General features: G+C 30.9%; 4 protein-coding genes across 6 annotated transcripts; 2 read left to right on the top strand and 2 right to left on the bottom strand.

Moving 5' to 3' along the window:
- The first annotated feature begins 13,533 nt into the window (after positions 1-13,533).
- On the top strand, positions 13,534-18,114 carry LOC147816509 (uncharacterized). Its single transcript, XM_087156753.1, has 2 exons — positions 13,534-15,103; positions 15,239-18,114. Exons 1-2 carry the CDS (start codon positions 13,534-13,536, stop codon positions 18,112-18,114), a joined length of 4,446 nt encoding a protein of 1,481 aa, XP_087012879.1.
- A 6,996-nt stretch (positions 18,115-25,110) lies between these two features.
- On the top strand, positions 25,111-54,982 carry LOC107440663 (acid-sensing ion channel 4-A-like). The gene is made up of 13 exons (XM_043049462.3): positions 25,111-25,305; positions 30,180-30,570; positions 34,838-34,898; positions 38,242-38,393; positions 40,976-41,091; positions 42,235-42,395; positions 45,321-45,419; positions 46,917-47,034; positions 47,120-47,195; positions 49,259-49,313; positions 52,811-52,860; positions 52,941-53,016; positions 54,729-54,982. Exons 1-13 carry the CDS (start codon positions 25,233-25,235, stop codon positions 54,933-54,935), a joined length of 1,635 nt encoding a protein of 544 aa, XP_042905396.3. The 5' UTR covers positions 25,111-25,232; the 3' UTR covers positions 54,936-54,982.
- Positions 54,983-57,731: 2,749 nt separating this feature from the next.
- On the bottom strand, positions 57,732-72,965 carry LOC107440657 (cytochrome P450 3A41). Of its 3 annotated transcripts, none has more exons than XM_043049463.3 (7): positions 72,662-72,965; positions 68,718-69,006; positions 66,992-67,171; positions 64,545-64,706; positions 60,862-61,090; positions 58,309-58,500; positions 57,732-58,211 (listed from the first exon to the last, which is right to left on the bottom strand). In XM_043049463.3, exons 2-7 carry the CDS (start codon positions 68,997-68,999, stop codon positions 57,760-57,762), a joined length of 1,497 nt encoding a protein of 498 aa, XP_042905397.2. In that variant the 5' UTR covers positions 69,000-69,006; positions 72,662-72,965; the 3' UTR covers positions 57,732-57,759. The 3 variants fall into 3 exon arrangements, with proteins under 3 accessions (XP_042905397.2, XP_042905398.2, XP_042905399.2); XM_043049464.3 differs by having other exon boundaries at positions 68,718-69,016; positions 72,662-72,947; XM_043049465.3 differs by having other exon boundaries at positions 68,718-69,019; positions 72,662-72,680.
- Positions 72,966-76,975: 4,010 nt separating this feature from the next.
- LOC139425427 (cytochrome P450 3A41) lies at positions 76,976-90,987 on the bottom strand. The gene is made up of 7 exons (XM_087166327.1): positions 90,768-90,987; positions 88,495-88,783; positions 83,094-83,273; positions 82,278-82,439; positions 80,485-80,716; positions 78,928-79,119; positions 76,976-77,565 (listed from the first exon to the last, which is right to left on the bottom strand). Exons 2-7 carry the CDS (start codon positions 88,774-88,776, stop codon positions 77,120-77,122), a joined length of 1,494 nt encoding a protein of 497 aa, XP_087022453.1. The 5' UTR covers positions 88,777-88,783; positions 90,768-90,987; the 3' UTR covers positions 76,976-77,119.
- Positions 90,988-102,330: the final 11,343 nt, after the last annotated feature.

The following is a 102,330-nucleotide window of genomic DNA, read 5'->3' as shown; positions in this document are numbered from 1 at the left end:
TGAACTTGGTAGCACTGCTATAACATCTGAAATGTGAATCCATACATCTTTGTAGTTGTATTTGAATGTTTTCAATCCACCAGACTGTGTTAACAAAAACATCTCCTCTATTTTTCCTTACACTTTAATACTTGCAAAATTACCAAGAGAGCTACAGCAACAGAGGAAGAACCTGGAATTTCTGTAGATTCACTCATAGTGGTATTTTTAAAGTTAAATTCTTTAGTGATGGATGCAAAAGAAATAAGGTATTTTTTAGAACTCTTACGCAATGAATTTGTCATATTTTTTATACTTAACATATTTTCTTCAAATGCAGCAACATCCTTTTCAATATCCTCTTGGACAATGGATTTTGCACTTTCAGCATCATTTGGTAAGCAGGGATGTGATTCTTCCGCCGATTCGTGCTTTTTTTCAGATTTTTCCCGCTAATTTCCGCGGAAATTCTTTTTGGAGCAAGTTAAAATATTTTATGAAGAATTTCATTTTCCACGGAGCGAAAGTATTGAAGTCTCTCTAAAAATCATTTCCTTTGAAAAAACCGGTTTACCTTTATACAGGGATGAGATTTTTTCGCTTTTGCCTTTCGAATTTCAGCCTTTTTTTTTATCAAAAATTCCGATTCTCTAAAAGTTTCGTTTTTTTATAAATATCCCGCTTTTTTTTTTTTTGAGAATTCAGACGTTGAAATAAAATAGTTATATTTATTTACGATTTTCAAAGGTAAACAGAAAATTCAAACTACGTCCTAGCTGCTAACCCTTTTGTATTTTTACTTATTTTAGCTATTTTCTCCGCTTTTACGCACAGAAAATAAGATTTTTCATATTTTTATTCGTCCGCTCGACAGCTCGTATTTTCGCAATTCAAACAATTGACCCTGTTGTCTAGTGTGAAAGCAAACGATAAAAAAAAAAAAAAATAGAGGTGGATTTGCGGTGAAAATATTTGCTTATTCAATTAATCTTGTAAATGTTTATTTTTTATGTCTAAACAAAGACAATACAAACAAGCCTTTTAGAAATCCCAAGTCCAGAATCTGCAAATATCTCGATTCTTATCCACGCGATTTTAATATCAATCGTCGATTTTCGTATTTGCCTGATTTAAAAGTTGTGCATTGCGATTCTTATTCAGGCGACTTAAATATCGTACATTGCGATTCTTATTTACGAGATTTAAAAATCCAATATCGCGATTTGTATTTATGTGCTTTTAAAAACCCGATGTAGCGATTCGTATTCACGCCAGCTTAAAATCCAATGTCGTGATTCGTTTGTGCGGTTGTAATATCAAACATCGATTTTCGTATTTATACGTGCTTTAAAAATTAGACATTGCGATTTGTATTCACGCGATTTAAAAATTATGCATCGTGATTCCTGTTTACGTGATCTAAAAATTACGCTTCATGATTTGTATTTTCGCATTTTTTAAAATTCGATATAGAGTTTCATATTCACGTGATTTAAAAGCCTCATATCGAGATTCATATTCTCTCAATTTGAAATCATGCGTGTGATTCATATTCATGCAATTTTAAAATTAATCATCGGAATTTATAATCACATGGCTTACAAGTTTAAAAGTCGCACCTTTTTTGTATATATATATATTCTTGGATTTCCTCTTTTTTACTTTCTGACCACTCTCATCCCTGGGTAAGGGATTCCATCTTTCAGCCATCATTCCTCAATGCATAACCCTCTTTGTGGTACCTTCTACTCAATCAACTGCACATTTTCAGCGTCTTGTGGCAAAAAAATGCCAATTGATTGAGACAATCGCCTAATTGGATGTGTGAAAAATGTAAGAATTCCTTTTTTAAGCAGTTTGTGAAATCAATTCCTGAAAAGTTTACAAGAGCCTGTCAAGTTGCATTACTGGATCAAAAAACAGTAGCAAAGAATGTGTCCGATTTTTAAATGAAGGCACACTGTCCGATGTAATTGATGGCAAATTATGTATTGATGTAATTGATGATGCAATTGATTGGCAGATTAGAAAAATCTATATTACACTTGTATGAAAAATCAACACCATCTGAGTATTTTAGAGGAGACAAATACTATGCATTTGGGATAATTTTTTACTGAAAAAAACTTTTTCTTTGAAGGCAATCACTGCACAGACTCAGGAACAATTTATTCTAGAATATAAATCAAATAATATGTAAAATCGTAACATTTTTAATAACTTTTTCTTTAAAATACATAGTCAGAATTATGAAATGTTCTGTTTATTATAAATTTTACTATAATCATACATAACTCCTAATAATAATTCCTGAATTAATAAATTACAACAAATTTCTTTTAAAATACCAAAAACTACTTAAACTTTATAAAACTTAATACTGGTTTCAGTTGGCATGGAATTCAATTTTTAGAAACTTACGTGATATTAGAATGGCCCCTTGAAAGAAGAATAGATCTAGACAACAAAGCAATGATAGTTTTATTATTGCACCATAATAACCAATAACAATAAAAATATACAAAAGCAGCATTAATTACATCACTAAACAAATGAAAAAGATTTTCAATGTATTTTAGATATAGAGCTGAAGCAAAAAATGTCAATTTAAAAACATTAAAAGCCAGGATGATTATCACAAATCATACAATATATTATCATATTAACACTTAAGAATACAACAAACAATAACCAGTCTTTTGACTTGTTACGGTATGTTTAGTGTTAAAGTCTATTTATGTAATAAAAGTTTTTTTATGTTATAAAAAAACTTAAATAGAAAAAATCATATTTTATTTCAAACTTTGCCATACTATCACAAAATAAATTAAAACTATACAAAAACAATAATTATACTAATTCAACAGACAAAGATTTTCAAAAACTTAAAAACAAATAATGTCTAATAACATATGAGGGTAAAGGCTATATAACAATCAAAATTTTTAAGAAAAAAATTACTTTTTGGAAACAAAAACCAAACACCCACAATATGCATGATAGAACATTAACCCATAAACGTCCAGAAGTATTTCAAGTTTACTTCCAGGTATAATAATAATACTTAATCACAATATTAATAATTATATGGTGAATTATAGTTACATAAATTATAACCATAATAAAGTGCAATAAAAATAATAAAATGATTCTTGATGGTTTCATTGATCCCAGAATATAAAAATGGCAGCATTACTATATTATTAATAAATAAATGTCTAATAACAAAATATATACAAGGAAATACTTAATAAATCGAAAATTTTAAGAAAAAAAATTTACTCCTGTTGAAAAAAATGAGGAATTGAATACAAAATTTTTAAAAAAATGATTGAAAATGTTCTGACAATGGAGTGTAATATGATATTGAGGAAAATAAACTTTTAACTACAATTGTACAAAATTTTGGAAAAACTGTATTTTTAAGAAAAACTTGCATTTAAGGTTTTTTAAGTTGAAAAAATTTTGTCTTGCAAGATAGACACAGGAAATTTTCACACCAGAGTTAAATAGTATATTTTTTGCAACATACTACACGAACTAAATTTGTAATTTGAATAAATAAATTAAATACTTTTGAATTATTTTTAGTTAAAACATCTTTTATTGCATACACGCTATATAACCTATAACTCTTTCAAATGAATTAAAATGAGTTTTATTTGTTCTACAAGGCCAGGATTTACCTCATTGTTAGAATGGATAAGATTATGTTCATCTGAACAAGGTTTAGCTTTGAACACTTTCTTTCACACACTACACGAATAAGGATTCTCATCCGAATGAACAAGTTTGTATATATTTAAACCTGGATCCGCTTTGGAAGAAGAATTCCCTCCAGAATGACATATAAGTTTATTTAAATCTAATCTTAGTTTTGAAAGAATTATCAGGCACAAAATAAGAGTAAGTCTCTTTATCAGAATAATCAAAATATTGTTTATTAAAATTTGATTTTGTTTTAAAAGAATTACCAGAGGCAATACAGTAACTAGACTCGTTACTAGAATGATCTACATATTGCTTATTTACAGGGTATCCGCACACCTGGAAAGTCATGAATTTCGGTATTGAACAAAATTTGTCATGATTTGAACTATTTTTTAAAAAAAAATCATGAAAAGTCATGGATTTAGGTCGCCGAAAAATTTTATTTTCAGAACGGGATTCCTCTGCCCCCCCCCCAATATCATGGTGTTCCGAATATCTGAATTTGTAACAAAATCCCCACTCAGAGTCATATTTTATTAAAATATGAAATGTTTTTATCATGTTCTTTAAAAATTATGGTGTTCGTTCAAAAAATAAAAGAAAAAATATCATTTCTAGAGTGAAGTATGTGTGGGGGAGGAGCTAATGACCATGCCAACCTTCATCTATCAAAAGGTACCTCATGATTGAATCAAGTTAGCATGTCTTAGATACCAGTGAATTAATGTTTAATTTTCGTAGTGGTAGTTACACCACATATGTTTTAAACTTTTGTGATTTCAGAATTATTATTATTTTATCAATTTAAAATTCTAGCTTAAGCAAGCTAGTCATTGGCAAATTTTTTTAATTCTGAAATGAGAATAGAAAAATTAGGAGTATTTCTTTCCTTTCTGATGAACAAGAAAATTATCTTCAGAATATAATTCTGCAGAAAATATTTTTTTTTTTTGCTCAGCTATTTTATTGCTTCAACTCTTTCTTTATCCTGTTTTTTGAATTTAAAATCAATAAATATGAAGATGCAGAGTAAAACAGTTTTGGTTACACCTATCATTTCAATGCATGTTATTACAGTACAGAACCCGTTATCCGGAAAACCAAAAAACCAGAACGAAATTCAATGAATTTTCCCGCCATTCTTAAAAAAAAAATTTTTTTTGGTCATAAGATTTTAGGATTTTTCTTTCTTTTTTGAAAGATGTTTACCTTACCATCATTTTGGAAATAATCATTAGTGTATTACTCCATTGTTTTTTTATTCTTTTTAAGATTATTTCCAATAAAAATTTTTTTTTAGTAGGGTTTAACAATAAAAAAACGGCTTTTTGTAGCTATTCAGAAAAACGGAAAAATCAGTTATCTGGAATAGCGATGGTCCCGATCGTTCCGGATAATCGGCTCCCTACTGTATAACCCTTTGTAAATTTATTATTCTGTTTTTGTCGGCGAAAATAGTAACTTCAATAAGTCATGAGAAGCTCTTGGAATTAGTCATGAATTTTAAAATCTAAAATCTAGCAGATATCCTGTATATAAATCCTGATTCAGCTTTTAAATATTATCAAAAACATTTTTGAGAATTATACCAGTCACCAGAATGATTTTGATATTGCTTATTTAAATTCCATTCCCTTTTGAAAGATTTATTAGACACATTACAAGAATTAGACTTTTTACCAGAATGATCTAGATGTTGTTCATTTTAATCTGATCTTATTTTGAAAGAATATTCAGGGGTCTGTCCAGGCCGAATTTACTACTGTTTAGCGGTACCTTCACAAATTCAATTTTAGGAAAAATGGTAGTTTCACAAAATCAACTTTAGGAAAAACGGTAGTTTCACAAAATACTTTTCTCAAAATTTTATTTTTGTATCCCTTAAGACACGATAAACTCATAGTTTTACCATATTTTTGTGTTTATTTTTTAATATAATTTTTAATTTTTCACAAATTATGTCTAAATTTTCGCAAAATAGGTACCTCTCAGAAAAACCTAGACAGACCCCTGATATTTATAGTTTGACTAAAGTAAGAACTCCTCTAGATCCGTGGAGGTGACTATGGTAACGAGATATAACTATTTCAAGTAGGGGCTTGGGGTCACTGTTTAGAACAGGTTTTGGCTCCTGTCAGCGAGAGAAAAGGAATCTTTTTCTTTGGTTTATTGTGTTTGCCCTAGAGTGAAGAGAAGTTACCCTCCCTGAAATGCGGTATTCTTGTTTCCATAGCAGCAGACAGCCTCAGATTTTGTCTCAGGGGAAGTTCTTACCGTAGACAAACTATAGACACATTATAAAAACTAACATCCTTACCAAAATAATCTAAATGTTGTTTATATAAATGTTTTTCTGTTTTGAAAGAATTATCAGACACATAACAAGAATTAAGATTTTCTACCAGAATAATCTAGATGTTGTTTATATAAATCTGATTCAGTTTTGAAAGAATTATCAGACATATTACAAGAATTAAGATTTCTCATCAGAATAATCTAGATGTTGTTTATATAAATCTGATTCAGTTTTGAAAGAATTATCAGACACATTACAAGAATTAAGATTCCTCACCAGAATAATCTAGATGTTGTTCATTTAAGTCTGATTCTATTTTGAAAGAATTATCAGAAACAGTACAAAATGTCTCCTCTTCAGAATGAGGCTTATCTTCCAAATGAATACGATAATGTTTGGTTAAATACTCTTTTCGCGCAAAAGATTTATCACACAAATCACATAAAAAGGGCTTCTCTCCAGTATGAGTTAGAATGTGTCGATTCAAATTACAACTCGTTCTAAAAGATTTATTACACACATCACATGAATATTGCTTCGCCTGCATATGAACACGGCTATGTTTATTTAAATATTCCTTTTGCATAAAAGTTTTATTACAAATATTGCAAGAATAAGGCTTCTCACCAGTATGAATATTATAGTGTTGGCTTAACCGAGCTTTTTTAGTGAATCTTTTATTACACACACTGCATGAATAAGGCTTTTCCCCAGTATGAACAAAGCGATGTTGGATTAAACTGCACTTGTGTAGGAAAGTTTTATCACACACACTACATGAATAAGACTTCTCTTCAGTATGAATTAGACTGTGTTGTTTTAAATAATATCCTGATGTGAAAGATTTATCACACACACTACATAAATAATTCTCTCCAGTATGAATAGCATAGTGTTGTTTTAAATTCGATTTTGATCTGAAAGTTTTATCACATTTATTACAAGAATAGCGCTTTTCTCCTGTATGAATAAGATAGTGTTGTTTTAAATTAGATCTCGTAGTGAAAGGTTTACCACATACGTTGCACACAAAACGCTTTCCTGAAAGATCACGATAATCTCTAGTTAAATAAGATTTTCTTGCGAAAACTTGTTTACCCGTATTACACGAATCCATCTCTTTTGCTCCGTCAAGAAGAGACGTGAAAACTGAGAAATATATAATAAAAACATTAAAGAAGATTCAACCATAGTCCGTATCCAGCTGTCTATTTCTGTCTACCTGTAATACTGTTAAAACTTAATTCAAATATTCTTTTTTAATGGATAACACTGTGAAATATAACTGTAACTTCTACTTAAAATTTTAATAGTGTAGCATCTAGTTGTTGCGAATATTAAGTTATGTAATATGAATTAATCTTAATTATGCATTCTGAATGGGAAAAAAATCTTAGTTTACATTAAAAAAGGATCTAAAGAAACATAAATAATAGAGCAGATAGTCAAATCATTTCTGCAGATGTTTTTTCATTTCACACAATGTTGGAAGAAATAATCATTATTATTTATTTTTTGAAATATCATTTGACGTTTTGATAATTATTAAATTATTTACAGTTATAAGTTGCAATTCTAATTCCTATAAAACTCTTTAATGAAGAAATAAATAAATAAATAAATTAAAATAAGTTTAACGATAATATTAATATTATCTGATCTATAATATATTACCATTTATTTTATAACTTTCTCTCTCTTCTCACATCTATAAAATTTGAAAGCCAAACGTCTGTAAATATTTTTTTAATATTCTTTTCCTCAAAAAACCATAAATAATGAATTTCAACTGTCAATCCACGTTGTATTAACGAGATAGGTTAACTGGCTTAACCAAGTAAATTCTAAAAAATCCGAAATTTAATTTGTATATAACTACGTAATTGTAAGAAATATATTTAATAGTTTTAGTTTAATGTAAAAAAGACTTAAGTGTAAAAAATTTTTCGTGCAATAATGTCAGTTTATAATATGAAATTAGTTTCTCTAGTGCATCCAGGAATTTCATTCTAGTAAATTCGCAATCGCAACGAACTATAAGGGTCGTTGTCGTATGAGACGAATACCTGCGATTTCCATATGAACAGTCATTCAGTTGCTCTGGAGACGTCTTTAATGTAGCGTGCAGCATTGTAACGTTCTTTCTTTATTGTAGCCTATTAAATTTAAAAAAGAAAAATGCTTGACATTCTTTCTTATGCAAGCGAAAACAAAACGGTATCTCCTTTTTTTTTTTTTTTTAAAGAAGGAACATCCAGAACACACCGGAAAAAATTTGCAAATAAACAGAAAAAAAAATATAAGTTTTCTTTGAAAATTTCTTACTCATGTCACACATTTCTTGAAGTATTTCAGGTTTTTGTAAAAATGCTTCTTAATTTCAGGATCGGTTCTTTGTTTGAGTATTTTAATCTATTCCAATCCTAATGAAAATAGCTGTTGTAAAGTTTATGGCCGTGTGTGATATAAAATAATATAATTCAACAATTTAAAAAAAAAATTGTGCTGAATCAGCATTTTTCATTTATTTTGATGTATTTCCTTTCCTTCAGTGTCTCGTGCATGTGGTGAGTACATTTTGTCATTTTCTCGTTTGGGCATGCGTTCGTTTATTTAGTTGGAAACATCATCTCACCGTGTTAAATGCTAAGCTTGTATCTGGATATAGCAAGTCATTGTCTTATTTATCTTTTATCTATGATTTTGATTAATTTTAGTTTTCACCCTTATTCCAAATTCGGTGATACCAATTTATCTCCAAACCTCATACTTTGTGACCTTTAGAACCTATTGAGTTATTTTTAATCCTACGATAACATTGTACTACCATTTTTCCTTAATGTTCACATTCCCCTTAATTTAATTACTCTTGATCCTATTTCCGGCCTTAATTTGTTTACTTGAAATAAATAATTGTCTGTTTTTTCACTCAATGACTATATCAAAATACAAAATACTATTTCGTTCAATTCCAAAATAGTATAATATTTTTATTATGATGTATATATATTTACATAATTTTCGAAACCATCTCGTCACTAATCATTCATTTAATGCATTATAATAATACATAAAATAATTTACTCAATTTGCACCATATTATATATTTTTTAAAATGTAACATATTATTATATTATTTTTTTTAAAATGTTACATATCGCTCATGGGCTGCAATAGTGGCACGCGTTTTGCAAAAAGCACGGCAGGTGTAAATATGAAAATACACATTCTTTCAGCAGCAATAGTACTTGCACAACTCATAATTCAACTTGAAGGTAATCTTCATTTAAGCTAACGAAAGTATTTCTTATGCATTTTGCTTAGTGGTGAAAACTTTAAGCCCATTTATCTCAAAACTTGATTTTTTTTAGTTGTGCCGCTATTGCAGCCCATGAGCGATATTATTAAATTTTTTTAAATGTAACACATGCCTTTCTGTTTCGGTTTTATTTGGGTGCTGAAGTTCTGGAGTGGATGAGGTTGTGGATTTGTCAGTGGTCTACTTCTTTCAATGAGATTGGCTTTGATCGTTTCGTCTTTCAGAATATGAACGTTGCTATTAATTATCTTTTAATGATAAAAAAATAAATTGCTGCTTTAAAGATGTTTTCATTTGATTGCCCTTTTATGTAATTTAGAAATGTTTATTTTAGCGTAAATTTTTGAATGTTCACATTGTGATACAAAGTTATGTCTTATCATCAACGAATAATACTTGAGAACGTTCCTCTGTGATCATTATTTATTATCATGTGTATTTTTCAAAGTTTCTTTCCATCCTACTTACAGTGGTGTCCCCTATGACCTATGAACTTGTTTAGAAAGCAGTTGAGTTTGCAAGATTTGAATAGGAAACACTCTACAAATAATTTAATTCTGTTATATGATAAATTTTATAAGCAAAGAAAATAAAGATCTTTATTGATGACTCACCGAAAAGCATACTATAAACATTAGCACTTATCATTTTTCTTTTTTACAATTGTTTACTTTATTTATTTGCAATTATTTTAGTATCAGCTTGAAAGAATTAATGACACATGGAAGGCATATAAATATGTATTCTATTCAACATTGGAGCAAATTTAAGAACAATAAAATTGAAGGAAAATTAAAATGTTTAAACCAAAATGCATTTTACTGATGGTCCTAGGAAAAAAAATAGTCTTTCGCTCTCATTTCAAACACTCGAAATACTTGTTCCCGTCAAGTTACAATTTTCTTCTTACGTAGTCTGTGGGAAGCTAATATTAAATCCATGAAGAGAATACTCTTGAAAGCCACAAAATCTAACTTACTAAATTTTGAAGAATTGACTACGCTCGTAGTGCAGATCGAAAGTATTCTCAACTCACGCCCACTTTCGCCCATGTCATCAGACCCTAACGATCTGCAGCCGTTGACACCAGGACACTTTATAGTTGGAGCTCCGATTATGTCATTTCCTGAACATCATACTGCTCCAGATTCTTTTTCTCTTTCTTCTAGGTGGAGCCTGATTCAAGGTCTGAAAGACAGCGTTTGGAATAGATGGAGCCATGAATACCTGAGTCAACTACAAACACGTTCGAAATGGACTTGTCAACAAGAAAATCTGAAAGTTGATCAACTAGTCCTTCTTAAAGATCCTAGTAAGACAGCAATGTAGTGGAATCTGGCTAGAATTGTGAAAACTTATCCTGGAGAAGACAATCTTGTCAGAGTGGTTGACGTCAAAACAGCTAGAGGAACTTTTCGCCGAGCCATCTCTAACATACTTCCACTACCGGATGATGTTGGACTAACATCCAACGGGGGGCGGGATGTTCCCGTCAAGTAACAATTTTCTTCTTACGTAGAAGTAACGACGCGCATGCGCAATGAAAAAAAAACAAGAACTGAATGTAGCTGTTGAGCTTAAAATTGCAATGTAATCTCTTTTCTTTTCTCTTATTAAATACTTAAAATATTCTTAGATTTGACTGTTGAATTAGAATTGCGTTGATTTCCTCTTAATCGAATTTTTAGAATTACTTTGATCATTTCCTGATAGAATTTCTAATATCAGATTTTATAGATGAACCACCGTTAGCATTTTGGTGCATACGCAGCGAAACAACATTCTTGTTGTTATAGATCAGGGATCCCCAACCCTATGCCCGCGGGCACCATGGCGCCCGTCGATTGGTCTATGTGTGCCCGCTGTCCAACGATAGAATATTTGTTTTCCATTTTCCCATAAAATGCTATGCAAAGTTTATGCTATGCAAATACATACATAAGTGCACTAGCTCAGTAAAGGCAAAGTACTTGATAGATTTCTACTTTAAGGCTACAGTGGACCTTTATATTGCCAAAAATTGATAAAAATTTCGGTTTTCTTTTTGGACATATTTAGACACTTGTTTCATTGCTTTTTCAACTGAAATTTTTTTTTTTTAAATTTCGTCATTTTTTGAGAAGTTATAGGGTAGTTTCGTTTTCACATTATGAAGCCACGCCCCTTTTCTTACTCAAAAAGCTGTTTTTCTCAAAATTGAAATTTTGTTATGTTTCACGTATTCAAAATGTTCCAGTCGACTTTGTTTTCATCCTATTGAGATGAAATTTTTTTCTAGTTATTTATATGTATATTAGATTAAGTTTATGCATTTGTTTCTGTTTTATAACAAGTAATAAAAGAGTTATCGGGTTTCATGTACCTAACGACCTTTATTTTGAAGCAAAAATCTACATAAAATTTGTTTTTTGGTCATAAATTTAAAATAAATTTAGGAAAATTCCTATATAATGCATAAAGCTTTTAACATTTATCTCAAAAAAAAGAATATTAAAAAAAAATATATATAAATTTTAATTTAAGCCGCTGGGAGCATTTTAAAATTGATGAAATTTTTTTAAAAAATTTTAAATTTCTCAAAAATGGTCCAAATATTTTTTACAAAAATTTTTGCAAGGGCATATCTTGATAGAATACATAAGTTATAAAAAAAGTTTTAGTGTAGCATAAAAATTAAAAAAAATTTTTTTGAACGTCCACTGTAGCCTTAATTGAAGAAATAAAAAATTATCCTTCAACCAAAAATCAAATGTTTTTAGAACTAAGAGATTCTCTTTGGCTAGCAGATTTGTCTTTCATAACGGACATAATGGAAAAGCTAAATAATTTAAACTTGGAGCTGCAGGGAAAGGGCAGACATATAGCAAGAATGATAGGGGCTTTAAACTCGTTCAGAGCTAAGCTAGCTTTGTGGATATCACATTTGAAAATGAAGTCTCTTGTGCATTTTCCAAACATGAAAAAAATTATATGGGAGAGTGAAATTGACTTATCAACATTTGTCATAGACCTCCAATTGCTTCAAGATCAATTTGAAAAGCGCTCTGAACAATTAAATTTTTTGTGCATTATAAGTTGTGGTACTACCTATGTCTATCAACCATAAATTTATCCTGAAAAAATAAATGGTGCCCGCCATTCGACCGATATTCTTGTATTTGCTCTTAGGTACAAAAAGGTTGGGGACCCCTGTTATAGATTGTTTCGATTTCGGATTGATCAGGAAGTGTAAAGAAAAGAAAGGTAGGAATATTTGATAATTTGATCTATATGAAGATTTAGATAATTTGATGCTTCAAATTTAAAGTAGTTGTTAGTTGTTTTGTAGAAAGTTGCTTTGTTTTGATTGTGTGATGCAGTATTTGTTTACATATTTACTAAATATTGAAGCATTATACAAATTATAAATTTGATTATTAGTGTTGATAAGAAATTTTAAAATATGGAAGAATTAACTAAACAGAGAAAAATTAGAGGCGTTTTGCGTTCTAGCATAACAAAATATATTAACAAATTAGAACAAGAATTTGATGAAATAAATACTGATACTGAACTAGAACAACATTTAGATTTTTTGATTTGTAGATTAAAACAAATAAATAATTTAGATAATACTATACAATCTCTAATTGTAGATGAAAATGATTTTGATGCAGAAATTGAATCTGCAATGGAATATGGTCAGAAAATTATTTTATGGAATTCGAAACTTTCTTCTAAGATAAAATCCTTTCTTCGTAATGCAACTGCTAATAATTATGATAGGGTAAATTTAATTCAGGCACAAGAACATTCCAACAATACTATAGCCACAGAAGTTTTGAATCGGAAAATAAACAATAATGTTAAACTTCCTAAATTATCGATAGAAAAATATTATGGAGATCCGTGTGTTTGGATAGAATTCTGGAATCAATTTCAAAGTACAATTGATAAAAATGAAACATTATCTGTAATAGACAAATTCTCGTATTTAAAATCACTTTTAGGAGGTGCTGCAGCTAATGTTGTTAATGGGTTTTCGCTTTCTGAGGAAAATTATGGAAAAGCTGTTAAACTATTAAAAGAAAGATTCGGTAGAGATGAATTAGTTATAAATGCTCATATGAACAAATTGTTAAATCTCTATCCTGTTAAAGATGCTAATAATGTTTTAGGATTAAGAAAATTATATGACACTTGTGAAGTACAGATTCGAAGTTTGGACTCTTGAAAAGTAACTTCCGGAATGTATGGACATTTATTGTACCCCATTTTGATTAAATTAATTCCTGAAGAATTAGCTTTAAGCTTTAACCGTAGAAAATTAGATAAAGCAAATCTAAGTGATTTTGATGTAATGGAACTGATAAATTTTCTAAAAATTGAAATAGAATGTAGGGAATCTGTTTCATTCCAAAACTCGAGGGTAGATAGAAAGAAAAACTTCATTAATCATAATACTGTCGCAAAACAACAATTTGGCAATTCGCGTGAGTCACCTCGAAATCAAAATCGCCCTTTCAATTCAAATGTAAACAAAACAGTAGAATATTTAGCTCCTGTCACAGAAAGTAATTGTATCTTTTGTAAAGAAACTCATAATTCGGAACACTGCAACATTGTAAATATTGATGAAAAAAAGGATTTGTTAAAAAAAGAAGCTCGTTGCTTTTTGTGCCTTCAAAAGAATCATAGAATTAGAGACTGTAAGAAAAGGACATTTTGCGATATATGTAATCATAAACACAACAGAACAATTTGCTATCAATTTGGTAAAGCTGAGGATAAAAACGAAACTAAAATTGTTACTGCTATTTCGCAATGCCATGAAGTTTATAAAACTGATTCGTTGATTAAATCCACTATTGGAATTTATTTGCAAACATGTACCGCTATGATTAAGTCATCATTAAATGAAGAAACTTCACCTGTTAGAATATTATTAGATAATGGATCCATGCGAGCATTCGTTTTAGAAGAAGTTTCAAAAAGATTAAAACTACCCATTGTAAGATCGGAAACTTTATCTGTTTACGCCTTCGGAGCTGATGGAGCTCAAGAGAAAATTTATGATGTTGTTAAAATAAGATTAGCTAATAGGGATCAAACTTCGTTAAATATTGAACTTGAAGCTCTAGTCACCGATCAAATATCTGCTACTAATTTACCTGCACCTGATACCAACATTTCTAAAGCATATAAGCAGTTGAGAGGCTTACAGTTAGCTGATTCCTATGACTCTAAAGAAAATAAGATAGAAATTTTAGTTGGAGCTGATTTTTATTTTGACATTGTCAGTGGTAGAATTCGAAGATTGAACGACAAGCTGGTCGCTTCAGAAACCATTTTTGGCTGGTGTCTTCAGGGTCAAGGAAGCATTCATAAAGATCTATGTAGCTTCAAAATTATCGTCGAAGAAAAATCCATCTCCGATCAACTAAGAGAATTTTGGGAGCTGGAAAACTTAGGGATTAATGTGGACTCAGAAACTAAAGATAAAGTCGAAAAAGAGATAATGAAAAAATTTGAAGAAGGAATTTCATATGCAAATAATCGCTACAAAGTGAAGTTGCCCTGGAAACCTGAATTAAAGAGTATGTTACATAATAATAAGGTAGTCGCCAGTAGAAGATTTCAGTCTTTGAAAAAATCTTTCATCAACGATCCAGTCTATTTTTTTGAATACAACAAAGTTTTAGAAGATTATCAAAAAGAGCACATTATAGAGCCTGTTACAAAGGAAAACGAAACTTTGAATGATGAGAATTGCTTCTACTTGCCTCACAGAGCTGTGGTCAGAAATGACAAGAGTACAAGTAGATTACGAGTCGTCTTTGATGCATCATCGCATTCAGCTGGATAGATTTCACTAAACCAATGCTTGTATACTGGACTTAATTTATTACCTGATCTTTTTCTTCTTTTGATTAGATTTAGACTTCATCCTGTAGCTGTGACTGCTGACATCAAGCAAGCTTTCCTGCAGATTGAAATTGATGAAGAAGACCGAGACTACACCAGATTTCTTTGGAACAAAAGCCCAGACGATTTCAGTCCTGATGAGACCTACCGGATGACAAGAGTTCTGTTTGGTGTGACATCTCCTTTTCTACTTAATGCCACCATAAAACATCACTTGAAGAGGTATGTACAGAAATTTCCTCATACTGTTCAACTGTTAAATAAATCGTTGTATGTTGATTATTGCCTCATAGGCGAAGATGAGGTAGAAAGTGCTCTGACTACTTGTTTAGAGAGTTATGAAATTTTTAAAGATGCTAGCATGTGTTTGAGAAAATGGAAAACAAATTGCCCAGAACTGTTTCACAAGTTGAAAGAACATAAATTAGAAGTAGATGACATAACTGATTCTTTTGATCAAACTTTAATACCTTCAAAGGCCCTGGGAGTTGCATGGAATCCCAAGGAAGACTATTTTTACTTTGATACTCGAAATGTTGAATTATTCCTTAAGAAAAATAAGGGGACTAAAAGATATATTTTACAAATTGCAGGTCGCATATTTGATCCTATTGGATACATTGGGCCATTTACTATTCGTATCAAATGCCTGATACAAGAAATATGGTGTTTAGGCTTAGATTGGGATGAGGTTGTACCAAATAAAACCATTGAGGCATTTAATAAATGGTGTGATGATTTAAAGAAATTGAGTTACATTCGATTACCGCGTTACTATTTCTCACATGCATTACCTAAACATATAGACAATATCCAGTTACACCTATTTTCAGATGCTTCCATCAAAGCTTATGGAACGGTTGCCTATCTAAGAGTAAAGCTAAACGATGGAAACATCATAACTAGTTTTGTTGCCTCTAAAGGACGAGTTTCGCCGTTAAAGATGCTCTCTTTACCTAGATTAGAACTTATGGGAGCACTTTTATCTGCTAGACTGAGTGAAAAAATCATAGAAGGTTTGGAATTTCCAGTTGAGCGAATTTTTTGGACTGATTCGTCTATTACGTACTTTTGGATAAGAGGTTCACCAGATAGGTTTAAAATTTTCATAAAGAACAGAATTCAGGAAATTCACAAACACAGTATTCCTTCAGAATGGTTTCACTGTCCTGGAACGGATAATCCAGCTGATTTAATATCACGTGGACTTTCGGTTTCAGAATTAGAAAACAGCGACTTTTGGTGGCAGGGTCCACTGTGGCTGAAAGAAGATGAATCGTCGTGGCCAAAATCTTTAGAAACACACAAAGAACTTATTGCAAATCCAGAGACACTAGAAATTCGGAAAGTTTTAACTTTAAACACAAACGTCGCAGAGAGAAACGAAAACATCAACAATTTCCTTAATCGATACTCCTCTTTCACTAGGTTGGCTAGAATTACAGCTTATTGCTTAAGATTTCTTAAAAACTGTAAAGACACAAATAGAAAAGGGGATAATTTAAGTACATTCGAGCTACAAAATGCTACACAGGTGTTAGTAAAATGTGTGCAATCTATAGAGTTTAGCTCTGAGATTAAATGCCTAAAAAACAAACAGCCAATTCCTCAAAATAGCAAAATCATATCATTAAATGTGTTTATGGACGACAATGGACTTATGAGAGTTGGTGGTCGCTTGAAATTCTCCGAGTTAACAGAATCACAAAAATATCAAATGCTTTTACCGAAATCTCATCACCTTACACAATTAATCATCGAACACTTTCATAACAAATCATTACACTCGGCAGTTCAGACAACACTTTATTTGATTAGAAAATTTTACTGGATACCTTCTGGACAAGATAGAGTCCGAAGATTCATACATAAATGCTTGACTTGTTTCAAGACTAAGACACAAACTATTAATCAAAAGGTGGGTAACTTGCCCAAAGATCGGATCGTACCATCACGACCCTTTGATAAAGTTGGTTTAGACTTTACTGGTCCCATATTAACAAAACCTAATTTGAAGAGATCTAAGGTTGTAATTAAATCTTACATCGCTATATTTATTTGCTTCAGTACTAAGGCTACTCACTTCGAGGTTGTCTCAGACTTGACAACAGATGCTTTTTTAGCTTGTTTGAGAAGATTCATTTCGAGACGTTCAAAACCGTCGATTATTTGGAGTGATAACGCATCTTACTTCAAAGGTGCAAGAAATGTTTTGAACTCAATGCTTGAACTTTGCCAGTCAAACTCTGTGAAGAACTTTAGTGCTGAAGAGGGAATTCAGTGGCATTTCACACCGCCTGCGTCTCCTAACTTTGGTGGTCTGTGGGAAGCTAATATTAAATCCATGAAGAGAATACTCTTGAAAGCCACAAAATCTAACTTACTAAATTTTGAAGAACTGACTACGCTCGTAGTGCAGATCGAAAGTATTCTCAACTCACGCCCACTTTCGCCCATGTCATCAGACCTTAACGATCTGCAGCCGTTGACACCAGGACACTTTCTAGTTGGAGCTCCGATTATGTCATTTCCTGAACATCATACTGCTCCAGATTCTTTTTCTCTTTCTTCTAGGTGGAGCCTGATTCAACGTCTGAAATACAGCGTTTGGAATAGATGGAGCCATGAATACCTGAGTCAACTACAAACACGTTCGAAATGGACTTGTCAACAAGAAAATCTGAAAGTTGATCAACTAGTCCTTCTTAAAGATCCTAGTAAGACAGCAATGCAGTGGAATCTGGCTAGAATTGTGAAAACTTATCCTGGAGAAGAGAATCTTGTCAGAGTGGTTGACGTCAAAACAGCTAGAGGAACTTTTCGCCGAGCCATCTCTAACATACTTCCACTACCGGATGATGTTGGACTAACATCCAACGGGGGGCGGGATGTTCCCGTCAAGTAACAATTTTCTTCTTACGTAGAAGTAACGACGCGCATGCGCAATGAAAAAAAAACAAGAACTGAATGTAGCTGTTGAGCTTAAAATTGCAATGTAATCTCTTTTCTTTTCTCTTATTAAATACTTAAAATATTCTTAGATTTGACTGTTGAATTAGAATTGCGTTGATTTCCTCTTAATCGAATTTTTAGAATTACTTTGATCATTTCCTGATAGAATTTCTAAAATCAGATTTTATAGATGAACCACCGTTAGCAATACTTAACGAATTAAAAAAAGAAAACATAAACACCTAAGCATTATATTGAATTAAAATAATCTAAACACTTAAACGATGAAAAAGAATTTCTCAAATTCAAATAAAAATAAAAACGGAAAACGAAATAAACTGACCGTTATAAGTCGTGATAAGTTATAAGGCCGCTATAAGCTGGCCTTATAAGAAATGTTCACTTATGAATTATTGATAGCAAAATATATATACCTTTATACGCAAAAATGATTTTATCTCATACTGCAGTCAGACCCTTTTGTAGACGTTTTGGCTATAATTTGTTTCGATAAATTAATTTATCTGAAGCTTTTCTGAACACATGCTATTTTTTAAACGCCACCCTTGCTATGTACTACTAGGATCTTTGCTGAACATGATTTATTATTTATAAGATATGCTCACTTATGAATTATTAATAACAAAATATATATACCTTTATACATAAAAATGAATTTATCTCATATTGTAGTCAGACCGTTTTATAGACGTTTTGGCTGTAATTTGTTTCTGTAAATTAATTTATCTAAAAATTTTCTGAAAACATGATATTTTTTTAACATTTTTTTACTATGTACTACTAGGATCTTAGCCGAATCATTACTTATCCATATGAAATGTTCACATATGAATCATTAATAACAAAATATATCTATTTTTATATGTAATAAAAATAAATTTGTCTCACTTTGTACTCAGACCAATTTGTAAGCGTTTTAATTGGCTTTAAAATCGCATGGTATGATCCAGCTTTCCTCACTGACTCCCATATTTTTGGGTTGCCACCAGCATAAAATTATTAACAGACTTTAAGATATTGTTTACCTACCAAATATTTTTACATCCCTAATTTAGAGGTATGTATCTTAATTTCCTCTGCTACTATTTGATTTTGATTGTTTTTTACATTAAAAGTCTAAAACTTAAGGAGTTATTTTTTTATTATTACAATAAGTAATTTTATGATATCTTATTCGCGATCGCAACGAACTATAGGGGGCGTTGTTGTATGAGACGAATACCTGCGATTTCTATATGAACAGTCATTCAGTTACTCTTGAAACGTTTTTAATGTAACGTGTAGCATTATAACGTTCCTTCTTTATTGTGGCTTATTAAATTTAAAAAAGAAAAATGTTTGATATTCTTTTTTATGTAAACGGAAAAAAAGGGTATCTCTTTTTTTTTTCAGAGAAGGACCATCCGAAACACATCGGAAAAATATTTGTAAACAAACAGGAAAAAATATGTACATTCTTATTAGAGTTAAAACCTTTTGACTGGGAAATAGTTTTACTAAATTTAATGATATAACATGAGAGGCCCTTTTAAACTTTACATTCCATAGTTTCAAGAATCTTATTACCTCGAAAATTAAAATGAACAAAAAGTAGGACATGAAGCCTCATAATTTTATGTAATTTAATTTCGTAAACAAAGTTTTTTGACAACAATTTATATCAAAAATTTTAAGTTTCAATAAAAATCATTATTTGGAAACTAAAAAACGTAAAATAAAGAATGCTTTCGAAACAAAAAAACAAGAAAAAAAAAAAAAAAGAAAAAAAAAAGACAATTCTTTTCTTTTTTGACGCCATTTAGTACTACGAAAATGCGTCTTTGGGATTCGCCCAAAACAAAACAAGATGCAATTTTATTTTTTCTGGAGCGAAATATCTTACCGAAAAAACGAAAATGTACCAATTCCCATGACATGAAACTTTATCTGAGTAAACGTGTATTCGGAAAATGTTATTTCATTTGGAATCTTATTTATTAGAGTTCATATGGCGACAGCATCTGGTGAAAGAAAATAGAGATTCTTTTGAATCTATGGTAAACTCTATATCGGCCCATTTTCCACCGAAATCAAATTGACTACTTTGATTTTAAATAAAGTGTTTTTTTTTGGATGATTTGTCGCAAACATTTTAAGTGTAGATTGGTGGCACTTAAAAACCGCCAAATCTGTAGCTGTGGTGGCGTTAATACGTAAGTACCGAATTTTTATTCCATACTTTTCTGAATCATATTACTTCAAACATTAGAATATGGAAGAAGTATATATAAACACATAATGTTATACCATTTAATTTTTCAAATAAATTATTTTGACAACAATTTTTATCAAAAAATTATAGATTAAAAAAATGTAAAATAAAGAATTCATAGGATTAAAAAATGATTTTGAAAATTCCTCATATTGAAATAAAAACTTTTATATTGTTTCTTTTTTTCCTTTATTGCAGTTCTTAATCAGACGTGAAAACCATTCTGTAGAGAACTATCATCAAATAAGAAAAAAAATTATTTACAAGCAAATTTTTTATTATAAAAATCATAACACTCACCTGTTATATAAATCCGCAGAATTCCAAATGAAATGTTCTTCGTTTGAAAATTTTATTCTCAAATAATATATGCATAGATTATCCCTTCATTACTTTTATATAACATACCTCACATCAAAATTTTATAATTGTAAGATTTCAATACGAATTTGAATATGTAGCTTAAAAACAGAATATCTGAATTCTAGTTGAAATTATTCTTTCAAAACTAAAAAATACTTACCAAGAAAACAATAAAAAATTTATTAATAATCAGCACAAATGATACTATTTCAAGTAATTTGGATGATTCTTTATTGTTGCTTTCCGAATTATATAGATACAGAAATATATACTATTCTATAAAGAAGGAGAATATTCTATAACTATTACAGTTCTGTACGTTCTGAATTCGCATTTATTCATTAGAATGACGAAAGCAATGTTGACTTCACTTTAATTTGTAATGAATTGAAGACAGAAAAAAATATTTTACTGTAATGCACACATCTGTAACAGCAAGTGATCATGAAATCGGAAATTTATGTTGTTGGTAATAGAAAGGTAAAAATTATTGAGAAATTTTTCGTCAAATGCTTGGCGTGTTCTGCTTCCTGCGTGTTCTGCTAGAAAGCATTCATGCAAAGTTTCAAGCAATTAGATTAAAAATTTTTTGAGATATTGAATTCAAAGTGAAGAGCGCAATTATTATAACTACCAAAATTAATGATTTTTGAAATCATCTTGCTTTTTGATTAAAAAACTTCACCTACTTCAAAAATATACAGATTTAATGTAACAGTCAACATGTTTCAGTTTCAAGCGCTCAAACATAGGTGCCCATTTTCAAGACTTGCCAGACGTGAATGAGAAGAAACAAAAGTGATTTGAAATATAAAACGTAAAGTAGAGTGCCTGTATTTTACTCTAGGCACTCTAACGTAAAGTTGCCTACGAACGCGCTTGAATATGTCGACTTTTATATCCAATCTGTATATTTTTGATATGAGTGAAGATTTTTAATCAATTAATATCTTACCACTTCAGTTTCTTAAGATTATTTATTTAACATCATAACTTCTGTTCGATTCGACATAGAAACAAATCTGAAACTGTTTCAGAAAGATAAAAGTTCATAGTTTTATTATGTATAAGAAACAGATTGATTTTTTTTTCAAAATCGGCTTCAAAAAGGTAGTCGAGTACCTTAAAATTTCAAAAATAAAAAATAAGGGACACCTTTATAGTATATGCCTTTATATAAAACTTTCATATGGTAATTGATAAAAGGGAGTTAGAAAATTCAAGGGTTTACCTTTCTTTTCGTAATATTCTTGAATATTATGAATTTTACCGATATATCATTTGAACTAGACGCAAAGATGGTAAAAAGGAAACAGTGAAATAAATTTGAAAAAACGAAGCCTAAATTACATAGTATTGAATAAAAAACAAATAACAATGTCATCGGATTTTTTTCCCAGTCAGCTGCGGTGCACCTTATTGATTTTAGATTCAAAATATGGACTTTTTCAATAATAATACTGCATGATTATACAGAAAAACAGTTCTATCTTAGTGTTAACTATATATTCAGTTTAATGTAGATTAATATTTATATATTATTCAGTGTTATTTACCATGTTGCTGTTAGGGACAAGACTTCACACCAATATTACTATTTTGTTTTGTTTTCATTTAAAATTTTTTTATTTATTATATACTAATATGCATCGTCACTTTTCAATCAGTACCAGCTGTTATTTCGCTAATGGCCAGCACTTATGTTTTTGTTGGGATCTTATCCTAACTCCACATAATAATTCTGGAACCACAAATCTTACTGAACAAGTAACCAATGCACTAAATGATACGGCATCTGTTGGAATATTTATTATAAATTTGGTAAATATTTTTCCCTGTTGTTGGTGTCATGCAAGTAAGAATTATGCTATCGTATATTTCAATAGATGAAAATTAAACTAAAGTTACATTTTTGAATAAAGGACGGATCATTTTGTAAGTAATGAGCTTAAATATTAAGGAACTTGTAGTCAAAGTACTAACTTTTTGTTTGTAATATGTAACTGTTTAAAAAATTGTTACTCGAACTGTTACTCGAATACTCGTTTTTCGAATCGGGAAAAATGTAAATAATCAAACCATTATTAATAAACCTTCAGCTTATCTTCTTCTTCTTCTTCGGCACGACGGCCCCTTACAGGCCTTGGCTGCCTCCACCACGTGTAGCCTCCCATCCATGGCGACTTTTTTCCAGTTGTAAATCTTAATTACTTTGAGATCTTTAGTAGTGTCATCCAGCCATCTAGTTGGAGGTCTTCCTCTGGCCCATAATCCAGAAGGATTTTTAAAATTGGCGATTCGTACTGCATTGTTTTCTGGACCTCTCCAGATATGGCCAAGCCATCTTAATCTATGCCTTCGGCTTATACCGACACTATTAAACAACTTATTACAATTCCATTATTTATTTATTATTATTATTTGTTGCCATTACGTAATTAAATTAAGCAAATAATGTATTTAGAAGTTTATTCCATTTAAATAAAGATCAAATGTTCTCAAAATCATCTGGCGTGATGCCAGTTACAATAATACTAGAGGTACTAATTACTATAATTAATGAAGCATTATAATAGTATGGAGATTTTCGATGATCCCCGAAATGAATAAATACCTTTTCTCCATTAATTTTGCTTTTTAGTACATAATTTGTTTAAATTACAGTTGAATTTAAATAATTAACTTTAATTGAAACTCCTTTCAAACGGGTAACTATAAACAAAATAAAAGCGGGGCTTCAGACAACTTTATAAAGTCTAATTTAGTGAGCAATTCTCACATGCCGTAGACGTTGATCACTACTTATTTGACTTAGATAACGTAATGTAAATCACAGCTCCACGCCCAGACAATATTTTTTTTTAACGCGAAGAACAATCTATATCGTTCTCTCAATAAGATAAAAAAATTAAGTGAATATCTGTTTAAAAATTTTCTATGTTGTTTCGAATTAATATTACAAATTCAAAATGTATTACAAATTTAATATTACTGAAACAAACTCAGGACTTTGAAAAAAGAAATAGTCACGTCTTGCCATGACGTCACGGGTGAGCCGAATACTTCCGTTAAAGTTCTTTTTTTTTAGGGCAGGTTTGGTGATTATTTACGGCCTTCGAAATAGGTATTGATATTAGTTCTCAAATGATCATAAAAATATTATTGCCTTTACTAATTATTTTCGAGAATTGCAATTAATTAATTTTAGCAGCAGATACAAATTGAAATAAAAAAGGAAGTTTCAACGAATGGAGGTTGTTAATGGAAAAAGATATATTAATTCGTCTATGAGAACCATAAAATACTGCTATATTTTTATTGACGCCAATGATGCTTAATTAATGATAGCAATTGGCACAAATTGAAATAAAATACACTGATGTTTTTGTTTAAAAAAAACTGAATAAAAGGAGAAAAGGCATTTATTCGTCCAAGAGAACCATAAAAAAATGGCATATTATTTAGCGCCAATGATGCTTAATTAATTTTGGTAATAGGTACTACTGGTATTGCATTAAATTTAGTTTTTTTTTCAGTAGGTACTAAATATACTATTATTGGTACTAAGATACTTACTATAGGTACTGTGGAAACAGGTTTTTATGGCCTTCAGAAATGCATATTTACAGAAGATAATTGTTGATTATAGTTATCTTTCGCCTCCAGGAGTTGACCTAGAGCAATAGCATTATGCCGAATGATACTAAATATAGTTCATCTTTATTTTGATGAGGTGGATATATTAAAACATAGTTTGCTTAATTTAACAACGCAAAGCCGCTAGGAAGGGAAACAAATAATAATAAATTAAAAAAGGATTTTTTTTTTTTAACTTATTTAAATGTGTCGGTATGCATCTTTCACTTTTGTGCATAAATTTGCAGTGTTGATCAATATCAATTTATTGATTATTTAAATATTTTCAGCGCGTCCAAAGAATGGGTAATCAGCTAGTTATAAATATAAGTGGCCAGGGTTAGTTGATAAAGTTAGGGATTATGTACGCAAATTTAGCGTTGATCACAGATTTAGCTAATATTCCTAAATTAAAGATAGGCCAAATTTTATTCGAACAAATCGAAATTGCTCTCCTCAGTCAAAAGGAATTGACTAAAATTTGATTGAGGGGCAACAATAACAATAACAGTAATAAAAATTTTTTTCTCTAAAAAATCAATGTTCGACAAAACACCAAAGTATAAAGAGTGTGATTTCGTAGAAAAGTGAATAAATTCTTTCTTTAATTCTGACCCATCAAGCTCTGAATCATTTAAATAATCAATGAAAGTGCAAGACTTAATAGCTTGAGGATGGATGTGCGTGAGAAGATTTTAAGAGCACATTAGCAAAAATGCCCTTTTAACAAAATCGATGGCAATTACTTCCGAGAAGTTTTTGCTTACTATGATTGAAATTTCCTTTTTTTTAAATTTGGAATGCCGATAGTATTTGAAGTTTTCATTAGAATAGCTGTTGGAAAAAAATATGGTGCGCATATGCTAATCAGAGGTAAAGTATACCGAAAAATATATTTTTGCTAAAATTCTAGAATGGACATTTCTAGAAATTATACATTCATTTTATACGCTAAAAATTATACTAATATAAGAATTCTGGAAATTATACTTTATATATTAGTTCATATACTATGATAAAAAATTATAATATGAGCATTTCTAAATTTTATACTTTAGATATTCATTGATATTGTAATAAAATTTCAGATATGGCCATTTATAGAAATTATTCTTTATATATTCATTTTCACTAATATAAAAATTCTAATAAGATCTAAAAATTTTATAATCCAGAAATTATACTTTATTTATTCTTTAATAAATAAAGTATGAATAAATTTATGAAGTGCTGAAAAGCATTTGTAGAATTTTAGATATTCATTTGTAATATGATACAAATTCTAATATAAGAATTGCAGAAGTAATAATTTATATGTTAATTAAAACTATGATAAAAATTACACTAAGATAAAAATTATACTATGAGCATTTCTAAAAGTTATACTTTATATATTCATCTATATTATGATAAAAATTTTGATGAGAGAATTTCCACAAATTATACTTTCTGTATTCATAATATAAAAAAATATTCTATTATATTATGAATATATAATTCTGGCCGCTTCTTAAAATTATTCTTTATGTACTAATTTTTAATATATGATAAAAATTCTAATAAAAATTCCAAAAATTGTGCTTTACGTATTATTTAATGGTATGATAAAAAATTTATGAAGCGGGGACTATTTAATCAACCTATGTAATCAACCTACTTGTTATTTTAACCACAGAAAAAAAGATTTTGCAAAAAAGCTGTTTTTTTCAAACTTGTAATGTCAATTTTTTCGCTTGAGAAACTGCCCTTTTTGTTAAATAATGAAATTGAAATTATTTCTTCCAACGTTATTAGACTTCGAAACTATTTTCGAAGTTTAGAAGAATGCATCTAGTGGCAAACTAATCTGATTTTATTCTCTCAGCCAATATTAGTATTTATAATTTATCATAAATGATTATATAAACTGCAATTTTTAAAAATGCCAAAAGTACATTTTTATTATAGTGCAAATGAATATATAAAGTATGATTTCTAGAAATGCTCACATTATTTAAGTAAGAAAAAATGTATAAAAAATGTAATATTTGGAATTTTTATATCAGAACTTTTAATACAGTATAAATGAGCATAGTGTATAATTTCTGGAAATGTCCGTATTAGAATTTTTACTCCCCTATAAAAGAATGTATAAAATATTATTTTTAAAATTTTTATGAAATTCCCTTATTAGAGTTTGTATCATAATATAGATGAAATAATATGTAATTTCCGGAAATGCGCATATTATAATTTTATCATAATAGTATAAATAAATATATGAAGTATAATTTCCAGAATTTTTACCGTACTATAATTTTTATCATAATAATAGTGAATATATAAAATATTTTTATCATATATAGTATATTTTTTATCAAAGTATTAAAGAATGCATAAAGTACAAGGTGTGGAATTTTCATTAGAATTTTTATCATGGTAAAAATGAATATATAAAGTATAACTTCTGGAAATGCCAAATTAGAATATTCGTCATCGTATGAAAGGATATGTAAATTATAATTTCTGGAATTTTTATATTCGAATTTTTATCATAGTATAAATGTGTACATAAATTAATTCTTGAAATGTCCTTCTTCACTCCATAAGTTTTTTATCATCTAAGTAAAGAATACTTGAAGTATAATTTCTGGAATTCTTTTCAGAATTTTTATTGAGGTGAAAATGAATGCATAAAAATTATTTATAGAAATGGCCCAATTTTAGAATTTTTACTATCTTATGAATAGGAAAATATAATTATGGAAATTACTTTATTAGAATTTTTATCCTTTTATGAATATAAAAAGCAGAATTTTTGGAAATTCTCTTATTAGAATTTTTATCATAATATAGATGGAACTATAAAGTATACTTTATAGAAATTCCCATATTATAATTTTCGACACAGTATAAATTATTACATAAAATAGACTTATATAAAATAGATAAATTAATATATAAAGTAGTAATAGCTTCTAGAATTCTTATATTATAATTTTTATCATGGTATATATGACTATTCAAAGTATAATTTTTAGATATGCTAAATTAGAATTTTTGTCATCGTATGACAGAATATGCAAAGTATACTCTTTGGAATTTTTATATTGGAATTTTTTCACAGTATAAATGAGTACATAAATAAATTCTTGAAATGCCTTTTTTTCGCTTGCATGCAACCAACCTTTACAACTACTGAAAGTGAAGAGAGATTTTGAGCCCTATGATTGGGTTTCTAGGCAATGTCTTTTGCTACGTCCTTTTGTAGTTCCTCCCTAATATCGTTTCTCCGTAATTTGCTCACAAAATGTAAACCTATCATAAATCAATTCTTAAATTTTTGACCATTGTATTTCTTATATTAGTTTAAAATAAAATGTTAAAATTATTTTTTACAGAAAATAAAATAGCGTCATAAATGTTCTTTTAATAATGATACATTTATTAAAATACAGTTTGCTTTAAATTTTATGATTATGTTTTCGTTAATTTTTCAAAAATGTTTTTCTTACGTTTTCGTATAATATATTTTAACATTAATATTAAAGACTTTTGAAGTAAATGCAAGGTAAAACAAGATTTTGGTAAAGCGTTTTATATTTCAAATCACTTTTGTTCGATGTCACTAGAAAAATACTAGAAAAATGTGTCGTCTATTTTTGAGCGCTTGAAGCACGTTGACTGTTATTTCCAATCGGTATTTTTTTTAAGCAAATTAAGTTTTTTTAATCAAGTAATTACCAGAAATTGTACACTTCTCATATTCATTCATACTATGATAAAAATTATAACACGGGAATTCCAGAATAAGTAATCAGTGTTTTATGATTTTTAAACAAATATCATTAATTATATGATTTTTAGAATTGTACATATTACATATAATCTTTTTATTACCATATCTATTTTTAAATGTAATTTGACCTTTTTTTCTTTGGTAATAATACTTCTTTTCTCAGGGGCGTTGAAATCATGGAGTTTTCCATGGGCTTCCAAAAACCCTTGTATACATGCCACTGTTAGCACTTTTTTTTAAATCGAGAGCGCTTGGCTTTGAAAAAAATTCTCAATTAAGAAAAAGTTAAGACGATTGATTTTCGTTTATATTTTCTTGCTCTTTGAAAATGAATGAGTTCCATATCTGTTTTAGAATAATTTTATGTAAATAAAAAAATTATATTTTATGCTAACTGAACTGGACTTTTGATCAATCAATCATTCATTTAAGTTAGTTTCATCTATTAAAAAACAACCTATATTACTTGCTTCAGTTCAGTTTTATAAAGTATATCCATAAAATTAATATTTTAAAATTTTTTTTTTCAACAAGTGCATTTTTTAAAAACATATTTTAAGTTTTACAAAATTTCCATTCATTATTCGCTGTTATTGTTTTTATAATTAAATTTTTCAAATCCTTATTTTTTATTTAATACATAAGTGACTGAACCTTTAATAATATTAATTAGCAAAACGCTTTTCTTTCTAAATCTTTTTACTTTTAATATTGTTTCTTTACGTTTCCACTACTAAGGCTTACATTAAAAGTAAATGAGCTATTTGATGATCCTTTAATCAGTCAGTCAAACCAGATCCCTTAATCAGTAAATAATAATTTTTTTTAAACTTTTCATGTTTCATAGTATGTTATATAAGGGAATGTGGCACTTATTGTGTTGGCTTACAGTGCGCAAAATAAAAAATAAATCACTCTTACTACTTTTTGATCTAATGATCAGATCTTCACGTTCTATGACTCAATCTTAAAGTTCCGAGAGGGTGATTTCAAATATGCTAATTAATTAGTGCTGACGATAATTTACGTTACAAAATCAGACGCAAAAATTTATTTTTTTTTCTGAAAAAACCTACCTTTTCGACTGATTCGAATTTCTGACTCCCAAAATGTAGGGGATAGCTTAAATTTGGGAAATATAGTTTCAATAGTTGGGTCAGGAGAACGATTTAAAGCTTAGACGGCTTCACGCTCATTTTACTTTTTGCGAAACTCACGATATCTCTAGAAATTTTTATTATGAGAATTGAAACTTTTTACATACAATTATAAAATTTATTCATTTAATATAATTCTATGCAAAAATATAACTCATATTAAGTATTTATTATTCTTATTAATTTATTTAAGAATTGTCGAGAAAACTTTAAATTGTGAAGGCAATTGAAATAAAGGTAATTATACATAGCAAAATACAAGATTGGACGAATTTTGTTGATAGTTTTTAGAGAAATCAAATTTTAAAATAGTTTTGTCAGTCAGATTGCAGCTACACCCTATATTTCGACTGACAGAAATACTCATATAACAGAAAAAATGCATGTTTATTCAGAGGAAGAACGTCTTTGTGTCTGATTTAATAATTTATATTATTAATTAACATATTTGAGGTCATCCCGTCGAACCATTAAGATTAAGCCTTAGAACGTGTAGATCCAATCATTAGATCAAAAGTTATTCTGAGATGTCCATTTAGTTTCTTACGCCCTGTACATAAGATAGTATTAGTATTTTATATACTTGATTTTATAGCTTAAAATATTAATTAACATATTTAAGGTCATCCCTTCGAACCTTTAAAATTGAGTCCTAGACCGTGAAGATCTGATCATCAGATCAAAAGTTATTCTGAAAAGTTCATTTTGTTTTTTTGCACCCTGTGCATAAGTTTCTAAAATTAGATAGGTGGAATTCAAGGTTTGGACATCTCTTGTAAAATTTTATTTTAAATGAACTTTAATCTACTTAGGAGTAATGAAGACGCACGTCAGAAGTACGTTTGGATCAGATCAAAAAAACATGGACTGGATATTCTATGCGACGCCACAAGTCATTGGGGGATGCAGATGCAAGAACAAGACACAACAGAACAGGGAATCTTACAACCAATCAGTCACAAGGTTCCTTCTGAGATCACTCGCTAAGTCATCCATCAGTGGCGTCAACAGTGTCGTATCAGCTAAGAATCCATTGCAGAGGGTAGTGTGGGCAGTGGTGCTCGTTTGTTGCCTTTCCGGATTCTCCTATCAAACTTATCATTTCACCAAACTTTACAACGAGAAGCCCTCCGTGGTGCAGATTGAAGTTGAAAACGACGGTTTGGCTGAATTCCCATCAGTCACGTTCTGTAATACCAACAGGTAAGATTCTCTAATTGGCCAAGTTGAGCGCTATTCATTTTCCGAACGCAGGAAAAAAAAGAACATGAAAAAACGTACTCTTAAGAAAAAGAACTTTTCATTAAATGTTATACAAAATTTAACGTCAGATTTGATACGGGGAGTCAAATCCTAGTTTAATGTAATTAATTAATTATACGAACATAAATGAAAATTAATTTAAAAAAAAATTAGGATCCAAAGTTTAGTATTTTATTTTATGACTGTTGTTGAACAGTCCACCCAATTTTTTGGGTTTACGACTACTAATGTTCAACTCCGTAGCCTTGTCTTTTTAAACCAAATTCAGAAGACAAGGAAACTCCTAGATCAAGTATTGGGAGAAATTTTGCCTTCGCGGAAGACTTTTTGAGGGATCTAACCTGCATTTGCGTTACATTTAGAGAAAAACCACGAAAACCTCCACGGTTAGCCTGATATCAAGGGGACTCTAACCCATGATCCGTCTACCACTGAGGACATTTTACGTCATCCCACTGGTCCGTGTAACCCGGATGCGGAATTCGTGCAGACCAGCCACCGCTGGGATTCGAACTTCCTGAACCATTACGGCTCCCAAAGTTTAGTATGAAGTTGACTAAACTTATAGTACTTTATATATTTTTAATTATAAATGCATTTGAAATAATGTAATCCCACAACAGCCCGTTGAGGTCTTCAGGTCAGTTCGCCGTTACTTACCAAACAAATTGGTACCCAATCGATCTGAAGCTGGGTGGTCCTCAAGCCACCACTGAGATTCGAACCCCAGTTCTTCAAGATTCACTCAGTGCCTTAATCACTGAGCTTTGTAAACACATTTGTACTATTTATATATAGTATTGTTATAAACAATTTATCAATTAAAAGTTGTCTCTAACGGGGTAAAAATTTTGATAAGATAAAAATATTAACAAAAATGATTTAGTATTATAATTTAGCACAATTTTTAAGAACTGGTAGAAATTTTATTATTTGTATATTATAAAATCAAGGTATGATTATTGTAATAGCATGATTATTTTACAATACGAAAAGTTCAATTAATGAAATTTAGAATAATTTTAGAACTGCTTATGAGAGAGTCCTAATAAATTTGCTAAATAGTATGAAGTGGAGACATTTCTATTTATCAAACTTTAAATCAATCCTTATATATTAAAAAATAAAATATGTCATTTCATTCTAATAAGTATCTAAATAAAATAAGTTCAGCCACTACTCCCCGAATTGAATCTGTTGTTAAATACATATAATTCCGGTACTTTTTTTCGAACTTTTTTTCTTCCGGTATTCTTTTTTCCATTCACCTAATTTTCAGAACTAATTTAACTCCTAAAAATGTTATGTAAATGACAAACTCATTTTGATGTGTTTTTTTTTGCTATTTCTAATTGCTGTAATGCTCTTCTCTATTCGGCTGTAAAAGTTTCAGAAACAACTTTTTAAGTATGCTTTCGGAATGTTTTTTTTTTTTTAAATTCTGGAATAACGGTTTTCTAAATGTCTTTCATATTTCTAAATCTAGTCTTTTTATTAAATTGTTTGATCGGAGGTTATAGAGATACTTTTCGGACAAACCTCTTACAGTTTTCGAAAATGAAATAACTAAGTCTAAAGATGACGAAGACTTTTAGAACATCAGAATTAAATGGTACAATTCTGAAAGAGGATTTTAAAAAGTTACTGAGGAAACTTTAACGGCCAAAAGTCATTCGCATAACATTTTAATGAATTATTTTACCAGTCATGGAAATTAAAAGCTCTACCTTGTATTTTCGCACGTTTCTAATGTAATATCGCAAATTAATATTTAAGCAAGAAAAATACAAAATAGGTGTCTGAAGAATCACTATTAAGGTAGGCGTGATTCAAAACTAGTTTGAATTTTCTTATAAAAATTAAGGATCTTCATAATGGTCTCTTCTCAACTGTATTTCACGTAGTGTAGAGCAAAGTGAAGAAAACCATCATTAATTATATTATCGTATAAATTCAATTTATGTTCATTGAATGGCTTGATTTATTAATTTCATTTATTTATTAGTTTTTATTATTTTTGTTTGATCTAAAATATTTTTTACCACCATTAGATTAAAAAAAAAACAACCTAAAATTGAAAGAAAACAAAATTTTTATTCCTACTCCAATTTGTACTAAAATAACAGTTAGTATGCTAATATACGATTAAAATCCCTTATAACGACAATTCGTAATAGCAGGTAAATGTGACGTTATAGCGTGCTGGTCAATGTATGCAAATACACATATTTAATGTTAAAATATCTATAAAAAGATTTAAAGAATTAAATGGACACATTCATTTATTTTATTCTGAACAACAATTTTGTTATAAATTACATATCTAGAATAGATTAATTTTGCTTATGGATTGTAGATTGAGTTGCCTAGCTCAGTCTACAATCTATAAGGTAGATTTGATGCAAGGCATAAATGTCTATGAGAGGAAAGCTTGAGCAACAAGTCGTAACAATTTTTTTTTGTGCGTTTTAGCTGAAGACTAGTAATTTTTAACTCGTTATATGCTTATAATTTTTGTTTATTTAATATTAACATTATCGTAATTGCGGACTACTCGTAATATGCCATACACGTAATATCGAGCTTTTACTCCATTTTTGAATTTAATAAATGAAAAGTTAACCGATGAATACGATAATATGAATAATTTAATCGATTAAATATTCGATATTTGAAATTATTGCTAAACATCGACGGTTGAAATATCACGTTTTACAGCTTATTTAGTATGAAAATAATAAAAACGAGACGCGTGTTTTTATTAATAAAACGATTTGAGATAGAATTTTGAAATTTGGAAAAATTAACAATTTAAATATGTTTTCGCTTTTTCCTTTAAAAGATATCATTTCTGATGTTTACTAGCTTAGATTTCTATTTAATCACAAGAGAGATTCACTTAGTATTTATTACATGTAATGAAACTTTTTTTTTACACATTGTTACGTTGTTGAAAAAATTTTCTTTTAATCAAAAAAATGTAAAAATAACTGAATTTAAAGAAAAGTAATGAGTTTAGTACTGAAGAGCTAACTCATCGGGAAAATTGCTTGATTGTAGAAAATCTAGACTTTGATGTGTTTTGCGCAATCAACAGTGTCGTTTTTCAGTGCCGAAAAATATTGAATGTATTGTATACTTTTTATTGATATACTCAGTATTAAGTATACTCTTTATTTAATTTACAATATGCTCAGTATTATTCAGTTACTCTTTATCTGATGATTTACAATATACCCAGCAACATTCAGTTACTCTATATTTGATACTTTACCACATACCCAGGATTATTCAGCTTACTCATTATTTGATGATTTACACATATTCAGTATAACTCAGTATGCTTTTTATTCGATGATTTACAACATACTCAGTATTATTCAGCTTACTCATTATTTGATGATTTGTAACATACGCAATATGCCTTTGTTTCGATGAATTACTACATAATCAGTATTAGCTTACTCATTATTTGGTCCCGCAGTGGACTGATCGTTAAGACCCGGTTCCCAGCAGATCGCCGAAGTCAAGCATCACTGGCTATGGTCAGTGTGCGGGTGGGTGACCACTTGGATCAGCCTGCGTAGGGACCGAGGGTGTGCGGTATGGGTCCTCGTTAAACTGTTCTACCGTAAAGTGTTCGACTTCACGTGCAGGGCGTCGGGCTACCGAAGCGGGGGTGCCATCCCCTCTGCAGAGGATCAAAATTGCGATGGCATGTCTTCGGATCATCCTCAGGGATGTTTCCCAGACCGTCGCCAATAGCCCAGTGTGCAGCTCTAGTGCGACGTAAATGAACAACAACAGCAACAATTACTCATTATTTGATGATTTTTAACATACTCAGTATTATATAGTATACTCATTATTTGATGTTTTACAACTTACTCAGTATTCAGTCTCTTCAAAGTTAAAGCTGTGAAAAACGTGTTTTGCTTAATCTAATATTGTAAAGTTTGGGAAAGAGCAAAAAATAAGATTAAAATTTAAACTGAAGGTATTTTAAACTCTTTATTTGTTTTCATCTAGGCTTTTCATACTTGTGTGTGATTGTGTAGTGTTAATGAATAGCGATTAAATTAGTAATTATTTACGTTTTTCTCTCCTTATGACGAACGGGTATTCGGATATTTATTTATAAAAAAATCTTCTAGGATACTAATTAAGATTATTAGGATTACTTAAAATGTTTCAATTTTTGTTTCAGAGTAAGAAGAAGTATGTATTGTGATTTTTACAAGGAGAAATGTAAGGAAAATCCAAACCTGGTAACTTCGTCTTGTTTCTTATATTCCATCATTTCATGTATAAAACCAGTCATTTACAAAAAAATTGCATATTGCCTAATATATTATACTTTTTTTAAGAACTACTAGGAAGAAAAAACAACATATAATAAAAGGATCTTCGAGCGAAATAAGATTGTATTGTATTACAGATTGAAGATATCTCATTTAATTCATTCAGTGAAAAAGTCCTCATACGATTCCTCAATAGTATATAACTTCCTTAGAAAAAAAATCAGAGTTAAGAATAGTGGGAATGACTCATAACAATATAACGAAATAGAGTAGAGAATATCGGCAATGGCACCTAACCATAAAAAGTCAGTTTAAGGAACAATGAGCAATGGTTTATTAGCGTCATTCGGGGCTACTTTGTGCAGGATTTCGCAGTTTTTGAACTTTGACATGTAAAAAAACTATGTCAATTCAAACTTTAGCAAAATTTATCGATATTATATTCATAACTGGACTCAGACGAGTGAATTTGATCAATATTGACATTATTTGTATGTAATATTTACGAATAATAAGTCAAAACATACCTGTGCAGCGATAGGAATTCAGTTTAATAATCATGTTTTTAGTAAAATATTGATATAAAATTGTTAAAAAAGTTAATTGTTGACATTTTTAAAGACAAAAACATCAAGATATGCAAAGATATTAGTTTGAAAATAATTTTCAGCGTTAAAAAAACATTTTTTTTTGAAGAATTTTTTCTTAAAAATAATGTTTATTTCAAAACATTTGAGTGTCAAAACATTTGTATTTCAAAAATAATAATTATGACATATTCATTACCATTTATAATATTGATATATTTGAGCATAACATGCTTGAATGAACATGTCAGAACTTGCTCTTCAGTTTCTGTCAAAACGACCTGATTCACCTGATGTCCTATAAAATATATTTTTATGAGTTAAATCGTTTGATTAATTCATTAGAAAACTCTTTGTAGAAGAAAAATAATAGTTTACCAGCACGTTTCATGTGTTTCTTGTGAATTTTATTAGAGATAGTATTTCTGTGGATTTTGTACTTCCGAGAAGCTTCTGCAATCGACATACCACCAGCAACTGCTTGCAAACATTGTTGCAGTTTTTCTAAAGTGTAATCACGGTAGTTTCTCGTTCCAGGTATTTTTTAATAACGTCTGACCATTTTTCTGTCGAAAAAAAACGAATGAAACGTATGACGGTACTTAAAAAAAAAAATCTTTGAAGGGAAAAATGGGCTATGACTCATCTTAAAAACAAAGAGTGTAGGTGATACCTAACTGCAATGGCTTGCAGCCATAAAAATCAGCGTAGGGAATACCAGGCTATGGCTTATAACCTTATTAAGTCAGAATAGGAAATACCGAGCAATGGCTCATAACCTTAAAATTAACTTTAGTTTTTAATTTAGAGTAAATTAACTTAATTTTAGCAAATATTTTAACTCTTTGACTGCTAACTGCTTAAATTGAAGCAAACTTGGGAGAACCAATACTTTTTCGATTTTGTCTGTGGCGTTTTAAGACATTGTAATGCAGTGCAAAATCCAAATACTCTCATTACTTTTTCGGCTCCAAAACTGATCCAAACATCTATAATGGCTCAGGGGATGGAGCACTCGCCTTCAAATAAGGTAGCTTGGGTTCGAATCACAGTGATTGCTGGTCGATTCAAATTGTGTTCCCGACTCTCACCGACCATGGTGCTGACGTAAAATACGTTCATTGGTAGATGGATCATGGCTTAGACTTTCCTCGTCATCAGGCTAAACATGGGATGTTTTCGTGATTTTTTTCTCTATGTAGCGTAAATACTGGTTAGTTCCATCTAAAAAAGTCTTCCACGAAGGCAAATTTCTCTTAATGCTTGATCTAGGAATTCCCTTGTATTCTGGATTGGAATCAAAATTACAAGGCTACGGATTTGAACAGTGGTAGTCCTAAACCCTAAGTTGGGCCAGTTGTTCAACGACTGTTATAAAATAGAATTAAATTTTCAATATATATTTTTTATTTATTAATGGTTAGCTTTAAAACGCCATGACTTAATTGTTATAATATATGTATTTGAATACTGAATAGCTGATCAATTGAACATCATTTTATTTTTTATTGTTGCTAAAGCAACGAGGTATAAGATTTCAGCTAGTTTTGGAGATATATGCGATAAACTATTTTCGGATATACACTTGAGACGCACTTAACCAGCTAAAGCCTCCACATGCGTCTATAGTCTAGCTAGACCGATGGCTTGTGTGGGACGCAAGCACGTATGTGCTCATGGGCCACACCCATGGTTCTTGATTGACGCATATATGCTCCCATAGCTATCAACGGGTTAATGAATATCACACATATTACTGCTTCTTTCTTCATTAGTACAAAAAATTGCAATACTCATATTTACAAGTGAGCTTGAACGCGCTGTCACCACGTCACCGGACTGTTTCTCTCACTTAGTTTTCTGCTATATAAGAATACTTTTGGAACTATTCCGTTACCGTGAGGGATGTAAAAAAAACCCTCAAAATTATTACTGACATAAGTGATGCTAAGAAATTAACTGTGGTAATAGCTACTACTGTTATTGAGGTAATAGGTACTGTGGTAAAATGTAACTAATATTTTTTTTATTTTTATTTCCAATGAGCTGCACAATCGGTCTTGCCGTTGAACAGACCTAGTGCGTTCTCCAGAGGTGGTATCCACTCTTTCAGGAGCACCACAATGGGTGAGATACCGTTGGTCATGTTAATTTGGACGTCTAGTTTCTGCCACACTAGATGGCAGCACCGAGACTCTATTTGGATGCTAAAGTGCACTAGGAATTTAATTTTGCCGGAAATGCTTGACAAGAGGCAATAAGGCACTCCAGGGATCTTTTACATGCCGCATAATCACACGACATGGCCGCTGAGGATTTTCTGCATTACGAAAATCCGGTGTCTGGGCCGGGGATCGAACCCGCAGACTTGGGATCAGAGGGCCGACGACAAACCAACTGCGCCACCAAGCCACAACGTAACTAATATGCACTACTCGATTTATTCATCATTGATGCCAAAAATAGTTTAACAATTTTTTACGGCCTTCAAAAATGGAATAGTGCCATGCGTTTTTACTTACTTTTAGATTTTTCATTTTCGATATTTCATATTTAATTCCGATATTTTACATTTTAAAAAAGTTTCAACCTTTTCAAATAAATTAAAATAAATAATTCAGGTGATTTTTTTCAGCTCATTTTATGACTTCTTTCTTTTTTTGTAAACAAATTAGTTGTTTATTGAAAAACAGAATGTTAAATCAGACATGATTGAATTTCAGACATTGTCAGAGAAAGAAATCGGAGATATAATGTTCGATTTGATGAGAGAGGGAAAATTCGAGAAAAAGAGACTTCTTGGACATGCTGAAGATATGGTCCAAAGCTGCATTTTCAACGGAGAACCTAAACTGAAAGAAGAAGAATGCCGAGAGTAAGTGTGGTACGCTTTACTCTTATCAGATTATGTAGAAGACTTGTACGCACAAGGCGTGTACGGAAGGAATTATTCTAAGGCTCAGTTGCTTTCAGTCTGGTTGAAAAGGGGTTGATAGCGTGATTGCTCAATTGTTTCCATCCTGAGCCGTGATAGCTCATGAGATAGAGCGTTCGCCTTCCAATTGGGTGAAGCGGATTCAAATTCCAGCGATGACTGGTCGATTCGAATTACCCATCCAGCTTGCACCGACCACAGTGCTGACGTAAAATATCCTTTGTGGTAGACGGATCATGAGTTAGAGTCCCTTTGCCGTCAGGCTAAGCGTGGGAGGTTTTTGTGATTTTCCTCTTCATGTAACGCAAATGTGGGCTTGTTCCATCAAGAGGCTTCAGCGATGGTAAATTTCTCCCAAAACCTGATCCAGGAGTTCCCTTGTTTTCTGGATTGGGTACAAAATTACAAGACTACGGAGATGAACATTAGTAATCGTAAAGCAAAAGTTGTCGTAAAGCCTCGGTTGCTCAACGGCGGTTATAAAATAAAATAAAATTGTCTCCATCATCAGAGTAGGGTACTTTCCATGGGTCATTAAGAGGGAATAAGGAGTTATGCGAAATGTTCTTTAGAGCTTTGGTTCAAACTTCTTAGTCTAGACACTAATGGAATGGGGCGGAGCCTCTTAACTGTTTAATTTTCAATATTAAAGTTTGCCTCAAATTCAAGAGATCTTCGAAGCCTGGAAAGAGACGCAACAGGTTTTATTACGTAGCGAGCTCTTCTCTGCGCATGTTTGAGGAAAGAAGAAACCTCTTCACACTCTTCAGATCCCTTCTTTATTTCTTATATTCAGAGCAAAGATGAGGCCCTTGAGAAGAAAATATTTACGTTTTGCTTTTAAGCTGAGATAATATATAATTTAGTTTGGCCCCAAAATGAAACGTTGACTAGTTGTCTATTTTTCCGAAATTATTTTCTCGTTTTTACTGTTGACCAAAATGTATTACTTTTCTTGCCGCCATCATGGAAAAAAAGCGTGGTATCAAATGCGTAGTATCAAATAAAAGGTATTGAAATTGAATATGATATTGGTTTTCATTACATTTATTAAAAGAAGAGGTTTGTTTGTGTGTAATTCTGTGAGTTATTTTTATCAGATACGGCCACTTCATACAAAGGCCATGATTCAAAAACGCCACATGATTCAAGACAAAATCCAATTTTTAATTAGATTTTTGATTTATTAATTATTTTTAGTGATATCTGCGAACACATGCGATTTTGCGATCACAACGCAGCCTATTGCGTTCAAAAAAGTTTTCTTATATATGCTTCGAAGCTAAGAATACATTAAGTATTTATTGTAATTATTATTAATTAATTGTTCACCCCTAACATCTCTAACTACATTACATGCCGTAGTAGTCATTAATTTTAATTAAATTAATTATTCTCTTAAAGTAATCAGCCTAGCATAATCGATTTTTGGGTCATTTATGATACATTTATATTAATTTTATATATTCTGGTTAACACAAGGAAAAATCATTCTAAATAAATGCTATTATAGAAATATAGTTATTCTAAATGAATGCCATTCACTTCTGCACACCACGCCCTCGATCTGTCCTCTCGAAATTATACCTGTCTTACCGCTTCCATCAAACGCAGGAATTAACCTTTTACCTCCTCTCCTTTGCCAGAGCTACCGGTCATTTTAAGCACTACCTTTGGGTAGCGTTCTCCTTCTTTGGTGAAGTGATGTTGTTGTACTTCATTTACGTCGCACTAGAGCTGCACACTGGGCCATTGGTGGCGGTCTGGGAAGCATCCCTGAGGATGATCCGAAGACATGCCATCACAATTTTGATCCTCTGCAGAGGGGATGGCATCATCGCTTCGGTAGCACAACGAGCAGCACGCGAAGTGAAGCACTTTACGGTAGAACAGTTTCATTAGGACTGATACCGCACACCCTCGTTCTCTACGCAGACTAATCCAAGTAGTCACCCACCCGCACACTGACCGCAGCCAGTGATGCTTCTGCTGGAAGCCGTGTCTTAACGATCAGTCCACTGCGGGACCTTTGGTGAAGTGAATTGTCACCTTAAGATATATTTTTTGCATCGTGAAGTCCACACTTTTTCATTCAAAATAAATCTTCTAATAATTTCTCAAGACGATTTTTAAAAATTTTTAAACTTTAAAAACATAATAAATTTTAAAACTCATTTTTTCATGACCCTCCCCCCGACATTTTTAAGTTACGACAACCAAGAAAGAATCCGCTATAAACATCGACTGGAAGTTTGAATGATAAATAAAACACGTTATTATTTACGCGATTTATTACGATATTCAAATGTAAACAAAAAGCCTATTTTTGTTCGTTCCTGCAAAAGAAGTCTTTTTTTTTTCTTTTTAAACTATTGAAAAATAAAAGCTTGGTTTTAAATCAGTTTCAAGCAACAAATCTAAAACCATCAGTATAATGTAATGTAAGGATTTAAATAATTTATTTGATTCAATTTGAAGATTATATGTTGTGTAAATATTTGGGAATAATTTTATTCATGCAGGAATCTTCGGTATAGTTATGATCCAGATTATGGCAACTGTTACACAATCCCAGCAGAGAACAAAGCTGGAGAGATTCTGCAAGCGAGGGAAGCGGATTTTTGGCAGGAGGCGAATGGTAAGTTAACAATCACAAATCAGAGATTCTTAAGGGTGTTTTTATAAGGTCTTTCGCCAAAAATGAAAATAAAAAAGCTTTTAAACTAGTCATATCATAGGTTGTAAGAAATTATTCCGACTAATTTTAGTTCGTCGATTTCATAATTGGCATAGAGGGTACGATGAGCAAGAAAAAAAAATACCTGGGATAATTTTTGTTCTTTTTCTGAATTAAGTGTCAATTTTAATGATTTCAGAGGGTGACTTCAAACATTCTAATTAATTTGTGCTGGCTATTAATTAGGATACATTCTTTCTCATTCCGACAAGTGCATTCACTCTCTGATATAGAATATACCAGCTCTCGTAATATATAATATACCAGCTAGTATATTACCAGAAAAGATTTAAAATACTTCAGTGGGAACAAGTATCTAACAAGTGAACTCTTATTATTCCTTATAGTGCATTATTCTTTTACAGTTATGACCCCTTTTTGCTTTCGTCATTTTTTTTGTAAATGGATGCAATATGTAAATAGAAAGCATTTTCCTCTTGCTACAAGCATTTTCCATTTTCCATTTTCCATTTGCAAACGAAATTTTTTTTTTACCCATTGGCAAAATGGGTGTTGTTTTGGGTTTGATAGCGAGCGCACCTTATTTGGATGTCATCACACTTTTCAACTGTGTTTAAGAGTAATTATAAACAGTGCGCATGCGTCGTCATTGCATGCGTTGCTATGGCGACAGCTGCTGTTTGATCATTTTTTTAGAATTATTTTTTTCACTTTTAATTTTGTTATGCTTTAAGTTGGTGAGTTTATTTTTGAGATATGGGACCAGAAAGATTCCATAGATACTTCTTGAATTGTGAATAAAGGAGAATTTCATGATTTGAACGATATTTTTGTTTTTTATTGTTTTAATTAAGAATCAGAAATTCTAACCAGCAGTTGATACTGGATCTTTGTCAATACTAATTCAGGTGAATATCACAAATAAAGAGGATAAAAAAAATTAGACAATAACCATTTTGCCAATCGGCAACCTGTGATTTCAGTTTGGCGATCGCAATTTTTTAAATATTTTAATCCTTCAATCCCACCTCCAAACCTAACGCCATAATCAGAGTTAAACAATATATTAACCAATTTTTTTAGATCTTTCAGTTTTGCTTGACGTCGAGAGTTCAGAATCAATGGAGAAAAAACGTTACCCTGGCATTATTGTTACGGTTCATGACAGAAATTCATTGCCAGATGTCCACACAGATGGCATAACAATCGCTGGAGGATCAACATACTACTTTGCCATCGCAAAGGTACTATACTTGATTTCTATAAACTGCCGTAAATTGATTGATTTTTTCTTTTTTTTTTGGAATTTTTTTGTTTGCAATGATTATAAGTTCAAAATTTTCTAAGCATTTCTATGCATGCATTTTATAAACATTTACGTAACATTTCTATGCCAAAGTCCTCTAAACTCCAGCATTACCAATGAAACTCAATGCGAAAAAAAAAACTAAACTAGCACAAAAGTTCAAATTAGGGATACAACTTCAAGTAAATGAAAAGTATTTTAAGATGTTGAGCATGGAAGGCTATAAATTTTCTAAAAATGCAATACCAATAAAAAAAAATGAGTAGCATAACCAAATCATTAATTTTTCTTTTTTTCTTCTTAATAATATACACCGAAGAGCCATTACATTATGACCACCCTCCATCTATAACAATGTTCTCGCCCAGGTTTTCATGGTTTCTCGCCCAGGAGCAATGTTTTCATGGGGCACATTAGGACCCATAATCCTCATAGAACAATCCCTGACGTCTGTAAGCTACTTGAACATAGTTGCAGACCAGGTTCACCCATTCATGGCAACAGTTTTTCCTGCAGGGGATGGTGTTTACCAACAGGATAATGCAACATGTCATAAGGGTCGAATCGTCGAGGAACATTCCAGCGACTTTCAAGTCATGTCTTGGCCCCCAAATTCACCTGACCTTAATCCAATAGAGTATTTGTGGTCCTACTTGGAAAGCCAAATTTGTGCTGCCACGCTACCCCCTCGCAATGCGAGGGAATTGCAGGACTAGTAGGTGAGCGCTTGGTACCAGATACCTCAGACTACCTATCAACACCTTGTGGAATCAATTCTTCGGCGGGTGCTAGCAGTTTTGAGGGCTAAAGGTAGTCCTACATGCTATTAGCAGGGTGGTCATAATGCAATGGCTCTTCGGTGTATGTTCAATGTTATACTATTGCTATTAGTTTTTATGATTTTGGCTAAGAAAAAAAGACAAAATATAATAGTACATAAGTTCTGCTATGAGCCAATAGTTTTTTTTAATCATTTCAGTACTGAAATTTTGCACCATTGATGACAAAAAGGTTGAGTGATAACAATATCATTTAAATATAAAAAAAATGTAAAACTTTATTTAGTTGACTTTCTTTCTGCATTAAAAAATCATAAGGAACTTCATGTTACATTTTGTTTTATTGCGCAAAAACTAAGAGATTTCGAAACTTAAAAATTCCAGGAGTTTGTATAAAAATGCATGTGAAGCATCATGGAATAAAAAAATAACATTTGATAATTAGCTCGATCTTTTAAGTAATAAAATATGCAATGAGTGCCACTCTAAAGCTCGCAGAAAGGCAACTAAAAATGGAAGTTTGACATACTTAAAGAGCCAGTTTAAATTATGAACTTATCACGAGTTTTTTCTCCAATTTTTTCGAAAGTCATTGTATTTTAAGTTGTGACTTTTTTCTCACTTTTATTTAGTTTTACATAACTTGTCGTTGCATGTTGTTTTATTCGGCAAAAACTATTAGTCTTAGAAATTTTAAATTACCAAGGAATGTAGAAAAATGTAAGAAGTATGATAGAATTAGAAAATATTGTTTATTTTATTTCCAATGTCAGGGAATACAAACAATAACACAGAGGAACAATAAAAATAGAAAATAACAAGAGACCGAAGTCATCTTCCCAAAAGCTCTCTCGCACGCCAATGAATTAGAAAATATAACACCTGGTAATTGGTTCAAAAAATTTTAACTGTTAAACTTGTGGTAAAAAATACCCTGCGTAACGCTCTTCAGCTCTTCGAAATGCAATTACGGAGTTCAAATTCGACGCTCTGAAATATGCTTTTTGTTTATGAATTTAACGCGACTTTTTAAAGGAAAATCCTATATGCTTGAAAATAATTGCAATTTTCAGTGCTTTCTTATGATTTTTTTTCTGTTTTTTTTCCCCGTTTCGTTTCTTAATGGATGCATTAATATGTTTTATTAACATGCAATCTGGATCTTATTTGTTTATTTGGAATAATGTCCTGTGCAAAGCCTTTATTATCAGCGTGTTCATTTTGATTCTCGCATGAGAGAGATTACAGATTTAACGGTGCATTCAATAATTGGAAGTATCACTAGCGGCGGTCAGTGTGCGGGTTAGTGACCACTTTGATTAGCCAGCATCGGGACCACTGTTGCGTAGTTTAGGTCCTCGTTAAAACTGCTCCATTGTAAAGTGCTCGTTTTCACCTGGTGGTCACCGGGCCTGCCAACAAAAAGAGCTATCCCCTCAGCAGAAAATCCAAAAATGTGCTGGGATCTTCAGGATGTTTCCCAGACCGCTGCCAATAGCACATTGTGCAGCTTTAGTGGGACGTAAATAGAGTAACCACCTACCATCATCCCCTGAATTTAGTCCTGTAGAGAAAGTGTGGGGAATAATGAAAAATAAACTAAATAAAGCAGGTAAGAAGGCAACTAAAAATGGAAGAAACATTCAGAAAAAATATGGAAAGGAGCAACTTTCGTCACCCTCAAGTCGCTTGTAGAAACTGTGTCAACACTGCTTTAGATGGTTATTGATGCTAAGGGAGAAATAATTTATTACTAGTTTATCTGAATAATCTTGTACAACGATTAAGCATCTTGAAATGTATTTTAATTTTCAATTTTCGCTTACTTAAAGCACTTTTTGCGTGTTACTGTACTTATCTCTCCTCATGTTTCAGATTTTTTTAGTGTACCGAATTCCATTGCAATCGAATATGAATGGTATGGGAATACAAGCGAGACTTACAAATAAACAATCAATAACATGCATACAAATTTCAAAGAAATTTATAAAATTTGCAATGAAACTTTTGAAAAAATTTAGTACTGTAGTGCATTTAGTCAATTGGAAAAGTTCTATAGGTAGAATGATTTTGTTCTTTTTCAGATGACCGTTTTGCTATTACCACTCCCTTACAAGACTAACTGCACAAATTATGAAGAATTGCCGTGGGATGATGACCCGAAAACTAGAGTCACTTCAAGGGTAACATTTCATTTATTTTCAGAAAGTGTCTATTTAAAGCACTTTCAAATAAGAAATATAAAGGAATGTATGTATGTATGTACTATATAAAGGTAAGTATTAAAACATCGCCTTTTTACAACAAAACCATTAGTGCTAATTACCAAAATAATATTAAGCATCGCTAGTGTCAAAATAGTTTAAAAGCGTATAACTACCCTTTCTCCATCAATTTTGCGTTTTATATTTGCTCCAATTACCTTTGATTTTGAAATTATTTAATTTTATATAAATGCCAAACTCTACAAAAAATAAATACATGATTTCAGATAACTTTAGTAAGATTAATATTAATTCATCAACCTCACATGCCTATGGGTACCACTCTAAAAAATTGCAGGACTGAACTTATTTTTTGACTAATTAACTCTGCTTAGTGTTGTTCAGCAGAATATTTAGAAATTAATAGATCATTGACTGCAAATATACTTTCCCAGATATTATAACAATGGCTTATTGTTTATTTTGTCTAAAAAAATTTTATCTGCATTTTTTAGTTTCTTTTTTGCAGAAAATAAAACAGAAGTAAGAGCTACCGCATATTTCTTTTTACACCAATTGCTAAATTAAAAAAAAAAAAAAAACACAAATTTTTTCTTGGAACTTTTCATATCTTACTTCATCTATCACTTTTCACTTTATCATTTTTATTTAATTCTAGCTCTATAAGTTTTATGTTTTAAGAAAATAGACTCAATTTAACTTTGTCCAGTATTTCTAAACATGTGGGAAGAAAACAAACTCTATCAGATTCAGTTTCAATACGTGAAGGTATTGAAGTTCCCCATCATTCCAATTCTTTAAATGCAGTGTGACATCATTATTTGATCATTTTGCAATAATTATGAAAAATAATGATGCTTTCCTTAAAGAGTAATATTTTGTTTTGAAAAATTTATTCAAAAAACAAATTAGTAAGAGAGACTAATTTTAGTAAGGAATTCAGTTCACTGGTTTTTTCTCAAGACTGATTTCAGTCTTGATTTCAGTCTGAAGAGTGGTTCTCCTTGTAGTCAATCCACGTTTGTTCTTGATCTAACTTCAAATAGCGAATGAAAATAAATTGAGGAAAACGAGCATTAAACTCCTTTAATTAGATAGAGTTGTAAACAAGAAAACATAATTGATATTATCGTTTAAATATTTAAAAAAAAACCCGACTCTTCTACAATTTAATCTGTGTCAATGACTGGATAAACCAATGAGAAAATTTCTTTTTTCAAACGTAAACTTTGCGATTCAATTGAAAATTTTAAATGGTTTTTAGGATTGGGGTTTAAAATTTCCCCTTTCACTCGCTGTTCCAGGGATTGGGAAATGGTTAAGAGCGACCTCACGAACGCTTCTATTTATTATTATAATCACTTTATTCATTCTTTTTCAATGTTTCAGGAAAAGTATCCAGTTTTGATTGCCTGCATTTTAAAATAACGTGATCTAATAGTGCTTTTCTTACAGCTTTGTACTGTTGGGTGCTCTCAATATCTACAACGAAAGACATGCGATAATTATGTAACAAAAAATCTAAGCTTGTTTTATGAAAAGCTTCCGTACGATCAAAACACTGTCACACAAGGTACTCTATCACGCTTTTGATCACATTTTTTTGGAGGTAAGGAAATTGAGACTAAGTTTTCAAAATGATTTCCATGCTATTTCAGAGCAGGTAACGTGTGCTGCAGAGGTTGAAACGAGTACTCGAGACTACTGCAGATCAATATGTGGATTACCATGCAAGTAAGTTTGTTAAAGTGTTACATTTTTTAAACTTTTTCAATGCACCAATGATAAATATGAGAAAAAAAGAGTGCTTAAAAATATTCTTGAAAGGTTGAAAAAGAGTTCTCTGGATTACAGTAGATCAATATGATTGTTACCATAAGTGTAAACTTGATAAGTTTATTTATTTTTCAAAACCCTTTCAAAGATTCTACGTCTTATACGCGTTGAAAAAATGACTTAAAAATAAGCCTGAAATAATCTAAGTCCAAAAGCAAGCTTCAATCATGAGTTTAAAAAATAAAAATTTGATAAACTGCATTTAATTAAACATATAAGGGTGATTCTCACGAAACATGACAATTCGGACCAAAAAATTTCTTAAAATTTAAAGTCTTCAAAATAATCTAAAATTTTTTTTGTATACTTCTTTAGCTACGCTTATTAATGTCTTATAGATGACAGTGTAGTTTATTGACATTTGCTTGAGAAAAAAATAAAATAGAAATTCACCAAATCTTAAATGCCAGGAAAATGACTTATTACCTTAGAAGTTTAAAAAACAATCATGTTAAGTTAATAGTAAGTAACTCAACTTAAGCCTTTATGTCAGATAGACCATAAATTGCTTAAATTAATTCTTTTTATCCACTGTAGAAAGAAGCAAAAAATTTTTTGCTGCTGATATACGGAATAAAATTGTGTATAATAATCAATTATTAAATAAATAAATAATTTTGATTACATCTAAGCATATTACAATCATACATAAACTTGGTATTAGGTTAATACTTGCTTTCCCTCTTTACAGTATTAGCAGTTGAAAAGAATTTCTGGTAACACTTCAATGTCCTTGCATTCATAAGCCAGGAAAGTGACAGCCAGGATAATGACAAATGCACCATTTTGTAGCATATAACTTTACTTTAATTTAATATTTTGGCCGAAGACGTTCATATTCTGCAGAAAACAACAGTATTTCTTAAAATGACTCAGATAAATCTATGTAGTTTTTGTTATTAACGATTTCAAGAAGCCAGGAAAATGACAGCATAAAAACCAACTCATCTTGAAAATTTTTTAAAAATAGATTTTGAACCAGAAAGTGGGTTCTTTATTCATGCAACAAGACATGTTCCGACAGGAGGGTATCTAATCAATCGATTAACATAAGATATTGATTCCTGGCGCTATCTATTTTGGTTATAAATCACTAAATAAAAGTAGCCAGGAAAATGACAGATTTTCATGGGACAAACAAATTATTGACAGAAAAAATTATTTTGAACGAAGTTTTCGCAAACAATACCCTCTGCGTATATTCTAGAAGTGCTTACATAGGATAAAATAGAAAAAATCAGATTTTTAAAAATGTATGGGAAGCTTTGAAGCTAGTTATTATTGGAAATATTATTTGGGACATGCCAGGAAAATGACATTTTGATATTCAATTAAATTTTTTAAGTATACAAAACAGTTAATGCTAGTGTAAAGTCATTTTAAAATGCTAACAGCAATGCTATTTATTAATTTTTTAATGCTATTCACCAGAGCTCTCTTTGAAATGATGAAGTTGTTAAAATTAAACAGATCTATCTTCACCTCGGACAGACTCTCCAATTAATACTGTCACAGAACTGGAGCATATCTTGAGGTTATTAAATGAAGAAGATTTAAATTCCACCCCCCAATATGCTGAAAGAACATCATACATTAATTATTTTTCTAAAAAGGAGTCATTTTCACATAGGATGAGTAGGAAAAGAAATTATGATATCTCGACTTACCTTCATCTCATTGAAGTAGACTTTTAATACAAGAAACTTTAATTTCTGAAAAGACTTCGCTTTGTATTTAGTCAAATTCTTATTACATTTGGCCTTATTGAGGCAGTAAAAGTAGGGTCATGGGATTCTGATAATAGCAAATAACTTTTCTGTGCTGCCTTTAAAAGATAGTTTTTTTTGTACTTCCTGCTTTTTACAACATATAAAAGTTAAATGAAAAATTTTTGTAATGAAATTTTAATGGCTGCTTGCATATCAACTAAACTGTTCTTATAATTTCATGTCTGATCCAAGAGACACTGTATTTGAAGTATCTGAAGTCGATACAGTTTTAACAGACACAGAGTTTGTAAGTATATTCCTTTTAGAAATTTAGATTTTCCATGTCGTCATTATTTTTTTCGTCTTTCGGTGGCAAAATGTTAGACCCACAGCAGCTCGAGGTTGACTGCTGGTAAATCGTTCTTTTTTTCACTAGATCCTCTTATAGATATTTAAGTTTTCCAAGTCGTTATTATTTTCTTTGTCTTTCGGAGACAAAATGTTAGATCCACCGCAGCTGGAGGTTGACTGCTGGTAAATCGTTCTTTTCTTCATTAGATCCTCTGATAGATATTTAAGATTTCCAAGTCGTCATTATTTTTTTTATCTTTCGGAGACAAAGTGTTAGATCCACCGGAACTGGAGGTTGACTGCTGGTAAATCGTTCTTTTCTTCATTGGATCCTCTTATAGATATTTAAGTTTTCCAAGTCGTCATTATTTTTTTTGTCTTATGGAGACAAAATGTTAGATCCACCGCAACTGGAGGATGACTGCTGGTAAATCGTTCTTTTCTTCATTAGATCCTCTGATAGATATTTAAGTTTTCCAAGTCGTCATTATTTTCTTTGTCTTTCGGAGACAAAATGTTAGATCCACCGCAGCTGGAGGTTGACTGCTGGTAAATCGTTCTTTTCTTCATTAGATCCTCTGATAGATATTTAAGTTTTCCAAGTCGTCATTATTTTCTTTGTCTTTCGGAGACAAAACGTTAGATCCACCGCAGCTGGAGGTTGACTGCTGGTAAATCGTTCTTTTCTTCATTAGATCCTCTGATAGATATTTAAGTTTTCCAAGTCGTCATTATTTTCTTTGTCTTTCGGAGACAAAATGTTAGATCCACCGCAACTGGAGGATGACTGCTGGTAAATCGTTCTTTTCTTCATTAGATCCTCTGATAGATATTTAAGTTTTCCAAGTCGTCATTATTTTCTTTGTCTTTCGGAGACAAAATGTTAGATCCACCGCAACTGGAGGATGACTGCTGGTAAATCGTTCTTTTCTTCATTAGATCCTCTGATAGATATTTAAGTTTTCCAAGTCGTCATTATTTTCTTTGTCTTTCGGAGACAAAATGTCAGATCCACCGCAACTGGAGGTTGACTGCTGGTAAATCGTTCTTTTCTTCATTAGATCCTCTGATAGATATTTAAGTTTTCCAAGTCGTCATTATTTTCTTTGTCTTTCGGAGACAAAATGTTAGATCCACCGCAGCTGGAGGATGACTGCTGGTAAATCGTTCTTTTCTTCATTAGATCCTCTGATAGATATTTAAGTTTTCCAAGTCGTCATTATTTTTTTAATCTTTCGGAGACAAAATGTTAGATCCACCGCAGCTGGAGGTTGACTGCTGGTAAATCGTTCTTTTCTTCATTAGATCCTCTTATAGATATTTAAGTTTTCCAAGTCGTCATTATTTTCTTTGTCTTTCGGAGACAAAATGTTAGATCCACCGCAACTGGAGGATGACTGCTGGTAAATCGTTCTTTTCTTCATTAGATCCTCTGATAGATATTTAAGTTTTCCAAGTCGTCATTATTTTCTTTGTCTTTCGGAGACAAAATGTTAGATCCACCGCAACTGGAGGATGACTGCTGGTAAATCGTTCTTTTCTTCATTAGATCCTCTGATAGATATTTAAGTTTTCCAAGTCGTCATTATTTTCTTTGTCTTTCGGAGACAAAATGTTAGATCCACCGCAACTGGAGGATGACTGCTGGTAAATCGTTCTTTTCTTCATTAGATCCTCTGATAGATATTTAAGTTTTCCAAGTCGTCATTATTTTCTTTGTCTTTCGGAGACAAAATGTTAGATCCACCGCAACTGGAGGATGACTGCTGGTAAATCGTTCTTTTCTTCATTAGATCCTCTGATAGATATTTAAGTTTTCCAAGTCGTCATTATTTTCTTTGTCTTTCGGAGACAAAATGTCAGATCCACCGCAACTGGAGGTTGACTGCTGGTAAATCGTTCTTTTCTTCATTAGATCCTCTGATAGATATTTAAGTTTTCCAAGTCGTCATTATTTTCTTTGTCTTTCGGAGACAAAATGTTAGATCCACCGCAGCTGGAGGATGACTGCTGGTAAATCGTTCTTTTCTTCATTAGATCCTCTGATAGATATTTAAGTTTTCCAAGTCGTCATTATTTTTTTAATCTTTCGGAGACAAAATGTTAGATCCACCGCAGCTGGAGGTTGACTGCTGGTAAATCGTTCTTTTCTTCATTAGATCCTCTTATAGATATTTAAGTTTTCCAAGTCGTCATTATTTTCTTTGTCTTTCGGAGACAAAATGTTAGATCCACCGCAACTGGAGGATGACTGCTGGTAAATCGTTCTTTTCTTCATTAGATCCTCTGATAGATATTTAAGTTTTCCAAGTCGTCATTATTTTCTTTGTCTTTCGGAGACAAAATGTTGGATCCACCGCAACTGGAGGTTGATTGCTGGTAAATCGTTCTTTTCCTCATTTGATCCTCTTATAAATATTTAAGTTTTCCAAGTCGTCATTATTTTTTTTTTGTCTTATGGAGACAAAATGTTGGATCCACCGCAGCTGGAGGTTGACTGCTGGTAAATCGTTCTTTTCTTCATTTGATCCTCTTATAGATATTTAAGTTTTCCTAGTCGTCATTATTTTCTTTGTCCTTCGGAGACAAAATGTTGGATCCACCGCAGTTCGAGGTTGACTGCCTTTGAATTGTTCTTGTCTTAACTAGATGGCGCTCAGTAAAAATAATTCTGTTGCAAAAGTATGAGTATGAAGGGAAAAAAACATTTGTTTATCATAATGTGAGAGAGTTTCATGTAATAAATTTGATCTTTAATTTTACATGTTATAGAAAATAAAAATTGACTTTACGATTATGGACGCTAATCGAAGTCCACAGTGGGCAAAGAGTTGTTTAGTGGGAAATAAACTAATTTAGTATGGTAATACATAGTTTCATGATGGCCGAATATTATTTCGCATTAAATAAGAAAGAAAAGCAGAAATTAAAATTTGGAACCTGTGCCACGCATATTTTTCATGCATTAAATGTTTATTTTAACATTCAAATATATATAAAAAAAGTTATTATTAGCGCTTTATTAGCTAAATTATGATTACGACTAAGAGGTGTTGCTTTTAGAATGATAAATATCATCGGGACATAAAAAGTAGCTTTTATTAATAAATCATTAAAAATACTTAATCAAAATTATTGACAAAACGATTTCATTGCCAATTAAAGTATATATCTTTAAATAGATTAAAGCGAAAACATAACATGAGTAAAACACAAATGAAAGTACAGCTTTTCGTTTTTTTCAGTTCGTTAAGCATAGAAATGGACAAATTTCCGTTTTTAGGTCGAAATTTTTTTTCCTTCTCTTTTATACTTGAAAGACGTAGTTTTTCAATTACTGTACAGATATACTTCTCCGAACATCTATCAGAGACACTTATTTTATTTATTTATCTATTAGCGGCAACATCCAATGTCTGCATGACAGAGAGTAACATACTTTATTTATTTTAGTATAATCATCATATACATTCTCATATGAATCGATCCTGGGAGGATAAAATGTAAGATTTTAATTACTCTTGAAATTTTATATCTATTATATTTATGTTTGAAAATAAATCCATTGGGTAACTTTTTGCAGGAAAAACCTGGCTACGGTGAAGATCTTTTACTCTACACTGGAACATAAAAAGTATAGGCATTTACCAAAATACAATGTAAGTTTGATTACTTTAATGAGACAACAATTAGGGCTTCAGCGACAAAATATCGTTGATTAAATTTTTATTTTTGGACGCAACTCGAAATGCGTCCTTAAAAAAGTGCTCAAAAATGGAAAGTAAGGTTTACGAAAAAGAAAATTGCTTGAAATGCGTATTTAAGAAAAAAAAATATATAGTTCAAAATTCGTAAACAAGAAAACGAACTCACTTCAAAATGCGTATTTACGAAAAAAGACACGCCACAAAATGAGTATTTTAGAAAATGGACAGAACGAAAAATGCGTATTTAAAAAAGCGGACACATCGAAAAATGCTTATTTAAGAAAATAGACACACCACAAATGTTGTCTTGTGTGCTTTCCTAACTTATTTCAACATTAAGTATAAACATTACGGGGTTTAACTCTCGGACGCTAATTTACTGTTCTCTTTTTTGGAGATTTTCCTCCTGACTGTAATTGACTGTAGTCAATGTAAGCTTTTATTTCGTTTAAAGTTTGCTACCTGATCTAAAATAAGATCAAGAATCAAATTTTCTATATTTAAGAAAAATTCAAATTAAAAGTCGCTGGATTGGAAAATCGTCTCTCTGACTTTGGGGTCTGGGTGGCTAGTTACATTACAACGCAACGCATTTTCTCTAACTTGAAAGTTAATAATGAATATCTAAGAAATGATGCTAGAAAACTGATGCAAAAAAATTTTTTTTAAAAATTAATTTGACATGCTGCATTACGTTATTATTGACTAGGAACGTTTTAATATTTTTTTTCAGATCTTAATTACAAAGTAGAAAGACCAGCATAATATACCATTCACAAAATCGAACACGAAGTAGAAAATGATGAAATATTTTTTATTACATTGCATTTCTTATATTATTTTACATTTTTTACAGCTAGTGACAAAACGTGAAAGCATGAAATATGATTGTTTCATACTTCTGTTTATATTGTGCCATACGATGTTTTTAACCAATAAGAATGCATCGAAAACAAAGTGAAACTGTTTTATACCATCATCTTTTTATGCTATTTAGATATACACCAAAGAGCCATTACATTATGACCACCCTGATAATAACATGTAGGACCACCTTTAGCCCTCGAAACTGCTAGCACCAGCAGTGGCATTGATTCCACAAGGTGCTGATAGGTGGTCTGAGGTATCTGGTACCAAGCTCTCACCAACTGGTCCTTCAATTCCCTCACATTGCGAGGGGGTAGCGTGGCAGCACGAATTTGATTTTCCAAGTAGGACCACAAATGCTCTATTGGATTAAGGTCAGGGGAATTTGAGGGCCAAGACATGGCTTGAAAGTCACTGGAATGTTCCTCGAACCAATCCATGACGATTCGACCCTTATGACATGGTGCATTATCCTGTTGGTAAACACCATCCCCCGCAGGAAAAACTGTTGACATGAATGGGTGAACCTGGTCTGCAATTATGTTCAAGTAGCTTACAGACGCCAGGGATTGTTCTATGAGGATTATGGGTCCTAATGTGCCCCATGAAAACATTGTTCCTGGGCGAGAAACCATGAAAATCTGGGCGAGCCCATTGTTGTAGATGGAGGGTGGTCATAATGTAATGGTTCTTCGGTGTATATGTTGTTTAGTGATGTATGCTCTTATGTTGTTCGGATATATGCTATTAGAATCATAAATAGTTCAGCTGATTGATCAAGTGTAATATATTTGCAGACAATGGAGCTGTTCAGTTACTTGGGAGGATACAGCGGAGTATGGTTAGGATTTTCCCTCCTCACAGTCTACGAACTGATAGAGATAATCTGTACAACAGTTCTGTTCGCCATCCACAAACACAAGCACAAGACAATGGTTATCTCTTCTCTCTTCAAACAGAAGAAAAAGAAGAAAAAGACAAGACACTCCGTTAAATTTTATTAATCTGTTCTAATTCATGTTTTAACCAATAAATATCCATGTTCTATTAATGTTCTAGACACTAAATATACGAATAGTGACTGTATGTCATGAATACTTAGCACTAGATTGCCCAAGGAAGTCATTTTGATTGCTTTTTTAATTTGATTAGAAAAACAATGACGACTCAATTTCTTAGAATTTTGTGACTTTTCGTACAACATATAATTTTGAATTTTAGTTAATATTTACTAATAACTTGTTATATAACTGAAAATAATGTTAAAAAAATATTTAAAATTAATTTTAAGTAAATTTCTTTATACATTATTCTTTCGCAATTTTTTGACTGCTTTTGGCAATATAAGTATTTCAGTCTTTCTAGTGTTGAGCGGAGGGGGATAGGAAAAATTGATGTTTTGAATTTAAGGAATTTTTTTTAATATCGAAAACTAAAATGCTTTGTATTTGTTAAATTATGCTGCTTGAGCTATTCTGGCTCAGGGAATAGAGCACTCGCCTCCCAATCTGGGGCCTAGGGCTCGAATTCCGGAAATGGCTGGTCGATACGAATTCCGCACCCGGCTCACACCGACCACCATGCTGACAAAAAATATCTTCAGTGGTAGACGGATCGCAGGTTAGAGTTCCCTTGCCATCAGGTTTACTGTGGGAGGATTTAGTTGTTTTCCTCTCCATGTAACGCAAATGCGGATTTGTTCCTTCAAAAAAAGTCCTCCATGAAGGCCAATTTTTTCAATACTTGATCAGGTGTTCCCTTGTCTTCTGGATTGGGTTCTGAATTACAAGGCTACGGAGTTGAACATTGATGGTCGTAATTTTAAAAATTAGATCTACTGCTCAACGACAGTTATAAAATAAAATAAAATTATGCACTCTCACAAAATTCTTCAAAATGCATTAGTTAATCATTTTTTAATAAACTCTTAAAAATAACTTGTACTTCACTGGTAAAAAGTTAATGTTACGAATTGCCAAGGAATTTGAGCTAAATTTTCTAATCCTTTCGAAAAAAGAAGGAAAAAATTTGCAAATATTCAGTTTTAAGGTTTTATCTGTTAGTTACAAAATGTTTCATACCTTCCATGAAACTAAAATGAAGAATTTTGATAATTGTTGGGGGAAATAGAAAGAAATATTGCGCAATTCTTTCTCGATTAGTAGTGTTTCGGTTCGATAGTCTTATATTTTTATAAAATTTATTTATTTCTGAATATCACTTTCGCAGAGCTCTAGAGAGCCGCGTTATTTATAAATAATAAAAGTTTGTAAGAATATAAATTTAAGCTCTGAAAATACACCAAGATACATTAAAGTAAATTCTATGTTGATTTATTCCTACACTAAGTACTTTAAATTCTCCATATAAAGATACTTAATTTACAATGATGAACATTTCTCTATACCCATGCCTCGCTCACGTTACGCTTCCGAAAAGTTTCGCAGTGATATAAAAAGTACCCATTTGGAAAGAGTTATAGGAACGGGGCGGTTCAAATGTTACAATTGAAACTTACGGGGGGAGGAGGGTAGTGAACAATATTTACGTAAGATATTAAAACCCTCTTATTATATCTGAAGTAAAAAGAAAAAGAAATATGTGACAACAAATATTGCACACAAAAAAATTTGGGAATAAGAACTGAATTCCAGGGAAATGAATTGAAAGAAATTTTTTTTAAAGAGTCAAAAGTTTTGGACACAAAAGGAAAATCCAAAGGATTTCTAAAAAGTATTTATTTAGAAAAACCTCATAAAATTAATTAAAATGTAGATTTTGAGCTAAGTTTACTTGAATTTAATCCTAAAATTAGATTACTATAGTTAATTTCCATTAAAAGTACATCAAGGCAAAACTCAGAGGGGTGGTTGATAGCGATTTTCTTACTTTTGTGGTTTTCTGAAAAGGGGGAGGAAGGGTCTGAATCGCCAAAATATATGCTTACGTAATATTTAAAAGGCCCCGAAATTGCGCTTTGCTAAGTTGATGATTTCTAATTTTCCATTTCAGTTCCTTTTAAACATTGCAAATGCATAATTTTTTTTTATCAAAATAAAATAGTTATATTCAGTGAAGAAAAATGTATCTTTTTTCACAGAAATAAATTTAAAAAAATGAAATAATTGAGTCACCAATTTTTATCTTTTTGAAAAATTATTGTTGTTGTTGTAGTTCATTTAAGTCGCACTAGAGCTGCACAACGGGCTATTGGCGACGGTCTGGGAAACATCCCTGAGGACGATCCGAAGACACAATTTTGATTCTCTGAAAAGGGGATGGCATCCCCGCTTCGGTAGCGCGACGAGCTGCACGCGAAGTCAAAACACGTTTTCAACTGTGTAAGGTTCGCATAAGTTTAATTTTACTACAGCAGAGAATAGTTTAACTTTTATAAAAAAAAGGTGCCAACATTCAGATACGAAAACAGAACGCTTCCCAAAAACATATATGTCGGCAGAGCTATAAGCGATAAGCAGAGAGCTCGTCGCACTTAACTATACTCAATACTCAACTTATATGTCGCTGTTCATTATTTTTTATTAAATACTTTTATAAAATATCTTCTCGCTTCTTTATTATATTGCATATTAATTAAATTCCTTGTCAATAAACTTTATCTTATAACTGTCAAGCAATCCTGATCGCGTTTTTTGAACTCGTCTCACCACATCCTGTACTGTCTTTAGGAGCTAGAACTTGCAAAACTCATTCTTCAAACGTTTGGAAATACTTGTCACAGACAAGACAACAACAACAACAACAGTTAACTTTACTATGTCACAAAGTGAAAAAGATGATTAGTTGTCACTATTTTTATTGTATATTTTAACATGGATTTCTTGGCGTCGCTTTTAGCCATACACCATTTACTGGAAGTATCGTAAAAGCAGCGCAGACAAGAGACAGGGGGTTATCTGTTTTCTCACAAGGTTCCAATTTCACTTTCTGCAAAATTCTGTATATAGCTATTTTCGCCTCCAACTGTGCGAAGCGAGATCCAATACAATTCCTCGGACCTGCTCCAAAAGGGAAATAAGACATGCTTTGAATGGATCCTTTATTAGTCGGTGAAAAGCGATCTGGATCAAATTTATTTGGATCAGGCCACAAATTCGGATCATGATGAATATTCCAAACTGGAGCTATGATATTTGCCCCCTTGGGTATGGTATATGGTCCCAAATCGTAGTCCCTGTCGCATTTTCTATGGATGAAACCAGTGACAGGAGGATATACACGGAGCGACTCGCTGTATACTTGATCCAAATAGGTCATATCTAGAAAATTAACGAAAATCATGAAGCAAAGAAAATTCAGGTATTTCACGATTAAAAACTCATTGAATACTGGTATTGAAAAGAGTTGCTAAATTACTTTGCAGTGTAGAATAGGAAGTATCTCTAGCCTGTCGGATCTCTTGATACAGACGATCTTGTATTTCTGGGTGTGTGGCTAATAAGAAGAATGTGAACCCTAGGGAGTTAGCCGTTGTGTTATAGCCTGCTAGAAGGACAACAAGAGCGTTCGCTATAGCTTCCTCTTCAGTCAGTTTTGTACCATTTCCATCTGTAAAAGAAAATAAAAGTAGGGAAACAGTGTTATAGAATGAAATCTTAAAGAAAAAAATATGGCGTGGTAAATTCCAGCAAATATAGGGTGTAAGTGTTTGCCCTTGACATCTATTGGTATTTTGTTTCCTGGCTCACCCTTTCGGAATCCCTTTCGAAAAAAAAGTAAAAATAAACTAACATTTCATAAGCTTTTACTTACGGCTGGTACAACAAGTTGACCAGATTGACAGGCTTCAACATACTAAGTGACGCAAGCAAAGGTTTAAGAGCCTCAAAATAATATTTAAGAAAACAAAAAAAATGACGTCAAAACTTGACGGGGGACGAAATGAGGAGTGGTATTAACATCAAAATCTATGCTTGATTGCCAAATGAAGCTGAGAAGAGATGAAAAACGATTATTAAAAACAGCTTCCCGTTTCATTGAGTGATCTAACTAATTTTGATGCTTTTCATCTCACTTTCCTCAAGAGTGATTCACCGGGCTTCAATAATCTGTTTTTCTCACTAAATATTATTTTGTGGCCATGGGTTGCATGAAGTTCTCTCGATATTTCACACAACAAGGATTCTTAATATTTATCTATCTATCTATCTATCTATATCTATATCTATATCTATATCTATCTATCTATCTATCTATCTATCTATCTATCTATCTATCTATCTATCTATCTATCTATCTATCTATCTATCTATATATATATATATATATATATATATATATATATATATATATATATATATATATATATATATATATATATATATATATATATATATATATATATATGTATATATATATATATATATATATATATATATATATATATATATATATATATATATATATCCCACAGTGCACACGGTTCGTAACTGTGGGATTCGTAACTGTTCACACTGTTCGTAAGCACACGGTTCCCAGTAAAATACCGAAGAGCATCACTGACTGCGGTCAGTACGCCGGAGGGCAATCACTTTGATCAGTCTGGGTATGGACCGAGGGTGCACGATATCGGTCCTCGTTAAACTGTTCTACAGTAAAGTGCTCAGTGCTCAACTTCGCTCGCAGGTCGTCGGGCTAATAAAGCAACAGAGTCACTCCCCTCTGCAGAGGATCAAAATCGCGATGGTATGTCTTCGAATTATCCCCAGGGATGTCACCGAGACCGTTACCAGTACATAATATATATATATATATATATATATATATATATATATATATATATATATATATATATATATATATATATATATATATATATATATATAGATAGATAAATTTTGAAAAAGTGAGATAGGACAACTAAGTTTTCAAACTGTGAACTACCCAGTTCATTTGAAGATGAAGCTTTAATGTTTTTAATAGTCCAAATGTCACATTTTAGACTGAAAGATATAGCATTCCAACCGACGCGGTTAACAAAGAACTTTTTTGTTGTTGATGATTTTAGTTCTTTCAATTTAGTTCATATCTTAAGTTCACTTTTTGCTAGAATACTAAAAATGTACATTAAGGTCAGATATTATGAAACAGATTGTATATTTTTATCTATAATATTAAAACGAAAGTTTGTCTGTACTTATGTGTGCGTCTAACGACTCCAGAACTGTCTGCTGTGCTCTGGGGATGTTCGAAAAATGAATTTTTCGAACAGGATTAGCATTAGGCGCTCACACAAATTAAGGCGCAGACGCTTTTTCTCTCTATTCACTTAAAAGATAGTTTCCATTCAACTTCGCTTAAATAAAAATGGAGTCCATTGCACGTTCTTTCATAAATAATTAGATTTTATTCAGCATCTCATTTAAGCTGAAGAATAATTAACCTGGGCTAAAATGATCACCTTAATTTGAAAACTATCTGAAGCGTCGTCATTATTTTCTTTACAGTTTCATTTTCGAAAAGTTTTTCCATAAATCTAAGTATTAAAACATCAGTAGTAATTGAAATAGATGCAAATTTAGTGCAAACTTATCGAGAAGATTGCTTTATTGTGGTAAATTTTATCAATCATGTGTTAGGCGCTGTCAATAAATAGTAGTATCAATTGGATGTCGATAAATTACTAAGTGCAGTTTATCTTTATTTTGATAAGTTGGACTTTGAATAAATTTATTTTGATTATTTATTTAATAACACAAAACAAGGAAGGGCAGCATATAATAATAAAAAGATAACGGAATTATTTTGACCGATTCTACTCTGCCAGCATATGGTTTTCAACCTTGTGCATGATTGCATAGTGCTACTTAATCTCGATATATTCATTCTTGTTTTTCTTCTTACCATGTAAACAGGTATTCAGGTCATTTAATACACACTTTTAAAGGAGTTCTGAATCCGATGACTTACCTGAAACACTATCACAGCTGTCCAGTATTGACTGAAGAATGTCCAAACTTCTTAGATTCGGGTTTTGACGCCTCTCTTTCATGACGACTTTCAAATGATCAGCTATAGTGTTTAGAGATTTCTTAAATATGAACAAATCGTCAAACAAGTGAAGAATTTTGGAAAGGAATGGAAAGAGTATGCCCAATTCTTCAATGGGATTAAATTGGTGCTTAAAAGTATCCCTCACCTGAAAGACAATTATAAGTTGAATTACATTGCATTACATAAGTTGAATTACATCATGATCTTAAAACCAATATACACCGAAGAGCCATTACATTATGACCACCCTCCATCTATAACAATGGTCTCGGCCAGGTTTTCATGGTTTCTCGCCCAGGAACAATGTTTTCATGGGGCACATTATGACCCATAATCCTCACAGAACAATCCCTGACGTCTATAACCTACTTGAACATAATTGCAGACCAGGTTCACCCATTCATGGCAACAGCTTTTCTTGCTGGGGTTGGTGTTTACAAACAGGATAATGCACCATGTCATAAGGGTCGACTCGTAGAGGAACATTCCAATGACTTTCAAGTCATGTCTTGGCTCCCAAATTCACCTGACCTTAATCCAATAGAGCATTTGTGGTCCTACTTGGAAAACCAAATTCGTGCTGCCACGCTACCACCTCGCAATGTGAGGGAATTGCAGGACCAGTTGGTGAGCGCTTGGTACCAGATACCTCAGACTATCAGCACCTTGTGGAATCAATGCCACGGCGGGTGCTAGCAGTTTTGAGGGCTGAATGTGGTTTTACATGTTATTAGCAGGGTGGTCATAATGCAATGGCTCTTCGGTGTATAGAACATGTAAATAAATTGTTAGGTTAAATTATGTTATGATCACAATACCTATTTTTTTTGGAATTGGCAATGAAAAGCTGAAAAAAATTCAAAAACAAAAATTCAGCTATGAGCTGGTCAGAAATGAGAAGCTAATGTAAACAAATTGTGTGCTATACTTTCGTTTAAGTTAAGTTATAATCAATTACATTCGCAGATTGTAAAATAATTAGCTGTTATAGTTTGGTTTGTATGGTTCAATGATTAACGCAAGAGGGAAAGGTGTTTTAATGAAACTGCGGAAGTCGGAAGATAGTCGTAATCTGCGAAAATCATCCAGAAATATTGCCGAAAAAAGAATATGTTGGGTGCACATTTTTCAAGGATAGAATGCTTTAATTCAGTCCTTGCTGTGATTCAACTTAAAAATTTACAATTGAGCATGAAGGTAAATTTTATAAATTTTCGGGATTTTATGTTACTTATGTTGAATATCGATCTAATCCATTCCACCTAAACTTTCATTTTAACTTTGGATATTACCTTCATTTTTTTACTTAGTTGCCAGGCTTTTTCTCATTTTCTCACCTTTTCACTTAGTTTACTTACATTTCACGAGTTCATAACGATTTAAAGGGTTATCGCCTAAAAACAGTGATTATGCATGATTTCAGAAATTCCTTTCAGTAAGAGTACCAATGTTTATACAAAGCTAGACTAAACTATATTAGTATCCAATGAATTGGCGAAGCGATTTTAGCTGAAAAAAGCCATCTGATAACAGTTCCACGTTTTTAGAATCGAATTAATGGTCCATTAGTATGCATATATTTCATTTCCACAATTCCGGAACAGTTATAACGTGATGGTGAAATCTTTTAATCAAATTATGACCACTTTTTAACTAGATAGGTTATTTTAGCTTATTTTGAACTAAATACTGTCTAGCAAACCGGAGAAATCCTCTTGACTGAAAGTTTGAGGATGTTTTGCTGTTATGGAAATAAGAGTAAATCTATTTCTAATGGGGGAGAATTGAAAAAAATTATACGACTTTCTCAATATCAACCAATGCAAAACTGTTAATCCTTATTTAAAATACCTCATATTTGATTTGATGAGTATTCGTCGATGGTATCATACCACTCAAAAATATTTTAATATAACATGACCATATAGGTATTATTTGCAGTTACCATAGTCTCTGTTACTATCATTTAGAAGTTTATTAGAAAGTGTAACCTAACTAACCATCATGAAGTGAATCTGGTGTCTGGAGGAAATCTTGTGATAGTCGGCAACTACAATATAATTTAAGAAAAGTCATCTTCAGATGTTAATTAGAGTGATTTAATAGTGATTCATATACAGATGATTGTGATTGATGTGTAATTTAAAATCGACGATTTTCGTTGATGTTTACATAAATGTGTTCATCAATGTTACAAGAATTAATTATTTTCAGGGCGGATTCTTGAAATCAGTGAAGATGGTCGAATGCAGGAAGTTAATGAAGCATTATATCATGCAGTGAATGGGAAAATATGTTTTTTCTTTCTATATTTATCTTCACTAATTAGTATTTCTATCCGTTTAATTAATAAAAGTGGAATCTGAGATTTCAATGAAGCCATGAAAAAAAAAAGAATGGATGATTCAAATGGATTAATTAGTAAAACGTGGAGGTGTTATGGTTACACATTAATTCGTTTAATAAAATTATAACTAAATTTAAATATATCAATAGTTAAATCAACATGTAAGAATTCTCGATTTGAATCTGTGTAGAAAAGAATGAACATATTTTGTTCAAAACAATCGATTAAAATGAAGTCACTCAAATCATTATTTAGAATAATTTATTTTAAAAAGTTGAGAACTGAATTTGAAACTGAACTGATTTGAAGATTTTCAAATGAACCCATAAGAATTTCTTGAAAAAAAAAATATATTAGAACTAGTGGGCTGCGCCCCCTACTCGCTAACTCTCGCCAACACCCGAAAATTGCTACGCAGTCTTATATGGTTTGCTTCGCAAACCAAGCTCGCTTCGCTCGCTACTAACTTAGGTACATTGCAAATGCACAAAATTCTAAGAATTCAAAACACTCATTGAAATCCATATAACAACTTTCTTTTTTTTTAAAAAAAAAAAAAAAATTAGTATTATAGGAAAACGTTTCTCTATATAACATAAAATCATAATGGTCTGACACCGTTTTCCATTGTTGTCGGCGCATTTTTATTGGCCGGAAAATCACGTGGTAGGATCCAGTTTTCCCCCATTCATTTCCATATTGTTTAGGTTGTCATCAGCAAATCACACTTGGTGAGATTGCTCTCTCTGGTTATTTCAGTTTCCGTTTTTAAAAGCGCTATATGTTGAGCCACCTCAGCTAGATTTGTCATGTGACATTTTTAGTGGTAATCATTGGTTGATTTTCTAGCGTTGCCATTTGGGGAGTTGTAATGAGGCTTTTTTTGTCGCCGTGCAAGATATATATATATATATATATATATATATATATATAGATTAATTATTTCGAATCAGATGATTAAACTGATAGTTTTGAATTATTGGATTTGTTCTGTTGATCGGATTGATTAACAAATTATATCCAGTAATTTAATGATTTTTTCGATTTACAAATTAATATCCAGTAATTCAATACCCAAACTATAAATATTCTACCGCAACAAGACTTCTAAATTGTGGTATGGTGTCCATTAGTTAAAATAACGGTTAGGTAGAATGTGTGTCTCTCACGTTGAAGTGAACCCACTGAGGGTCAATCGTCTTCTTACAGAGGATGGACTATAGAGTTTTTTTATTTTTTAATTTAAACTTACAGCTTGTAGAATATCATCTTTTGGATTCTCTTGAATATTTTTCTTCACGGCAAGAGCACATGCAGATATCACATCCAATGTTAATCCTTGCCCTAGCTCATGGATGTTGATTATTTCCTTGTTATTTGCTTTTTTCATTACTAAATCAACAAACAAATCAACCTAGAGGTAAAAAAAAAATATTTATATTTGGTAAACCAAAATAGGAGAAATATTACTTCTGAAATATAGTAGGTTTGCAAACCCTGTATTTTTTATATTGAAACACTTTTTTTTGATGACCGCGAAAATGTAACATTGTCTAAATTTGTTGAGCGCTATGTTGAGCGCTATGTAACATTTCATAAATCCGATAAGCACCAGATTTTAACAGTGTATTAATCTGGTGCTCATCAGACCAAGTAAAATACACATGCTGTTTCTGTTCATCAGCTATCTGCAAGTAAAACTGAAGAGAAATCACACGTGTTAACATTTTCATTCTGAAAAGTAAATTTTAGTTGTTGCAAGATCTTATTGCCAATGCTATCTCTTGTTAACACGCATAGAAAAAAAATTAAATCCTTTATGTTAATGAACTAAAAGCTGGTAAACTTAATGCTTAATTTTACTCCCTATTATAGTGTTTTTTTTTAATTGGCTGCTGAAGAAGATTTTTCAGTGGGTTGATAAAATAAGTACCAAACATGCTTGGGAATTGAGCACTGGGTTTGACTGACCACCGAACCTCCAGCACTCCTGAGTCCAAGGTCAAGAAAATTGAGAGGGCACAGTAGGCCTTAGTCCTCTTTCGGCTGTCTCACCACTGAGTTTATTTTTAGTTTTAAAGAAGATTTGACGTCTGTTTTACCAAAGTAAACGATTTTCAACAACTTTTGTTGAAAAGGTAAGAAAAAAATGTTTAAAATATAAATAAGAAGGATAAAAAACAAACAAAAACTCGAATAATACAAATCTCTTTAGATAGTTTTGTTTACTGATACAAAGTAAATTCATTTAACAAGTTCAGGTCAGATTTTTATCAACAAATAAATATTTGATATTTCTTTGGACAGCCTATACCATTTATTTAGTCATTTTATTATTTTTAATTATTTATCTAGTTATTAACTTAACTTATTTTTAATAACTCTATGAGTTAAATCTCCTTTAAACTGGGTCAAATGAGTTGCATTTGGTGCAGCATAGTTGCATCCGGTTTTTTGCGCTATTAAACTACGCATTCAACTAAATCGCACAGCAGACAGAAACAGCTGGAATAGTTTAAAAAATTCATTTCCAATGTTTTACGTTCTGAAATTAATTAAACTAAGCAAGCCGTCAAATTTCGATGTGAAAAAGATTGACATAAAATACATTATATTTAACATTATAGAACAATGTTATAATCTCGTAAAAACATGTGTACATGAAGACTAATAAATCTAGAGTCTTAAGGCTGTTTTTCGAAGGATCTGTGGTAGCATGAAATGATGCTTTTTTGTGACTAATATGCTATTTTCATGACTAATGATAGCTTGCAACAGTTAACTCATGACCGTTAGTTAAGTTTAGCCTATCTGGGGTGCGGAGTAGACCTACCTCCTCGCGGTACACCCTGGAAACGTATCCTAATACGGCTAAGTGGTCTACAGCTTTCGGCATGTTCTCCAGCCAATGCTATAGTCGAAAATGACCTCCTAAATATCCCTAATGGTCCACGCCGTGAAGTTGTGGCACAGTTTCGACTTCTAACGGGCCACGACTGTCTGACTGAACACTTGCACCGCATCGGTATTCTAAATTCACCTGACTGTCCGCTCTGCAACTTGGCAGAGCCCATGAATAGGACCCACCTTCGCCGCTGTGCTGCATTGCATTCCGGCTCTGAATCGTCGCTTTATTGGCAAGCCAGAGAACTTTTAGGGCAATGACTTCGGTCATTCTGTTTAGTTTATTTATTCACCTGTTTTGTCTTTGCATTTGTTTTCTGTGTAATTTCTTGTTTATGCCCTGCCATTGGAAATAAAAAGTTTAGCCTATCTTTAGCCAGCATCTTCTTTGCTTATTCTAAAAATGGCGCAAACGTCAATACGAAGAAAAATCACAGTCTTGAGAAAATGGAAAACGCTTGTGGTCTAATTTTTTAATATTTAGAATATTACTCCAATGCTGCATTATCTGGGCATACAAAAATTTGAAAAAAATGGTGATAAGGTATCGTTTATGATAATTTCTATCTAGGTGGAAAAATGTCGCCAAATTGGCGATTTTTTAAAAAGTTGAACAACTTCTAAAATATTTTAGCTATTTGTCCATTCTGAAGCCCAGATATTTTTTTTACAGCAGGATGGCGTACACAGTTTACAATTATAGCCTTGCTTCAAGCGTAAGGGAATAAAACTGTCGCTTTTTTTGTATTTACCTTGGCGAAAGAGCTTCAAAAAACCTTGCTAAAGAATATTTACCTTCTTGGAAACGACATCTGTCATAAATTTGATTTTTCCCGAAGAGAATGCTGGAGTGAGGACATTTCGAACTTCCTTCCATCGTTTGTCTCGAAGTCCAATTAACATTTTAGGAAATGGATCCGTTTGCAACAGAAATGTGGGCTTGTTACTGAATACGCTGAAATCTTTTATTAAAACCTGTAAATAATTTAGATTATTTTTGAAGTATTTCTTATTTCTAAATTTCTATCAAAAGAGAAAAAAAAAGTAGATATGCTAACGTGTAGAAGTTGCCGATCAACAAGACATTTGGTTTACCAGTATAACTAAAATTTCAGGAAATGGTTCTGTTTTTATCAGAGATCTGGGCTTTTTACTAAATACACAGGAATCTTTTATTCAAAACCTGGAAATACAGTCACTGGGCAAATTATTGGACGAAGATTCTATGTAAAATCTTAATTATCAGGTGATACTATACAGCTTTATTGTTCTACGCGACAAAAACCGGTTTGCATTTGTTTACATTTGTACATCAATGGGTTGAATTAGACGATATATAATATAAATTTGACAATTGGATAAAATAGGCGATATATTATATAAAAATACTTTTATATTTAAACATACATGTAATGTTAATTCAAGAGATTTTTATATATACTTCCTATTTTTATTTATTTTTAACGTATTGTAACATAATGTTAACCAATTGATACACGATCCCAATCAAATGCAAACCGGTTTCAGTAGCGTAAAAACAATAAAGCTGTATAATTAAGATAATTAATTGATAGATTGATGATTAAGATTTTACATAGAATCTTATAGTGCGTTTAATAATTTGGCCAGAGATTGTAAGTTAGTTTATATTGAAAGTATTCTTTATTTCTAGATTTTAAACAAAAGCGGAAAAAAGTAGATCTGTTAATGTGTAAAAGTTGTAGATCAACAAGGTATTTGATTGACCAGTACCACTAACATTATAGGAAATGGATCTTCTGTTTTCATCAGAGATCCCGATTTGTTACTGAAAGCGCTGAAATCTTTGATAAAATCATGTCATTTACTTTGTTTCCATTTCAAGTAGTCAATAATTATACCAAAAAAGTAAATTTGTTAATGAGTAAAATTGTCGATCAACAAGGTATTCGACTTACAGCACCATTAACATTTAAAATTATGTTTTCGTTTTCACCAGAAATTTCAGCTTGATACTAGAGTTTCTCTTACTATGTTATCAGTTCCTTTTGTAAAATAGGAGGCTTGTTAGATATAAGAACTCTACTTATTAAATATGCTGATATCTGTGGTAAAAAATCTAATCTTTGATTAAATCTAATTAAAATCTTATCTTTGATTGAAATCTGATTGAAATCTAACCTTTGATTAAAACGCGATTAAAATTTAGTTTTTTTTAAATTAAAATCTAAAGCTACTTCCAATAACGTAGGCATGAATTATTGTTGCTGATTTGGATTAATGATCCAGGTCAGACTACAAGATAATCGCGCCGCTAACAAAACAACTAAATATTGTTTGTTTTCATTGTTATTATTGCTTTTGAAGAAATATTGTTTGATAAGCGAAATAATAATGGTAAAAACACTTCATTTATGTATTTTAAGGTCTCAGTGTACTACTTCAGGGATTTATAAATTCAAGAATTTTTAAATTCAAGGATTTATAAATTCAAGAATTCTAGGACTGAAAATTTTTTGTTTAATTAAAAAAAAATACTTACTTTCTTTAACATTTCCAAGTCCTTAATTACAACATAAATATCTTCTCCCATGAAATATCCAAACACGTCTCCATATTTTTTGAGCCAATCTTCTATGATATCATTTGGATTGGGTTCCTTCTTTAACTGGTACATATTCCCAGCTATGAAATCAGGTTTTGGTCCTGGTATTCCATATTTTTTTAAGCTTCGATGAATATTACGTCGACGGATGATCCATCGAGTTAAAATAATAGCAAAGCAAGCTAGGATAACTCCGAAAAACCCCAAGGCTACCTCCATGGCGAATCTGTAATAGACTTCTTTAATTAAATTAGCGTAATCTACTTTTTCAAAACACAATAAAATAGCTTTAGTCTAAAAGTTTCTTCTTAGTTCAAATTTGGCTTGATATTTGATCGGATTTTTTTTTCTGAGTCGGGATAATTACAAGTCCTCAATTTGGACATTGCAACCTACAGCTCCGGCAACGATGCAATCATTTAGTTTTTACATTGTGCGATTAGTAATGTCTAGTTTAAGGAGAAAAAAATATTTGATATGCTTTTATAGTATTCATAGTTTCATACTTTTACAGTATTCATACTTTTTAAATATATTTCTAAAATACTTGTCGAAAATGAAGTGAAAGAAAAAACAAGGCACATCGCAAATTAATATTTAAACAAAGAAAATAAAACGTTATCAAAATCTAGGAAATCTCTACAGTTGAAGGCGGAACTATATGCATCAAAATCTGTTTAAATGCCCGGGGAACCTGATTGGATTTGATTGGTTATTATTCGAAGCACATTCAGGTTTCACTGAACAATTTAAGCGTTTTGATATGTTCATCCTGCTTACCTCACAAGTAGTTCCACAGATTTTGTAAGCTCTTTTGTGTCTTTCTTGTTTAAGTGTTAACTGGCAAACTCTCAAGTATGCTCTTTTTTCGTAAAGAACACCCTAAATACTTATTTTTGGAATCTTTATCAAGAATGAAAACCCAAAAGTATTCATATTGGGGGTCTTGATTTGTCAGGTCAAAACCTGACATATCATGTTGCAGGAAGTTGGCTGTAATAAACAGCAAAACAGGTTTGACTGCGGGAGTAAACAGAGAGGAGTTGAAAGACGATTATTAGAAAGTTCTTCAAATTTCAGCCAGCCTAATAATCACTGAAGAACTAGAGAGGATGTCTCCCCGAGTCATCACTGAGGATGCTTAAGAAACCAGAGAGGATTTGAATGATGATTATTTATTAATAACACCTGCAAGTTTCGCAGAGTAATCAAACAGTTTTTAGGTTCTTCATCGTCCGAGGTAATCACAAATTATTCCACAGATTTCGAGTGTGCTTTTGCTTTTTTCTCGTTCTGAATTAGTAAACCCTCTTGTGAAAACTTTTTTAAATTCAATTTTGTCATAGAATTGAGAAGTAGAGTGTACCGTAATATTTATTTTATAGAAACCGAGGAAGAAAACAAAAAAAAATTATGCACTTTGGGAACAGGCAATTATTTATAAAGCAATATTTCATTACACAACCTATTATTACAATGAAAATATTGTACACAATCTAGGTAAAAACAAAACCTCTGTCGAAATCTGACAGTAAAGGAAGACGTTAGTAATAAACGACAATACAGTCTTGAGTATGAAGAAGTGGAAAGTGGGAAGAAGTGGAAAGAGGTTGAAAGATGATAATCAGAAACACCTTTAAGTTTTAACCTAAAACAAAGAAAGACATGTTTTGATGTTTATTATATTTGCCGTCCTCTACTGCAATTGGTCAGACTTCGATACCATTTTTGTTTCTTTTTTCGTTAAATATTAAATTACGACCTCCAATGTGTTTGCGCTTTTGTTGGTAAGAGTTCGAAAAATATGTAATGAGTGGTTTTTGCGATACACCTTGTATATGGGTGATTCTCACGAAATATGACAATTCACTGTCCCTTGCTCCAAGATCTAATACTATAATAGATACTAAAAGAACTCTTTTTTAAAGAAATTAATAAATTGCATTGCTGTTAGCATTTTAAAATGACTTTGCACTAGCATTGACTGTTTTGTATAGTTAAAAAATTTAATTGAACTTCAAAATGTCATTTTCCTGGCATGTCCCAAACAATGTTTCCAATAATAACTAGCTTCAAAACTTCCCATGCATTTTTCAAAATCTAATTTTTTCTATCCTATCCTATGTAAGCACTTCTAGAATATACGCAGAGGGTATTATTTACAAAAACTTAGTTTAAAATAATTTTTTCTGTCAATATTTTGTTTATCCCAAGAAAATCTGTCGTGGCTACTTTTATTTAGTGGTTTATAACCAAAATAGATAGAACCAGCAAAGAATATCTTATATTAATAGATTGATTAGATACCCTCTTATATGAACATGTCTTATAGCATGAATAAAGAACCAATTTTCTGGTTCAAAATCTATTTCAAAAAATTTTTCAAGATGAGTAGATTTTTGTGTTGTCATTTTCCTGGCTTCTTGAAATCATTAATAACATGAACTATATAGATTTATCTGAGTTATTTTAAGAAATCCTGTTTTTTTTTGTAGAATGTAAACATCTTAGGTCAAAATATTAAATTAAAGTAAAGTTATATGCTATAAAATGGCGAATTTGTCATTATCCTGGCTGTCATTTTCCTGGCTTATGAATTCCAGGAAATTGAAGTGTTACCAGAAAATTTTTTAAGGTGCTAATACTGTAAAGGGGAAAAGCAAATATTAACCTAATACCAAGTTTATGTATGATTGTAATATGGTTGGATGTAATCAAAGTTATTTATTTATTTAATGATTGATTATTATATACAATTTTATTCTGTACGTATCAGCAACAAAAAAGAATTTGATTCTTTCTACAGTGGATAAAAGAATTAATTTAAGCAATTTGTGGTCCATCTAACATAAAGGCTTAAGTTGAGTTACTTACTACTAACTTAAAATGACTGCTTTTTAAACTTCTAAGCTAATATGTCACTTCCCTGGCATTCAAGATTTGGGGAATTTCTGTTTTATTTTTGTTCTCGAGCAAATGTCAATAAACTACATTGCTGTCTGTAAGATATTAATAAATGTAACTAAAGAAGTATACAAAAATTTTTTTAGATTATTTTGAAGATTTTAAATTCGAAGAAATTTCTTGACCCGAATTGTCATGTTTAAAAATAATCACCCATATATTCTGGGTGGGGATCATAGAACACCCTATGCAAGAATAAGCCTCGTAAATTTTAACAGCAGATTAAAATGCTTTGATATTTGTTACAGGGAATAAAAATAAATCAAGGAGAATAAACGGTATATGATAAGAAAAGATTCATATTACTGCGAGACGTATGTTAGGTTAGTGAGGAAGTTATTTCTATTTCCTAATCTCAATGTCATTGGTGCGTCTCACTCTTAAAAACACTAACATAAAAACTACATAGTTACATTAAATGAATAATTGAATAATTACAATAATGAATAATTACAATAAATGAATAAAATTTGAAAAAAATTAAAATAAATGAAAATGAGTAAAAACAAATAAATAAAAATAAATAAATACAAATAAATAATCAATAAATAAAAATAAATAATTAGAATAAATAATAAATAAATGAATAAATAAAAAAAATAAAAAAATAAATGCAAGTAAGGGAAAAATAAATAAAAACAAATAAATACAAATAAATAAATAATAAATCAAAATAAATAACTAAATTGACATTTGAAATTTCAATAATATATTTTTTGCATGAAACTAAATAAATCTGAAAAAATATACAGAATATAATTTTATTAAAACAGTTCTTCCAACCTATTATTTATATGAAATATAATTTACATGTCACATTAAAATATATTTATATATTATTTAGAGAAAATATAATTTACATATTACATTAAAATAGATCTATATATTATTTAGAGGGAATATAATCTTATACTCACATAAATCAACTTTAGTATGTGGTAATCTTATACTCACATAAATCAACATTCATATTTTCCTATTTTTACATCGCGAATTTATCTGCTTGCAAAACAAAGATGAGATAAATACACGCAGATAAGAGATTTAATGTCGTTAAATTATTTAGGAGGTTATCAAAAAATCCCGCAGAAATTATGCAACTCGTCTTTGAAATTTTTGAGGTCTCATCATAATAATTTCGAATAAATGCTTATTCATTAGCTAGAGTTAATAACTATTAATCATAAATTTATATTAATATTTTTTAATCATATCAAGCACTGATTAAAGTTAGTGACAAATAGTCAGATAAAGATAATTACCTACGCAATACTGTAACTTTAAAAAAAAGTACAATAAGCTTTTATGTAATGATTAGATTTTCATGCACTAAATCCAACTAGAACACAGCCAACCAAAGCCACCCCGTCGGTTAGTGGGTTCCGTATTCATCTACCACTGCTTTGGCCGAGGTTCAATTCCCCATTCTAAATGCTGGAAGTGCAATCGGATATTACTTTCGCAAATAGTTGCTGTTGTTGTTGACGTATGCCTGTTAAGGCAGAAGGGGTGAGATTGTTCTTGTTTTTTCAGTGGCGCCATCTATAGCCAAGAATTCGACTTCTGCCACACCATATGTCGCACCCGTTTATAGGGAGGACCCATTCATACATCCATTTATTCATCCACAGATCCTAATTTTGACCTGAATCAGAGAACGATCGATCTCCATTCCAGTACTCCCAGAGGTTTGATTTGTTATGGGAACATGGAGGACTTTTGCAACTCGACAGATTTAACGTGCATCAGTCATTTTACTACACGGGGAGTCTTCGGCCACAGGGTTCGAACCCACGACCTCTCGGACACGGGTCCAGCGGCCTTCCGACCAGGCTATCCCGGCCCTTTCTCAAATAGTGTCTTAGTAGTTAGGAATCTACTCTAATGTAATGTCCAGGGCGATATCAAAGCCGTAAAATTTCAAGCATCGTCGGGCAGACGAGGAACGTTGTTCAGGTGACTAATACCACATGAAAGTGGTAATGTAGTGTGCACATGCGCTAGTTTCTTTTTAAGGATTGATGATGATGATTCTTCCAAATGATTCCTAAATGAAGGATGATTCCAAATGATTCCATACGAAGGATTCCAAAATGACGATTCTTCGAATCCTCATTTTGGAATCTTTCAGTTGAATAGTACTTAACAGCTTCCCTGATTATTCAGAGTTAACTCGGGTATAATTTGTTGTTGTTGTTCATTTACGTCGCACTAGAGCTGCACAATGGGCTATTGGCGACGGTCTGGGAAACATCCCTGAGGATGATCCGAAGGCATGCCATCACAATTTTGATCCTTTGCAGAGGGGATGGCACCTCCGCTTCGGTAGTTCGACGACCTGCACGCGAACTCGAGCACTTTACGGTAGAACAGTTTAACGAGGACCAATACCGCACACCCTCGGTCCCTACGCAGACTGATCCAAGTGATCGCCCACCCGCACACTGACCGTAGCCAGTGATGCTTGGCTTCGGTGATCTGCTGGGAGCCGCGTCTTCACGATCAGTCCACTGCGGGACAAGACGGGTATGAATATATTGTAAATATTTATCATCCCGAGTAAACTCGGTCATAGCAGAACTCGTCAATACGTTTTGTTTTATCACGTTTTTATTCGACCGGAGGCAAAGATTGGAAGTTTGCCAATTTTAGTTTGGGAGTTTTGCTATTTGTGGGACTGCAGATGTGTTTTGTACAACTGTATATACGACGGTTGATGAATTTACTTTGAAAAAAAGAGTAAAAAAAGGGCGTTCACGAGCGAAGGAGAAAATAATGCAGATTTAACTTTTTTCATTTGTCCGAGATAATTTGGTATAGTAAACTGAAGGGTAAATTAAATATTTTTCATACGTAAAAAAATAACGTTTCAACTTAGAGCATGTGTATAATGTTTTGTCCTTGTATTTATTAATGAAATAAAAAAATACGCGTATTTTTCGCATATTTTTTCAAAAAAATTGGTAAGGGAAGCTGTTAATTTAGAAGCAAATATACACCGAAGAGCCATTACATTATGACCACCCAGCTAATAACATGTAGGACCACCTTTAGCCCTCAAAACTGCTAGCACACACCGTGGCAATGATTCCACAAAGTGCTGATAGGTAGTCTGAGGTATGTGGCACCAAGCGCTCACCAACTGGTCCTGCAATTCTCTCACATTGCGAGGGGGTAGCGTGACAGCACGAATTTGGTTTTCCAAGTAGGACCACAAATGCTCTATTGGATTAAGGTCAGATGAATTTGGGGACCAAAACATGACTTGAAAGTCACTGGAATGTTCCTCCAACCAATCCATGACGTTTCGACTCTTATGGCATGGCGCATTATCCTGTTGGTAAACATCATCCCCCGCAGGAAAAACTGTTGCCATGAATGGGTGAATCTAGTCTGCAACTATGTTCAAGTAGTTTACAGACGTAAGGGATTTTTCTATGAGGATTATGGGTCCTAAAGTGCCCCATGAAAACATTGTTCTTGGGCGAGAAACCAGGAAAACCTGGGCGAACCCATTGTTATAGATGGATGGGGGTCATAATGTAATGGCTCTTTGGTGCATATGCTTGTAGCAATTTTGGGAATCTTTGAGCAGAACGATCTGGTTCCAGATAATTGGAATTAATAGAATATATTAAATAATAGAATATATTAATTAATATAATATTTTAATTAATATAATATTTTAATTAATATAATATATTAATTTATATAATATATTAATTAATGTAAATATTAACTTTACTTCATAAAATTTTATTCTTCTGAAAACTTTTTAGGAGCATATGACAGCGTAAGGTGGGGCTTACACTTTATATAAAATGTTATATTTTTGATACACTGGAGAAAAACAAATCTTAAGTAGGATTTCTAAAATGAAAATCCTACCAAGAGATAACATGACAATTAATCTAAACAACTAAATGGGTTTATCGATATTTTATTGGTGCACACAACAAGTCATAATAATGTATGTAATTGAGCAAATAGTGAGCATATCGTCCACATTGAAAAATATATACATCAAAATATCTATAATAATAACAACACGTTAGAATTTTGAGCGATATAAGAAGAAAATACCAGTTTGGGTGATACCACAGTTTTTTTTCACACACGTGATGCAATAAACTAATATAATTATATAAAAAAAATATTTTTTGTTAGTTTGTATCCATGCCAGTACCTAATATGAATAAATAAAAAATAATTTCATTTTTATTCATAAAAAACACGTTTGTGAAATTATAATTCTTAATTACAATTTACTTTCGCCCTGGATTGACCCATTTATTGACCTATTGATGATTTGTTAAGTATACGTGAATTTATTAGTTGCAAAGACGACATCAATATATCCGTCCAACATTGTCACCGAAAAATAAATATGTAAATTTTTTTTTCTGTTTGTATGTCTTTGCAAAGCGATTGCCTATGTGGGTAGGTACTTTGTTTAAGTCACATAAGAGCTGCACACTGGGCTTTTGGCGACGGTCTGGGAAACATCTCTGAAGATGATCCGAAAGCATGTTATCGCAATTTTGATCCTCTGCAGTGATTCGCAGGTTTAAATTTTACTTCTCTTATATTAATTATAAAAGCCACATTTTTGACAAAAGAAATTGAAAAAAAAAGATGCTTATTCCAATTAGTTGTTCTACTTGAATGTTTTCAAAGCGCAACTTAATACATTTTTCGATTTAGCTCTTAAATTATAAAAGCTGTCTATCTGTTATGACAAGAGTAGCTTGTATATCAAAAATATTTTTAAATACTGTTTTAATCTAGATAAATCACTTCAAGGATTTATTATATTTTTGTACGTGATATAGTCATCACACTAAATGAATTTTCATCAAAAAATCACTGTATATATGCATAGTAAAAAAAGCTACACAGTTAATATTGTCAGAATATTTCTTTTCTTTTCTTTTTTGCTCACTGAACTATAATGTAAAAATTTCTTTTTATTTTGGTCAGACAAGAGAGAATCCAAGTGGGTAAAATTGAATATAACTTTAACATAAATTTCGGAACATATCTTTCATTCTGATTAGGTGTGAACGTAGTACTTTATATATTTTTAAAGATACTGTGATGTAGTATATAAAGTATCAGTTTACTTGAAAAAAATAAATAATGATTATTAAAACTGTATTAAATTTTCCCTTCCTCCGCATGTGTCTGATAAATTTTATGAGCAGCATAAAATATGCAATAAAATAACAAGATTTGGTACTTCATTTTTAATGAAAATGTAAAGATATTAATGCTTTTACATATTAATGGATTAATAGTGCAAGAGGTTACAAGGGTACAAATTTTGTTAACATTCTATGCGAAGAAAAAAAAAATTCTTTTCAATGCTAGAATTCTTAATTTCTTAGAACTGCTTTCAGCCACACGCCGTTCTTTGGATAAGTTATCACCGTATGAGTGTGTAAAGTAAGTTCTTTCTCCGTTTTCTCAGAGGGTTGCAATTTCACTTTTTTCAGCAGCTTGAAAAGAATCATTTTTGCTTCCAGTTGGGCAAAGCGAGCACCAATGCAGTTTCTGGGTCCCGCTCCGAATGGCATGTATGTCATGTTTTTAATCGATCCTTTGTTCTCTGGAGAAAAGCGATCTGGATCAAATTTATAAGGTTCTGGCCAATATTCTGGATCATGTTGGAGGTCCCAGACCGGAACAAAAACGTGCGCGTTTTTGGGAATCGTGTGAGGGCCAATATCGTAGTCTTGATCGCAAACTCTGGATGTAAAACCTGTTACTGGAGGATACAACCTAAGGGATTCATTGAATACTTGATCCAAATACTGAAGACCTGCAAAAGAATAAAATTTCACGATTGGATACAGGATTATAAAATTTATGAAAAGTGCAATTCAAATCACTTGCGTGCTATAAAAATATAATTTTAAATAACCACTTGTTTATTTTCTTTTCCTTTAGAGAGATGCCAACAATGATAATTTTACATGTATTTAATTTAAAAAATGGTTTTTCAAAAACAAAAAAAAAAATTGTGTTTTAAGCTTTTTTGCCTACGAAAATGAAGAGCCATATTTTCGGCAAAGCAATAATTTTGAAATATGGTAATTTGATATCCGCCCTCAATGAATTGTCTGGACTTTAAAATGAACTAATGTCTTCAATTTTAAAAAATATTATAAACTTTTTCCAAAATCACTAATGTGGTTAGAATTTTCTTCTGAAACGAAAATCATTTTTTCAATTCTGAGATGAAAATCATTAAAATCAAACTTTTTTTTCTTTCAAATTTCATAAAAACAGAAATTTTTTAAGTATTAACTAGATCACAAACAAATTTAATTTTCTGTATATTCTTCTAATTTTCTCCATATTGACATTTTCCACGATTTTCATAATTAGCTAAGAACAGCGGTTTCTAACTTTATTCGGCTGTAGATAAACCTACTTTTGGACTTAAAACTTCATTAGATGATGGGGAACATAAAATTAACAAAAAACTCTAAATTATTAAAAAATATATATAATGATCGAAGTTTTATGAGTTATTTTGAAAATATTTAGTGAGCGAAGGGAGAATGAATTTTTTTTCCATATCTTTTCTATCAATATTAGTTTTAAAAATGAGTTTTAAGTCAGACAGTTGCATTCATAAGTCTGGAACGGCGTCTAGTCCAGTTCTTAATGTTTTTTAATGCATACATAAGCTGAAGACGAATGAGCTGAAATATGCTTTCCACTAAAAGAAAAACGGAAAAATAGAAAATAAACGTTAGGAATCAGAGAAGCATACTTTTTCGCTGATTTTGTAAATGCATATCCTTTTCACAATCCATTCATTATGTTATTGTTATTAGAAAAACATTGCTTTGATTTTTTTTTCAGAATCATTTTAATTGAATACTTTAATGAAAACTATGGAAATACTAAATTTATAATGCATTATTAACTGAATATAAGTTTAATCGCAGGTTTCGAGAGTCATAACTGGTTAACAAAAATTCTGAAACATGGAACGCTAGGGTTCCACGGAACACTATTTGGGAGCCACTGGTTTAGAAGTTGCTGACTGGAGAAATGCGAAATTTTACCGTGCAGTAGAATTTAAGTGACAAACTTTACGATACTCAACCTAACGACTGAGCTTTTGAAAAGCAGCCTTAATATTAAAAGAGAATAAGATATTTTATGAAACCTTGTATCGTTGCGTAATCTGAATCCTTTACATCTTTTATCTCCTCGTAGAGACGGTCCTGTATCTCTGGATGGGTTACTAACAGGTGGAAGGTAAAAGCCAAAGCTGTTGCTGTTGTTTCATAACCAGCTAAGAATACTACGAAAGCTTGGGCCACAACTTCTTCTTCGGTTAATTTAGTTCCACTTCCAGCTGTAAATGGAGAGGATAACATTGTTCTTCATTGATAGAAAACTGATATTAATTAATGATGGTAGTTATTTAAAAAAATTAAAAGTTTACAAATTAGTTAAACATGGATATTTCAAAATGAGTATAATATTAGGGGGAAGAATTATTTTAGGAATAGAAATATGTAAAGATACACCGGAAAAAAAGTATGTGGGCTTAAAAGTCTAATCTTGTATAAAACGATAGGTAAATTTGAATTGATTTGGTTTGAATTGATTAACACAAGTTTAAACACAAGCTTTACTTGGTGAGGAGAATAAAACAAACGTAGTTGCATCTTCTTAAAATAAAATGAATCACTGCATACATAACGACTTTATTTCTGCTAACTACTTTTCGAGAAAACTGAAAACAAAAATGCTTTCAGCTTTTCCTAGGAGTGCAAAAAAAAAAATCGCATATTTATAAGCTTTTATCTAGCTCGATCATATAATAATTTTTTCTTTTTTAGATTTTTCGAATTGATAAGAAAAGCAAAAAAATTTTTTTTCCCTCGAATACTTCTAAGATGATTGAAGCAATTTTTGCATACAACAATTGAATACAATTATAAATTTACAGTCAAAATAATGATTTTTAAAAGCATTTTTTAACAAAAGATTTAAATTAGGAATTGAAAACAATTTTCTTTAAAATTTTAATTAAATATTCTTTTTTAATTTTAATTATGAGCTTTTGATTAAACTAAAATGTGCTAAGAGCTTAATTGGAGAGTAGAATACAGCTTGTAAATAATATAATTTTTTAATGATTCTAGAAACAAATATTAAAGGTGGTCTTAATGGAACACCCCTCTATGAGCTGTAGGCTAAAAGTAAAAAACAATGCTATTCATTGCATCGCTGTGCAGTAAATAATCGTTATGCAACTTCAATCGATCGTAGCTACTTCATTTATGTCGCACCAGAGCTGCATTATGCTCTCTGCCAATTCTATGCAGCTATACCTTCCATCGTTCTTTATTGCGATCTTCAACAGGTAAGCGATATAATTTAAAGCCTAATTTTGACTTATTAAAACACCTAAATACCCAAATATCCTTATTAAATTAATACTGTCATTATTAATTTAAAAGTTTGAAACAAATTAAGTATAAGGAAAAGCGAAAATAGAAATAACAGTTCGAGTGCAATGATATTTCACCGTTCAAACCAGTCAACAAAATGGCGATTATTTAACCATGTGATCAGCGACAGCCAATCAAAATCGAATCGAATCGGTATCCAATTAAATCAGATTTAAATCACACGATTAGGCATTATCACTTCTTCTCAAATTACAAGTATCCAATTGAAAATAAGATAAACAAAAAATATTTTTTCTTACAAGTAGTTCCTTCTTCACTGCTTTCGAGAAGAGTTTGCAGAATATCTTTACTTTTGAAATTCGTGTCCTTGCGTCGCTCTTTAATCACGCTTTTCAGATGGTTCACAATAAAATCAATTGATTGTTTGAAGGATGTTGCAGACTCAAGTAATTTAAGTACTTTAGACATAAAAGGAAATAATATGCTGTATATGGCTAATTTATTATACTGTGCTGAGATAATAGTCCTTACCTGAAATAAAAACAAATTTTTCAGTTATAAATATTTAGTTTTCATTCATTTGGCTCAGTGAAAAAGTGCCTTAAAATTCTATCGTAAGCAAAATCTAACTATGAAAAAATATGTTCTTTTGTAAATTGTGACTGGCGTAGAAACTGTATATAATAAGAAAGCTTTTGTAATATGTTACGGCTCTCAAAAATGTAACGTTAACGTTATTTCAGCTTCGCAGCGCATGCGCACAAATTTCCCTCCAAAATGTAGTGTTGCTGAGGTGCAGAAATTAAGGTTAGCGCTACAGAGTTAACGCAATGCCAAATCTATGCAAAATCTCTATTATTATGCCCTCTTCCAAGAATTACATTGCAGTATTTATTACCCTCGATATGGTGAGCATTTACTAAACATGTAATATTTTCACGGTATTGTTTTATTCGGTATCTTGTGTAATATCAGTCGTTTACATGTTTCTTTATTTTATATCGAATCAAGCAAGTATTAATAGCATATCTGAATTAATCCATGAATTTTTTCATATCGTGTGTAAAAACAAACAAAATTTCAGTTTGAAAATTGGATACCAGGAAGTGACGCAAATGCGGGGAAATGGTGGCTTTTGTCGATTCAGGAGCCAATCAAGTTCGACACGCACGTGTGACGTCTCTAAAGGTATCCAATTTGTTTTAAATCGCCTGGTTAGGCATAATCACTTCACTTCTTTTCGAGTTGCTAGGTCCAATTCTCTGCTTCGGATGTCAACATGTAATAAAATGGAAATTTAGAAATAAAAAAGTAGACCTTTTGCTAAATTGTGCAGACGATAGTTAACTAACGTTAAACTAATCGGAATACGAATTTTGAATGAACATCATGTGGATTTTTTTTCATTTTCGAAATATATTCATATCTTCAATGTAGTAAAGGTGGTATAATTAGTTTTGTATCAAGAGTGGTCGTAATTGGGTATAATATAAAAAAACACAACTACTTCCACTTATTAGGAATAACATTTACCATGACGCAATGCTAAATTCTATGCCACTATCCACATAAATCAATTATTAATCAAAAATCGAATATCAATTACTTTTCTTTATAATGCAATAAAATCTGGCGAGCAGCTATTTAAACGATCAAACACTTCGTTTGTTTATTTGTGGCTTGAAGTTAGGCTCGCTGAAAATGCCGTTCATGGGTTAAATTTAGTAGGAATAACACAACCTGTGACGTAGGCTATAGTATACCCAATACTCAACCCTTTATTGCTAATTTAGCTTTTTGCATTGTTCGTCATATCTTTGAAACCTCTTAAACGAATTAAAGCAAAATTGCACACGATTATGAAACTCGTTTATCAAACGATAATGCCGCCAAAATATTAAAAAAAAAATAAATTAGTTATTTCTGTTTGGTACTTGATTTACAGAATTTTAGCTGTAAAAATTCTACATCATTTTAAAAATATGCGTTTTTTTATATTATTTATAAATTATTTGTATTTGTAATTCAGATATCTATCATTTTTTATTCAAAAAGAAAAAATCATTGAAATTATATGATATTTTATTCTTACATTAGTAAGAAGAGCATCATTAGGATTTTCCTGGCAACTTGTTTTCATTGCAAGGGCGCAGGCTGCAATCACGTCTAACGTCAGTCCTTGCACCATTTTATAGATATTGAATGCTTCGTTCTTCTTTGATTCCTTCATTATAAGGTCAACAGTTATATCAACCTATAAAGAAAAAGAAATTCAGATAAAAACAAAGAAAATATTAATAAAGAGATTTTGCTTGAAAAACTGCAGTACAGAAATGCTTAAGCTGATATCTCTTTAATGTATCTCTCGAATTGTCTGTCAATTGATTTCAAAGAGCAATGCAAATGAGAGGTAAAACGAATTGTTTCCATTAAATAACTAGTTTGGCAATTGGGTATAATATGAAAAAAACACAACTACTTCGATTTAGTAGGAACAACATATGACGCAATGCTAAACGAATGGAATTTAGTTGTTGTTTATTTAGTTATTGTTATTAGTAGTTGTTGTTATTTGTTTTAGTTGTTGTTGTTTATTTAGTTGTATTTAGTTTCAATAACTTCTCTTTATAATGCAATAAAATCTGACGAGCAGCTACTTAAACGATCGAACACTTCGTTTGTTTATTTGTGGCTTGAAGTTAGGCTCGCAGAAAATGCCGTTCATGGGTTAAATTTAGTAGGAACAACACAACCTGTGACGTAGGCTATATTATACCCAATTGGTAGGACTGATCTAGTTCAGCCTAGCATGTCTGAAATTTCTGTGGCGATTCAATTTTTAGCAATATTTAGAGTTTATTGCAGAAAAATACTAAACCACAAAAATGGAAGAGTGTTTCTTATTTACCTTCTTGGAGACAATGTCTGTCATTTGTTTAATTTTTCCTGAACTGAAAGTAGGAGTGACAATATTCCTGACTTCTTTCCATCTTTTATCTCGAAGACCGACCAATGTCTTTGGAAATGGCTCTGCTTCCAGAAATAACGTGGGTCGGTTACTGAACACACCGATGTCTTTGATTAGGACCTGCGTAAACAAGATATTTACCAATAACAATAATAGTGTAGTAAAAATAATGAGTCAAAAAGTATTGTTAACGATTTTAACTCATTCTTTTAATTTTCTTATCAGTATTAACAATCTTAAAAAATAAATGTTTTTAGAGAACTGTGGTCGCTAATTTGTAGATTTCGGGCGACTAGCAGATCCAGAAATAAGGTGGGTTGGTTACTGCACACACTGATGTCTTTGATTAAGATCTACGTAAATAATATATGTACCAATAACAATAATAGTGTAGTAAAAATAATGAGTCAAAAAGTATTGTTAACGATTTTAACTCATTCTTTTAATTTTCTTATCAGTATTAACAATCTTAAAAATAAATGTTTTTAGAGAACTGTGGTCGCTAATTTGTAGATTTCGGGCGACTAGCAGATCCAGAAATAAGGTGGGTTAGTTACTGCACACACTGATGTCTTTGATTAAGATCTACGTAAATAATATATGTACCAATAACAATAATAGTTTAGTAAAAATAATGAGTCAAAAAGTTTTGCTAACGATTTTAACTCATTCTTTTAATTTTCTTATCAGTATTAACAATCTTAAAAATAAATGTTTTTAGAGAACTGTGGTCGCTAATTTGTAGATTTCGGGCGACTAGCAGATCCAGAAATAAGGTGGGTTGGTTACTGCACACACTGATGTCTTTGATTAAGATCTACGTAAATAATATATTTACCAATAACAATAATAGTGTAGTAAAAATAATGAGTCAAAAAGTTTTGCTAACGATTTTAACTCATTCTTTTAATTTTCTTATCAGTATTAACAATCTTAAAAATAAATGTTTTTAGAGAACTGTGGTCGCTAATTTGTAGATTTCGGGCGACTAGCAGATCCAGAAATAAGGTGGGTTGGTTACTGCACACACTGATGTCTTTGATTAAGATCTACGTAAATAATATATTTACCAATAACAATAATAGTTTAGTAAAAATAATGAGTCAAAAAGTTTTGCTAACGATTTTAACTCATTCCTTTAATTTTCTTATCAGTGCAAACAATCTTAAAAATAAATGCTTTTAGAGTACTGTGGTCGCTATTTTGTAGATTTCGGGCGACTAGTAGATCCAGAAATAAGGTGGGTTGGTTACTGCACACACTGATGTCTTTGATTAAGATCTACGTAAATAATATATGTACCAATAACAATAATAGTGTAGTAAAAATAATGAGTCAAAAAGTGTTGTTAACGATTTTAACTCATTCCTTTAATTTTCTTACCAGCGTAAACCATAAATTTAAACAAAGTGTAAAAATAAATGTTGTTTGAGTTGTGTGGTCACCAAACTGTGAGCCACTAGTAGATCTCGGGGGCATTTTAGGTAGATAGCTTTAATTTTGAGCTGGATTTGTTGAAACATATCTTCTATCCTTCTCCTTGAAGTTTGTAAGTCTGATAAAAAATATCTATAATTATACTTCATATTTATTGCTAACTTCATTTCCTTTTTTCCCTATGTACAATAGTTTTTTCTACATACAATTTAATTAAAATTGGTTTCATACTTAAGAGAAATGTAAGTTTATAAGCAGTAAATCAAAAGTAATTTTTTCAAAATGTTGGTTGTTCTTTTGAATGGTACATAACAGTAGGATTTATAAAATGGTACGGTTACTCCGGAGTTTGAAAACTTCTGGTCTAGACGCTAAAAATTATATTTTTAAGATTTTTCATTGATAAATATTGAAGAGAAAACCTTTTTTTTAAGAATTCTTGGAAGGTAGTGGGCAAAATTTAAGCTTATTACTTGATGCAGCAGTTTAATTAGTTAATAAATAAGTAAAAAAATACATGATTAAATGAAAAAAATGAAGAAATGCAAAAAAAAAAGGAAAAATTTATTTAATAAAAAGGTTCTAAGGGGAAAAGAATGCTCAAGAGAATGAGGGAAATTTCAATGAAAGTATAGATAGAGCCATTTGAATAATCGCTATGAAAATCAACAACGATTTAAACAATCACTCTGAATTTGAGATGCCATTTGACATGCTCTTCACGCCATTACGCTATTAAATGACACAGGAGAAAAAACTCAATGATATCAAAATCATTGATTCGAACAAATAGGTATTTCTTATAGAAATATTTATACTATAAGAAGAATTACACTGGTGTGCAAAACTTAAGCAACAAGTAGTTTTTCGACCACAGCTCCCCAACAAAGTATAAGACAGCCATGAAATTGCAGTATAATATGCACGTAATTCAGTAGAAAGATTATTTGTATGCAAATTTTAGAAATAAAACGTCGTAGGATGGAAGCGTACGCAAACCTTGTGGGTCGGCGCGCGCAGGTCAAAGCTGTGATAAAAGGATGAAGAGCACCGTATTTAAAGACATTCGCTGCAAGTGCAAGTGATTTGTTTTGTGAAACATGTCTTCAAGAAGTCATTTAGACGACTTTACTCGAGGAATAATGATTGGGAAGCTTGAGGAGGGGCGTAGTGTGACCAGTGTCGCCGAAGAGTTCGGGATCAACAAAAGTGTTGCTTCTCGTGCTTGGAATGCATTTAAAACTACTGGTACAGCTGTTCGGAAGGTTGGTGGTGGCCATCTAAGGAAAACATCACCAAGAAATGACCGTTACATTGTCCTCCGCATGAAAAGAAACCGTTTTCAGTCAGCGAGCGCCATATCTCAGCAACTATGCACAGCCACAGGACGACAAGTATCAAGATTTACAGTGGCCAGACGCCTCCACAAAGGTGGCTTATTTGCTAGACGTCCTGAACGCTGCATACCTTTAAAAGTTAGCCACCGGCAGCACCGTTTAGAATTGTGCAGAGAACACGAAACCTGGACACCTCATCAATGGAGTCGCGTCCTCTTCACAGATGAGCGTCGTTTTAGTACTACAAGCGATTCTCAACGTCAGTTGACCTGGAGAGAGATTGGAGCTCGATTTCATCCCAATAACATCGCTGAGATCGTTACGGTGGTCCTGGAGTTGTCGTCTGGGGTGGCATTATGTTGAACGGGCTGACTGAGCTTCAGATCTTCGACCGAGATTCTGTAACTGGAGACCGCTACTGCAATGAGGTAATCCTATCCCACGTGCGTCTGTTCCGAGGGACCATTAGACCAGACTTCATTTTTATGGATGATAATGCCCGGCCACACCGTACTGCTAATGTTCAAGAGCTACTGGAAAGTGAAGATATCACACGAATGGATTGGCCAGCTTACTCTCCAGATCTAAATCCCATAGAGCATGTGTAGGATGCGTTAGGGAGACGTCTTGCGACACGACAGTATCCTCCTGGTAACACCCATCAGCTGAAAGATGCGTTAAAGGAGGAATGGAGACGTTTACCCCAAGAACTCCTGGATAATCTGGTGCTTAGCATGGAGAGACGATGCCAAGCAACAATTACAGTAAGGGGAGGACATATCCCATACTAGGGAACATCTGCCAGTTGTACTTACGCATCTTCAGGCAATCATGTGTAACGCCACTATATGTCAAATAAAGCCTTTTTTTGTTCCATACCCTACTTTAAGCTTCATATTCATTTCTGCGCCATTATTCTTTTACCGTCGTTTAAGTTCAAAATAATGTACATCATATTCAAATTTCATGTCAATCGGATGATTTCTTGTAGAGTTATGACAAAAAACGCACTTGTTGCTTAAGTTTTGCACACCAGTGTAGTTATACTTTGATACCTAGTATTGAAAATTGAATTGTTCTTTAAAACTTATAGTAATGAAGAATTTGCTATTTATTACGGTTTAGTACGAAGGAACTAGTTTTTCTTTATTGAAGAAAAAGTTATTGTTTAAATTTTAGTATTGAAGAATTAATTTTTTCTTAAGACTTAGACTTGAATAAGTTTATTTATAAAACTTAGTATTAAAGGTATAAAGTTATTCTTTAAAACCCAGTATGATAGAATGGATTAATAAGAAGTTTTATCATGTCATTTGTGCTTTCTTTATTCGCTTTAGAACGTAAAAATAAAGCATTAAAAAACTAACTATTTTCCAAATATTAATAATATTCCGAGTGGTCGTTAATTATGTATCACTTTTTTAATTTATCTTTTCATGATTCTAGTCAAGAATGACGTGAAAAAAATATACTTACCAGAAAATCTCAATTTAATCTATAGGAAAAATAGTTCTCAAAGAATATGGGATTAAAAACATTAAAACTAGATTGATTGAAGTAGCAAATTCGAAGATTTTCTTAAGCAACGCTTTTCTCTCTCTCATAATCTCTTTGGACAACCAAACTGGTTTTGATTTTTTTAAATTTGCCTTCCTTGTTAATGATTCATCAGATCTTAACAACATTTTCCTTTTTTTTGTTGCTCAAATATGAATTTTCGACACTCGATGTGATTTGTATTTCAATCGTCAAGATGTTTAACTTATCAATTGTATAAGACTTCGATGCCCTATCTCGTACTATCACGAAATGCTATTCTTATGCCAGTCACGCGGTAGTGCTTAGTCAAAATATTCAACGAATAACGAAATTTATAAATATTACTTATTGGTAATTTATAAATATTACTTATTATTAAGGAATTTTATAAATATCACTTATTATTAAGGAATTTTATAAATATTACTTCTAGGTAATTCATAAATATTACTTATTATTAAGGAAATTTATAAATATTACTTATTGGTAATTTATAAATATTACTTATTGTTAAGGAATTTTATAAATATCACTTATTATTAAGGAATTTTATAAATATCACTTATTATTAAGGAATTTTATAAATATTACTTCAAGGTAGTTTATAAATATTACTTATTGTTAAGGAATTTTATAAATATCACTTATTATTAAGGAATTTTATAAATATCACTTATTATTAAGGAATTTTATAAATATTACTTCTAGGTAATTCATAAATATTACTTATTATTAAGGAAATTTATAAATATTATAGGTAATTTATAAATATTACTTATTATTAAGGAAATTTATAAATATTACTTATTGGTAATTATCAAATATTACTTATTGGGAATTTATGAATATTATTCATTAATAAGAAAATTTATAAATATTACTTGTTTATTAGTACGATATTCATAGTCTTGTTTTATTGCCTCTTTTCAATCACACATTTTTTAAAAGTTAGCAAAAAACACATTTCTATGCTGAGGTTATAATTAGTGATCGGCAGCCTAAGTGTTCAGAAGTAAAAATGATAATACCTTTTTCAATATCTCTAGATCTTTAATGACTACGAATACATCTTCTCCCACGTAGTATCCGACAACGTTCCCATATTTTTTAATCCAATCAGATATGATATAATTTGGTGTAGGTTCCTTCTTCAATTGGCGCAGATTCCCAGTTAGGAAGTCCGGTTCTGGTCCAGGTATTCCGTAGCGTTTCCACGTCTGGTGGATCGAATGTCTTCGAACGGCCCATTTAAATATGAAGATAACAATGAAAGCCAAAAAGACGCCAAGAATCGTCAATGTCGTATCCATTCTTAAACTGAAAAACATTTTTTGACTAAATTATTAAGCATTTGATATATATATATATATATATATATATATATATATATATATATATATATATATATATATATATATATATATATATATATATATATATATATATATATATATATATATATATATATATATATATATATATATATATATATATATATATATATATATATATATATATATATATATAAAGAGAGATTAACGAAGAAAATTAAGAAAAATAATAATAAGTTAACCTTAATAAGCTGTGATTTGGTCTTTTTTGTTTAATTTGCTCTACTTTCGTTTAATTTTTTTCTGGTGCTCCTCACGCTATTGATATATTTTGCTTTAGCCATGTTAATACAATATTAGAAAGCATTCTTTTTTAATGATGTAATCGTGTGAGCTGGTGACGATGTTATAACTTTTCCTTTTTTGTTTTTCGGCGTTCTGATTTTTTTTTGAATTTTTAAATATTTTATTTATTAATAGTTTTTCTTCTTCCTTCAAGAAATTTTTCCATGTTTCTTTGTATTTTTAACGTTATAAATGTACTTAACTCCCACTTAAGTTAACAATCATAATTAGAATTTTGTTGCTAGTATCATAAATCAATGTTAATGGAAAGCAGATTATACGTTCTTTAACGCTATTCATTTCCTTCCAAAGAAATCTTTAATTTGAAGACTGTTTCGACGCACATTTAACTGATCATTTATCTACTTCTTTCCTTCCCACGAAGTGTGCTAAAGAAGGTTTACCATATAGTTGTATAGGGCCAGAAATGAAAAGGAAGCTCCTATTAGGGTGAACATGTACTGTATTATAATGTTAAATGAAAAATAAAAATTCCATTGTAGGCGGTGAAACATTTCTTAAAAATAAATAAACAAGTAAATAGATAAATATCTTCCTTATACCATTAAACGAAAAAAGACAACTATATGCAGTTGTTCAAACGAGAAATTTAACAATGGTTTCTTATAAAATTCAAGGCGCAGGTTATTTAATTATCCGATAAGTTAAGTGGGTACGACCGTTCATATTAGTCGAAGCTCCATTTTGGTAAACTGTTAGTTAATTCAGCATTAATTTCAATATAAACGGTGGTTCACAATATCAAAATTCATTTAAAAATTATTAGCATATGACAATAGTATTGCTGGAAATAGTAATTAAAATAGTACGTAATTTTTTATTAATTATTAACTTATCAAATAAATAACAAATTAATAATTAAAAATAAAATAATTAGTTAATTTTCACTCTATGGAAGAAATTAATGTTATTCTACTGACTGCAACTGGATTTTAAGTGGACTTAACTACAACGGTAGACATATATTTATAAGAGTAGAACTTATAAGAGAAACATTTTATTTCATATTATGCAATCATACAATAACACGCTTTTTTTATATTAATATGAATGAGAAGTTTCAAATGCAAGATAAATCATTAAATTTCAAAATATTTAAGTCCTAATCATTAATTTCGATGCCAAAGACGTACTCTAATTATGCAGCCGGTGTTCGTTTTAATACTTCTTTTCACCACCACTAGTAGATCATTAGATTTTATGAAATAAAAACACCAAATAGACCACGACTGTTAGCAACAGTTTCATATTTCTAGACTGTTTCATTTTACATACAGCTAAGTTTAAACAGACAAGAAGTATAATGTTTATACGATTTAAAAACTGCTTTTCCAATGCAAGCTTGTAAAAATATATATATATTTTTTTAAAAAAAAAAAAATCATTTTTCAAGTAAATTGAAAAAGAGAAAATAATTTTTATTTCTGTTAAGCCTAAAACTAAGAACGTTCGAATCACATGGGTGTTTGTATTGTTTATATTCTGTCACTTCATTTGCAAATAAAAAAGTTTTTTTTTTCAATGCAAATGTAGCTACTGAATGAAACTACAACCTATTAATATATAGATAAAGAAATTAGAAAATGGCAAATTATTTTAATTACCTTTCGGAAAAGAGGACCTTGTCATCCAAATGAAAGCCCAACTAACAGTGTAGTTTGTAACTTTATTGTATCACTGTTCTTTCAAAAAATCATTTCTAACTGACATTTGTTATTATTATTTGATAATTTAAGATAAAATATGACCTTCTTTGTTGGAAAGTAAATGTGAGATACGAGTTAATGATTGTGCAAAAAATATATTAAACAACAAAACGTAGAGAAAAGTATTCCTTAAAAAAATAAAAAGCTTCAATTTTATCTGTAAGATAGCTTAGGCTAGAAGGTGTAAATCACTAAATTAAATGAAAAAAATTTTTGCTTCGTTTTTTTAAAAATATGAAACAGTTTTGCGGATATTGTATTGAAAAAAAAAGAAAGTTTCATTCAATATTTTAGAAATTTAAATCAAGGATGCCCAAGATTTATTTTGGAATAATGAGTTTGATTTTCCAAAGTCATTTTTATTTCACCTAACTAGGATAGTAGGGTTGAGTTATTTTAAAAATTCTATTAACATATTAGTACTAAGTGGTCATATTGAATAAAATATCCTACAAATCAGTCAATTTTAACCAAACAGCTGTCAATAAGCAATTTAGAATTAATTATGAGTAATAAACATAATACGATGTAAAAAATTCCGGCAAAAAGTAAGTTGTTAAATTTAATGAGTTAATGAGTTATCTAATGAGTTATCAATTTTAAAAAGACAGCTGTAAATAAGCAATTGAGAATTGAATATGAGTAATGGGTATTATGAGTACAGTGTAAAAAATTCCAGATCAAATTGAGCAAAAAATTAAGCTATTAAATTTGATGAGTTACCGATACAAATCAGCCAATTTTAATAAGACAACTGTAAATAAATAATTGAGAATTAATTATGAGTAATAGACTTAATACACTGTAAAAAATTCCTGATAAAATTTTTATAAAAAGTAAGTGGTTAAATTTAATGACTTATCAATACAAATCAGCCAATTTTAACTAGACAGCTGTAAATAAATGATTGAGAATTAATAATGAGTGAGCCGTGATGGCTGGTCGATATGAATTTCGCATCCGGCTTGCATCGACCACAATCCTGATGTAAAATGTAATCAGTGGTAGACGGATCGTAGGCTATAGTACTCATGATGTCAGGCTAACCACGAGAGGTTTTCGAGGTTTTCTTCTCCGTGTAACGCAAATGAGGGTTAGTTCCATCAAAAAAGTCCTCCACGAAGGCAAATTTCTCCCAATACTTGATCCAGGACTTCCCTTGTCCTCTGGATTGGTTTCAAAATTACAAGGCAACGGAGTTGAACATTGGTAGTCGTAAACCCAAAAAGGTGGGTAGTATGTTCAACGACGGTTATAAAATAAAACAAAATTAATTACGAGTAAAATATGTAAAACACTGCATGAAATTTCGGATCAAATTTGGGTAATATGTACAGACTTTCATGGTGCGTGTTCCTTTTACCTGTACAAAAATCTGATATACTGCAATTTTTACAGTAGTATATATTGTGAAATTACTGAATCATTGTAACAAAACAAATATAACTGTAAAAATTACGGAATAACATTTTTCTGTAGAAATAGATTTTACGTAAAAATAAATTTCAGAAAACTCAAATTGGTTTTCAGTTTAACGCTACCGTGCCAATACTATTTACCGTAATTTTTTTCCCGGACTTTTTCTACAGCGTCCAAGCTCACTATTAAGACGTAAGCTCACTTCAACAAGCCAGCTATAATAAAGAGTTGTTTCAGAGTGGTAATTTAGATAATAAAACATTATGTTTTTTTTATTTCAAAGATAATATTTTTTTCTGTTAATAAAAAACCATTGATAGAACTTAGAAGAAGAACAAAAAATTGAATCAATGAACAATATATGCTCTAAGAAAGTTAAATTATTTTCATGACAAAATTTAGAAACAAACATGTATGTACAACTCAGACACATTTTCTAGTACTAGTTTGCATAGTTATATATTTCATTTTACAACCGTCGTCGAACAACCGACCCAATTTTTTGCGTTTACGACTACTAATATTCAATTCCGTAGTTTTGTAATTTTGAACCCAATCCGGAATACAAGGGAACTCCTGGTTAGAGTATTGCGAGAAATTTGCCTTTGTGGAGGACTTTTTGATGGAACTAATCCGCATTTGCGTAACATGGAGAGGAAAACCACGAGAGCTTCCCACGATTAGCCTGACGTTATTTCACTGAGTGTATTTCACGTTAGCACTGTGGTTGGTGCAAGCCGAATGCGGAAAGCGCATCGACTGGTATTCGAACCCGGTTCACCTCATTGGAAGGCGAACGCTCTATTCCCTAAAAATTTAGTTCATAACTTTATTATCACAAGTCTACTTTGAATTTAATTTTCTTTTTGTTCCCTGTAGCTCTTTTTGTAAGCACCCAATTCGTGTTCTATATTGACAGCATTGCTTTTACCTGTTTTTTGTTGTTTTGTCGAGTTGTATTTAGAAAACTGTTCCTAAATAAATTAAACCATAATTTTCTTAAAAATGTTTTGATTTCTTAACGCTGCTTTTGCTTTTAAGAAACGAAACAAAATCATTTTATAAACATGGTGTTCGAAATCATCCTTAGAAAAAACTTTGAGAATCTTCATGAAAGATTTTGAAGATTAGGACATTGATAAAATTTTATATTAATCTATATATAGATAGATATAAAGAAGGAGAAAGAGAGAATAACGTATATAAAGAAATTAGAAAATGGTTAATTATTTTAATTCACCTTATTAATTCAAATGCAAGCACAGCTAATGCTAACTATTGTAGAATGGCATCATTGCATTTAAATAAAATACATTGTTTGTGAAGATTGTATCATTGGTTCAAATAAAAAAATGCATCATTATTATTCTTTTTTTATAACTTAAAACCGGCATTTGTTTTGATTAATAGATAACTTGAGATAAAACATATTGCAAACAAGAATGACCCAGTTTTCACGAAATAAGTGTAAGATATGAGTAAATGATAGTGCAGGAAACAAAGAGTTTATCTAATAAAATTCAAAAGAAAAAAAAAGAAAGAAAATAATTTTTTTTATTATCAAGAAATAGGTTTTATTTTTATTTGTATATAATTTATCTACAACTTGTTGAAGCAATTTGCCCAAATAAATAAAAAAAAATTATCAACCCTCTTTAAAAAATATAAAGTGTAATAATTGTATTAAACATTTTCTATGAACAATTGACCATATTGTGTGGTGCATATATATATATATATATATATATATATATATATATATATATATATATATATATATATATATATATATATATATATATATATATATATATATATATATATATATATATATATATATATATATATATATATATATATATATATATATATATATATATATATATATATATATATATATATATATATATATATATATATATACACACCACATATACCATAGTAAAGGATGAGTCCTGATGAAGACCTTTACTTTTTCCCATTATTGATTATGCGGGGTTGGCTTTATTTTGGCTATGTCATATTTTGATAATTCGCCAATTTTGGATCTATTATTCATGCTTCTCCTGTATCAGTTGGGAATAATTGTACTTACTTTTAATTTCAAATTTGTGACAATTGGCAGTGCCCTTTGGGCACTCCAGTCCCAGCCGTCCTAACCGTTTGAAAATGTAATTTTAATAAGATTGCTAACTTGAACTCTCAAGTGAAAGTGTCTGATTTGATCAACAATCAAATAATAGACAATGGTATAATCAAATTTTTACTTAAACGATTTTCATTAATTGCTGGAGACGATCATTTTGTTTAATCCATAAAAAAGAAGGACCTACCATATTGGTGTGCTGATGTTGATTAATTCGTAGCATCTTTGTAGAGAAGTTTCTTTTACTATGTCAATTCCTTAATGTTCTCGTGTTTAATGATATATTAGTTTGTTTAATGAAATATTACATCTTTTTCCTGAAAAACAATAAAGTAGTTTTCTGTTTTGTATTTCATACATAACGTATTATTATGTATTTTATACACTTACACATTATAACGTACATATTACGTATTTTATACATATAAATAACTAGGAATCTAAGCCCCCTGTTCACAGACGCTCACCAACCCCGATGATTGTGTAACAATAATTGCTGTTTCTATGCAAAAAAACAGTGTAAATTATTCAACTAAAAATATATGTACTAAAAAGAACACGGGTTCCACCACTTCTCATGTCCAAACATTTCTCTTATGATACTATTAAGATCTTTAGTGAACATAAATAATTTTCCTAAGTACTCGTTTTTTGAAAGAAAAAAGCATTTAAAATTAAAAGTACAGGGTTATTCATAATTCCCTCCGGGGTTTCGAAGCCTTGCAGTAAAAAAACGAAGACGAATATGGCGAAAGTTTTAATTTAAGCAGTTGCCGGTAGATGGCAGTAACATGTAACACTATAGCCAGTTGTAGTAAAGAAAAATGGCGTTTAGGGGCGGAGGGAATTATGAATAACCCTGTATATTGTTATAAACAATTTGGTATACAAGTTATAAATCATTTAACGAATTCCTTTAACCGTAATTCATAATAGTATATTAATGTAATTTGAACCAAAAAATAATAATTATAAAACGGTTAATAAGATCAGACACCGATTTAAATAACTTTATCTTAAAATGTAACATAGAATTACGATACTCTAATAATAATAGTAATAAAAAAACCAATCCTCTTAATTTAGAAAACAACGAAATCAAAAATGTAATTCGCGATCGCAACGAACTATAGGGGGCGTTGTTGTATTAGACTAATACCTGCGATTTCTATATGAACAGTCATTCAGTTACTCTAGAGACGTCGTTAATGTAGCACGTAGCATTGCAACGTTCCTTCTTTATTGTGGCTAATTAAATTTAAAAAAGAAAAATGCTTGATATTCTTTCTTATGCAAAAGAAAACAAAATGGTATCTCTTTTTATTAGAGAAGGAATATCCAAAACACATCGGAAAAATATTTGTACATTAACAGAAAAAAAAAATGTATATTCTTATAAGAGTTAAAACCTAATGCCCGAGAAATAGTACTACTAAATTTAATGATATAACATGAAAGGCCCATTTAAACTTTACATTCTATAGTTTTAAGAATCATATTACTTCAAAAATTAAAATGAACAAAAAGTAAACATAAGCCTCATAATTTTATGAAATTTAATTTTGTAAACAAAGTTTTTTGACAACAATTTTTATCAAAAAATTTCAAGTTTCAATAAAAATCATTATTTAGAAACTAAGAAACGTAAAATAAAGAATGCTGACGAAACAAAAACAAAAAAAAAAACAATTCTTTTTTGTTGCCATTTTTAGTGCTACCAAAATTCGTCTTTGGGATTTGCCAAAAACAAAACAAGAAGCAATTGCATTTTTTTAGGAGGGAAATATTTTACCGAAAAAACGAAAATGTACCAATTCCCACAACATAAAACTTTATCTTGGTAAACGTACGTTTTGGAAATGTTATTTCATTTGGAATCTTATTTATCAGAGTTCATATGGCGATATGATTGTTTTGAATCTACGCTAAACTCTACATCGGCTCATTTTCCACCGAAATTCGATTGACTATTTTGATTTTAAATAAAGTGTTTTATTTTATGAATTGTCGCAAAAAGTTTAAGTGTAGATTAGCGGCACTTAAAAACCACCAAATCTGTAGCGGCTGTGGCGTTAATACGTAAGTACCGAATTTTTATTCCATACTTTTCTGAATCATATTACTTCAAACATTGGAATATGCAAGAAGTATACATAAACACATAATGTTATACCATTTAATTTTTCAAAAAAAGTATTTTGAGAACAATTTTTATCAAAAAATTATAAACTAAAAAACGGAAAATAAAGAATTCTTAGGATAAAAAAACGATTTTAAGAATTCTTTACATTGAAATAAAAACTTTCATATTGTTTCTTTTTTTATTATTCTTATAGTTCTTAATCAGACGTAAAAAACCATTCTGTAGAGAACCATTATCAAGTAAAAAAAATATTTACAAGCAAATTTTTTATTGTAAAAATCATTGCGCTTACCTGATTTATAATTCCCGGAGAATTCCAAAATGATAAGTTCCTTGTTTGAAAACTTTATTCTAAAATAATAGATACATAGTTTATCCATTCATTACTTTTAGATAACATACTACACAGCAAAATTTTATAATTGATATGAATTTGAATATGCAGCTAAAAACAGAATAGCAGAATTCTAGTTGAACTTATTCTTTCAAAACTAAAAAATACTTACCAAGAAAACGATTAAAATTAATTAAGAATCAGCACAAATGGCACTATTTCAAGTAACTTGGATAATTTTGTATTGTTGTTTTCCGAATTATATGGATACAGAAATATATACTATTCTATAACGAAGAAGAATATGCTATAACTATTACAATTCTGTATGTTCTGAATTCATATTTATTCACTGGAATGACGAAAGCAATGTTGACTTCACTTTAATTCGTAATGAATTGAAGACAGAAGAAATGCATTTTACCTTAATACACACATCTGTAACAGTATCCGAAATCGGAAGTCATCAGTTGCAAGTTTGTTGATAGTAGAAATTAAAAATTATTGAGGAATTTTTCTTCAAATGTTTGGCGTGTTCTGTTCCTGAAAGATTTACTAATATTCTGGAGATGTTTTTCAAGTTCTTCGGCCTTTTCCTTAGGGCTTATTTGCTGCTAAAAAATGGCGTCTGATTCAGTCAATGATTTTGATGGAACTAAATGAAAACGTGATAAATTAATGCCTGATATTTACAGGCTCCCGCTAGACGGCGTACTCGAGCGTTGCGATCGCGAATAATAACAGTACAGGTAAATACTTTTAAATTAAAAATGCAAAAATATTTATAGGAAAATAATACATTTATGACTTATATCAATTTTATGCTGATGACAACCTAACCAATATGAAAATTAATGTGGGAAAACTTGATCCTACCATGTGATTTTCCGGTCAATAAAACCGTACCGACAACAATGGAAAACTACAACACCATCATTAGATATTTATATATAGTAAGATATATTATAACAAACCAAAGTAATACGATCACTTGAATATTTTCCAGCAGATATTAATCTTTTCAAATTCGCACGAATCACCAAAAAACATTTGCAAACTTGACCAATTCACATCTTTTTAAATTCGATCAAGCTTCATATAAATTTCCAATCACCATGGGGGGGGGGAATCAAGCCTTTTTCCATTTAAATGTTTCTTTTTTAAAATAACTCCTCAAACTTTTTTTCCAGTTTTTCTACAGGAATACTCATAATTTAAATTGTGAAATATCAAATATTTTTCTTTCAAATGAACTTATTAAATAAAATTAGATAAGAAAGGTTCACTGAATTGATATGTTGATAAGTAAAGCGATATAACTGAAAGAAAAAAGATAAAAATAAGTAGAGAAGAAATAATAAGATAATCATTGACCAAAGAGTTATTCCAGTAGATACAACTAACATGAAAAAAAAAAAACTAAAAATTTGCATAATCATTGCATAAAACTTGATCGTCATGTAGTTATCTAAATAGGAACAAAATCATTTCCTTATCTTCTGAGACTTATCAATAAATAAAAGTTCCTTTTTCAGTATATCTGTTGCGTTAAACATTTGCAAATTCAAAAAAACATTTGTGAATTAAATAGATTAGATTAGAAAATTAGAGAAATAGGAGTTAAAAACTTCTTTCTTCGAAATCTTAAACTTAATGTTAAATTTTGAATTCGCGATCGCAACGAACTATAGGGGGCGTTGTTGTATGAGACTAATACCTGCGATTTCTATATGAACAGACATTCAGTTACTCTGGAGACGTCTCTAATGTAGCGTGTAACATTGTAACGTTCCTTCTTTATCATAGCTTATTAAATTTAAAAAAGAAAAATGTTTGATATCCTTTCTTATGCAACGGAAAACAAGATGGCATCACTTTTTTTTAAAAGAAGGAACATCCAAAACACATCTGAAATATATTTGTAAATAAACAGAGAAAAATATGTATCTTCTTATTAGAGTTAAACCTAATGCCTGAGAAATAGTTTTACTAAATTTAAAGATATAACCTGAGAGGCCTATTTAAACTTTACATTCCATAGTTTTAAGAATTATATTACTTCAAACATTAAAATAAGCAAAAAGTATACATAAGCTTCACAGTTTTATTTAATTTAATTTTGTAAAAAAAGTTCTTTGACAACAATTTTTATCAAAAAATTTTAAGTTTTAATAAAAATCATTATTCAGAAACTAAAAAACGTAAAATAAAGAATGCTTACGACACAAAGCAAAAAAGAAAAAACCAATTCTAAAAATTCCTTACATTAAAATAAACAACTTTCATGTTTATTCTTTTTTGATTCATAATCGGACGCAGAAAGCCATTCTATAGAAAACTATCATCAAATAAGAAAAAAATACTTAAAAGTAAAATTTTTATTTTATAAAAATTAACACTTACCTGCTTTATAAATCAGAAGAATTCCAAAATGATTTGTTCTTCGATTTTTGTTACCATTTTTTAGTGCTACGAAAATGCGTCTTTGGGATTTGCCAAAAATAGAACAAGATGCAATTTTATTTTTTCAGGAGCGAAATATTTTGCCCATTGTCCACCGAAATCCGATAAACTACTTTGATTTTAAATAAAGTGTTTCATTTTATGATTTGTCGCAAACATTTTGGTGTAGATTGGTGGCACTTATAAACCGCCAAATCTGTAGTTGCGGTGGCGTTATTACGTAAGTACCGAATTTTTATTCCATACTTTTTTGAAACATATTACTTCAAACATTAGAATATGCAAGAAGTATGCATTAACACAAAATGTTATACCATTTAATTTCTCAAAACAATTAACAGCAATTTTTATCAAAAAATTATAAACTAAGAAACGTAAAATAAAGAATTCTAAGGATTAAAAAACGATTTTAAAAATTCCTCATACTGAAATAAAAAACTTCCATATTGTTTCTCTTTTTATTCTTATAGTTCTTAATCAGACGTAAAAAAGCATTCTGTAGAGAACTATCATCAAATGAAAAAAAAATATTTGCAAGCAAATTTTTTATTGAAAAAATCAATGCACTTACCTGATTTATAATTCCCGGAGAATTCCAAAATGATATGTTCCTTGTTTGAAAACATTATTCTCAAATAATAGATACATAGTTTATCCCTACATTACTTTTAGATAACATACTACACAGCAAAATTTTATAATTGATATGAATTTGAATATGTAGCTAAAAACAGAATAGCTGAATTCTAGTTGAACTTATTCTTTCAAAACTGAAAAATACTTACCAAGAAAACGAATAAAATTAAGAATCAGCACAAATGGCACTATTTCAAGTAACTTGGATATTTTTTATTGTTGTTTTCCGAATTATATGGATACAGAAATATATACTATTCTATAACGAAGAAGAATATTCTATAACTATTACAATTCTGTATGTTCTGAATTCATATTTATTCACTGGAATGACGAAAGCAATGTTGACTTCACTTTAATTCGTAATGAATTGAAGACAGAAGAAATGCATTTTATCTTAATACACACATCTGTAACAGTATCCGAAATCGGAAGTCATCAGTTGCAAGTTTGTTGATAATAGAAATTAAAAATTATTGAGGAATTTTTCTTCAAATGTTTGGCGTGTTCTGTTCCTGAAAGATTTACTAATATTTTGGAGATTTTTTTCAAGTTCTTCGGCCTTTTCCTTAGGGAAATTTTGTTTCTTATTTGCTGCTAAAAAATGGCGTCTGATTCTGACAAAGATTTTGATGGAACTAAATGAAAACGTGATAAATTAATGTCTGATATTTACAGGCTCCCGCTAGACGGCGTACTCGAGCGTTGCGATCGCGAATTATCGTTTACTCCATAAGTTTTTTAATTTTAATTATCGCTTTCACGAAGTATTTTATTTATTTATTTGTTTGATTATTATTTTTTTGATGGTTTCTTTTTTTTTGTTTATCGTTTTCTCTCTTTCATTTTTGTTCTTATGGATCGTTAGGTCCATTTGTATTTCTGAGGCGTAGAGACCCTCAAAAAACTTACTTACGAGTTCAATTGGTGGAATAACTTTACGAACGATCCGAAACAGTTGTCTGCTATTTCCAAACAAGCTTCTATTTACATTTTCAGACTATCTTTCTTCATATTTTGATTTATTCTTGTTCTTAATTTTTATTACATTATAATTAATAATAAATCAGAGATTTTATAAAGTTATAAACTGCTGTCACGTTCTATTATTTTGTATGAATTTCTGTAACAAATATATATTTTTTTAATTGTATATAGTTCTTTTTTAATTGCAATTTTTCACACAGTTATATTAGTGTTTGGAATTTTATCAAACCTTTTTTTCAAGAATGCAAAAATAAAAAAACACTGAAAGTAACTTTCGATTCGAAAAGGCAACTGGTTGTTCCGCATTTTGTTTTTGAATTGTTTGTTTCGTTTGAAATATTTTTCTTCTGGAGCTAACGAAAGTTAGTTATAGTAAGTACAAATTTTTGATGCTATGACTAGGGGAAAAAATTAATGTTGAAACATTTGAACAATCAGAGGCAAGAAAATATGTAAACAGAATCACCTATTTTCCTATTTTCCATAGAATTTAAAATTGTTGAAGAACTATTTTGTCATATTTTTTTCCATCTTTAAAGTTCTCTTACTGGTGTTTCCCTAGTATAGTTGGTATTTTTTTAGAGTTTCTTACTTCATATAGAAAAGAAGAAAGGAAGCAAGGACATCATTATTTTTTCTAAGTCTATATACAATCCACATAATAGTGAAAGTATAAAGAAACATTTAACCTATGTAAAGGTATACAAAAATATTATCTGAAAGTTATTATTCAACATCAATAGATGAATTAATTAAACTATTTTATGTTTACCATATTCTATAAATAACAAAAATTGAAGTTTTGAATATTTAATAATTGTATTTCGGTTTGTAGCTACATAAAATAATAATAAATGTTGCTATATGAAACTGCAGTAATTATTTGTTTTAAAATATATTGTGTATTAAATTTGATTCTTAAATTGATAATATTTTTTAAAGGTTTTATGAATGGAATAGTAATCTTTAAACTTGCTAGCATTTTATAAGTATTGATTATTTGTCAATATGCTTTCTGAAAAATCTAGATGGAAAAAAGTATGAATTTTTTATAAATCTTTCAAGTTAAAAATAACGAATAAAAAAGGAGAATGAACAAAATGCAGTATTTTTTCAGGCTGTTATTAAATAGCTAGGCTTTGGATAAATTGCATACAATAATTTTTCCGATGTAATTATTTTTTTGTTTGAGCAATTTTCTTTAATTTTACCCTGCTGCTAATCTTTAATATTCCTCATAACCAACTCGCGTCTGATGATGTGATGTATATAACATGAAAAAAATCCCGTACTTCAATTGGATAACTGCAATTAACTTTAGCATGGGTTAATT

The sequence above is a fragment of the Parasteatoda tepidariorum genome, chromosome 1 (assembly GCF_982258835.1).
Source record: "Parasteatoda tepidariorum strain Cologne lab strain chromosome 1, Ptep-v5.0, whole genome shotgun sequence".
Classification (NCBI taxonomy): Eukaryota; Metazoa; Arthropoda; class Arachnida; order Araneae; family Theridiidae; genus Parasteatoda; species Parasteatoda tepidariorum.
Note: the sequence above shows the minus strand (reverse complement) of the source record. Positions and strands in the feature narration are given on the sequence as shown.

What these genes read in the sequence shown, in the direction of transcription:
- LOC147816509 (XM_087156753.1), top strand. Translation starts at nt 13,534, where the DNA reads ATGTATGGACATTTATTGTACCCCATTTTGATTAAATTAATTCCTGAA. An exon ending in CAGAAATGACAAGAGTACAA is followed by an intron (nt 15,104 to 15,238) that starts GTAGATTACGAG and finishes TTCATCCTGTAG; the next exon opens with CTGTGACTGCTGACATCAAG.
- LOC107440663 (XM_043049462.3), top strand. Translation starts at nt 25,233, where the DNA reads ATGCCGATAGTATTTGAAGTTTTCATTAGAATAGCTGTTGGAAAAAAA. An exon ending in ATATGTGGATTACCATGCAA is followed by an intron (nt 47,196 to 49,258) that starts GTAAGTTTGTTA and finishes GTCTGATCCAAG; the next exon opens with AGACACTGTATTTGAAGTAT. An exon ending in GGCATTTACCAAAATACAAT is followed by an intron (nt 53,017 to 54,728) that starts GTAAGTTTGATT and finishes ATATATTTGCAG; the next exon opens with ACAATGGAGCTGTTCAGTTA.
- LOC107440657 (XM_043049464.3), bottom strand. Translation starts at nt 72,710, where the DNA reads ATGTTGATTTATGTGAGTATAAGATTACCACATACTAAAGTTGATTTA. An exon ending in CAGATGTCGTTTCCAAGAAG is followed by an intron (nt 64,707 to 66,991) that starts GTAAATATTCTT and finishes TTTTACCTCTAG; the next exon opens with GTTGATTTGTTTGTTGATTT. An exon ending in CAGCTGTGATAGTGTTTCAG is followed by an intron (nt 58,501 to 60,861) that starts GTAAGTCATCGG and finishes TTTCTTTTACAG; the next exon opens with ATGGAAATGGTACAAAACTG.
- LOC139425427 (XM_087166327.1), bottom strand. Translation starts at nt 88,776, where the DNA reads ATGGATACGACATTGACGATTCTTGGCGTCTTTTTGGCTTTCATTGTT. An exon ending in CAGTGAAGAAGGAACTACTT is followed by an intron (nt 79,120 to 80,484) that starts GTAAGAAAAAAT and finishes CTCCATTTACAG; the next exon opens with CTGGAAGTGGAACTAAATTA. An exon ending in AGATTACGCAACGATACAAG is followed by an intron (nt 77,566 to 78,927) that starts GTTTCATAAAAT and finishes ATTCTTTTGCAG; the next exon opens with GTCTTCAGTATTTGGATCAA.